The following is a 144,179-nucleotide window of genomic DNA, read 5'->3' on the forward strand; positions in this document are numbered from 1 at the left end:
CTGTTTTGGACAGGTTAGATTGTCCAATAGTAAACAAATGGAATGCCATGCACATGGACAACAGGAGTGATGTTGGGCTAAGTTAGTTATTTAAGTAGTAGTTTTAGTTTAATTTAAGTTATTGTAATAATATGCATATATATGTTAGTCTGTAAGGTAGCCGTAATATGGGCCTTGTTGCCTGATTAAAATTATTAAATAAATAAATAACTATGATAAGATCAATAAGATCATTATTTTCAAGTAGCGAGAGTTTCACTTCTAGAATATATTGTTCTATTGCCGTATGAAAAAAAGTATGACAATTGGTTTGAAATCACTGAGATGAATTTACATTATAGTAAAACACGAAGTTACGTGAATGCCTATTTTTAATATACTAAAGTAGGTATACTGTTTAAAGTAATTGCTAAGGAACCGCCTAATACCCACCCCTTCTATTTGGAACTTAAACAAGTAGCTACAACTATAACTATCCCAGTGTTCAAAATCCAAACGAAATATGAATTAACGATTAAATTTATCAGTTAATACCTAGGTACATACACAAAAGTTTCCCAGTTAAACTACTTATACTAGCATATAACACTCTAATCCCAGCGATCATAATACTGTACATCGCCTAACTTCGCCGTACGGACGGACGGACGGACAAACTTGGCACGCGGCACGGCACATCTCACGTATTTGATCGGAATATACCCACCAATATGATATGTGATTGAGTTTAGAGAGATTGTATAGTGCTGATAATACCCCTTCATGTAGGTATTAAAATTATTAAATTATATTAAAGTATTTGACACAAAGTAAGTTTCATAACTTGAAGAGTAACGTAACATTGCATTTATATGCGCATCGCAATCAAAATATTAGCCGGGGCCTAGCAAAGATGATGATGATGATGAAAACGCAATCGAAACTTAAGTACGGAAATAGTGGCTATACCTTACCATACTATATGTTTTTTATGTTTTTGCGCCATTCATTTATTACGTAAGGCAATTTAGGGGGGGAGGGGGCGACCGTGTCTTTTTTTTCTCACAGGGGGGTGGGAGGGAGTCTTGATAGTTCTTACGTAAGATCACAAAAATGCGCAAGTAAAGAAAAAGCTTCGAAAAAGCGCGTGCATTCATACGAGTGCCGATAAAGAAAAACTATAAAATTAAGCCAGTCTTTTTTTGTACTTTTGCAGGTACAAAATAAAAGTTTCTAAAATTGTTTCTTTGAAAATCAAAATAAAAACCCGATATGTAATCATTTTTCCCTCAGATTCTTACGTAATAAACATTAAACAGGGGGTCGGCCTATTCTTTTTTTTTCTTACAAAGGGGAGGGAGGGGGTCAAAATCTGGCAAAACCGTCTTTCGTAATGAATGGCGCCTTTGGCGTTTGTCGATGTAGGTACAATTGGCTAGGCCCCCAGGCAAGGAAGGAGACAAAGAACTGGTATTACCATCTCTATTATAATTACATTTTCAACCGCGATGTGTTCAAATCAAATAGGCCTGTGCGCAGCAATGAGCAATTTGAAGATGTTTGCGTCTCGGCTTTGTCTGTTTGTGCGATCGTCTTATGTCCCTCCGGCTCTCTTAATCTACTACTAGATAGAGCATATCATTTGTACAAAAGCTCTAACGCTCGTTTCCGTGGATTTCATCTTTAGAAGGCCACCCCATACTTAACTAGCGTCTCCCGGACGCCGGCGTCTAGTCAACTCTATGGCTGTGGCTGGTCGAGGTAACGTTGGCGCAACTGCGCAGCGGCGCCATTTTCCATAGTGCTGACGCTCAAAGCCGCTAGTGTAGGGTGACCTTTAGGATTCACTCGGGCTCAGGCTGTTTCGTTGGACATTCCCATAATTATCAACGTATTAAGTAGGTACTACACTGCTTTACAAAGATCATGTTCATTTCCATTACGCATACTCTTTTAGTAGGGATATGTGTCGACCAAGTGATTTCCGTAGTATGCAAAACGTTCAAATTAAATTACAAGATCCTTGGTCTCGTTCGTTAGTTCGAAAAACTCGAGACCATTTTCTTCGAGACCACGAGGACAATGCCGTCTTCGAAACGTCGGAGGTAATTTTAAAACTTAATTATACGCGATTAAGCCTGTTTTCGTAAATAATATTGAACTGCTCATTTCAGTAATTTACGTGAGTCGACAACATACTCGTAAACATACTAATATAGTTTGTAAGTGCCTAAATGGCTTGCCACATTTAGCGACCGAGAGTAATCCAATATTCTTCATTATGTAGATGTAGATGAAGTGATCTGTGAGGATGCTACCACATAGATGGCTCACAGCTTTATATTTTCCAGTACGATAAAGCGGAGTCTAAAAGATGTAATCTGTGATTCGCTCTTGGCTGAGATATTCGATTGTTATGTAGCTAGTCCGGACGTAGGAATCTAGGAACCCTGTTTGTACCTAGTAATAGTCTTGCAGATTGATAGGGGGGCGAATGTGAATGTTTGGGTGTTGGGGGATTAAGTCGAGTGCAATTAGAGTTATTCGTTATACACGAGTTACACGACATCTTATCAATATTGATATTTTCCATAAACAACGTCGAGCAAACCTTAAAAAAACCGGCCAAGTGCGAGTCGGATTCGCGCACCGAGGGTTCCGTACTTTTTAAAATTTGTTGTTATAGCGGCAACAGAAATACATCATCTGTGAAAATTTCAACTGTCTAGCTATCACGGTGATACAGCCTGGTGACAGACAGACAGACGGACGGACAGACGGACAGACGGACATCGGAGTCTTATTAATAGGGTCCCGTTTTTACCCTTTGGGTACGGACCCTAAAAATTAACAGCGGACCCGTGTCAACACATCTCAACTTACATCCTGTTACTAACCTACACTATTGCATACATTCCCATATCCACTCTAAATACATACATTTCTACTAAATACATTTCAGTACTACAGATGAGAATACACTTAAGTTTAATGAAAACGGGTGACTTCGTACGGAAATTTTATGACAAAGTTATCTATTTTCACAGCTCTCCAGTGTATAAGGTTCGTTGCCTTTCCTATATGTCAGAATACATAATATATATTTGAAATTCAATACTTTCTCGTATAAGCGTTGCATTAGAATTTCTAATATGGATGTGTTTTAAAAAAACCGACCAAGTGCGAGTCGGACTCGCACACCGAGGGTTCCGTACTTTTTAGTATTTGTTGTTATAGCGGCAACAGAAATACATCATCTGTGAAAATTTCAACTGTCTAGCTATCACCGTTCATGAGATACAGCCTGGTGACAGACGGACAGACGGACAGCGGAGTCTTAGTAATAGGGTCCCGTTTTTACCCTTTGGGTACGGAACCCTAAAAATGACCTGGTTTAGGCGTTTTCTAAAATAAATATTGAAAACCTGATTCTTTCAAATCTGGACATTCTTGGGACGACCGGTCTGGCCTAGTGGGTAGTGACCCTGCCTGTGAAGCCGATGGTCCTGGGTTCGAATCCCGGTAAGGGCATTTATTTGTGTGATGAGCACAGATATTTGTTTCTGAGTCATGGGTGTTTTCTATGTATTGAAGTGTTTATATTATTATATATATCGTTGTCTGAGTACCCATAACACAAGCCTCCTTGGGCTTACCGTGGGACTTAGTCAATCTGTGTCAGAATGTCCTATAATATTTATTTTGTACTGTGGTATTATGTGAGTATAGTCAGCAAAACTATTAGCTTAGCACCTCTGCATAAATTTTTGTATGAAGGGGTGTAAAGCTAATAATTTTGCTATTTGTTCAAAACAAAGCCAAAACAGTCGCGATAATTTTGTTATATGTATCAAAATGTCGACAATTTCATTAAAAAAAAAGGTGTGTAGAACTGACATAATGAAGTGATTTCTACGGAAATAAGTTTTGTTCAACATCACATGACGTAGTATTAAGGTGACTGTCCGTTTCCAACCGCAGCTGCACTGCTGCTCCGACACTACTGCGGCGGCCCAAACGCGTCGGTGTTATTGTCAATTTCCATAGTAAAATGAATGACGATATCGACTGCACGTAATATGGTGATTTTAACGTTTTCCCGACCGCAGCTGCACTACTACTCCGACACGTCGGTGTTATTGTCAATTTCCATAGTAAAATGAATGACGAGACCGACTGCACGTAGCATGGCCATTTTTGCGTATTTGGTGTATTATTGCAACTGCGGCTGCAGACCGCACGTCAAATCTGTCACCTGCACTGAATTGTCTTTGATCACAGATATTAGTAGTTTTAAGCAAAGAGGATATAACCACTACGTTCTAAGGAGTTATTACACCCACGGATAAACAACCCCGATGGTACCGTCGCCATATATCGCAGATATATCGGGGCGGCCAAGGAGCTCACAGATATCTGAACACGCCTTTATTGTCAAGGCGCTAGAGTGCATGTTCAGATATATTTAGCACCTCGGTCGCTCCGACATATCTGATGGCGACTGTAGTACTACTGTAAACTTTTTTGCTAATCTATATTGAGCCATACGAGTATCACAGAGCCAGTTAGGAAACTAGAATGATAGGTCCGAAAAAGAGAGTGTCAAATTCGGAAGTTAACTATAGTCTGGCAAACCCTTCGAGCAACACCGGCTTCCGACACGTCGGAAGGGAGGAGCCCAAGCGATATCTTACCGTACAAATCGTTCTGCCATTTTTTGCGGGGGAAAACGTGCACACAGTCGCACTTCTCACTCACTACTTGCAAAATCCAATCTCTAATTAGGATTGAAATAAAACTATGAAAACGGATTATATCGCGTATATTGAATTTATAATACATCCCGACGTTTCGAACTCTTTACAGCGTTCGTGGTCAACGGGTGACTGAGGAAAAATTAAAAAATGCAAAAATACCCACATACTAAAATAATGAACAATCATAGACTACAAACTTTAAGGCTGGTTGTACATGCAAAATCGGTTCATAAAGCTAGTTATACACTATAATTATTTTTCAAGTAAAGATATATATATATACGCGATGAAAAAAAAAAAAAAAAAAAAAAAAAAAAAAAAAAAAAAAAAAAAAAAAAAAAAAAAAAAAACTATGCCGGCTCCAACCCTACACCACGGACCCGAGAAGATTTAATTCCCTCCTAAATTGTAGGAGGGTATCCCAATATGGGACCGGCAACAAACTCGGCGGGACACATCTTTTCAAAACATCAGAATGTCCAGCATCATCCAACACTACGGTCTCACAGTCTATGTCTCGCTTGCTCCTTTATCAGGTGGACTACAGGATCCCAAGCTGGTGGTAGAGAAAAGCCATCTTCCCTATTAAAGTTTGGATATTTCTTAATCTCAATGGCCTCGCGCAGCATTCTGGGTATGTAACGCTTCTCCTTGGCAAGAACCAGAGGCTTATCAAACTTGATTGAGTGATTGGCTTTATCCATGACATGCTCACAGACAGCAGACCTAGGTCGACGGTGCTTGACATCAGCTATGTGTTCCTTCACCCGAGTGGAAATGCTCCGTTTCGTCTGCCCGACATATGATAGGCCACACTCACAGTCCAGCCTGTACACTCCTGCAGTCTGTAGAGGGGTATTGCATTTTACAGGCCTCAGGAATTGTGACATCTTCTTCATTGGCTTGAAATATGTTTTTATAGAAGCACGCTTCAAGATGTGGCTGATCCTGTCCGTGACCCCCCTGACAAAAGGCAGAATGGCAGGCCTGCGCTCAACTGTGGGGATCTTAATGTGGGACCTCTGGTTGACCCGCGGTATCCTGAGCTCGTTTGCCTGGAGCGCGCGCCTGGCATGCTGGAGCTCCGCGGCCAGATGCTGGTCATCACATATCCTCTGGGCTCTCTGAAACAAAGATTTGCCTACTGTAACAAGTTGACTGGGATGGTGATGCGATTTGCCATTTAAGTACCTATCAGTATGAGTAGGTTTCCTATACACAGTGCGACCTAGGGTGTTATCAGGATTTCTTTTTACCAATACATCTAAGAAGGGGAGAGAACAGTCTTTTTCCAACTCCATAGTAAATTTTATTTTGCTATGGATGGAATTTAGGTGATCCAAGAAAGTTGAAACACTACTTTTTGGAAGTATAGTAAAAGTGTCATCTACGTATCTTTTAAATATCTTCGGTCGCACAGGAGCCAATGAGAGTGCCCTCTCCTCGAAGTCCTCCATAAAGATGTCAGCGACTACTGGAGACACCGGAGACCCCATGGCCACGCCGTCGACTTGAAGGTAGAATTCACCATTCCATAGCAAGTAGCCAGATGTAAGGCAATGTTCCAACAGCTTAGCATATTCCTCTGACATGTTCTGCTCACATAACCTCTTCTTGACAATTTCAATGCAGTCTTGTACCGGTAGGCTTGTAAATAGCGACTGGACGTCAAAACTGACCATGATCTCATCATCAGTCAATGTTAGGTCTTTAATCTCACCGATGAAATGGTAAGAATCCTTTGTATGCGTGCTAGTGTTACCACGTAATGCTGAGAGGGCTCCCGCGAGGTACTGAGCCAATTTATATGTGGGAGCATCTATCTGGCTCACTATGGGACGTAGTGGGGCACTAGGTTTGTGTATTTTTGGCAACCCATACAACTTTGGAGGCACGGGGCAGTCAGGAACTAAACTTGCAACATTCAGATCAAGGCTGTCCGAGTAATCACTAATTAGTTCTTTAGTGGTTTTCAATACTTTCATAGTCGGGTCCGTCTTTACATGTTTGTAGGTTGTAGTATCCGCTAATAATTCCCTAATTTTCTGGTTATAATCTGAAGTATTAAGTACTTAATCCAAAAAGTAGTGTTTCAACTTTCTTGGATCACCTAAATTCCATCCATAGCAAAATAAAATTTACTATGGAGTTGGAAAAAGACTGTTCTCTCCCCTTCTTAGATGTATTGGTAAAAAGAAATCCTGATAACACCCTAGGTCGCACTGTGTATAGGAAACCTACTCATACTGATAGGTACTTAAATGGCAAATCGCATCACCATCCCAGTCAACTTGTTACAGTAGGCAAATCTTTGTTTCAGAGAGCCCAGAGGATATGTGATGACCAGCATCTGGCCGCGGAGCTCCAGCATGCCAGGCGCGCGCTCCAGGCAAACGAGCTCAGGATACCGCGGGTCAACCAGAGGTCCCACATTAAGATCCCCACAGTTGAGCGCAGGCCTGCCATTCTGCCTTTTGTCAGGGGGGTCACGGACAGGATCAGCCACATCTTGAAGCGTGCTTCTATAAAAACATATTTCAAGCCAATGAAGAAGATGTCACAATTCCTGAGGCCTGTAAAATGCAATACCCCTCTACAGACTGCAGGAGTGTACAGGCTGGACTGTGAGTGTGGCCTATCATATGTCGGGCAGACGAAACGGAGCATGTCCACTCGGGTGAAGGAACACATAGCTGATGTCAAGCACCGTCGACCTAGGTCTGCTGTCTGTGAGCATGTCATGGATAAAGCCAATCACTCAATCAAGTTTGATAAGCCTCTGGTTCTTGCCAAGGAGAAGCGTTACATACCCAGAATGCTGCGCGAGGCCATTGAGATTAAGAAATATCCAAACTTTAATAGGGAAGATGGCTTTTCTCTACCACCAGCTTGGGATCCTGTAGTCCACCTGATAAAGGAGCAAGCGAGACATAGACTGTGAGACCGTAGTGTTGGATGATGCTGGACATTCTGATGTTTTGAAAAGATGTGTCCCGCCGAGTTTGTTGCCGGTCCCATATTGGGATACCCTCCTACAATTTAGGAGGGAATTAAATCTTCTCGGGTCCGTGGTGTAGGGTTGGAGCCGGCATAGTTTTTTTTTTTTTTTTTTTTTTTTTTATCGCGTATATATATATATCTTTACTTGAAAAATAATTATAGGGTATAACTAGCCTTATGAACCGATTTTGCATGTACAACCAGCCTTAAAGTTTGTAGTCTATGATTGTTCATTATTTTAGTATGTGGGTATTTTTGCATTTTGTAATTTTTCCTCAGTCACCCGTTGACCACGAACGCTGTAAAGAGTTCGAAACGTCGGGATGTATTATAAATTCAATATACGCGATATAATCCGTTTTCATAGTTTTATTTCATGAGTAACTATCGCGGTAACCGAAGACAATATTATCTAATTAGGATTGTTAATTTTTTTTAATGTTCTATTTCGAAAACCATTTCGAGATATTAGGTTTTTAAACAGTTTCCGACATTTGCTGCGATATAATAATCGAGGATTCAAGATATTTCAACAAACCTTTGACCTTCTCGCGAGGCTGAATATAATAATGTCATCGTATAGTAAAAGTTATCGAACCATAGTAAATAAATCCGTCACTCACGTAATTGTCAAAGATGTCATTGTCATCAATTGTCATAATAAAAAAATTCAGTTAAACCGCTAGTTTCTTACGATTTGATTTATAATTTTTAATACCTAAACAGTAGATTTTGATTGCTTAATATATCAAAAACCTTGTTTCCACTTGTGGGAATGATTTACAAAAATTATAGTCCGCGAAGACCTACGTGAAAGACGGTGTTGTCGTGAAGTAAATGTGGAATGGAATACTTCAAGTGTTACACACAATATTGCTGTGAGGATCACGTCGATGTAAGTATAAAATTAATATTATTTTACTACGAATATTTAAAAGTCCATTTTGGTGGTCGGGTCACTATTACCTATTTATTTTCTGTGATGATGTGGCCAGAATATCTAAAGACAAACCGTTTAACACAGCTTGTCCGCTACTAGCTCCGTTTTACTGATTTGAAGTTAAATTCAAAATATTTATCAGTACGGTTTTTACTCACTATTATTTTTAGTCGCTTTTGGCGACATGTTTCGGATTCTTTGGGAATCCATCCTCAGGCACGAGTGTCCGCGGCGGTTGTTCGTCGTGCACTGCCCGCGCCGCCCGCCTCGTCGCTCGTTGCGCACGCGCTGATGGGGCGGGGGCGGGGGGCGCGGGGCAGTCCGCAGATGGAGTCGTCAAGTGAAGGTCTGGTAGGGCGGCTGTATCGAACGAAGTCAAGCACACTGCACTCACTATGTCCCCGCGATCGTCACAACACACTTGCCGCTTGACCCTAGGTATTATAGGCTTCCATGCAGGTGGCAACATCCAGCCTCCGTCCCGATTGAAATTAGGGCGGCGTGAAATTTCAATCGCCTCGCGAATCTTACGCGGCACAAAACATTTCTCCCGTACCAGTAATCTCGCTTTATCGAAACGAATGAAATGGGACGCGCCTATATCGTTCGCATGCTCTGCCACAGCTGAGTTCCTGGTGTCCATGTTCTTTACGCTGCGTATGTGTTCCGACAACCTAGTGGAGAGATTCCTTCCGGTCTCACCGACATACGCCCTACCACAATCGCAAGGTATCTCGTATACCCCCGGGCTCCCCAGCGGGTCCTTGTCCTTTGGAGAGCGCAGCAACTGCCTGACTTTGGTATGGGGTCGGAAGATTGTCCTAATGCTAAAACTTCGGCGTAATAGGCGTCCAATTCTATCCGTTATCCCCTTAATAAAAGGCAAGACGACAGGTGCTCTCTCGACCGTTTGTACTTGCCTTAATGTACCCGTACTTGCTGCTCGCTGACTCTGTCTCCAATTGTACCCATAATTGTAAAAATAATAGTGAGTAAAAACCGTACTGATAAATTGACGAAGGGTCTGCGAATAACGCATAATGTTTGGCAAATTATTGTAATATATGTCATAGACTCGTACCAAAGGAAGATCAGAGATTTATTATGACGCTTACGCTTAAACATAACTAATTAAAATGTGAAAGGAAAGCAATCACGTATAATGAACATTTCATGAGTGCGAAAGAGGCAGACTCCGCAGACTATAAATGAAAAAACGTGACCACTTTTGACCTGGTCGGACTGATCTGGTCGGACTGATCTGGTCGCTGTGGAAAAAACAAGGTTAGGGAACTTGAAAATATGAAAAACTGCGTATTTAAGAGATACGGTGGGTCGTTATATCTTGAAATATAATGTAGTACTTTACTATACAAGGGCAAATAATTTACGCAAAATAATACTTATCATGCATAGAGACGACATACCAAACAATGAAATTGTAGCAATCACAACCTGTACCACGCGACCAGAACATCGTAAGCGCCGTAAAGTTCATGGCGCTTACGCGTTTAGGTCGCTTCGCTTCTATGGTTTGATGCCAAAACGGCAGGAACTCATGAGTCTCATGACGTAAAATACTGGTTCTCATTGCCGGTTCTATACGTTAGTAATACTAGTTCAATGTTCTCATGACACTTGACATCATTCTGATTTTGATCGCACTTTTGATATAAGAGGAGAATCTTGTGGGTATACCGTAGATCTATGGGGAAAATGTAAAACGACCTTCTGTGGCTAAAGATGGATTTCAACATAAGGAATGGGCAATGGGCTGCCCCGTTAGCAATCTTCTGAATTACTTTATCTATATCTTGAAAAGGTTTGATGCCTTGGATTGATTGGACAAATTTGATTTGCCCATTCCTAAACGTTTTTTGTCTGACCTGTGAGAAATTTTTTCTTAGGTATTATTTTATCTTTTTCAAGGACACATCAGTTATAACTATAGGGAACAAATCAAATTATTTTAGGAAAATATTTTGAATTGTGTTTTTTAGGGTTCCGTACCTCAAAGGAAAAAACGGAACCCTTATAGGATCACTCGTGCCTCTGTCTGTCTGTCTGTCTCTCCGTCGGTCACAGCCTATTTTCTCCGAAACTACTCACCGATTAAGTTGATATTTGGTACACATATGTAAGTTTGTGACCCAAAGACAGACATGTAACGTAAACAAATGAATTTTAAACATGGGGGCACTTTTGGGGGGTAAATGAGGAAATTAAAAAATAAAGTTTTTTAAACTACCTATATATCGTGTGTGTATATCAAATGAAAGAGCTCATTGTGAGAATTTCAAATATATTTTTTATATAATTTTATGATAAACAGTTAGAAGTTTTTCAAGAAAATGGACAAAAAATTACTATTCTCCCCCCTTTAACTCCGAAAAATTTTGAAAAAAAAAACGTATTCTTTACCTATAGATTACAGGAAAACCTATTAGAAATGTGCAGTCAAGCGTGAGTCGGACTTAATTACTTAGTTTTTGATCCGACCCCTACGAGTTTATTAAAGACATTTCACTCACGTTTCACATAAAAAACTATTGTTAAAAGTTGTGTAATGTACGCAACCCTTGGAACGCAAGTCCGATTTAGATAGCATACACCAGAGAATTTGGGACGGTTACCGCCGTGGCCGGGTGGTCTAGTGGTCAAGAGTCAAGACGTTAGCCGCGTAAGCTGAAAACGCGGTTTCTATTCCCGCCTCGGCCACCGGCCACTTTTTCTTTAGTGTATGATATCTATTTCAGTTTATAACCCAGTAATAAATAAAAAAAAAAACTGTACACGTCTCATAAAATATTATTAAAGCCATAACCGCAATTACTGGAATATATCGCCGTCGTAAACAATACAGGTTGGGATAATTATCGAATACAGATGTCGTCCAATTGGCCCCGGATTAATTCTAACGAGGGTTGCATTAATAATCACCTATACGGACCCATGTGTGGCCTAAGTCATGAGAAAAACACTTTTCGTATTCTATTGTGAGTATTATATCTACCAAAGCGCGCCGTAAGCGCAAATTGCATAAACTTGAGAAAATTTGACCCTTGCCGCCGCGCGCCGTGGCCCGAGTGGCCGAGTGGTCTAGGCATCTGCCGCGAATACAGCGGACGTTAGTTTGATTCCAGCCCCGGGCACTGAAGGATTTAGTCCTTTTTTTCGTAAATGACATTTATTTCAGTTTATTATTAATTTTCCCCTGTTCACCGCCATACTATGTCCGTAACGTAGATCCAACCTAATTGTAAGCGGTTATTGTAGAGTATAGATGCTTTTACGGATGGACACATTATGAATGAATTCATTAATAAAGTGGCCATGCACTTTTGCGGCTGAATGTTAACTTCATTTTTAGAGCTTCTAGCTGTTTGTATTTTGATGAGTTTGGTGTTCACTCTGCTACTTCATCCAAATTTTTAAATGGCACTCACTGTCCCATTTAGCAGGTAGGTCAGATAAAAAATGGCATATTAAATGTCATTGGATATTGAGGAATTCTGTCACCATCTTCGGGTCGTTTTACATATCAGATCTTAGTCAAATTTTACTAATTAAAATTGTTAAAATACGTTTTGCTATAAGGTACCTCGTAGGGCCCATCACAGAACGTAAAAACTGGACGATAATAAAATTGAAACAAATACTTACAAAATATTTTTGATTCAAACAATTTATGTATTGACGAACACAAAATCGCTGTCGCTTATAACTTGTTCTACCCATGAAGCACATTATACACGTATCAACCACAGATCAGATCGGGTCCCAATAAGCACGGCACACACGGCGAGACCGTGTTAATCTCGCAAATATTAGCTCTATCTCTACGTACACAAAACATCATAACTCCCTCAATAATCCTAGGCGCTTACGACCTTTTACCTACTAAGCGTAGTATAGGTTTGCCAATTTATATAGGGTTATGCCAAGACTCTTAGGCGGTAGGGATAGGGTTGGATTTGCGTTAATTAGCGACAGGGATATGTTGGTTGGTTTGTAGTGTGATTTTGTACGTGCGTGCGGATTGTTTAGGCAAATCGGACAACGGTGTAGCAAGAGTTAGGGGATTAGATAGGGATCGGAATCGGACATTTGTAATAAAAATAACATTAGGAGAAATTCTAAAATGTGTCACATTAAAATATCAATTTGTTTGTTTCCTTCTATTTGGACCGGATACGCAAGAGAACCAAGGTTCATAGGTTCAAGAGTCCAGCGGATCTCCTATAGTATTTTGTGCAACAGGTACATAATAAGGGTTCTTAAAATTCAAGGGCCAAAATTACAAAACGAAACGAAGTTGAATTTTGTAAAGAGAACGGTACATAATTAGGTCTATTATATTATGTATCGTTGCGTTGCACACAATATTTTTTCTAAGACAGCGGCAAACACCTAAAATTAGAAATATAATCAAAATAAATATTGGTTGTAGATCTTTGCCTAGAAGTCAGAATAAAAAAAAACAACAGTTGCATAATATTGCTGCCGCTGTTAGGATCCTAAGAACACTCCGCCGGGGCCCCGCGCGCCGCGTCTTATGAAGTTGATTTCGATCTCACTGGCAGTCATTTAATCGACAAATAAGTACTGGCGTTTTTTTTTTCGGTTTTACATAGGTTTTACGAGTAGCACCGGCCTTTTGAGTGACTCTGAGCCTTCTTCTGAAACAACTTGGGATGGGACGCTATGCGCTACGACATGGGATTCTTCAAGAAGCGGGTATTTACGTTACTCAAGGGTCGGCAACGCTTAAGACTCCTGTGACGTTGTTTATGTCCATGGGCGACGATGACCGCTTCCCATCAGGCGGCTCGTCTGCTCGTTTGCTGACACATATCACATAAAAAAATACTTCCAGTTCTCCTTAGCTAATTAAGTTTTATAACTATTTAGTTTTGGTTTTGTAAGATTATGGAAAAGAAATTTAAGCAACATTAGAAAACTCGTCTAGTCGGTAATGACCCTGCGTACGAAGTATGTCGTCATCTATGTAGTACCCACAATATAAGCCTTATTGAGATTACTGTGGGACTTGATCGATCTGTGCAAAATTGTCTTACTTACTTCAGTTACTTCCTATTTACTCCGTTGGCTTAGCGACCCAAAATGAGACTTGGCCTCCGACACACTTTTCTCGATCCTGTGCGACCTCTCGCCAATTAGTGACTCGAAGTTCGCGCAGATCCGCCTCCACCCTGTCGCACCAGCGATACCTGGGGCGTCCAATAGGACGTCTTCTTGCTGGGCGGCCCAGGTATGCTCTTTTCACGTTCCGATCCTTATCCATTCTATGGCCCAACCAACGGAGTCTGTGAGCTTTAGTCTCTCCCATGATGTCAAAATTGTCCTAGAATATTTATTTATTTATTAAAGACTGCCGAGAATTTAAACCAACTGTAACGACTGCCATCCGCATGAAATATTCCTAGTATAACTTACCGCTATAATTCCTCAAAATACCAAGCTTCAATGTAAGAAGCCATAATTTAAGGTATGCATTGTTAGCTCTCTAATAGTTTATAATAGGGAATTCCTTTGAAATTAAACACGTATCTTCTCGACTTATCGGGGAGCGACAAAACATTATATCGCGCGTGTATAAACAATGGAATGGCTACGCTAAGAGCCGACAAAATGTAAGTGGAGTGCGAGTTGCAGCGGGGGAGAGAACCTAAACCACTATAAAATATAATGCGATACTGACACAGGCGTAAATACACTGACAGCCGAGCTAGCACATGATTGGCGCGAGAGTATCTCGACGCGACATAGACTACCCGTCCCCCTTTAATTCATACAGTTAGTTAGTAAAAGACGGGTAGTCTAGATACTGTCGCGTCAATCATGTGCTCGGCCTACTGGATTCAGTCTAGTGTAGAGTGTGGTTCTCTTCTAATCGACCACGTAGTCTGCCACGTAACTTTGTTGAGATTATTGATTTATTTTATTTTTGTGCTGATGATCTAATTGGCTGAAGCGCTGGTGGCCTAGCGGTCAGAGCGTGCGACTTGCAATCCGAAGGTCGCAGGTTCAAACCCTGGCTCGTACCAATGAGTTTTTCGGAACTTATGTACGAAATATCATTTGATATTTACCAGTCGCTTTTCGGTGAAGGAAAACATCGTGAGGAAACCGGACTAATCCCAACAAGGCCTAGTTTCCCCTCTGGGTTGGAAGGTCAGATGGCAGTCGCTTTCGTTAAAACTAGTGCTTACGCCAATTCTTGGGATTAGTTGCCAAGCGGACCCCAGGCTCCCATGAGCCGTGGCAAAATGCCGGGATAACGCGAGGAAGATGATCTAATTGGCTGTTACGGTTAAAACCTATATAATGGATATTGAAGTGATTTTAAGTGTTTATTCTAAATAAGTTTCGTGAACTCAATAACTTTCACGATTTTTACTCATTATGATTTAGCAGAACTCATTTCTACGATAGATCCAGATTTATTTATTACACAACATACGATTGCAATACATGTTAATATCAATTTGTAAGCATCTACTTATATTGTGATCGGCAAAAATCGAATCGAATCGAATAAGTAGCAGTAGGTTTGATACCAATATTGGTTATTATGGAGAGGTCCAGTTTTTACCATATAACCTGAAACACTTTAAACATCATAATCAATCATTTATAGGGGCTGCCATAACGTCAAAGCCAAAACGACTTTTTAAATGATGAAATACCGCACAAATATCTAATCACACATTTACACTTCTTCGCTAGCACTGGCGCCACACCCAACTAAGAAGGCCAATTAATCACAGTGCTCGTAATGAGCGCATATTTCATTGTCCGACTCCTAGTGCGATAGTTGAGGGCTGCCAATTAGAGATAACTTATGGATCAGAGTGTTGGAAAAAGATAAATCCTCTGTACCCTGCAAATGATCGTGTCTCCAACAACTGTAAAAATGTTTATTTCGGAGAACGCAGAATTGGACGGAGAATCAGTATTTTTAGATACCCACTGTGGGTTAGGTTAGGTTATTTATTACGTTCTTTTATTTCACTCACATTTCTGCCAACTAGGTCTTAGTATTAGGAGTATCTGAACTGCCGGCATGGCTAAACTGTGAAATGAACTGTCGTCCGCGGTATGTCCGGACCGATGCGACCTACACATCTTCAAGAAAAGAGCGTACTTTGATGTTGCAGATGTCTATGGGAGCCGGTAATTGCAAACCATCCGGCGATTCGTCTACTTTGCCTCCTAACTTCTTCGACCTAGCGTTTTTCCGGCCTAGCGCCAGAGTCCGCTTTCCTACTCAATCTTCTCTACTTTGCCCGGTCTTCGGCATCAGGTGTGAGATTGTTTTCTTGTATATCCACTATCACGACGTCCAGCCAGCGCTTCTTAGGCTTACCGCGGCCGCCTCCTATATCATAAAAAAGGCTACTGGGGTAGTAGGGTTTTGAGAAGCGATCGCAAACGGAGGACGAAGACAGAAGAGGGCCCTGACTAGGTATCGATCATCTGATCAAGTCAAGGTCCTTGGGGAAGTGTACGCCTTGCTTCAACACCTGACTTAGCCGTTGTTTGACCTGGTGAAGTCACTTTTAAGATGTAACACTAAGTGTTCATTGCCATTTTTTTACAGACTTGACAACGTTAAAGTGTTGTTGTAACGTAGGTCGGTAACGCGCATGTAACACCTCAGGAGTTGCAGGCGTCCATAGGCTACGGTGACTGCTTACCACCAGGCGGGTTGTATGCTTGTTTGCCACCAATGTAGTATATATAAAAAAATCTAAATTATTTCAAGACCTTTGCAAAACCGTACATTTAAACTACAAACTATTAAATCCTAAAATCTTCTCAAAGAAAGGTTAGTTAGTTAGTTACTACAAACTAAATCCTAACTCGCCTCCAAAGTCAATTGGAGCCATAATCAAAAGCAGAAACTAATATGCGGACCGTATATTTAAATAACGACGGGTGTACGGGTGTAGGCAGCGTTAATAATTCCCTCAGACACACATACGACAATCGCAGTATTATTATATTGGAGTCTGCTTTGGACAACCCTTGGAACGTCTTGAGACGTGGTGGACCGGGAGCTGGGGGTGGATTTTTGAGGTAATATTGTTTTACTTTGTAAATGTGAAAATAGGTACTCATTCATATATCCCAACGAACTAGAATAACTATAGGCGTCGAGACACTCGGTAATTGGGGTATGGGGGCACGGGGGCTCCACAAAGCACTCAGTAAACGCCTGAGGGAGGCCACACACAGGTGACCCTCGCGCGGGCGGCTTTCTCGCGCAAAGATTAGCCATAGCAATCCAGCGCGGGAATTCCGCCTGCGTGATGGGCACCTTGCCTAGGGGGCAAAATTTAAAAGGTCCTTTTATGTAAGTATTTTTACTTTAGTATTATCAATTAATTTAATTTATTGTTTAAGTATCTTTTAGTTTTTATATTCTTACTATAGAAGTCTAACTAGAGCTGCTACCCCACATTACTGCATCCAAGAATAGCTCTCTATATTCTACCATTCTTTTAAATTTCAATCCACCGGCCACAGGCAAAAGTATGTAATATATATACAGGAGGAAATTATACCTAATAGTCGCGAGTTAGAACTAGAGCCTTGAGCTTTGCCCGAGACATTGAATTTTCCACTTTTAATTTACTTCTAATCTTGAAGAAATTTCAGCTAATTTAGAAGAGCTCCCGGCCTAGAAGGGTTGTCTCAATCGAAACATGTCGGCCGCAATGAAGGATATTCGAGCCATATGCCGGCAAGGCACCATCTCAGCAGTAAGAGAAACAGAGCATTTACTCGTATAATTATTGTATTCATTATTTGACCATCTGGAGAGGATAGAGGATCGAGCTGTGAGAAGAGCGTATGTGGGGCACCTGGGTACGTCCGTCCGGGTGACAGATACCGCTGGAGTGACGAAGCCATGAAAGACCTCTCCGCCCTCGGAGTACCCAACTGGCGTGAAGTGGCGCAGAACCCAGGTAGCAAAATGACGTCAAATGACGTCAGCGACGTCATAATGACGTAATAATGCAGTCATTATGACGTCGCTGACGTCATTTTACGTCATTTTGCTACCTGGGAATAGGGCAGAGCAGCGTTCTCTTGTGTCGAAGACTGAGCCAGTGAAGTAATTAAATAAGTATTTGACACTGGTCAATACAGTTATTAACATTATTACTTCTTATCGGTTTCCATCTGTACTTTAGCCCTCCAAGTATACTTTGCACACCCATGAAAACCTATTTTATTGAATTGATACATTCTCTAAAACGACATTATGTGATTAATCTGTTTTTGTGTAAGCGTTTTGTATCGTTTTTAATAATTTATTAATTCAATAAATGGGTTTTCATGGGTGGACAATAGTTATTTGTGCAACAAGAGAGGAAAGTTGGTTTTTCTTGCGAGTGTTTATTTTGAGTCCCGAGAAAGCAAAAGATTCTAATTTAGAATCTTGAGCGTAGCGAGGGACTCAAAAACACGAGATGTAAAATAACTTTGCTCTCGTCTTGCACATATAAATTTTCACTTCAGTAGTGAGAACATATTAAAGGTCAATGTATTACGAATTACACAGAATAATACAGAAACAAAAAAAATCTAATAGAAGTATGAAGTGGCAGTTCACGGCCTTCACTAAATTAATAAGCTACTTTGCTTCACGTGACGAAAATAGGCTTGTTCGAGCTGCTGAGGTGAAAAGTAACCTTGTAAGCGCTAAAGTAACCCGATCTTATGGTATCTTTAATATCATGGGTATATCATAATCGATCTTGCTCATAGCAAAACAGCCCACTTATTTAATTCTAATGCAATTTTATGATACTCGAATTGAAACACACTTTTTGTCTGCAGTCACAGTCTGGTTCTCCACCACAACGCTTCATGTTAATAGAATAGAATAGAATAGAATAGAATAGAATAGAATAGAATAGAATAATACTTATTCAGGCAACACATCATTATTACATTACAAAGATACATTAACAACAACAAGAAAGAAAAAAAACAAAGGTGAAAAATACAAAACTAACAGATAAGGATGTAAGGCTGAAATGGTCTCCACTCAGCAATGCAGTTGGCACGACTAAGCGTTGTCAACGGCGCTGGTTTTCTGTGGAGCCAGGAGGAGAGGAGGTGTGCGGAACGGCATACTGCGCGACTTGTGTGTCAGGTAATAATAAATAAATAAACATTTGTCAATAGTAAATATGAAATATAAATACTTGTATATTACAGCAAAGGTACACGTATTATACATATAAATTCATTATATTGCGGTAACTAGAAATAGACTTGGGGGTTAGTAATATTTAGGAACTGGAGCTATGTAGAATGATGCCCTTAGGCAGCAATACCTTGTTGAGCTATTAGGTGTGTAATAACTAATAATGTTCCCGCTGTTATTAGTTGCGTTCCAAGGCAGTGTCACACGGCACTGCCGGCAGACAAAACATTCTCTGCGACGTGCTGATTGGGTAGGTACGAGTTTTGGTCGCTGCTGCCAGACCATCTTGATACTTTACAAGACGGTGATCTCTTGAGCACTGATAACTTTAATTTAAATTATATGCCTAGCATCAAGTACTTTCGAATCTTAGTGTACGTGAGACGAGACCACCATAGACCATTGGGCTGGAAATCCCTGCTGAAGGAAAATATTGTGAGATTAATTCTAGTTTGCCTTCCGAATTGGAAGTTCAAAATTGTTGGAGATTGATTTTACCATTCCTTTGCAGCAGATGTGATCCATGATCCTTAACATAGGGGTTTGCCTGAGAGCGTTGGTTGCCTATCGGTAAGAGCGTGCGTCTTTCAATCCAGAGGTTGCGGGTTCAAACCCCGGCTCGTACCAATGAGTTTTTCGAAACTTATGTACAAAATATCATTTGATATTTACCAGACGCTTTTCGGTGAAGGAAACATCGTGAGGAAATCAGAATCCCAATAAAGTCTAGTTTACCCTCTGGGTTGGAAGGTCAGATGGCAGTCGCTTGTGTAAAAGCTATTAGCGCCCACGCCAATTCTTGGGATTAGTTGCCAAGCGGACCCCAGGCTCCCATGAGCCGTGGCAAAATGCCGGGATAACGCGAGGAAGATGATGATAAACTGGGTTTTCCTACTTGCATCTCGGTCCAGCGGGGCTAAGATGGACGGCTGTCTATCATTTGTCACCATACCTGTCTCGCTCTAACAAGTACGTAAGTGTGAAAGTGATGCATGATATGACAAGTGACAAAAATGCGACCATGATACCGGTGCTGGTCTCGCAATGGAGCGTGGTTCACATCAGCTATGAAATAGGTACACTTAAATGAATACAGTAAAAAAATGTGTTTTTTATAATAAATTTATGATAAATTATCGTTTTTACATTTTAAAAACGAACAGTTGATTTGACTGTTAAAAAGGCTAGTCTATTGATCACTTTCTAACCGACTTTAAGTACTTATGTACAGTCGCCATCAGATATATCGGAGCCGCCAAGGTGCTCACAATATCTGAACACGCGCTCTAACGCCTTGACAATAGAGACGTGTTCAGATATTTGTGAGCGCCTTGGCCGCTCCGATGGCGACTGTACTTCTAAATTTTGACTGTCACCATCACCAGCATACCTAATATAATTGAACTTCTTGAAAGTATCAAAACTAGCCCGCCGCTATAGAATAATGACCAGTGAGGAGGTACGAATCTACATATTGGGGAGTGGGCATTTCTTGCATCCCCGGCTGAGATATGTGCCCGTGTCCGAGGGGTGGCGCAGGCACGGACTGGGGTTGGCTTTCGGGTAATTTATATTAGCGGACTGTTTGAGTGAGTTTGGATTATTCTGTAAGTGAAATGTAGATGTAAAATAGTTTATTTGTGCTATTACTTTTATGTACTCGTGAATATACAATTACTTACATTAACAGTAAAATTAGTTTAGTTTTAGTAAGTACCTACAACTTACTTATGAGCAAATATGACAATTACATACGACGATGTCACTGTCGTGATATTGATTCCCCAAAATGAAAATTATGTGACTGATCACTATTTCTTAGTGTAGAGAGACACTAATTAAATTTAGCATGAACATAAGTATGCGGACAATAAGAATAATCATACCCACGACCGTAACACTCATGGAAGTAACCTGCAGAAAACCGAGTCTGACTCGCCCACCGAAGGTTCCGTACAAATTTAATTTTTAGTATTTGTTGTTATAGCGGCAACAGGAATACATCATCTGTGAAAATTTCAACTGTCTAGCTATCACGGTTCATGAGACACAGCCTGGTGACAGTCAAACAGACGGACAGTAGAGTCTTAGTAATTAAGGAACGCAAGTAGAAGGAATGCACTTTGACTAAAACATGACTAAATTACGACGTTTTTAATACATTTTGAATTCGCTAAAATGTTCAGATGATATGAATTGTTTGAAGATAGATAAAAAAAATTGTTTATAAAGCATAGCATTCAAGCAGCATTATTAATATTAAGAAGGAACTAAGAATGGTTAGATACTTTTGACGTGTAGTCGGTCCAGTTACTTTTGATGCTGATGCGGAATAATACCTTAAATATAATTTCCAAATCCGCCCCAACATAAATGCTTAAGATATGCAGATGCGAACCCCAGTGATAAGTTAATACCTAGCGTCCGTCCCGACCCGACCCGCCGGGATATGTGGCCTTATTGAAAACTTAATGGCTTACTTAGTTATGCTAAGTTATGTGAACATTGTTGCCAGATTGTGCATTGATATGTGAGCAATTTGGTGGAATATAAGAGGTTTTGTAAAGGGGCCCACTGACTATCAGTCCGCCGGACGATATCGGCCTGTCAGTTAGAACAAAAATTTGACAGTTCCGAACAACTAACAGGCCGATATCGTCCAGCGGACTGATAGTCAGTGGGCCCCTTAAACGTGGAACTATGTGTTATTATTTATTTATTTATTGGCAATGGGTGTATCATTAAATAAATAAACAACAAAAACAGGAGATGTATATCGAGAAGGGCGCGAGTAGATTAAAAAACCGGCCAAGTGCGAGTCGGACTCGTATACGAAGGGTTCTGCACCATTACGCAAAAAACGGCAAAAGAATCACGTTTGTTGTATGGGAGTTATAAATATTTATTTTGTTTTAACCCTTAAATGCATGATTTTTTGTATAACTTTTTAATAAATTGAAATAGATGTGTCATGCTGTATAAAAGTAATAAATGTGATTTTGGATAGCTGCATATTGAGCCACGGACCATCAAATATACGATGCATATATACATCATTATGCATTTAAGGGTTAATGTTTATTTGAGCACAAACGGTTTGTTTCTTATAACTAGTGTCTTATATATAATTCATAAATCAGGACAGTTGCCACCACTTAATAGCTCAATAAAGAAAAACAAAATACGGGATAACTAAACTTTTATTCTGTTTTTAGCATTTGTTGTTATAGCGGCAACAGAAATACATCATCTGTGAAATTTTCAACTGTATCTATCACGGTTCATGAAATACAGCCTGGTGACAGACGGACAGACAGACGGACGGACGGGCAGCGGAGTCTTAGTAATAGGGTCCCGTTTTTACCCTTTGGCTACGGAACCCTAAAAAGGACCCTAGTAACGTATGGAAATAGTCACGTGACTTTGCGTAGTACCTGTCACTCCTATACATTTTTTCGTACGTTTCCCATACATTTGTCATCGTGGCTAGGCCCTGCGCGATCGCCACTTGAGAACCTAACTGCCCCAGCAGCGGTTGTAGGTAACATTTCAATGAACATTGCCGGCAGCTCAAAAACGTAAAATGAAATTTTACCTATAAGCTTGCCAAGGTTAATTCGATGGCGACAAAAAGTCGTGCTAGAGAATAACAGATAAATCCGGATTTTTTATAGCACCAGTTTTTTGAAGCTTTTGTGAGATGCATTATATTTATAATTATAAGTTTTCCTCGAATTGTCGACTGCCAGCGTATTTCGGAACGGCTTGACTCCTTGGCGCTGCGTAGAGATGTGGCCTCGCTCTGCATTTTCTATCGCGTGTATAACGGGGAGTGCTCCGAGGAATTGTTCGGATTAATCCCTGCCGCTTCTTTTCGCCATCGCCCTACGCGACAACATTACCATCCTTACCACTTAGATGGTTGGCAGTCCTCAACTGTGCGTTTCTCTAGAAACTTCCTGCCTCGCACAGCTAAACTGTGGAATGAACTGTCGCCTGCGGTATTTCCGGACCGATATGACCTTCAAACCTTTAAGAAAAGAGCGTACTCCCATCTTAAAGGCCGGCAACGCACTTACAACCCCTCTGGTGTTGCGGGTGTCCATGGGCGGCGGTAATCGCTTACCATCAGGTGATCCGTCTGCTCGTTTGCCTCCTATTTCATAAAAAAAAATACATTGGTCCCCACATAATATGTGACGAAGTCATATTTCCTGACGCAGTTTAGTCAGTAGGTCAGCATTGAACGCGGAAGTGGAACGGGCACATGTTGAAACATGGCGCATGGACATCATTTCTACGCCCTTTGTGCCGTAAATATGTTCCTGGGCCCTAAGGCTGGGGTTACGCTGATACTTAATTAGGCTATTTATTGACCAAAGCGTTAGCGAAGCTCTTTGTTTCAGGTTGAATAAGAATGCTTTCGCATGTCCGGATGTTTTCCTCTACAGGTCGCAATTCTCAACCGATTCTCGTGAAATTTTGTGAGCAGATTCGATGATTGAATAAGATCTTTTTGTTGATTCACTTTTTGGATATATTTTTTTAATATGGCGGGGCCATGGGAGTTCGCGAGGTCTACAGCTCACAGCCACTAGTTTATTAAATGATTTAGCGCTTTGATACATAAAATAACAATGTGGATTTTGCTATGACAATTATTACGTCGCATTGCAACAGGATCGCTGATAGTAAGCAGTTCCGCAGCCTATACTTGCCTTGGTTACGTAGGCGTAAAAGCATTCTTTGAAAACCTGTAGGTATACTCTTTCTTGAAGAATACCATGCTGTAGTTACTGCAGATAAAATCTTTCAAGAGTCTCATAGGGGATTCATTACACATCCAAAATTGTAAGTCAAATGGGGTGGTAGACATTCTTGATTACATTATTCAACGACCTGTATGGCGTAGTCGGTAGTGACCCTGCCTATAAAGCTGCCTATAAGTCTTGGGCTCAAATACCGGTAAGGCATTTTTTATGTGATGAGTACGGATAATACTGTTCCTGAGGTCATGGGTGTTTTTACCCGACTGCCAAAGGTTGTAGCATTTGATTAAACAATATTTCTGGTGGGGCTTGTTTTCCTCTTTTTAGTGTGCAGTCGGGTTTTTTGTTTTTTTTATAATAATTATTTATTATATATTTAAGTAGGTGTTTATTCATAAATAATTATCTATTTGTATACCGTTGTCTAAGTACCCACAACACAAGCCTTACTGAACCCATTGTGGGGCTTAGTCTATTTAACAATGTCCTATTTAACATTTATTTATTTTTGGGGCGATTATCCTTATTAATCGATCTATTGCTACAAAATGTTCGTCGCGAAGGCTTTCGATAGATTCAGAGCCCCTTCATTTTCTTGTTAGGAAAGTAGTTTTTCATTTACAATAGTAGAATCCGCTCCTCTCATGAACACCAAGTCCTTACCACATCACATAGATACTCCAACGTAGGCGTCGCGTGGGTGAACACTTCCATACTTATTACTTTCCAAGCGATAGCGAATCATACAACTACTCTAACCTGACCTCCCAACATCTATCCAACAAACTTTTCGAAGCTAAATTAAACACGAAGCAAGGATGTCGAGAGCTCTTCATAAACTGGTGATGGAGCTGATTCAATTCGATATGGTTTCCGTGGAGTTAGCCAGATTAATGATGATATAGATGTGTGTGAAACTTGTATTGTTATTTTGCGAAATTTGTTGAGTAACGGATTTCATGCTGGTTGGTTGTTTATTTAGATTATTAACATAATAAAATAAATAGCATCATCTCACTTCCTATTTATAATTAATTATGCAAACCGTCACTTATTTGATAATGCCTTTGCTTAATTTTTAGAAAGTGAACTTCGCGCAAGACTGTTTTCATATATTTTATAATGTTTTACTGCAGCAAATCAAAAGCTATAGAAAATATATGAAAGAAATATGGTCAAAGACGCCTAGTCTTACTAAGATGGCATATAGTCGAGAAATTCGGAAGGGCACCGCCGTGGCGGGATGGCCTAGGGGTTCATGGCGTTAGCCGCGATAGCTAAAGACGCCGGTTCGAATCCGGCCTTCACCATTGGAGGGCTTCGTCACTTTTTCTTTAATATATGACATATATTACAGTTTTTATAGAAAACTAGTCCATTCAATATTTCACACATAAGATCGATGAGATCATCGTGTATTTTTTTTAACCTGGTTCATTAAAAGGTTAATCCTCAGATTAAATTCTATTGGTCTGTAAATCTATCTAGCGGAATTGGGTCTAGAAAATAAGTGATTTGGAAACCTCAAAGTGAAATAAAGTGATACATTTCAAAATATAACTGCTACATAAACTGACAACTTGAACAAAGATGTGGACACAACTTTAAGTCAACCTTTAAGAGCCAACAGGAGCCGAGACCAAACTCAATTTTGAGATTTAAAAGAGAATATCGTCGTCGCGCTGACGGGGGCGGTACCGCGTACCGAGGGACTATCCCAGTGTGTGTGGTGCACGCACACCGACGCGCACGTTATTTGCGCTCCTCGCCGGCCTCACGCCGCTCGCGTTTTTAGTAACTAAATTCAATATCCTTCTACAACCTGCAATCTAATTAACATTTCGAGTTACAGAATAGTAAAAAAACATAACATAACATGGACATACAAGAAAACATTGTTGTATAAAAACATACAAGATAACGGCTGTTAAATTAATCCAATTAAATATTTTTAAATATGATAAACAAAAATATTAAATTATAGTCGTGAGTATTTTAAAAGTAAAACTCCCTTATACCTTGATTTTAAACAAAGTATTTTACTTATAACTTACTTGGTTCGTATGAATTAGTGACATACCTAATTAAAAAAGAAAGCTATAACTCCCGCGGGAACAATATAGGCCTTTTCCCTTCAGTACACCTGCATGAAATAAGATCTTTTCGAGCAAGCGTCTTGAAAAACAAATTTGCCGCTCTCCGGCTCCGTTGAATAGAAAAAAAGAAAGCCTCAGGTTAGATAAAATTATCATAATAAAGAAACATGTGACATGTGATATTTCTTACTTTGATGTAATTATACAGTTTTATTGATGGTCCGTTTTTTTATTTATGTGTCAGATTTTGATAAAAATAGGTATAAATTGAAGAGCTCCTAATTCTGATCGGAATAAATATGAAACCCAATAAATAAATAAATAATAATAAATATTAAATCAATATTATAGGACATTCTTACACAGATTGACTAAGTCCCACGGTAAGCCCAAGGAGGCTTGTGTTATGGGTACTCAGACAACGATATACATAATATATAAATACTTAAATACAAATAGAAAACACCCATGACTCAGGAACAAATATCTGTGCTCATTATATCATATCATCGAACCCAGGACCATCGGCTTCACAGGCAGGGTCACTACCTCCTAGGCCAGACGACCGGTCGTCGCCCAATATTTTGGGACAATAGTCTAGTCTACAAAAGGTTCAAGGTGGTGAAAAAAATAGTGTAAGCTGTTCGCATAAAAAAACCGCAAATCGATGTACAGGTTAGCCGTTTGGTACACGTATATACTAGTCAAAACAAAAATTTTGACCCGCAGTTCCTAAAAAAAATTCCCTTAGGAGGGGAGTGCTGAAACCTTTTTTTGTATAAAAAAAAACTTTTTTTTTAAACCTATCGTATACTTCTCATCTATCATACGAAAGGGCTTTTTGAAGCGATTCTGAAAATATACCACATCATTGCATTTTAGCCATTTTTAGGGTTCCGTAGCCAAATGGCAAAAAACGGAACCCTTATGGATTCGTCATGTCTGTCTGTCTGTCGTCCGTCCGTATGTCACAGCCACTTCTTTCCGAAACTATAAGAACTGTTGAAACTTGGTAAGTAGATGTATTCTGTGACCGCATTAAGATTTTCACTCAAAAATAGGAAAAAAAAAATTTTAGGGGTTCCCCATACTTAGAACTGAAACCCAAAAATTTTTTTTTTCATCAAACCCATACGTGTGTGGTATCTATGGATAGGTCTTCAAAAATGATATTGAGGTTTCTCATATATTTTTTTTCTAAACTGAATAGTTTGCGCGAGACCGAGAGACACTTCTAAAGTGGTAAAATGTGTAACCCCCCCTCTAACTTCTAAAATAAGAGAATGATAAAACTGAAAAAATATATGATGTTACCTTGCCAACTTTTACCGAGAACTGGTTTGAACGAGATCTAGTTAGTAGTTTTTTTTTAATACGTTATAAATCGTAAACCGCAATTTACCTTTCACTCACGTTTCACATAAAAATACATTGTTTAAATTGTGTAATGTACGGAACCCTCGGCGCCCGATTCCGATTCGCACTTGGCCGGTTTTTTCTTAAATTGAAAGAAAAAGAATTTTCAAAACATACCAAGTTTGGGCTCCTCCAGATACGATATGGCTGATTTTTTTTTGTACAAATGATACGTGATATCCTCATATGTAACCCCAAAAAAGCAATAAAAAATTTATTTAGTTTTTTTTTTTTCAATACAAAGTGACACAGTTCTACTTAACCCTTTAACTTGACCCCAAACTTGGTGTGTTTTGAAAATTCTATTTGTTTTAATTTACAAAAAAATGGCTAAAATGTAATGATGTGGTATAATTTTAGAATCGCCTCAAAAAGCCCTTTCGTATGATACCACACACGATAGGTTTTTGGAAAAAAATATGTTTTTTTTTTTTCATACAAAAAAAATGTTTCAGCATACCCCTCCTAAGGGATTTTTTTTAGAAACTGCGGGTCAAAAATTTTGTTTTGACCTCTTAGTATGCGTGTGCCAAACGGCTAACCTGTACATCGATTTGCGGTTTTTCTTTGAAATTGGGCTTGTACGGCTGCCACTAATAGAGATACTAACTCCTAAAAATACGTATGATACCTCATTGGATTCAGAATGATGTCTAGAAAAATGTATTCGAAGCGTTTATTCCCACATAAAAAAAGTTCAAAGCTATTAACAAAAAACGGCCAAGTGCGAGTCGGTTCCGTACCATTACGCAAAAAACGGCAAAAAATCCCGTTTGTTGTTTGGGAGCCCCACTTAAAAAAATATTTTATTCTGTTTTTAGTATTTGTTGTTATAGCGGCAACAGAAATACATCATCCGTAAATATTGCAACTTTTTAGCTATCACGGTTCACGAGATACAGCCTGGTGACAGACGGACAGGCAGATTGACAGACAGACAGACAGATATTATTTTAAAGGTATTAAATATTCTTTTAAAAATTAGGAAATAATATGGTGTATTTAAAACATATCATGGAATATACTACGGTTATAAATTGATATTATGTAAAGTAATTTTTTCAACAAGTTAGGCAATTATTAAGTAACCACATTTTTTTCGAACTTTCGTCTTTGTTGTAAATAAAAAAAAAAAAAATAATTGGCGTAAAAAGTATTTCGCCTCGTGGAGCCCCTTTCATGAGAACACGTCACAAAAGTTTTAATAAAATTAATACTTTGTTTAAAATAAATTTTTGAATAATAGTGAAAATTGTAAAATATAAAGCAATATAATAATACGTATATACTTAGAACTGATACTTTTCTAAATAAAGAATGAATAAACTAAATTGTGTAATTAATTTTTAGTGCAAATCACCACAATTTGCTTCTAAAGAGCAAATCTGTGACCAAAAATTATATATAGTTTTAATTTTTCGTTCGTATATTCAGATTTGTGTATGAAAATGTGAAACTATTATTTCTAAAATAAATTATTCGTCCCTAATTTACACAAAATTTATACCAAATTTGATCTCATATCAAGAGATAAGTAGAAATAGAGGCAAACTGGACCGCAGAAGCCGACTTTTTCCCTCCCTTTTTGGGGGGTAGCCAGGACTTAATCTCGTAGCTAGTGCGTCAGCTCAGCTTTGTATGAACCAAGGAATAATAAATAGTGTTAAACGATATCCCCTGAGGCCAAAGTGCATACTCACTTTACTTACTTCGCCTACTAAGAGGCAAATCGCGACTTTGTTATGGTTTATCGATAACTTATCACATCACTAGATTATCGACTTTCAATGTCGACTATTGCCCATCACTTTTCTGTCCGTGTACGTATTTAGAAACTTAACCCCGCCCCTAAAATTAGTGCGATAAGGACAACTGCAGCTTAGGCGAAAAATCCTGCGTAAAAATCTCAAAAATCGAGGTTTCGTACTCGACTGTTTCCTCCTCCAAAACTTAAGCAATCGTAACCAAATTTGGAAATCTAAATGATTATGAAATTGTCTGTGTCGGACTGTTTTGATTTTTTGGCTAATTGATACCAGTTTTGAATACCACGCCTCTCATTGCGGCATAGTCAGTGAGGCCATTTTTGGCCATGTTTGAAGGGCTCTAGCGCCTTAAAAAACAAAAATATCAAAAAAAGCAAAACACACCGACACAGATATTGACAATATTAATCTGTGTTGAAAAAATCATTCCTCTAGCTTCAAAAACCAGGGAGGAAACAGTCGAGTACGTTTGTATGGAGAAATGACCACTCCTGTTGGCTCTTAAGTACCTTCTGTATGCACTCCATCACAATCAATTCTCAATACAACTCCAACAATCCTAAAACATCGTACATAACCAACTGTAGTCTAAACTGACATTAAGATAAAGCAAGGGTCCAAGTACTCCTTTCGCAATTAGTCTGACAAATGTCGGGTATTAGCAACACATGTGACCAAGGGACATATGGGCGTCTTAAGATCTGTAATTGGACTTGAGAAATGGAATTCGGACGTATGGATGGGTTTGGGATAATGACCAAGGGTTTTGAGTTGGCAAAGTTTGACGGGCTTCGAATATTCTGTCTTAATTTTATTGTAAAGTAACTTATATTTTTATATCTTTGTAAACAGGGGTCTCATTAGAAATTTCCATAAACACATATACATATACATGAAATAAAACTATGAAAAACGGATTATATCGCGTATATTGAATTGATTGATTGATTGTTCATTATTTTAGTATGTGGGTATTTTTGCACTTTGTAATTTTTCCTCAGTCACCCGTTGACCACGAACGCTGTAAAGAGTTCGAAACGTCGGGATGTTTTATAAATTCAATATACGCGATATAATCCGTTTTTCATAGTTTTATTTCATGAGTAACTATCGCGGTAACCGAAGACAATATTACATACATATACATGTTGTATTGATATGATTAATTTGTATATTCAACCTGGCACATTTGAATTTAAACCTTCAACACCATGCTTAACGTGCATATCTGATTACATACACAATTAACAGTAACATGGAACACGACGAAGCGAATTTAAATAAAATCAATGCACAAAACAACGGTGAAAACGTTATTTGCAGAGCGTTAGCAAAAATGCTGAGTCCGGGGGCAAATTGCAGGCGTACTCAGTTGCACCGTCGGCATACATTGTTTGTACATGAAATGCTTTTTAGGGATCCCTCGGTATTTTATTAGGGTTGAAAAGTTCATAAATCGAGGTCACGAAAGTTTAGAATATTTACACTAAGGATTAATCACATTAGGAGTCCAGAATCATCATCTTCCTCGCGTTGTCCCGGCATTTTGCCACGGCTCATGGGAGCCTGGGGTCCGCTTGACAACTAATCCCAAGAATTGGCGTAGGCACTAGTTTTTACGAAAGCGACTGCCATCTGACCTTCCAACCCAGAGGGAAACTAGGCCTTGTTGGGATTAGCCCGGTTTCCTCACGATGTTTTCCTTCACCGAAAAGCGACTGGTAAATATCAAATGATATTTCGTACATAAGTTCCGAAAAACTCATTAGTACGAGCCGGGGTTTGAACCCGCAACCTCTGGACTGAAAGACGCACGCTCTTACCGCTAGGCCACCAACGCTCTCAGGCAAACCCCAGTTCATGAAAAATATAATTCACGTAAAATGTTAAGGATCATGGATCACATCTGCTGCAAAGGAATGGTAAAATCAATCTCCAACAATTTCGAACTTCCAATTCGGAAGGCAAACTAGAATTAATCCGATTTCACAATATTTTCCTTCAGCAGGGATTTCCAGCCCAGGTCTATGGTAACATACCATATACATATATATAGTTACAACCAAATACTACTATTAAAAAGGTAGGTATTTAAAAAGCTATGCACTATTAAAGTACCTATTAACCATGTATATTTTTTTACGATTTTACTATAATTCAGCACAGTTGCACATGCCATCTTCTTAGGTAACTGGACACGTTAGCGTCAAATGTTATTTCAAGTAAAATGAAGAACTGCGCGGAACCCTTCTCAAGTTTATTTTCCTGTGAGGTTTGTTTGTCGAGTAATTGGTCGTACATTCAAGATCGTGTGAACACACGAGTGGATCGCGAATCACGGTAATTTTGGTACAATTTGTTTGCTTATCGAAGGGATTGTACGTCGAATACGGTGTATGCGAAAATGGCTTAAATTTACCTTACTTAGTGCAGTAATTCGATTTTTTTTTCTACATAAGGATAATAGTAATAGTATTAGCTTTACATAGTAGTAATAGTAATAGCTTTTTTTACAATTATATAAAATTACAATATTTGTTTCGATGCGTTCCAGCGGGATTGGCGGGAGCTTGCCCAGCACAGGAAGGATTGGAAAGTGAGAGGGGAGGCCTTTGCCCAGCAGTAGGACACACACATAGGCTAATAAAAAAATAAAAATAAAATGTTTCTTTTTTACTAATATTTGTTTTTGCGGAAAAGGCCTCCCCCAGTTTTTCCTTAATATCTTATACATATAATTGTGGAAACTAAAAAGTAAGCAAAACTGAGCGTAAGCATAAGTTCCTTTTTTCAATGACACGAGTTTTACAGTATGTACATGAGGGGGGTCAAAAAAGCATCAAAAGCTCAGTTGGTTAGAACGGAAGAGCAGAAGACGGATATTCTAAAAAAAACCGGACAAGTGCGAGTCGGACTCGCCCACCGAGGGTTCCGTACTTTTTAGTATTTGTTGTTATAGCGGCGTCGTCGCTGATGCCGGTGAAATTGTATTTTTGAGTTTTTTTTTTCGTCAATACCTTATAACGTTATGTTATGTGCCTACATACCCTACATAGTTCTAGTAGCCTACATGATACTGCATCGCATTTTCGGAAATAGGCCACCTACGAATATAGTCCTTTTTCGTACATTCAATTGCTCAAATACTTTCTCTATTTTCAAAATCAATCGATCGACGCACGAACCATACATTACAAATATTACAATACCTTCCCCATTTCAAACAGGTCGTAACTCCATACAATTATGTACTAAGTTAATACATTTTATGTAAGTAGTAGGATAGTGCACCGACGCGCGCGCACGTTCCCACGTGCCTTTGTCGGTCGGCGACAAAGCGCCGCCGACAACAGAAACTCTATATGAATCAGTATAACTTTGTCGCTTGCCAATCGGATTTATACCTTAAAACAATGACGGTGAAACGCGAAATCGAATCATGATGAAAGCGGAAAAATCGAAGCTTAACGCACGATGCAAAACGACGTAAGTTAAATAGTCGAGTCGATCAAAATTGAGTTTTAACTGCTTGAATGTAGAGTACAAATTTGATTGCAATATTTTTAAAGGTAGCGTAGTGTACGTTAGTTCAGCGGGCCCAGTTGACCCCTCATTTAAGGTAGGGCAATTGTTTATCAATATGTTTATGATTAATGTGTATGATGCGGCGTCGTGACTCCGTCCGTCCGTTGGAGGCAATTAGCGGGGATCACGACCGTTAAATGATATGTGATTGGGGCTTGCTAATTTGTTGTAAAGGCATTGTTTTATTGACGTTTTCGTTTTGGAAGTGATGTTTGTGTTGGTAATTGTGGTTTTCTGGCTTTTGTTTAGTTAGCTATTTAGCTATGTGTACTTTTGTGTGATAGATAATCACATGGACCGCGTTAAATATACATGTGTAGTAGATTTAGTACTTATCTATTTTATTATACTTAGGTACCTACATATTCGTTGTATCAGACTTAAATATGATTTGGAAAACATACGTGAAATTAAATTTAAACGACCTAAGTTCAACTCAACTCATTATATTTGTGACATATTCAACCAAAAGGTACTACATTGTCGTTTGTCAATAAGGTTGATTTCAAATTGAAGCTATATGGAAATAGCGCCTTATTGACAACCGACAATAAGTACCCTTTTGATTGAGAATGGCACATCTTGTCACTACAGGTACATACAAGTCTACCCTTACCCTGATATTCCTTGCATCCCATCTTACCCAATCAACAAAAATATATACAAGTATGACCAAGATTATTTCACATTAGGACTTTCAGCCTTTGACTAAAAGCCCTTCAAAGATCGAACTACAAAAAAATCACACGTACGTAAACTAGGCATAACTGCCACACAAATTTAAACTCAACTCCATCACTTCAAAGTCCATTTTCCAAAAAACCGTGATAACAAAGCATCGAAGACCCCACATGCAGCCGTATTCTGCAAGTCACGGCCAAATGAGTCGATCCTATTAACGATACGAGATACGATCGCTTGTCTCAAGCCATCGGGAAACAATTAAACTATTGATTGCGGTTTCAGAATAAGCATGTGGATGTTTCAAGTTCTTAGAAGTTTGATGGATACTTGTTGGGATTATTGGTCTAGATCTGATCATGCTTATGATGCTTATTAAATGATCCATGAGAAGTATAAAAAACCGGACAAGTGGGAGTCGGACTTACGTACTTTTTAGTATTTGTTGTTATAGCGGCAACAGAAATACATCATCTGTGAAAATTTCAACTGTCTATCTATCACGGTTCATGAGATGCAGCCTGCGGTGTCAGCATGGTTGCATTTTATCCACCTGTCACTATGCCTGTCACTTTCGCACTTACATACTTGTTAGAACGTGACAGGCATGGTGACAGGTGATAAAAATGCGGCCGTGCTTAGCCCGCTGGTGACAGACGGACAGACAGACGGACAGCAGAGCCTTAGTAATAGGGTCCCGTCCCGTAGGGTGGGTACGGAACCCTAACACATTGTTTACCAGATTAGGGACCGAACCCGAAAAAATCATCTTTTCTCTGACACGTTTTGTATTAAATATGGAATGAATTGGAATTAATAAAGAAGTCTGACTAGAGCCCAAAAATGACCTAGTGACCCTAGTGTATTGCACAATACACTTAAGGGTCGCTAGGTCATTTTTGGGCGACTTGTAAGCGACTAAAATGTACTGCGCGCATGTTGACGTTTGAATGAAGAAGTTTGACGTAAACTTCTTGCGCGATACAATATTGGACATTGTCAACATGCGTGCAGTACATTTTAGTCGCTTACAAGTCGCCCAAAAATGACCTAGCGACCCTTAAGTGTATTGTGCAATACACTAGGGTCACTAGGTCATATTTGGGCTCTAGTCAGACTTCTTTATTAATTCCAATTCATTCCATATTTAATACAAAACGTGTCAGAGAAAAGGGAAATCTCAATGAGCGTATGAACCATTTAAATTAGGTAAGATTTATTCTATAAGATATAAATTTTTATGACTAAAGATGATAGTGAACCGTAACAAACCCTAACGGAAATTAAATTATTACATACATTAGTAACCCTATTATTGTACCGGTACCTTTTGTATCGGTATAATGTCGATGGCCACAATCAACTTACCATTGCTCGCGTGTCGGTATTAGGGGGTTATTGGGTTTTCCATGTTCGCTATCGAACTGTTCATATTGTCGGCTAACTTATGTACTCTAAAAATATGCCATTTTCATCTAAAAGGGTATTTATTGTCGGTTGTCAATAAGGCGCTATTTCCATATAGCTTCAATTTGAAATCAACCTTATCGACAAGCGACAATGTGGTACCTTTTGGTTCAAAACTTCAAAAATAACAAATGGAATGCTAACAAAGAAATCATTTCTGATACAAGCTTTTATAGTTGACTATACTCTTCTTTCAACAGGCAACTACTCATCGATACAATTCTCACAAATCTAATGTAGAATTTCATGACGAATTAATCTGTATAATTATTCATTATTATTGTAATCGAAATGACCTCATCAATTTTAATTTATTGGGTATCTATATTTTTGACATGTATAAAATTAATTACTTATATATATTTAAATTGGTTTGATACTGTGTATCCACTACTGCATGGATTCGTCCTTATTAGCAATAAAGATATTGAGTATTAACCACAATTAGGTTGCGTTGGTATATCACAGAGTTTCTTTGGCCTCCTGTGTCCATCATCAGTTCAGCTCGATGGTACCATAATACTGCATTGTATATACCCAAATGTATGTGAAGTTTCAGCTCAATCGAATAATGGGAAGTGGGGCTATGATTTGACGCGAATATACCGACATACAAGCATTACAAGTCATTTAAATAAAAGCTTGTAAAATATACCTTCCAATCTGAGCTCAACGAGGGTGCGGAGTGTTAGGGTCGGCAACGAGCATGTAACTCCTCTGGAGTTACAGGCATACATTAGGCTACGGAGACTGCCGAACATCAGGCGGGTCGTATGCTTCTTTGCCACCGACGTAGTATAAAATTGGTCTACAAAATAAGTAACTTCAAATTATTACGCTTCCTAGAATTAGACTTGCTTAAGATTCTGTGAATTCGCCATACCTTGAGGTAATAAATGAAGGATTTAGATGGTCATAATATTTCAAATTTAAATTATGTTTCTTACCTATGAAAGTTTTAAAGTAGCTTGAATGTTAGTCCAAAACAATATGATAGAACTTACGAGTTTCAAAAAATATACATATATGTCAACCTTTACTTGACACAGTTTTAATATTGTAACGTTACAAGTACCTACACATAAAACATACTAATACCAACTAAATACCATTTTGGGTTGAAACCGGAACGATTCAACATTTCGACGTTAAAGGTGACTGTCCAATTGTAACTGCCGCTGCACTGCAGTTGCGACGTTACGCGGTGCCGCGCTACTGTAGCAGCACGACTGCGGCTGTTGCGGCGTGCAGTCGCGACAGCGTTCGTTGATGGCTTGTCAATGTCAAGTCATATAATGTCAGACGTACAAATAAAATACTAATTTACTTTTGTATTTTTTACGTGAAGAAGCGAATGACGATAATGCTACATGCTACATGAAAAAGGAGACCAGTTTGCCTTTCTACAATAGTAGAGTCCGACGAAGGCAGCTACGCAAAATTAATAAAAAATCTGATATTTAATGGTGATCCTTTATTCAGATAATATTGCCGATTAAATGAAAAGCAATTCAACATTGAATGAGACTTAATAATTGACGAAATACAATCAAATTACTCAAATAAAATTAATGCAGAGGAAAAATTATTCTTAACATTAAGGTAAGTTCACAATGTGAAATTTTCTTCGCCATCCTCTTGCCTAAATGCGTGACCACCGCACACAGCAATCCGACGGAAACGGGACTCATGGAGTTCGTGATATATACGGGGGGAGTGCACACTTGATCCACCTGCATCACGTATAGGTACTCGGCCGTCAGAAACGTGCGGCTGGATTTAGAAGTCTGTAATAAACGTCCCCTCAAAACCATGCCAGGTAGGCTCTTTTAGCAGGCCTTTTATTGATTTCTGCAAAGTGATTCGTGGGTTCTGGAGATGACGATGCGACACGTAAGAATAAAATTATCCAATGGTGGGCAGGCAGTCGTTCGGTGTTAGCAAAATATTACAAATTTATCTTTCTAAGTATCCATATTAAGCCAATTTTACTTTCTTTAGGTACCAAACAGTGAAGTATGATGAATAAAATAATTTGTAATTTACACTTCATATTGTCCAGTTGCAGGTGTGAATGGGCGACGGCACTCTATGATATGACCGCACCATCCATATAAAACTTGACGGGCGAGACAAGAAATCCTTTATGAAGAAAGATATTTCCCTCACCTTGGCCGATAGAAAGAACTTTTAATAAATTAATTTGAATAATAAATGGTTTCCTCGTGTTGGTGTGAAGAATTACGTGTTGCACTGTAACACAGTTTGTTTAACCCTCATGCCTTGAGACCTCCGCAACTGTCAATATTCTAAATTTTAAACCATTCGCTTCTCTCGTGGTTCAATTTTGTATCGTTTCGTATGTTTGGATATCAATATGTTACCATGAGGTATTAAATAACATCTTTGCCCCTTGTAATAAAAATAAATGATTGCTTCTTTTATTTAGCTCAGGAATAGCTTTGCAATGACAAAATGAGAAATTGTCACCAAAAACGACATTATATAATATGATATATTACAATACAATTACACTTGCCAGGAATATTCGGCAACTATTCGGTATTTGGCCACTTTGCCGGATATTCGGTATTCTATTTGCCTCTCTATCGCTCGTGCCCTGTCGAGCTTATAGCTATCCTCGCAAAACTACGAAAAAATAAAAGAACAGTTTATTTAATGAATCTATAAATAATATCGTCGTATTATTTGAATCCCTAAATCAATAATCTCAAAATACGCTAAATTTGTGAAAGCTGATTCCACAAATCTGCCTTAAGTTATATACCTTAGTTTTATTGGATGTATATAATGTACAAATTTCTAGAGAAGGCGGAGAATGTAAAGTTATAGCAAGAATAGTGCCTGGGCGTGGGCATAGATTTAATAATAAACTATACAATTATTTTCTGGATCAACAAGAGTAGAACCTAAATCAACTTCAACTGAATGCTACTAAACAAAGCCCTCAATGTCAACCTTACGTGCAGAACATGTTGAACATATAATGTATACACTTTTTTGGGAAACAGGTTTTTCGTAAATTAATAAAAAAGTAAAAAATAAGACATGTTTTATTTTTCACAACTCTTTATTAACTTTAGTTTTGTCCGCCATGATCGTGATATCAGCAGCTTGAGCCTTGAACTGCAACTTGTAGGTACCTGGAAATTAGAAATTATCTTTTCAGTTTCATGTTGTATTTTGAATATAACTATGTATTTTTGTATGTATATGATTTATTGCTTGCAAGATGGTTATAAGTTACATATATGTATGTCTGTTTGTTGAATTTAACTTCAAATCAGTAAAACGGAGCTAGTAGCGGACAAGCTGTGTTAAACGGTTTGTCTTTAGATATTCTGGCCACATCATCACAGAAAATAAATAGGTAATAGTGACCCGACCACCAAAATGGACTTTTAAATATTCGTAGTAAAATAATATTAATTTTATACTTACATCGACGTGATCCTCACAGCAATATTGTGTGTAACACTTGAAGTATTCCATTCCACATTTACTTCACGACAACACCGTCTTTCACGTAGGTCTTCGCGGACTATAATTTTTGTAAATCATTCCCACAAGTGGAAACAAGGTTTTTGATATATTAAGCAATCAAAATCTACTGTTTAGGTATTAAAAATTATAAATCAAATCGTAAGAAACTAGCGGTTTAACTGATTTTTTTTATTATGACAATTGATGACAATGACATCTTTGACAATTACGTGAGTGACGGATTTATTTACTATGGTTCGATAACTTTTACTATACGATGACATTATTATATTCAGCCTCGCGAGAAGGTCAAACTAAGGTCATCAGTATATTTGTTGAAATATCTTCAATCCTCGATTATTATATCGCAGCAAATATCGGAAACTGTTTAAAAACCTAATATCTCGAAATGGTTTTCGAAATAGAACATTAAAAAAAAATGAACAATCCTAATTAGAGATTGGATTTTGCAAGTAGTGAGTGAGAAGTGCGACTGTGTGCACGTTTTCCCCCGCAAAAAATGGCAGAACGATTTGTACGGTAAGATATCGCTTGGGCTCCTCCCTTCCGACGTGTCGGAAGCCGGTGTTGCTCGAAGGGTTTGCCAGACTATAGTTAACTTCCGAATTTGACACTCTCTTTTTCGGACCTATCATTCTAGTTTCCTAACTGGCTCTGTGATACTCGTATGGCTCAATATAGATTAGCAAAAAAGTTTACAGTAGTACTACAGTCGCCATCAGATATGTCGGAGCGACCGAGGTGCTAAATATATCTGAACATGCACTCTAGCGCCTTGACAATAAAGGCGTGTTCAGATATTTGTGAGCTCCTTGGCCGCCCCGATATATCTGCGATATATGGCGACGGTACCATCGGGGTTGTTTATCCGTGGGTGTAATAACTCCTTAGAACGTAGTGGTTATATCCTCTTTGCTTAAAACTACTAATATCTGTGATCAAAGACAATTCAGTGCAGGTGACAGATTTGACGTGCGGTCTGCAGCCGCAGTTGCAATAATACACCAAATACGCAAAATGGCCATGCTACGTGCAGTCGGTCTTGTCATTCATTTTACTATGGAAATTGACAATAACACCGACGTGTCGGAGCAGTAGTGCAGCTGCGGTCGGGAAAACGTTAAAATCACCATATTACGTGCAGTCGATATCGTCATTCATTTTACTATGGAAATTGACAATAACACCGACGCGTTTGGGCCGCCGCAGTAGTGTCGGAGCAGCAGTGCAGCTGCGGTTGGAAATGGACAGTCACCTTTATCGAAAATCGATCCAACCAATTTTCGACATCGATATCGATAATAAAAACTCAACTGCTCCTTCCAGCCCCAAGATTATCCATCAGCAGATTCAATCAAATAACACGTGTTTAGTATAATTCGTATAATTAGGCGGTATAATTTAGACGCACGCGCCTAGCTTAACGTGTCATCACGGCCCACGGCCATATTGGAATTATGACAGGCATTGTCATTTGATTGTCGGTGCTATTCAATATAGAACATGGGATATTGGATATATTATACCGCAGGCATATGATGTATAGGTAAATGTGATAGATAAAATAGGTAAATGCCAGTTTTAAGAGGGGCTGTAAAGGGGCCCACTGACTATCAGTCCGCCGGACGACCTCGGCCTGTCAGTTAGAACAAAAATTTGACAGTTCCGAACAACTGACAGGCCGATATCGTCCGGCGGACTGATAGTCAGTGGGCCCCTTAAAGATAAAGCAACGGAAGATCGCGCGAGTTTTAACGTTCTACGCTGCGCTGTCACATAGACAAATATGACCGTCATATATTATCCGTCCTGGACTAGATTTTATAGTCTTTATGTAGTAAATTCGAATAGCATATGTTGTTCTTGCTAGTGAAATAATGAAGCCTGTTGAAAATTTAGTTTTATAGTGTTATTGTGATCTGTGACATATTGGAAAATATCGCAATTCTGGTGAGACAGATCACCAAAATTACGATATTTTCAGAATTTCGGCACCTGGATACTGCATGCCGCCTATCTGAGAAATGCCTTTGACACTTACGATTTTCATTTTAGAGAAAAGCTCCTACACAGACACTAATAAGTACAAAAGAGAAGCAATTAGAATATAGGTAAACACAAATTGGTATCATATTTTCAAAAGCTAAGTACGCCTCCAGTATACCCACCACATCACAACCCACATTCAACAAATTACCTCAAAACTCCAAATCCACAAGCACCCTTTACAAATCATATCAAAATTGACAAAATACTAATTGGCTTACAAAATAAATAAACTTTCACCTCGCATGCACTCAAAACTCAAAGTACCCATTAGCGCCGTTCCATTTTTAACCTTTTTCAACTCGAACAACGCAACGATCGAAACTTCGGTATTCGGCTTCGAAATTTAAACAATACTTTATCGATTGGTCGCTGCGACGCTATTAAAAAGTTTTGCCAGCGCGACGAGGAATTGTTTTGTATATTTTTTTTAATTTGGCGTCACAGTTTTGTACCGCCATGGTTGTATTGAAATAGTGTATGAGATATTTAGTTTTGGATATTTTGTGGGTTTATTATTTACTATTGTTGTGCTAACTTACCAGAAATGCTATAAATATTGCAGAACCTCTCGTTTATGGATGGTATAGAAAGGATGCCAATCTCTTATGGCAGAATTGTTGCAAAAGTGACCGCTTTCAGCTTTAAATAATAGTTCCTAATCTCTCCGGTGGCGCTAGTTAGGCTCTGGGACATGAGTATAACATGAACCATATAAGGCATGAACAAATAACCCGACCAAATTACGTAGGTTGTTTTTGGTAGTATTTCGGTGTATGGTGGCGCCGCCTAATTACTGTTTTTTGATGGACACTTTTCATACATAGAGATTTGGCTCCTTTATATAGTCTCCATGCTCTCGTTACTAAATCAACGATTATGTATCTTAGTTTTATTTTATATGATGTCCATACTGTCAAAGGTATTATAGGTCGAAAGTGGCCTGACCAGTCTTGCGATGCAAAAAGGTAACATCCGTGCCGTCAACATCCTAAAAAACCAATTCGGAAGCGGAGGTCTGAGGTAATAAACATCAAACAAGTGCGAGTCGGAGTCGCCCACCGAGGGTTCCGTACCTCAAAAGGAAAAACGGAACCCTTATAGGATCACTCGTGCGTCTGTCGTCTGTCTGTCCGTCTGTCACAACCTATTTTCTCCGAAACTACTGGACCAATTAAGTTGAAATTTGGTATACATATGTAAGTTTGTGACCCAAAGACGGACATGTAACGCAAACAGATGAATTTTAAACATGGGGGCCACTTTTGGGGGGTAAATGAGAATTTTTCAAACTATATCGCGTTATATATTAAATGAAAGAGCTTATTGTGAGAATCTCAAATATATTTTTAGGATAAACCATTTAGAAGTTATTCAAGAAAATAGACAAAAAATGACCATTCCCCCCTTTATCACCGAAACTACTGGGTCTGAAATTTTGAAAAAATGAACAAAATAGATCTTTACCTATAGATTACAGGAAAACCTATTAGAAATTGCAGTCAAGCGTGAGTCGAACTTAGTTACTTAGTTTTTTATCTGACCCCTACGGGTTTTTTAAAGACATTTCACTCACGTTTCACATAAAAAATACATTGTTTAAATTGTGTAATATACGGAACCCTTGGAAAGCGAGTCCGACTCGCACTTGGCCGGTTTTAGTATTTATTGTTATAGCGGCAACAGAAACAATCATCTGTGAAAATTTCAACTGTCTAACTATCACGGTTAATGAGACACAGCCTGGTGACAGACAGACGGCAGACGGACAGTGGAGTCTTAGTAACAGGTTCTCTTTTTTACTCTTTGGGTACGGAACCCTAAAAACCGAATTGAGAACCTCCTCTTGGAACTTTGAAGTCGGGATGACAGACAGTCACGTGATCATTTCTATCAACGATTAAATTGTCAATTGACTAGGCCCCCAGCAGTGTAACATTGTAGCGTAGTGTCGCGCATAGTCGAATATCCGTACATCTCCTTGGACGTAAAAGCTCAAATTACGCAGCCGTAATGTTGGACGTTTACGATAATCGCGCGACTCGTTATCTCCGCGGGCCGAGTTACGTGTCATGACGACTACTGAACTAAGGTTTTATTTTTATTTTTATTTATATGAAAATTATGACAAGGGAAATAATGTATACAAATATGACAGATTTTGTCAACATTTGGCGTAACCTAAAAGTTTGACGATGGTTGTTTTCATTTAAATATTAATAATTAACATATTTTGACTAGTAATTGATATAAATAAAAGATTTCAGTACATAAACTGTTGATAAAATCATGATTGGCCACAAAATGTGCGAGATTACGAAGAAATGAAGGTAAATTGGTTTGTTCAAGTACATAATTTGCCATTTCTACAGAACTCCAGTTTAAGCATGTCTCCATTATAAATTGTGCCGTCTGGCAAAATTAATTATGCGGATAATTATAATTACTGTTAGATTTTTGTATATGGGTGAATCAATTTTTTCTTGTCACTTGTTTCCTTGGTTAGCATCGCCTTAGGTCACTCTTTAAATCGTGGTTTTATGGTATTTAAATTAACCAATCATACATATTTGTGGCAGTTATAAGCTCTTCTCACAATGGGCCACCTACCAAGAGCAATACATCCATAATTCCATATTGTATTAAATGGGAACCCCTTGGTTTGTAAGACATAATTATTGAAAATCATAATGTAATGATTGTCATTTGTCAGATTATCATTAGTCATAATTCTGAAACCGTTAACTTTTCAGGATTTTTGTAAGGTTATCCTATAGATAGGTTAGGTTAGGTTTGTTTTATGGCAATCCTGAAAAGTTACGTGTTTCTGAGAATAACCAAATTATGACTAACGAAAATGCGGACAAACAATACATTATAACTTAAAACTTTATGGGAAACAATATATAGAGACCCGAGATGTCTCATTACAGGGAAAAATTGTATATTGTGCTAAAAGACCAGATTTCAGTTCCATTTTTATTACGTCGCGTATGAATTAAATAATCAATTAATAGTTACCTATAATATAAAATTAAGCCATGCCTAAAAATAACGCGAATACTAAATCCATAAACTTTTTTTTTATTTTAAGAATTTTATAATCTGATTATTTTTGTAATAAAAATATGCCATGCCTATTTTATCATAGTGTTGATGCATTTTTAATCGACTTCAAGATTTCAAAAGGAGAAGGTTCTCAATTCGGTTGTATGTTTTTATAAATGTTTGTTACTTCATATTAACTCCTTCATTTCAAAATTATTTTTGAAATGACGGTATTTTGATGTGCGTGTATTTTCCTATCTCGTACAATAATAAATTTGCAATAAAATTGCAACAATACTACCTAATCTTATTGAAAGCAGCCTACGATTGATTCGCAGAAACGTAATACTTTTCACGTTCTACAATAATCCCTTAATTGAATCAGATGATTGCAAAATTATTTTCTTGCTTCGTTATTTTCTTTCGACTCTTTTATTATTAATTCTAGGAAGAGTTAATTTAATATTTTTAAGTAGGATTAGTTACGCCCAAAGAGTTATTTAAATTTTACTTTACATTGAGATTGTGAAAAGTTATTGAAATATAATTCAATACCTACATACTTATAAAATTAGAGCAAATACAAACAATGCAGGTCTTAAATTTTTTTAAACGAAATATCTATTTATGAAACAAACATTATTGTAATTTCAGATTTTGTCGTGGGTAACAGGCCAATTCGAACATACACTGACATCAGAATTATATTGGGATCATGTTATTTAGTTATCGCGCGTCTCGCCCGCGCCAATACATGTACGGAAAAGTATAAACAAAATCCACGATAACTAAATAACATCAGTTAGATTAGATGTCATTCTGATGTCAGTGTATGTTCGAATTGGCCTGTATGTAGTAGGTATTTATGAGATTATAATGATTGTAACCAGAAAAAAATTTCGTGGCTAAGTTTATGTAGAAGTTGATTTTCCGTTTGAAAAAATAATGTACTCATAACTTACATTAATTATGACAAAAATTAACGGGAAAAGTGTTTTACCCGTTGAGTACGGAACCCTAAAACATCAAGTAAAATTAGTTAAATTGCTGATTTAATAAATGTCACACCACACAGAACTTCAATTCGATCGTAATTACCTATACTGTTCAAGCCGATATGTAGTATGTTTACAATGTTTAGTTTGTTGTCAAAATTACCTCAAAGATGTCGCTGTTCCCGACGCAAACTAGATAACGCTAGTATTTCATAGAACCTATATAAGAAACTGTCACATATCGGAATTAGTTATTTGTGCAACAAGAGAGGAAAGTTGGTTTTTCTTGCGAGTGTTTATAAAGTCGCACTATCCTCACTCCAGGGAGTGACGAAAGTAGGCTTGTTCGAGCTGCTGAGGTGAAAAAATAATTGGTAACGTAGCAACTTGTATCTTATATAAACAATTACCATCAAATCGCTATTACACGAGCTTCGGCCATAAAATAAGTAAATTAAACGCATCGTGCATTAGTATAATCGGGCGACATGTCGCGTCGCGTCGTATATCGGCGCAATGACGCACTTACTTTGAAATAGTGTCGCCGAAACTGTAGGAGAAGTGAGCGAGGAATCATCTTGATACTTGGTACTTAAAAAATCGAAATAATATCTAATATGGAGTAAGAAAATGGGGAAGCAACATCCGCTCGGACCAATTTCAGGTACATTGTATAGGCAATCTGTGGAAGGTCGGCAGGGGTGTGAGACCTTCCTAGTGCCCACGAATTCCTCCGTAAGATACTGGGCCCCAAAGCCGGACAGTTCTTAGGAACCCCGAAATTATAGATCTCTAGGCTGAACTTAACATCATGGGATAAGAGACTAAAGCTCTCAGACTCCGATGGTTGGGCCATCTTGAGAGAATGGATGAATATCAGAATGTGAAAATCAAATTAGCGCTGAAAGTCGTATGTGTGGTGAAGAGGAAGAGACAGTAGAACACCTTATGTGTGAATGTCACGCCCTCGTCAGACAGAGAATGAAGAACTTTGGAACAGGCTATCTGGAACCAAAGGAATTCAAAACGCTACCCATAAGGTCCATCATGCTCTTGAGTAGCGGCCGGATCTTTTCTAGGGGGTAACTGCACAAAAGATCCTTATGGGTAGAAGTGTATCCGCAAGGGCCCCCGAAACTATAAGATAAGATGAAAGGCGCCAGCATCACGCTGAGACGTAACTATTTCAAAAAATAGTCACATCTCAGCGTAAATATTTTCTATTATATTCTAAAAGAGCGTACCTGGGTGCTGCTGTCTAGCAGGAGGATGTCCTATCGGACGCCCCAGGTGTCGCTGGGGCGACATTGTGTAGGCGGATCTACGCAAAAGTATCAAAACCGCTTGCGCTTGCGCACCACGCAGCGTTGTCAGTGCACACATTACCGTGAGATACTGTGGCATTGTCGCGATTGGATTTAGACGCGAATTAAACCGAATTATTACAAGTGAATTAGGCCGATATGGACTGGACACCCACGTGCGATGCTTGACACGTTTTGTCGTAAACCCCAGGCCAAGAGTATGGAAACGACGTTTTCTTTACCTCTTGTATAATTGTTTATATTAATATTAATGTATATCGGTAACCAAAACTTACATTAGGCAATCACAAAAGATTAAAAATACGCACACTCTATATTAAAGCATCTTAATTATATATTGTAATATTGTCTTCGGTTACCGCGATAGTTACTCATGAAATAAAACTATGAAAATAATCCGTTTTCATAGTTTTATTTCATATAAGTAATATATATTGTAAAATAAAAAAAATAAAAAGTTACTTTAAACTTTCGCGCCATGCATGCTCGGCATCAAACTCCAAGACCGAGTAAGGAATGTCATTACCAAACTAAAATGGAGCTGGACAGGACATGTTACCAGGCAGTAATGGCAGGTGGGCCAAAACGTTAACGGAATGGTGGCCGCTTTCAGACGAAAGGAGTGCCTGGCGTCCGTTGGCTCGTTGGGTGGACGACATTCGGAAGACTGCGGGTCACTTCTGGATGAGATTGGCTCAGAACTGGGATAAATGGCGTACTCTAAGAGAGGCCTATGCTCAGTAGTGGGCGATAAAAGGCTGATATGACGATGGTGACGATGATGTGGCACAATCCACCTTATATACTATCTGTCGTACTAATCCCTATAGCGTTACAAAATTCATCAGAAGAGTAAAACCATGAAAAGGCTAGTCTTTCGCATTGTTTATAGCGTTTTCGCGACACTTTACAAAATTGCCTATGTTCTCACGGCCAACCGATCCGGGCTAACTGTCGTGCTAAAAATCCTGTAAGCTGCAAACTATCACATGTAATGTTCGGCGTTGTTTCCTACAACACTTTCGCGGGTGTTTTACATGGGAGCGGTGCAAGCTACAAGCGCGGGCGATTCTTGGCCGCCAGCCAGCCAGACAGACAGCCGATCCAGGGTAACTGTCGCCCTAAAAATCGTGTAAGCTGTAAACTATCACATGTAATGTTCGCCATTTTCTACAAAACTGAACGGCAAAACGGCCACGCACCGCCCCGCCCCGACTCGAATTACCTCGCACCGCGACAGCAGATTGACGGCCGTTTGCCGTCCGCTCAGTACCTACTATTTTTAAGCAACTTACACTATGACGCATGACGCGTGTACAGACGTGCCGTTCACACATAGAAACGCAAGTGATTTTTGATGTATAGCGTGTCCGCCCTGTGGCTCGTCTCGCCATCTCCGACGAGGTCTACCGTGATATTATGTTAGAAACTAAAGGCTATAAAACTATTGATAAATAGCTATATTTTCGCTTATGGTTGCATCGGTGCCGATAGCAAACGCTACATGCCCTGCCCAGCACCATACCACGTCGGACACGTTGTGGCGACACCGCACACTAAATCAGTAACTCGATACGGTAGTGTCCCGGCCGTATTTACTTACACGTCCATTTTGTATCGACTACACGGCCACGATTGAGAGCTTAGCGCGTTTATATGGATCGATAGTGATCGATATCGATTTTATACTGGAGCTTGGCTGTAATTTATGCACATGCTCTTAAGGACTGTTCATGTCTTACGTCTGATGTGCCCTAGTTGACTAAACTCAGAATTTGTGACGTTTTCAACCAAAAGGTACCACATTGTCGCTTGTCGATAAGGTTGATTTATAATTGAAGCTATATGGAAATAGCGCCTTACTGACAAGCGACAATAAGTACCCGTTTGGTTGAAAATGGCACATTTATTCAAAAACCTTACGGTTGATCTTTTTTACCGCAATGAATTCGGTTCCTAGAACTTATTACTAGTCTGTTTCAGCTTGGGCAAAAATGCTTTCGTATGTCTGCCTGGCTGTTCTTTCTCTGCAGTACTTATTTCAACCGAAATATCCAAATATTTGACGTTGTCAACCTGCGCGTAGCACAGTAAAGTTGATTCCTGTGGGGTAATTTTTGAGCTCTAGTCAGATTTAACTAACTTAGCGGTTTCACTCACGTATTTTAGTCACTCGCGCGACATGTTTCGGAGAGCATATATTATATTTAGTCAGATTTCTATAGCCATTCCAGTTAGTTGCTTTCAGTTCTAAGCTATGAAAAGACAGACTGTCATATGCGAGAATAGAAAGCACACAATAGTCCAGCGAGTTTACTTTAGCTTTATGGCCGCTAAATCAGCGTTTACGACGCGTGCGCATGTAAGGTTGTGTGCGATACGGGGATCGTTGGGTGGAAATATTGTTATGGCCGGACAGTTTGGTGACAATGCATACGAAGGATGCTACGTAAAGTTGAAAGTCTACAAAACTTATTTATAACTATTAGATTGAAAATTTAAAACATTCCCTACGCTAATATTTTAAACTATTTTATGCCAAAAATGCCTTACGAGTACACCATTTTGGAAAAAAGCGGATACTCTACAAACTGCTGGATCGATTTTTATCAAACATAGCTAAGAACCACCACAAGGCTTTCACGTAAAGAAAACCGCTTCCGCGAGGGCAGGCGTGGCTCACTCCGCGATTTCGTCGCGTCGCTACAAGGCCATGCAGCCTACACCAATTTTGGTGTCTAACCGCTACGCTGGCGTCATATCTGTCGTAATAGACGTGTTTTGAGTGAACCTTCTGTACCTAGTACTATTATTTATTCTGTGCTGAGGGCTACGATGCATTGGCGTCAAACGTTTAACCCCTCTTTTTGCGTCGGTTGTTGAAAAGAAATCTCCATACAAACATACTAGGCCCCATTTTTCACTGGATATTGACATTATGAAAAATATTTTTAAACAATTAGCCCTCGACCAGTGAAGACGTGGGTGCTCCGTGAAGACGGTCCTCGTAAATTGGACCAAAACATGACGAGCTATTCGACTTAATAATACGTGAGTATTATTAAGTCGAATAGCTCGGTCTAGTATATTTTAGATTTCCCATTTAATTTCGATGGCTTATACAATGGATGAGATGGCTTATATGAACTCTTTAATGTTATCCCTCAACTGGAATAGAATTTTCAAAAGTCATATGTTCCATGTTAAATGTCTAATCTTACTCTAGGCATTCTAAAAGTTATCTACCACCGTCCACATTGTTGTACAGCCGCCATCAGATATATCGGAGCGGCCGAGGTGTTCACAATATCTGAATACGCACTCTAGCGCCTTAACAATAGAGGCGTGTTCAGATATTTGCGACCACCTTGGCCGCTCCGATATATCTGATGGCGACTGTACCTATACTTAACCATCGTCTCGAGTATTTGTGAATCTTATTTGCATACACATAAGAACCACAAATGGTCAATAATATTGTTGATGTGTAGTGTGTACGTACGTACAGTCGTACACAACGCCGCGCGTTAGTGTGACAGATGCCTGACAAATTTACGCGACAGATAAAGCTTATCGTGCGCATGACTTTATTACCCACTTTCGCGCACGAGCGTGCATGCACAGGATGATATATGAGAAACTTGGGATCAAAGAAAAGTTTAGTTTTAGGCTGAACAACCAGAACATATGTACCTATATTTTTAGTTTTTGTATTTCAAAAATATATATTAGAATAGAATAGTTTTTATTTGTAAACACACAGACAATAGACATACATAAAAAGAACAATATTCGTGTAAGACCTAGGGCAATTATTGCGCTTTTTAATTAGTAACTTTATATGCTTTATATGCTTTTTACTTTTTTTTTAATGAGTTCAAAACCCGACTTCCTTTTTAACTTCTACAAATACCTACGCAGGAACTATTCCTAGATTATTAGAGATAAATTGATAAATTACACAATACTTAATATTTTGTTATGTAGAATCAAAGAGGATAAAATAGGATAGAGCGGTACCGTCATAGTAAATTTTGTAGCCACAGTAAATTCACTGCCATCTATCGACACACGATTAAAACTAAAACTAAAAATATCAAAAAATGTATTTAAATGTATTTGTATATATGGAAAAATGTTTTTTATGCAATACTTACATTAATTATTTTTATAATATTTTGACCCATAGTCTTTCACTGATATGCGTTAAAATTGTTAAATAACAAATGAAACCGTCAACGCCATCTATACGAGAATAGGCCAAAGTTAGTGGCGCCATCTGATCGAGAACTCTTGATTTTCGAGGCACGTTTTTTCCTTAGACTGTATCCATTATTGCGGAGTTATATCTATCTCTGGTTCAATAGAACGATGTCTTAACGAACATAAAATTGATTTTATTTTACTTAACAAATTGTATTTTCTTGCTCGTCCTGTATAATGTAGGATGTGGAGATATCTGTTTGTAACATACGTAACTTAAGGATAAGTTATGTTAGAAATTTAATGAGTGGTTTACCGTACATAAAATATAAGTAGAATGTATCTATGTAATAATAAAATTTGTATGTACTTACTAAGAACAAATTAAATAATTTTCTATGAAAATATTTATATATTTATTTCAGTTTATTTAAAGAATATAATAGAATAAGAATAGAATAGAAAATATTTATTTGCTTGTGTTAACGCCTCGTCTTTGTTCGGGCATCTTCGGGAGCCGTCGCCGACGCAATGCATGGTGCGGGGCAGCGGGGCCGGCATCGGCCATTCTCTCAGCAATCTTGCGACGGACGGTCGAGCCCGTCCGCTTACCGTGATATTATACCACCTCTGTATCACCAAGTTAATATTATACGTGAATTATTGGATTATGAGTGTCATTTAACTCACCTCATCCACGACCCCAAGATCTTCTCGTCCACCCCTACATGCGTGGACAGCTTGAATACGTAACAATCAGATCTTATAAAAACAGACATTTATTCAGGTAAAAGTCAATACAAAATAATAAAAAAAAAAAAAAAATAGTCTTATAAAATAGTTAGACACAGTATTCAGTCGACACAACATCAACATGCAAAATATTCACAAAATTGTACATTAAGGTACATTTGCTAATTATTAACATGCAATCATTAAAACAATATCATAATAAAACAATGTCAATAAAATTAAAATTGAAAAGTAAGAGCAATATGGTAGATTAGTCAAAAATAAAATTATATAATTACATATTTTATATCAAATCGTCGCTGCGCGTACAAAAGTCGCCATGTGTTTTTAACCTACTTTACAGGAGACACAAAAAACTGTTTATTTCGATAATTATTGGACATAAATGAATCAATATTTTTGTGACAAAAGTATTTGCACTTTAACATACATTAAGGAATTACATGAAAAAATATTTCAGTTTTAATAGTATGAAAAAAATACTTTTTCATAAATATGTCACATAGCGAGTTTTGTTTGGGTCATAAATAACCTCTAAGTGTCTTACCATTACATGGTTAGATTTAATTGTTAAGGACCCTATACATTTTTGTTCTTTATCGTCACATGGCTATTTAATAATATGATGTGAGCGTTCAATAAAACAGAAAAAAATGCTATGTTAGTCAATATAATTGAATTTTATTCGTGAATTAATAATCTACGTACTTTTTTATTATAACTATTACTTTATGATCAATTTGTTTCAGTCAATATCTTTGAACTAAATATGTTTAACTAGGAAACTCATTTAAATTGGTTTGATAATTATTTGCCAGCCCAATAAGTAATCAAATAATATACATATATACGAAGCAAGGAGAAAAACGATAAAAAACAATTTTTTCTAGTTTTGTAATCAAAATGTTGCCTTTAAAATCTTGAAATGTAAAAAGTCTCATCTCTTTAAGGACTCTCTTCTTCCTGCCCTTATCCCACGTTATGTGGGGTCGGCACAACAAGTTCTTCTCTTCCATTCTCCTCTATCTTTGGTCACCTCAGCACTCACTCCTTTCTTTCTCATATCCTCTTTCACACAATCCATCCATCGTTTTTTGGGTCTACCATCCGCTCTCCGTCCATCAGCATTCATCCCTAACATTGTTTTGCCTATGTGACATTCATCTTTCCTCGTTACATGCCCATACCACGGCGCGAACCTATATACTACTCCTCATCTTCTCCGTTACCGGTGCTACTTTCAAACTTCCCCTTATATACTTATTCAACAGTCAAATATCAGATGACAGTCTTATAATGGACTGTCATTGGTTTTCTCCTGCATTGCTTTATTAAGTAAGTAATCACAGTGAAGTTAGGTTGTTTTTATGATTCAAGTTGTCAAAAAATGGGTGATAATTAGAGGCTCTGGTACTCGCCGATGCGCACAGGGAGAGGGTCAGGTGCAGGGCCCTAAATGAATTCCCTGCACCCGATGAACTGCCGAGGACGCGTCAACAAGGGCACGAACGGATGCAGCAAAGCTAGAAGGACAAGAAGGACTTTCGCTATGGATCTCATACCATAGAGGCACACTGCAGTCAAGAATGCAATCGTTGGGCCGTAGAGTGTCGCACCATGACGGCTGCTCTTGGATTAGGGAACGTTTCGCTGCGCAACGTATTAATGACTATGTATAAATACTTACTTACTTACTTACTTATGTTGGGCAGCGAAAGGAAATGGAACGCAGTTGCCTTCTTCTGCTACACCGTCATTTCAAGGAAGGAGGCCGCGGAAACGGAGCGTGAGAGTAGGAGCTGAAGACGCGCACCCGAACCGGCGCAGACGGCGGTGAAGAAGATGGGCACAATTTGCTTTCCGCCTAAACCCCTAGCAGGGCCAGCGGGCTGTGGGGGTCCGCACTACACGGCGCTACACGATTGGCAGTGGGTCAAGCGTCAATGACTCTCCTTTCCAGCGGTGTGGGTACTCCGGAGTAAGATAAGCCAGGGCCGCTGGAAGGAGTAGAATCTCAGGCATCCCGCACCTCCTTGAAAACGGCCAGAAGGGTGAGCGCCGGAGGGGCTTTTAGTGGGTATATCTCCTTTTCTCCTCTTACTAGGAGAGGATGGTTGCAGGAGGGTGTCCCACATATCCAAATGCCTCCCCAAGCCGGAGGGCCTTTGTCAACAAAAAAAAAAGATTGTTAAGGAATTTCAAAAAGTTGAGTTTTAAATAATTTCCGAAATAAACCTGCAATCAATTAAAAGTCGGGCTTTTGAAAATATAGGCAAAAAATATTAAGGTCAACTCTTCTTCCTCGCGTTATCCAGGCATTTTGCCACGGTTCATGGGACCCTGGTGTCTGCTTGACAACAGAACTAATCCCTAGTTTTTACGAAAGCGACTGCCATCTGACCTTCCAACCCAGAGGGGAAACTAGGCCTTATTGGGATTAGTCCGGTTTCCTCACTATGTTTTCCTTCACCGAAAAGCGACTGGTAAATATCAAATGATATTTCGTACATAAGTTCAAAAACTCATTGGTACGAGCGTGGGTTTGAACCCGCGACCTCCGGATTGAAAGTCGCACGCTCTTACAGCTAGGCCACTAGCGCTTCACATGAAATAATCATGTTTAGTAGGGACCTGTATACAACTTGAGGGTAGATAATAGTTTAATATACGGTAGACTCGATTGTTATAAGAAAATCCCGCTATGTATAGTAAAACGCACAGTCTAGAAACATAACATCGACTGCAACTAGTATAAAAATATAGCTATGTGCGAGAAACTACATATCGGGAGCAAGCGCATCTAATCATTTTTAAATAAACTTGTAGAAAATATCGCTATGTGTCAAGCATCACATAGCGAGCACACGTCTGTAATTGCTGTTCAAATAAGCTAATGTAGTTATGTGATTTATTCCAGTTAGCGATTATAGGAAGAGCATTCATTGTATGGGCGTCACATACCTACATTTGATAAATCCTTAAATATTGAAATAAGCGCCACGCTGTTTTTGGAGCATATGCGTATAGAAATAAGGTTCAAAATGGCATCAAAACCGAAAAATCGTAAAAAATCACATAGCGACTTTTGTACGCGCAGCGACGAAATACAAATCGGCGATTGTCATGTTAAATATTACATTTTAAATTTTAAATAATCCTTAGTACTGTAAAAGCAATGTTCAGGTATCCATTCAGTCAATTTTATTGTAAATACTTTCCCATTCAACATTCTCAGCTCTATAGGGAGTTTATTGAACTTATGTATTACAACCCACATATTAAAAGCATTTCTCCTATATGTATAAAAATAACAATAATATATTACCTTTGAGTGTTTTTGTATGAGCTTGTATAGAGTAAACAATATAGGTTAGTTTGCAGATTGCATATTTTACTAGTCACTTTATACAATTATATGACGAATACTGCCTTGAAATACTGTGAATTACATTACCTTAGGAGACAGCATATTACTAAAAAATCTCTACTAAAAAAATGAGGTTGACAATACATTAAAAAAAAACTTCTATGAAGAAACCATTGCATGAGACCGATTTTTTTCATCGCTCGTACAAAGGAATACTACTAGACTACCTTAGCAGTGAGGTGGAAATCACTCACAAATATATTTAAAAAAAATACCGTAAAAACATGGAGGTGATATATTATTGGCCGGTACTGTATCAGAAGTACAGGCTGGTTTGTATAGTAGATGTTGGTACTGAGCCCGGAGTTCTCTTGCGAACATAAATAAGAAGCTAATACAACTTAAAAGCTACGTTTAAAAAATAAAAATACCTACCTACCTGAAGGATGTCTGGAAGAGATCGCTTTTAAGCGATAAGACCGCCTGTTGCTGCTTAGTTTTTTATGTTAATTTGCTGTATTTAATCATGTTTCATTGTGCACAATAAAGAATATTATTATTATTCTCTTTATTTATTATTTTTCTTACGTTAGGTTTTTTATAATATGCATATAAAAGTAAAATATAAAAACACTTACAAAACAATACAAAATACATATAAACAAATTATAAAAAACCTAACCTAGGGTGCCGCCAGCAGCGGGGCAGGGCCCAAGCTGCCGGTGGTTAGGGCCGCAGAGAGAGGAACCGGCGGACTATCCGCGCCGTGTCCAAGATCACCGCCTTCTGCATCTGACCCTTGATCCAACCACCTAGCGAGAGTCTCTCAAGGTGTTGGTCGAGACTCTTCGCTATGAGACCGTTCGCTGAAACGACTATCGGGACAATGATCGTCGAATCAACATCCCACATGGCGGTTATCTCGTGAGCCAAGTCTAGGTACTTACTGGACTTGTCCTTCTCGGCTTTCACGAGATTCTCATCATGGGGGATGGTGATGTCGACGAGCACGGCCCGGCGCTGCGATCGATCTATTATCACAATGTCAGGCTTATTGGCTACAATAGTCCTGTCAGTGATAATAGATCGATCCCAATAGAGCGTGGCACGACCATTCTCGAGAACTGGCACAGGTAAATACTTGTAGTACGGTACTTCGCAGTCCACAAGGCCGTATAGAAGAGCAAGCTGCTGGTGAATAATCCTGGCTACGAGATTATGTCTGTGCAAGTACTCGCCGTTAGCAAGATGAGAACAACCGGAAATGATATGCCTGAGTGACTCTCCGGGACGGCGGCATGCCCGACAAATGTCGACCGTACCGTCCTTCAGGATATATTTCCGATAGTTGTTCGTCATCATAACTTCGTCCGCAATTGCACAGGCAAAACCCTCGGTTTCTCCGAAGAGGTCCCCGAATCGTAACCAGTTCACCGACGCGAGCAGGTCTACATCGGGTCCCATGAGGGCCTTGTAGAACCGCCCGTGTAGCACCTTACTCTCCCATACCGCCTTGCGGCCCGCAGCACTTTGTACCACAGGTTTGTGCCAGTTCTCGTTTGCCAAGGAGAGCGGCGTGAAGTGCCTGTCCACTGCCACCACATCACGATGCATCCCACACTCGTTGTTAAGGAAATAATTCCTGAGATTGCACACCTCGCGGTTGTGGAGATCTTTGGCGTTAAGGAAGCCTCGACCTCCACACTTCCGTGAGATGTACAATCTCATAACTGACGAGCGTGGGTGTAGCATACGGTGTGTGGTGAGTAGTAGACGGACCCTCCGATCCAGGGCGTCCAGCTCGGTCTGAGTCCACCTTAGTATGCCAAAGGAGTATATGAGTATGGGCATTACCCAGGCGTTGAAGGCGCGCACTTTATTGCCTCCTGACAAAAGACTGTTAAGGACTTTTGTGAGCCGACTGAAAAAGCGCTCCTTCACCGACCGTCTAATACCCTCGCCCTCAATACCCAACGACTGTGACATACCAAGGTATTTATAGGTTTCTGATTCAGAGATAGATCTGAAAGACATTGTCTCAGAAAGTTGTAAATTTGTTGAATTTACAACCTCCCCCAGCTGTACATGCATAACCGCACACTTATCGACACCAAACTCCATTCTGATGGCGGTACTGAAAACTTCTGTGGTTTTTAATAGCACCATCAAGTCTTGGTTATTTGGCGCAAATAGCTTGAGGTCATCCATGTACAGAAGGTGAGAAATGACTTCACCCTCTCTCCGAAGCTGGCAACCTAACCCTGAATCCTTCAGCAGGGTGCTGAGGGGATTCAGAGCTAGGCAGAACCACAGGGGACTCAGACTGTCACCCTGAAATATTCCTCGCTCGATCCTTATAAAGTCCTGCGGGCCAGGGCGGTCATCTCCACCTCCTGGTTGACGAAGGACTGTGATCCACTGCCTCATACACGCACTTAGGAAGGATATTAAAGCTGCATCAAGTTTATACAGCTCCAATACCCTTCTCAGCCATGAGTGAGGCACCGAATCATAGGCCTTCTTATAGTCAATCCAGGCGGCCGAGAGGGCCCCCTTGTTCCGTCGAACTTGCTGGCATATGGTCATGTCTATGAGGAGGAGCTCTTTAGTACCACGGGACCCAACCCTACATCCATTTTGAGCGGAGGCCAAAATGTTGTTAGCGACAATGTGCGCGTTAATTTTTGCTCTCAAAATGGATGTAAGGAGCTTGTAAAGTGTAGGCAAGCACGTGATGGGTCTGTAGTTCTTTGCTTCCGTGGTACTACCGGACTTGTAGAGCAGGAAGGTTACACCAGTTGTTAGGGAAGGTGGGAGGGAACCGAGCTCTAGGGCTTGTTGGAACTGCGTTGCCAACCGTGCGTGCGAGCATCGAAACCATTTTAGCCAGAAGTTGTGCAATCCGTCCGGTCCAGGACTTTTCCAGTTCTGGGTCGTACGAATGGCACAACTTATGTCATCGGGGCTGATGGTGATAGCCCCCATAGGTTCGATGTTCTCGCACTCACGTTCGACAACGTCTATCCAACCGCCCTCCGTGTGTTCCACAGGCACTGACCAGATGCTACGCCAGAAATCAGTCATGGCAGTAGCATCCGGTAGCCGCACGTCGGACACACGAGAGTCTGCTTCCTCCCACCTTCGGTACACCTTCCTTTGGTCACTTTGAAAAAGACGATTCTGCTGGAATCGATCCACACGCTTTCTGTAGCGGCGAATACGGTTTGCCCATGCATAGACTTTCTGCTTTAGAAAGTCGATGCGCTCTGTGACATTGGCCATGTAGTCGCGGGGCCTGACATCCGTCCCCGCGAACGCCTGGTTCACAAAGCGCATTACTCGGGGGCGGTTGTTGCCCCCCCTAAAGCAGATCAGCTTTGCAATGAGAGTCCTAAACGAGCTGATACGTCGCTCAATCCGCGCTTGCCATGCAGGGACACCTCCGGCGGTCCTAGGTGCACGTTCAGCGTCCGGAAACTTGACTCGAGCAACACGGCACGCCGCGATGGCTCCGCAGTACATGATCGAGTGCGTATCATCTAAATCTTTACTAGTCCGTAAATGTGGCTCTAGTAAAGCGTTTAGGGCTCCCACTAGCGCTAGATTGCGTCTATTTATAGGCAGACGTGGTAATCGTGGCCTAGAGTTGGTTGTGGCGCGATACTGCGTAATCGTCTCTTCCAAAGTCCTCCTCAGTTGCTCATTGGCAGATGTACTCACGCTCTGACTCGCAAAATCCCCCTCGTCGGTACTAAAATCAACCCGCGGCGCCCCCGGTGCCAGGTCGGGTGCGGGCACCGGATCCGGCGACGTGGCGGGCAGATCTCGCACCGAGGCGGAGGCTGCGCGAGCAGAGAGAGCCTCCAGGCGAAGCCGATCAAGTGTCGCATCATCCAAACGCTTTAGCCGCTGAATGACGCGCACCTGATCCGATAATCGTTGCTCCGACACGGTGATGGTGGGTTCAAGAACCTGAAACAGTGGCAGTATTCTTGAACGATACGCGGATAGCTGTGTTCCCCCCTCTGTAGCCCCATAATAGGCGCGCATGACATTCTCATTAATGGATTGAGACCATCTCATGCGACGCACTATACCACCGGCAGCGGGAGCCGTGGGCGGGGCAGGATGTCCCGCAGGCCCCAAAGGCTGAAAGAAAGGTGGAGGGATGCCTTGGAGGACGGCCGTTATGGAACCCGAACCATAGAGGCTATCCTCCCAGTAATGGATGAGTGGGTAGGGAGAAGGAAGGGGGCCCTGACATTTAGGGTGACGCAGGTGGTGTCCGGACACGGCTGTTTCGGACACTACCTGCACAAGATACAGAGAGAGCCGGGGCCTCAGTGCCATGAATGTGGCGCGGTGGACGACACGGCCCAGCACACTCTGGAGGTCTGGAGGGCAGCGACGGGGGTGGCGGACCTCTCGCTACACATCATAATAGCGGCGATGCTGTGTAGCGAGAGGAAATGGGAAGCGGTGGCCTCCTTCTGCGAGGAGGTCATGTCACAGAAGGAGGAGGCGGAGAGGGAGCGGGAAGCGGCTGCTGACGCGCTTCCTCTCCGACGCAGGCGGCAGGGTCGAAGGCTGAGAGCATACGCTCGCCTCGAGCCCTAGGAGGGCCAGCGGGTGTCGAACCCGCATTGTACGTCTGGGGGGACCAAGCGTTTCTGATCCCCCCCATTGTGAGGGTACTCTGGCGACAAGCCGGGGATGCCGGAGGGCGCCGTGGTGGAATGTTATCGATCCCACTGCGCCCTCACGAACGGCCAAGAGGTTGAAACGCCGGAGTGGGTTTAGTGGGTAGGGCCAGTTCTCCCCCCCTCTCGCCAAGAGAGGGAAAAGGAGCGGCGAGTCCCACACACCGTGCGTAAGTGCATTCCCACTCCGACAAAAAAAAAAAAAAAAAAAAAAAAGGTGGTCGTGGCGGCGGCGGCGGCGGCGGCCCGCTCTCGTCACTGGACCCGTCTGTGTCAGGCGCCGTTGCAAACTCGTCGCCTGACGACGATGTGGACGAGGAACTGGACGAGGCGGGCGGGGGTGGTGGTCGTGCGCTTGATGTTACCGCTTTAGTTCGACTCCTTGTTATCATTTCTAATAATTTTGTAGTTTTGCCGGTGAAGTATGACAAATGTCAACACGGTTGTAATGCGACTGCGACCCATGGTCGCGGTGTCTACAATGAAAAATATCAATTGTCCGCATGGTTTAGTAATAACTCGGTTCACACATGAGTATTTATCACTATTTTAGGGCAAAAACCACATTTATAATATATTTTATCAAAAGAAATGTAAAAGGACGTCTGTCAGTGTCAGCGTATTTTTTTTTTTTCTTTTTTTTTTTTTTTATTATTATTATTATTTTCCTCGGCTTTCACCGGATTAATACTGCCATTCACGGGCCTAGGCCAAGTGCATGTCAGGTTATTCTTACATTTTAATTAGTTGAATGTGAATCAGGTTGAGCAGTCATGTCTCTAGGAGTGTTATTATTACCATCGAAGCCGCCATACAATAGGGGATATTACTGCAATGTTCTGCCACCAGAGTGCAGCACTAGCCTTTTTAGTAAACCATAGAATAACTTATACACACTGTACCTTTAACAGGTTTTTGACAAGTTTTAAGAGCAAATAAAATATGACATTGATGCATCAAGGCGGTTTGTTTACAGGGGACTTACCGGGAAACGCGAATCTCTTTATCGCTCGTGTAAGCAAGAGTGACAGAGATGTTAGATAACGAAATTTCGATTTTCTTGTTTCGAGATAGACCCTCAGATTGTGGTACATACGCATAGTTTCGCGTAATATTCCCTATTGAAGTTGCGCTACCATTTTAAAACGACATTGTGTCACAAGTCACATTTATTAATTTGTTTTTTTTTTCCACAATATAATGTATAATTCTATGAAAACGGATTATATCGCGTATATTGAATTTATAATACATCCCGACGTTTCGAACTCTTTACAGCGTTCGTGGTCAACGGGTGACTGAGTCAGTCCGTTTTCATAGTTTTATTTCATGAGTAACTATCGCGGTAACCGAAGACAATATTATAATGTATAATTGTAATTATATTTACTTAATTAATGTAGACGACTTTACTATTACAAGCCAATAAAATAACAATGACTTTTCATTGGCGCTAAAATCAGAATTGAGACATAACCATTGATAAGGACCACATAATTCGCGTCCCAATCTTCCTAAATCATAGACCGATTACCAGAGACAATAAACAAATGATATTTTCGACTTATTATATCGTTTCTGCAACTATTCCGAAGTGCGACTAGGCGTTAAGATACGAAAACTGAAAATACATAACATCGTATATTCCTTTCCAAATCAATCAATATCAAACCTTAAAGCCTGTTTAATAAGGTATTTTTTTCTAAGTTAAGACCTCATACTTTGGTTAGATTTTAATCCGCGCATCTCCATACGGTATCTATTGCACTAATGCACTACTAACTCATGTGCACGCGACTTTACTCTGTCGCAATGTGTTGTGAGTTATCGCCTTTAGAATTGTATCACAACATAATACCTTTGCAACCTCTTATCTCAAATTTACACGCATTCCAAAATCAACCGTAATTTATAGACAATTTGATTGCATTTTGATTGAAATTTGAGATTCTATATGAGCTTATGGTGTTAGGAGAGGATAGTGGTTCCTGGTTACTTATCTTTTAGTGTGTGGTTCTTAAGTACTCCAATGATTGATGATTTCTAATCGTTAATAAATTTTTGTAATGTATTGAATGTATTTAAATACTAGTTAATGTATTTAACTAGTTTAAAACCACGCATTAAGGCACTCGTTGCCATAGTCACGCTATTTTGAGTCACTATTATATAATCAGTATTTACATTATCATACGTTTTTGTGGTAGTTTTAAGTACCTCAGCATTTTTCACAATATATTTAACATGAACAATGAATTTGTAATTAATAATTAATTAGGTACCTATACATATACCTATTGTAAGGTTCGCAAAAACATTATTTATTTTGTAAAGATATTCGAGTTTTCTTGTCCAATTACAAATTATGACATCATAAAAGATTAAGTAGTGTTCGGTTGTCAATTAAAATTAAATTAAATTAAATAATTATTTATTTCAGAAATTCAATTTCCATAATATATTAATAATGTCATGTCATAATGTCAAGAAATTTATTACATGCGCTTTTGTAACCAGTAGGTACACCACTACATGCAAGAGGGGTACCTATTAGTTTTTAGGGTTCCGTACCCAAAGGGTAAAAACGGGACCCTATTACTAAGACTCCGCTGTCCGTCTGACCGTCTGTCCGCTTGTCTGTCTGTCACCAGGCTGTATCTCATGATGCGTGATAGATATATAGATTTTTATTTGGTATTAATCATACACTGTCCGTTACATTAAGTTACATAATAATTGATAATAATAATTAATTACAAAAGTATCATAAAGATAGCTAAACAGTTGAAATTTTACCAAAGGATGTATTTCTGTTGCCGCTATAACAACAAATACTAAAAAGTACGTAACCCTCGGTGCGTGAGTCAGACTCGCAGTTGGCCGGTTTTTCACTTACAGTAACTTATAATGAAGTCCTTTCACAGATAGTTACCAACTAAATAAAGAAAATTCTTTAAAGAAAGCTCAATACACTTTCCAACTTTAAATGCATATCGCGTAAAACCCCGTATAAACACAGTAAAAGCACGCGCCATTTCTCACCAGCATCCAGCATTCATACGTTCACCTGAAGTGGCGACGAGGGGCTATTACCGTCATTATGAGTATTATGTCGACGTCGTGCGTAATAACCGCCTCAAATGTATGGTGTAATTAAATATGAGTTTTCAGGGTTCCTTGGACTTAGTAGCAAGCTGGAAACTTTAGAGCGTTTTCATATAAATTCCGATTTGAAATTGAAAGTTCTTGGAAATTTGCAAAGATCAACGTTTAGTACAGTCAACGTTTGGTGCAACAGCAACAGTCAACAGCAGGTGTTCAAAATGATCTTGACGCGACGTTATTGTTAAGAGAATAAGAGCGTGTCAAGGTCATTTTGAACACCTCGCCCGCTTAGCAACTTCTGCCGCTGACTGTACATAATGCGATATGTCTTTAATATAACTGCAAGATAAAGCTTTTTGATAGGGATTTTTTTAAATAATCGCGTCGAAAGTCAAACAAGTTGCCAACACCTCTAAGTGCAACACCGCTGGAGCTGCAGGCGGCCATAGGCTACGATGACGGCTTACCATCAGGCGTATCATACATAGCGTACCATCAGTGGCATCAGTGCCTAGATGATAAAAGTGCATTAGCATACTGAATCCTTTATTATAAATGGTCCGACTCGCACTTGGCCAGTATTTTTGTTGAATGCGGTAAGGTGGAGGCATGATTCATTGCGGTGTTCATGTTTTCTCATTAGTGTAAGTTTTGCTATTGTTTTACTGATATTTTCGTAAAGCTTAAGGGTAAAAGATTTTTTGCTAAGTATTTAAATGCTTTACCGCTTTTTGGCTTTTTAAATTTATGGACATATTTGACAAATTTCTACGTGAAATGAGTTGATTTATGCTTAAGCTTAGGACCGAAGTTCACAGAGTTGGTCTGGGTGCCTAGCCATGATGACAAACGCTTGCGCTACGACAACGAAACGCTTTGTGTCTATACCACTCTTCCATATTAGTGCGACAGTGACAGTTGCGTTTCGTTCACTATATACCGTGAACGATTGGCATGTTGGCTACGCACCCTGGAGTTGTGTTTATAGTAACTGACATTCGGAAATCCGTAAGCGCGATGTAGAACGTGCTAACGCCATCTGTTACAACATACAGTCATGTAATCGGCAACTTGGGGACCAGTGATCCAGAAGTTAAAGCCAAGGGATCTATCTTCGGATGTGTGCGCGGATGTGAGTGTTGTGTGTCGGCCTATTGACAATAATTAACTTTTATGTGTAGTGGGTGGTTTGAAAATGTGATGTCTACCTCGAACTTTAAATGCACTTTTCGTGAGCTAGTCACACAAATCTCTGTTTTGACATTTTGCTGGGACGTCAGTTAGCCGCGACCACGACCAGTGAAACCTGTGTCGAAACGTCGGTAAATAAAGGTAACAAAATAAATTCGCGATAGACCCGTTTCTAAATGTGATTTAATATGTGTTTAAACCGCGAAAGTTTTAAATGTTATATTACAGTCATGTAGTTTCTAGCCAGTGACAGAATAGATATCTTCCTCGCGTTATCCCAGCTTTTTTCCACAGCTTATAGGAGCCTGGGGCCCGCTTGGCAACTAACCCCGAGAATTGGTGTGGCACTAGTTTTTACGAAAGCGACCTACCTACTATCTGACCTTACAACCCAGAGGGGAAACTAGGCCTTGTTAAGATTACTCCAGTTTCCTCACGATGTTTTACTTCACCGAAAAGCGACTTGTATTTCTTACATAAGTTCCGAAAAACTCTGGTACGAGCCGGAGGTTTGAACCCGCAACCTCCGGATTGAAAGTCGCACGATCTTATCGCTAGGCCACCAACGCTTTTCCAGCCAGTGACAGAGTAGACGCCACAATATCAAAGACAAATGGTTTTTTTGTTCATTGTTCTTATATTTTTGTTTACCATTTTGAATAAATTAAATTATGAACGTAAACATTATGATTTATGAACGTACGTAAATACGACTTTATAACCAACTAGCTTTTGCCCGCGACTTCGTCTGCACGGACTTAGTAACAGCAGCTAAAGTAAGTATAGCGCCTGGAAAAATTCTCATAGCAATCTAAATTTGAGCATATTATGCACACAAATTAGCAGGCACTTCGTTAATTATCTCAATTCCACCCACTTTTTACTTTCTTAAGGGATGATTTTCGGGATAAAAACTATTCTATGTCCTTCTCAGGGACTCAACCTATCTCTATGCCAAATTTCATCTAAATCGGTTCAGCGGTTTAAGCGTGAAGAGGGAACACACAGACAGACAGACAGACACAGACTTTCGCATTTATAATATTAGTATGGATGGATAAACATAAATTGAAGTAATAAGTTTAGTGTATTAGGCATGATTTTATTTTGAGTACGTATCTTCTTTGTGAACATTTTTTATATATAAGAAGGTGTTTAAAATACAGCGTGTTCCAAATTCTCTCCATGGTTATCATGACACGTCCGCCGCATTAAGACGTGGATAATACAGGATGCTACCATTCAGCCATTACCGCGCTCGACATAAAAATCTTTTTAATTCACACCTCATTCATTCGGACGCCTTATTCGTGAGTTTAAGAATGATTAAGTAATTAACAGAAGTATTAAATTTTTAATCTATATTAAAGTAACTGCAGATTTATAATAAGGTGTTTTATTCATATCCGACATTGTTACTATTGGTCAGACTATTTAGTGTAAAAGTATAGTTGGTCAAGCAAATCTTGTCAGTAGAAAAAGGCGGCAAATTTAAAAATGTAGGCGCGAAGGGTTGTCCGTCCCATAGAAAATATGAATTTTGCGCCTTTTTCTACTAACAAGATTTGCTTGACCAACTATAGTTAATTGTGACCTGGCCTTTTATTTTATTAACCTTTCATTGTTTGTGGTGTTCAAAAATCGTGCGTTCAAACCACGACTGGCCTGTATACATATACAGAGTGTCTAAAAAATTAGTGCATTCCCGTTGCCAGGGAGGTTTTGGAATTATACTGAGCAACTTTTACTATGGGACCAACCACGAAATCGCGAAAATTTTTTTGACTGTTTCACACATTTTGGGTGGTCCATTTTCTATGGGAGGGTTATTTTTTTTTCGCGATTTCGGGGTTGGTCCCATAGTAAAAGTTGCTCAGTATAATCCCAAAACCTCCTTGGCAACGGGAATGCACTTATTTTTTAGCCACCGTGTATGTAAAGCAGAAAAAATCGTTCTCTAAATCGTTCTAAAAATTCTAAAAATCTACACCGACAAGAGGGTAAACCTGGTGCCTATTTCACCACGCCGCTACATTACACCTGACACTGACACTTTCGTCAGTACATTTCTGCATTAATCCGCGCATAGTAAAAATAATCTTGCTAATTTTTTTCTCAGTACGTGCAGAATGTTGTATGAGTCCCTGTGGTATTCTCTTAGGTGTGATAACCGCATTAAGTGTGCTTTAGCTATATTAAAGTGTGATTAGTAAAATGCGATAGAATACGGCCGCGTCCTGAATAGACGTGCATTAACGGACTAATGACACGTCCGCACGTCACGCCGTTCACAGGGAACAAGTCACTAACTTTTGACTGTCTTTAACATTTATTGGTCTATTAAAATAATAATTAAAAAAACAGGTCAAGTGCGAGTTTGACTGGCGCTTCAAGCGTTCCATATATGGCACAATTTTCATGTGATAATATTTTTATGTATGTATTTATTTAAAAAAAATATGCTTAGTAATCTCGGAGTCAGTAAATTTGTTATTCCTATTTCCAGTCCTTTTGTTTAATTTATCATAATGGTACATGAGATCCCATGTAAGGCCCACCTCATTTATCTAAAAATAAATGAGGTGCGCCGTACATGGGTCAGGTACCTCGAGGGGCCCACTGATTATCAGTCCGCCGGACGATATCAGCCTGTCAGTTAGAACAAAAAGTTGACAGTTCCGAACAACTGACAGGCTGATATCGTCCGGGAGACTGATAATCAGTGCGCCCCTTTATTTGCTACGTTTATTGTTAGAGTCTTAGGGACGTAGAAATGACCTTAATGACAAAGAAATCTAATTCGGTATTCGTCCATTGCCAGTAAAGTAGGTAAAACCTAGTGTATGCCGCGGGTAGCTCGCGGCCTGCCGCGGCTGCCGCGATGATGTCTGCCCGCCGCCCGCGCCCGCGCGTCTTCTGAGTCTCCTCCCGTGCGTATCTCCAGGACAACATTTGTACTGAATCGCCTTTCGCTTCTCACCTGCACCACCATTTCAACGGATGAGAATATTAAAACATTACATATTTTCTTTTCTTCCCGCTGATGCTTTCAGCTATTTTCCCGCCTCACTGGAGATTGCAGCTTCGCTGTTTAAATTCATATAAGCGTCGTATTCATCATATTTTTTTAATGCCTAATAAGTAGGAAGTAGTTTTAAGGTTAGTGAAAAAATACTAACTTGTAATTAATGAATAATAGCTATATTTTGTAAAAAAATATAATTAGATAGATGTCTTGATGTTTAGCTTCTATCTTACTTCTCTGTAAAAGTGTAATTATTGCTATATTTAATTTGTAATAGCACCTCATTCGTAATAAGTTGTATGAACCTGATTTGATATTCATAAAGTTTGAATTTCATGGCGCATTGGATTTATCTGTAAGGTCATGTAAACTTATTTTCATGTAAAATATTGTTTTTATCCTGAATAAAGCAAAAACACCCACAACAGATGTGGCTGAAATTTGGCACATGAATAGAATATAATCTGGTCTAGGATATACACAGGATATAAGATAATTAGGCTTGCCCAGGGATGCTGTGTGTTCACAACGACGACCCAATTCCCTCTGAAGTCAAGCGGATCCTCAATATTATTGTATAGATTCAAGTTACAAGTTTAAAACGAAGGCTCTGATGTTTACTGGACAAATAAAGAGTTAGTATTATAGTTGACACAATTCACTGACCAATTTTAAACCTTATAGTAAAGCCATAAGGCTTAAATATAGACAATTAACAGTTGGTCTTTAGGTAAAAAATCTAAGGCCACGCGTCCACTATGTGATTGTTTCGCTCAAGTGCGCGCAGCCTTCCCGCTCCATTGCGCAAGTGCATAACATGTTAAAAAAAACCGGACAAGTGCGAGCCGGACTCGCCCACCGGGGGTTCCGTACAAATTTAACTTACGATTTGTATTAAGTATTTTTATTTGCTTTTTTTTTAATTTATAGTTTTGAGATTTTTCCCTGTATTTGTAGTGCTTATTTTGTCGTGTTAGACGATATTACTTGCCAAATTTGATAGTTCTAGGTCAACAAGAAGTACCATAATATAAAGTTTGATTCTCCTGAGAGTGTCGAATTATTAACTTAGGTTTAATTTTTTTACAATCGGGGCGGGAAGCCTGTCTAACTTGACCTCTGACAGGTTGACGGATACACTTGTCGGTTATTATACTGATTCCCGGTATGTGTGCGAGACAGCATTGTCCGACAGCGATGTCCCGGTCGCACCCCCGGATCCGCATCCAACTGTAAAAACCGCCATACGTCAGACAATTGCACAGCTTCGGAAGACGTCACGACAATCGCACAACTTCGGATACGTCAGACAATCGCACAGCGTCGGATACGTCACGACAATCGCACAGCGTCGGATCCGACAATCGCACAGCTTCGGATATGTCTGACAATCGCACAACTTCGGATACGTCAGACAATCGCACAGCTTCGGATACGTCAGAGTCGTCAGACGGCCGCAGCTGACCGCGAGATCACTTATTAAACGTCGGGCTTATTTATGTGCCTCCAGATTTGGTCTAATTGTAATGTGCGCGGACTTTTGCAGATTTATCAGTTGGCTAGCTTCGGCTAAGGGATGAATAGAGCGGCTTTTTTTTATTAACCTTAAAAAGACCTATTAACTTCATATTTTTTTTCATTTCCGCTATAAAGGTTGTTGAAAGAAATCGCTATTTAGCGATAAGACTTCCTGTTGTTTATCTCTTCTTGAAATGCTGTGTTCATCTTATTGTTTTTTGTATTGATATGTGCAAGAGATAATCCGCAATATGTTCGAAACAGTATTTAAATAGTATTGTATTGTAGTGTATTGTAAAATCGATTTGAAACTGTTTTGTGTGTTATGTATTGTTACATCGCCCTTATGTCATTTGATACGCAAAAAATATGAGGACTAAGATAGTTCAGTATCATCATCATATCGGCCACAGGACGGCCACTGGACATAGACATAGACCTCCCTCATCCAAATGTTCCCCGCGATCTTGATTAGATAGTCAGTCCAACTTGCCGCGAAATTTCTTTTGCTGATGGGTCCTCCCATTCGCGGTTCACCTCCTTAATAGGTTCTAAGAATGATTAGGTATGTGTTGATTTGTGTTTGCTGGTAAGGGATATTAAGAGTTTTGCTAAATTTAATGAATAAGGGGGTTTATCTTTGACATCATACTCGTTAGTGATTAAATAGGTACCTACCATATGATACTGGGTGGTCCTCATATAAAAATCATCTGTCACAAATTTTTTCTCAAAGTTTTTAAAACACCTCTCTACAGCTTTCCCAGTTTCACCATTGTCCAACGATCTGATTGTGCGTAGTCCACTCCAAACAGCTTATATACCATTATAGCGACAACTTAAATGGCCCATTGTCACCACGAAATTCAACCTAATGTGTATAGATATAAGAGCTAAAGTAAGCGCATTGCTAGTTTGTATTAAAACGATATCTAGACCGAAATATAGGATACATTAACGTGTTTGCTTATGCAAGTTATTATTTGAGTGGAACGGAGGCTTTTACAATGTTTTGACACATTTTGCGCATTACAGCCGACTATGATTGATGTTAATGCTACAGGTAGGTACATACCTGTATCATAACATTATATACAGGCAAATTACCTATACAGTGTGTATTTTTGATATAACCGTAAACTTAATGTAGACGTAGGTTTACCGCATACGAAGCCATATAGGGCAGATATGATATTCAACTCTATTGACGGCTATTAAAGTTCAAATTTAAACATTTTTTTTATTACATGCAGGGGTTAACTACCAGAGCATAATAGTAAAAAAATGGAATGCCATGCACATGGACAACAACAGGAGTGCTGTTGGGCTAAGTTAGTTATTTAAGTAGTAGTTTTAGTTTAATTTAAGTTATATATTTAAGTTATTGTAATAATATACATATATATATATTACTGTTGTTAGATAGTGTTTAGTTTTTAAATTAAAAAAATGCATATATATGTTAGTAATGAATAATGCATAATAATGTCTGTAAGGTATTTGTAATATAGGCCTTGTTGCCTGAATAAAAATTATTAAATAAAATAAATTATAAATTTTTGAAAATTGTTCGAGCAGCAATGTATTTCGTACATCATGGTCACTTGTGACAGTTCTGTTGTGACGTCGCGTCATTAAATGTGACTTTTGAGTTAAAACAAAGTAGTTACATATACATTGCTTGCTGAATTATTTTATATGGAAAATAAAAGTCGTCCATTTTTAGGGTTCCGTACCCAAAGAGTAAAAACGGGACCCTATTACTAAGACTGCTGTCCGCCTGTCCGTCTGTCTGTCTGTCTGTCACCAGGCTGTATCTGATAGCTAGACAGTTAAAATTTTCACAGATGATGTGTTTCTGTTGCCGCTACAACAACAAATACTAATAAGTACGGAATCCTCGGTGCGCAAGTCCGACTCACACTTAGCCGGTTTTTTTATAAAACATTATGAAAGTATGTTCATTAAAGCCTACCTAAATTAACTACCCTTTGCATATGTGATTGTATCAAAAATACACGCTGTTATACTTGAAACTTTCTTGTGTCTAACTTTTTTTCTGAAAATACCTAGTTTACAAAAGTGCACAAACCATCATTTTACATCAAATAAAAATATAGGTACGACACAAATAAGTACTTCGCAACCTCAGCGATGGTATCACACACCTATTATATCACGGCATGGCACTTACCCTCCACATGCGTATTTATTTATTTATTTATTTATTTTATTTATTATTATTCGGAGATCCAACAGCTGTTAACATGTCTATAGGTTTTATAAATATGATACAAAAAGCCAATTACAGGTTCTCACCAGTAGCTACATATTAACAAAAACAATTGGTGGTTAGCACTATTGCACGATTCCTACATTTACACGCCAAAGCTACAGTAAACTTATAATTCGAAATTAACTAAAGAAGATACACAAAGAAAAAGAAAAAATACAGCACAATGAAATTTCAATATTACCGTATTTCTGTCCATAAGACACGTTTTTCTTTTTATTTAATCGAAAGTCCTCGTGATTTTGAGTAGAAATAATCAAATATTTAATAGTTTATCAAAAAAAGTAAAAGTACCACGTACCTAATTTTTTTTTCTGAAAATGGCCTTTTACAAAACTGTATCATTTAACATTTAAAACTTTCGCGGTTTAAACACATATTAAATCACATTTAGAAACGGGTCTATCGCGAATTTATTTTGTTACCTTTATTTACTGACGTTTCGGCACAGGTTTCACTGGTCGTGGTTCGCGATAGACCCGTTTCTAAATGTGATTTAATATGTATCATTTAAAACCAAATAATAATATCACCACAAACGGCATCAATAAGTACGCAACCTCAGCGATGGTATCACACACCTATTATCACGGCACTTACCCTCCCCACGCGTATTACCGTAATTCTGTCCCCTGGGCTTATTCATCCACATCCAAAACGTAGCAAGTATGAGATAAATCCATGTTAGGTTAAAAGGAAAATTTGAGACTACGAGAAATAATTTCCTACGTTTACAACGATGCCGATTTTGTTTAAAAAATTATAATGTACTTACTTAGGTACCTATATATTTTCTTTCTTGATAAATGAATATAACTTTAAAACTTACATTTTATACACTTACCTTTTATTTTATTTTTTATTTTTATATTTACATGGAGAACCAACCTATAACTATGCTAATAACGACATAAATAGTGATACAGAGCGAATTATAGGATCTTACATATAACAACATGATAATATTTAACATTAAGTAACACGCACAATTTTGCATGGACACATGCAATAATATTAAATAATTATTAGAAAACTGTTTATGTATTTTTCCTTAAATTATACATACAGCTTTTAAGAAGTTTGACTATAAGAGTCCAGCAAAAAAAAGACTTTTCAAGTCCATTTTAATGTATGAGTCCACAAAAAAGACGCATACTCATATTCATACAAAAAATATTTTTATTTACCCTAAAAACAATTATGTGTTCATATATTACGTTTTTACTAATAACAATACAATTTTTCAGTTAACATTTTTTTTATAAATATTTTTTTTAGAAGTACTTATGAAATTGATTCACTTCACTCCTCATAAAAAAAATTATAACATCTCTTTGCATATTTTACCATGTATATACCTAGTTATGCTTAGCTAAAAATGTACAACTTCCAAAAACACATATTCCCTTTCGGTTTCGCATACTTTACCCCATCCGTGACATATTGCTGACGTCAGTATGACGTCACTGTAATGGCGACGACGCTTCAGTAAATCGAGTTAGAGTGTTGTGACTAACAACTAACAACTCTAACTTTTGGGATTAGGCCGTATTGAGTGGGTGGATTTATTTTTGGGAGCAATATGATTAGGGTGATAGGATTTGAGTTAGTATTTGTGGAAGCGTAAATTTTGACAGATGACCTCTGTACTAGATACCTCTGTAACCACTGAACCGAGAATCATGTGCTTAACAATTTGACCACCAAAGACGTGAACTGACGCGCGCGGCTAAATAATTGTTATTTTCCTACTTGACGATCATAATATAAATTCGTATAGATTAGTGTAGATTTATATTGTACCTAATTTCATAATATGAAACTCTCAGGTGCTCACAATATCTGAACACGCCTCTATTGTCAGGGCGTTAGAGTGCGTGTTCAGATATTGTGAACACCTCGGCCGCTCCGATATATCTGATGGCGACTGTACATTATAAATTATTTTTACACTAATCTATACGAATTTATATTATGATCGTCAAGTAGGAAAATAACAATTGATTATAAATATTATAATTATACAAATGTCAAGCATTACATAATTTAAAAACCATTAAATAAGCAATTGTTTTTTTTTTACTGTCAAATAAAATAAAATGAAAAAAACAATGACAATACGGCTAAGCATAGATATCTCATAATGATCATCAAAATAATACAACCGCAGAACAGAACAAGCGGCGCAAATATGCTGTCCTCGGCGAGGGCTACATATTTGCGCCGTTTGGCGTAGAAACTCTGGGACCGTGGGGGCCCAACACAAAAACCCTTTTCAAGGAAATTTCCCAGCGCCTTGTTGACACCTCAGGTGACCAGAGGGCTGGCAGCTACCTCGGCCAGAGGATAAGCCTGGCCATCCAAAAAGGTAACGCTGCCAGCCTTCTGGACACCATATGATAACGCATGAAGGTGACCTGGGGAGCATTTTTTATTTATAAGTTTACTTTAAGATTTATTATTTTTAGGTATAGTTTAGTTATAATGTTAGTATTTTGTTGTTATTTCAATACCTTTATCGTAATAAATATATTTTTACCATGTCAAGATGACGCTCAATGTAACATTGTCAGTAAGTACCAAATAAAACAAAATTAATTTCAGGTCAATAGAAATACTCCCTTCCTATTAAGTAATAAAATCATTACTTATACTATGTATGTATATTATTCACATTAACTGTTAATCATTGTCCACGTAAGTTTTAAAAACTGTGTATAACCAGGGGCCCACTGACTATCAGTCCGCCGGACGATATAGGCTTGTCAGTTAGAACAAAAATTTGACAGTTCCGAACAACTGGCAGGCCGATATCGTCCGGCGGACTGATAGTCAGTGGGCCCCTTAATGCACTAATTTAGGAAACAACATTGGAATGTCGCCCCTGGTCAAGCAAAAATTATTTGTGCCCTATCGCGGCTATCAATCTGATACGCACGCTGCTTCGGAGTGTGAGCGAGACAGCGTTATTCACATTTACAGGGATGGTACATGGCCCATGGATCTCCATACAGTGTGAAGAACGTCTAACTTAAAATAGGAGACCTAACAGGAAAGTGTCAAAGCAAACTCGCGGAACTCCCAACGATACGAAAAGCCTCATAAAAGCTCATAAAAGGCAGCCTCCTCCGTGCACGGGCCGGGCCATGCGGGCCTATTTACGTGTAGGGGACGTGTGGGCAACAGGTGGGTGCCCGTAGGGTTAAACGGCGTTTGGTGTGGAAAGTTGCTCTACGTGGTATGGGGATTTAATTATACATATCTTTAAAGGGGTATCTCCTCCTCCTTGCATCGGTTTCCTCATCACTGAGGCTCGTAGTCACTTCTAGGGAGCAGCTTCTCTTTGACAATTTGCCGCCACCTCTTTCTGTCTGTCGCCGAGTGTAGGGCACGGTGGAGCGTTACATCAAGGGCTGAGCGAATTTAGTCTGTCCACTGCATTGGGCTTCTGCGTCTCGGCTTATCGCCTTCGATTTTACCAGTGATTACCAGCTTTTCCAGGTTATCACTGTCTTTCCTGGCAATGTGGCCAAAGCACGAGCACTTTGCATAAGCAGATAGTAGACAGCCTGGTTGTGATGGTCAGTTCATCAAAGATCGATGCATTAGTGCAGCGCGCTATCCAGTGTATGTTCAGCATCCTCCTCCAACACGATATCTCAAAGGCATCAATTCGGTTACGGTCAGCTTTCCTAAGGGTCCATATCTCTGCGCCATATGTGAGAATGGAGAAAACTCAAGTTGCGCCACGGCTCCCTTGGTCATTCCGATTCTTCTGCGGATTTCCGTCTTACAGGACCCGTTGACTTATGGTAGAGCCAAGGTATATTAAGTTGTCTACGACCTCTAGGTCAAGTGTTCCACTGCGCTCTAACTAAAGGGGTAAAGGGGTACAGATAGAAGTCCATACACATTTTATGAATGGGATTCATTCATAAAGTCGGTATGCACTTTTGCAGCTCGATGTACAAGTTGTACAACTAAGAAAAAATTACAAAATATACTCCTGAAACCTGTTCTAGGCTGTTCTGTTTTTGTTAGATTGTTAATCGAACACTATTATAAAAAAATTGTCTAAATTTTATCTTAATCAGATACCTAAATTAATGTTACTATATTTGACTGCATAATATGTTAATTGTATTGTTTAGTTGGTTGTTTTATTTTGTTAGTTTACCTAAATGTAGACTTATATTATGTAAATAACATTAACAAATAAAATAACCTTACCTTACTTACCTTTATACTTACCTCATGTTACCTAAGGAAGAGCAGAGTCTCCCAACACCAGCTATTTTTGCTTACAGGGATGCTCCATCCCTTAGCTTATATTTATTGTGTAACTTACAAAAATAAAGAATTTTGTATTTTTATAACAAAGAAGAGCATCATTCCCAGTCAAACCCGTCCCGGAAAACCTCCTTCATATGGTGGAAAATCCCGAAGCTAATGCGTGCCGGGAAATTTATGCGGCACTTTTGTTTTACGGGCTCTTTGTATGTATGTACGGTTTTATATGAACACCGTTTATGGCGGTGGAGGGTTAACTGTTAACTCAGCTAATTGGTTGGGTATTTGGTTAATTTGTGTGTTGTTAATTACTATAATCACGCAGTACGTGGTTTACGTGGTTATAAGACTTATGTTTTAATGTTGTTGATTGGAAATTGTTAATGAAGTAAATTTTTTGTTTAATATTTAGACATAATTAAGTGATAGTTAGTTGGTATAACCTTAGTTACTCAGACGTAAAACAGGTGAACAGTTAGTATAAAAATATGTGTTTCTATAAAAAACTTTTCTATTCACATGACTGTGTGATTTCATGTGTTTCTATAAAAACCTTTTCTATTCACATGACTGTGTGATTTCGGGGGTTCCGTACCATTACGCAAACGTTTTTTGTATGGGAGCCCCACTTAAATATTTATATTATTCTGTTTTTAGTATTTGTTGTTATAGCAGCCACAGAGATACATCATCTGTGAAAATTTCAACTGTCTAGCTATCACGGTTCATGAGATACAGCCTGGTGACAGACGGGCAGACAGACAGCGGAGTCTTAGTAATAGGGTCCCGTTTTTACCCTTTGGGTACGGAACCCTAAAAATATCGTTTTCTATCAACGATTGTCCCTTGGCTAGGCCCTAAGGTGGTTTCGGATGAAGTTATCCGTTAAAATATGTATCATTAATGGGTAAAAAAGCATTAAACACATAATTCCCGGTTCAGAGGTTATCAACCACTGCTTATATATTCCACGTAAGCAATAAAAGAACGTTTGCGCTCCACACACGTACGCGGCTCGTGACTTTTTGGGACTGGGTGTGGTGTAAGGAGAAATTTAGAAGAGCGGATTTTACCTTTTTTTATACCGTCCGTGGCTAACAAGCGGAATGGCAAGCGGTCACCATAGCCTATAAACGCTTGAAACTCAAGGCCCGTTAGTGTGTCATAGGCCGCTTTATACATCTTTTTTAATACCTTTAATAGAGCTCGGAAGGATATAAGGCCCGTTTAAGTAATCGCTATAATAATGTAATTATTAATTGAATTGCTAATAACATTTTGTAATTAATTACTTTATTCAATTACAATTACTTATGAATAATAAAATTTTGATCATCTTTATGTCGCATATCATCTTAAAACTATGAATGAGCTTTAAATTTGACTAACCTTACAATGTTTTACTCTACTATTGAACAAAAAAGATATGACGTACAAGGGGGAAAACCATACTTAAAATTATTTACTTCAAATATTACATATGCGCACTAACGACTGCTGGTAAGGCTTCGTCCATATATTACATTACACAAAATTCTCGGTTTTGGTTTACGTGTGTATCTCGGTAAGAAAGTAATTTAATTATCATATAATGTAATTGTAATTACAAATTATGTATAGTAATTTCAATTGCAAGTAATTCAACTACATGTATTTCAATTACAAGTAATTTCATTACATGTAATACAACTAGTAATTAAATTACAGAAATAATTAATTACGCCCAACACTGGATAGCTTGTAGGCGATTGATTATAGAACTCGACGTCCGCAAGGGAAGAAAGATTTTCGAAGCGCCCCAACATGTTTTACTAAAGATCTAGTCATTCTAGTCAAATTGAATGATGGCGGTGCACGATTGGTCATTGTGAAATTTGTGAAGCTCCTATAATTATATCCGACAGAGATTAGTTTAGTTAATATGTAAGTCGAAGTAAGTCTTTTTTTAGTAAAGTAAAAACATGGACATAAACCGTTACATTCTTTGACTTGCAGCATGTGCTTAGTCCGACCGCACACGTAGCCGTGGTGAGCGCACTAATTCTAATGACAGTATTATGAGAAAATGTTATTATATGGATTATATTATTATGTATGACAACCGCATAATGTATGAGGCGCACTTTTGGTGAGTCGGTTTGGGTAGTTTTGATACTTTTAGTAGTATGAGTATCTAATGTAACTTTAACAAAATTTTGGTCTCAAATTTCCTTAGTAGTTTGTTTAACTTAGATATTTATTGAACACAATTAGAGGCAAATTACTAGAGCAGTATTAACGTCGAAAATTTTGTAAAAAAAAAAGAGTGAAAAAGTGAACAAAACTAACTAAAACCCACCAGTTACACTGATTAATGATTATGACTACTGATACACATTTTTACCTACCACCAACTGTCCCAAAAATACTACAAGTAAGTAAGTAAGTCCCCGTAAGTAACCGTATCAGTACCCGTAAATAACCGTATGAACCCTAAATGCCTAACACTAAAGTAAGTTAATCAACTTAAACATACCTGTGCTGCTTACTTACACTTTATCATTTTTATATAATGACTAACAAATTGTCAGTATTTTTTTTAAGTACCAAAACCTCTCGCACCCAACACTGAACCACCCATATACGCTAAGCAACTAAGCAACCAACTTAAATGTAACTCTTACTTTGTAACTTTCTTATAATGACTAAAATCTGCATTTATTTTTCTCAAGTACCAAAACGTCTCGCACCCACCACCGATTGTATCTCCCATATACGCTAAGCAACTAAGCAACCAACTTAAATGTAACTTACTGTCACCGCGCTTCCCACAATCGATCATCGACACTTATCTACGACTTAAAAGCTTTATCTGAGAACTGTTTATATATCACATTAAACGGTTATAATACTTATTATAGTCTTTTTACAGCCTTTGTTTCGGGTTGACGATCTCTGGTCTAGTGACATTTTTCGTGGAGTGAATCTGCTTGTTGGCTAATCGTTGTTTTTTGTGATTTCTATTTTGTAACTTAAATTTCTAGTAATCGTATTTTAGGAGTGGGATACAGAGCAGTATGATATTTATAAGTATATTTATGTTTGAATAACTTTAAAAAATACTTGACACCTTATTTTTTCAAATAACTAAGAAAAGACGCGGAAAATATACGATCTTTGAATCAAAGCAAATATAGTATTTCAATCGTATTGTATTAAGTTATAGTATTTTAATTCAATTTTAATTTAATTTATGTATAAATAAAAACATTTCGAATAATCATCATTATGTATATTCCTTTTGAAATTTATGCTGACATGTAACAACTTGCAAGAAATAAAAGGCTTTTTTATTTTTTTTTTATTTTATTAATTGTATTACGAAATTATTTATTATTATTATTTATTTGTTTAACGTTGCGTACTATGCTTAATTATTAATAAAAAGTACAATCAAGAGAAAATAAAATGAGTCACTTTGTAAGTAAACTGCTAGCGTTATACTTTGAAATATTAACGTCAAGCTACGTTTTTTGATTTTATTCCAAAGTTTGTGTATGAACTGAATGAATGGATAAATTAAAGTACACAGGATCATATGGTATAGTACAGTCGGTGTTATAAAATTTACTTTGTTGACCCTTAATATGTTTTGCCCTAAGGCATGTGAAAATGACAGGACATGACAAAGCCACGTATGTGAACATTAATTGCGTGCTTACAATATTTTTAGTACTAAGCATATTATGCTAATATAACCCTTATACCTAATAGTAAATGTTGCAATCCATGCATATTATTATTACATTAAATTTCATTTCACTGTTTATATTATTATATCACATTAAACGGTTATAATAGGTTAGGTGCGTTAGGGTAAGATTGAAAGGGTTTTTCATGCGGGGTAAGATGAAAAGTCGCCCGTAATGCTTCGGCATACGGACGATTTTTTGTCTTACCCCTCATTAAAATACCCTTTCAATCTTACCCCAACGCACCTTAGTCTTTTCTTTATACAGCCTTTGTTTTCGATCCGGGTTGACGATCTCTGGTCTAGTGACATTTTTTTTTGGAGTGAATCTGCTCTTGGGCTAATCGCTCTTGTGATTTCTATTTTTTAATGTTGCAATTATGAATATGTACTTAAAAGTTTTGTAATGCAATTCTAAACAATAGATAATATAATAAATTAATAACATTAGATAATTAATCGTTAGGTAAATATAGCATTTTTATTATAGTATTTCTAGTTACTATTTCGTCATTTTGAAGTTGGTTTAAGTTCGTTTCTTATCGGTTTCGTTTTGAATAACTAGACAATTTTGAATAATATTTAATATTTTTCAAATAATTTTAAAATGTTAATAACTCAAACAAATCTGAGTTTTTTTCGACGTTACTTTTGATTAATGTCACTTTCGTACCTTGTGATTTACAATCACAACTGGCTGGTTATAATTTATAAAAAATACACTCAAGAATTCAAGATCAATAAAACGTAGTGACCCGTTTTACTTCTAATAAACAATAGATAGATTTACATAATTAAAAATATTTGCTTCTTTTTCTTGCAATCTAAAATTAGTCTTCTTGTTCAGTATTTTTTTGCATTTGGTACGTTTTATTAGCTTAAAGTCTATTTCTAATCTTTAACGGTCTCTATTATACATGGTTTAACGGTTTACTAACTGTTCGTTTAACGTTAATCTGTGACGGTAACTGTTTATTTTGATACAATAGTAATTTATCGGGTTTTTCGGTTCACGGAATTTAGCATGTCAGTTCGGCAACTGATTTTGCAGTGTTTTTTTGTGAGATTTTTATTTATATCGCAGACAGAAGTTTTTGTGGCAAAAACGTTAGCTCCAAGCTCTACTGACCTGTAAATGAAGTATGTGTACAAACGTACTTGATAGACAGTCTTCTCCGCATTAAATCTCCATACATACATTCCCAAATCCAAGGCCCAGAATCTTTCTGCGTTAACCTGGAATGGACAGAGAGGTGGAATTCGTACACATCAAACTCAGCTCCCCAATAACATCGACATCAATCTAACACAAGAACCACCCGGCCTAGATGAGCCGCCAAAGATCTGAGTTACACTCAACAGAATGAGGTCCGACGTCAGCTGCTGTAACCACAACCTCCACAAATGGGGCTACAAGCCCTCACCAAACTGCGACTCTGGCGCGCCAGACCAAACAACTGCGCACATTGTGGAGGAATGCCCCAGGAGACGTTTTTCTGGAGACATGAAGAATCTGCATACAATAAGTGCGGATGCCAGGGATTGGCTATCAAACCTAGATATTAAGCTATAAGTGCGTACCTACATGCCAACGGCCGCTTTCTATCACCGCACCGCTCGCCATCGGCAGGGTGTTCATCCCCACACCCTAGCACCTAAATGGTCGCATACTGTGCGGTCTAAGAGGAATTTCCTCCCGCGTACGCTTTGGCTGTGGATGTGGAATGAGCTCCCTGCCGAGGTTTTCCCGAGGGGCTACAGTATGGGGTTCTTCAAAAAAGGAGTGTACAGGTTTTTAAAGGGTCGGCAACGCGCGTGTAATATCTCCGGTGTTGCAGGCGTCCATAGGCTACGGTAACTGCTTACCATCAGGCGGGCCGTATGCTTGATTGCCACCGACGTGGTATAAAAAAAAAAAACATATTTAAAAACATACACACCTTTGTAAATTTAATTTAATTTTTGAATAAAGCCATACGATAATAATAATCTCCATACATTACATCAAGTGTCTACACATACACAAGACGGCAGTCGCATCCATACTGCATTCCGCATCCGGTGTGTTTCGGCCTTTAATCACCGTACTTCAACCTCAACCTGCAGATACGATCAACTCGTCACTGTCGTCGCCACCATTATTGATAGTGTGTTTAAAGCTTAACGAAAGTGTGATGTCCGGATTAAGATACCGTCTGTTAGTAACGCTGACCTATAGTGAACCTAATGTGATTGTGATAAGGTTTAGATAATGTCAGTGAAGCGTGGACGATGGTATATGTACGTGCTTGATCACTGCTTGACGGTAGCCGTTCATTTTACGGTTCGCACTTAATACAATTCTTTTTAGAAGCTAACTTAATAAATAAACAATCAAGTCGGTGCAAAGTTAGCTTAGATGGACATTATAGTCTGGCGAAACAATAACGTCAATACCTAACAGTGAAAATTAAATACGCATCCTTTTTTTTTTGGACTATAATACTAGCATAAGATAACTGCGATTCTCTCTTTTCCAAACTTTAATTCCATTATCACAAATCGAAAACATAAACAAAAATTATTATTTTTACATTTCCTTCTATTTTAAGCGGATTTGCTAAGCGTTGAGTACTAAAAGCTTACCTGTGTGTCTTAGTATTGATTAATTTGTTTTACAAAAAAAATCAGAGATGATATTCTAGCTGATATAAGTAATACAAAAACTAATTTTCTCCCGACACCGAACAGGTTTCATTTCCGTTTTCTTTACCATCCAAGCAATCCGGCTATGGAATGATCCTCTTTCCTAAGCCATGTTATAGTTTTGCGTTAATATATATTATTTTTTTGCTTTTGAACCTTTCAGTTTAGCCTATGGTTGACTGGCAGAAAATGCCTTCTGGCAATTATTCCGCTATTTGTACTTTCATGTATTGTGCAATAATGTTTAAGGCGGTTCCCTGAGCCAGAAGGCGAAAAATCTCCTTATAAGATCATATTTTTCTAAGAGACGTTGATATTCGTAGACGTGGAAAAAAATGTAGTTCTTGATTATATTATCTTTAATTTATAAGCTTCCGACACAAGAATTATGACACTTCGCTCGATATAATTAATTACCAAAGTAACCTCTAACTAGGACTTAATCCAACTTTTCTCGGTAATTTATTATGTGAATTAATTAATTAATTTATTATAAACAAAAAAAAAGAATAAAAATAATTTGACAGCTTTCGAATTTCGATATTGTAAGGCAATGTTTTTAAAATAAATAAAAATCGATCAAAATTTACACTTGGCGCGCATGGTCTTTCCCGTTCTTTCTTGCGAAATGTGACAGTGACAGCGGCAAACCGATGGAACGGCTTTAAACAAAGAAAAATATAAAATCAATACATAAATTTACAAATGCACGTGTCACTACGACGCGTTACTACGTGCCACTGCTAAGTTCAGCTACACCTTGTTTGCCATCTTGTTCAAACAAGGGTGGTATTTCGGAAACTAGTAATTAATAATAATGGCCCTATTTGCCCGGCAAACTGAGGTGTTTTATTAGTAGCCAATAGACTAACGAATGTTGACTAGAAGTATGACGAAAATTGACTATATATCTATAGATATCGTTCCGGGATGTACGGTATGGAGGCGCTATTGATGCAGCGCCAGCTCAGCTGGTGTGGGCATGTTCTCCGAATGGATGATCGCCGCTTGCCTAAAGCTATATTCTACTCGGAGTTAGCAGAGGGTAAGCGGAAGCATGGCGGTCACCTGAGAGCGTGCTCTATCGATCCTACACGTTGGGAGGAGCTCGCTGCGAAACGGTCATCTTGGCGGTCTACCATCTTCGAATCCATCAAGTCGTTTGAGGAAAACCGCCTCACGACGTTAGACGTAAAACGACAATTGCGCAAGGAAAGACCTAAGCCCTCCTACGTGTATATGTACAATGCGGCCGGTCAACTCTATTGTCGTGAGTGTAAAAGAGTTTTTAAGAGCAAGTTTGGCCTGGCCAGCCACATAAGAGCTCATGAGAGGGAGAAACCTTGATTGTTGAGGTCGCCGTCATCGAAATCGATGTGGAGGACTATATATATCTATAGAATTAAAAATAAGAATCCGCTTCGAAATATATTTGAGCTTTTATTCTGTAAGTCCGAGTCATAGACAGATTTAGTGTCTACATTTGTATTTTCTGTTCCCAAATGTTGGGAACATATGTGACGTTCAACGGGTAATAAGTACCTTACGGCGATCGGCGCTTTCGTCGCTTAACACCTCAGTATTAGTGCCGTTAATAATAGCGTAAGCACCACCGCCATAAGATCCCTTTGTCCGTGGAATACCACATTATATAAACATTATGTTTGCTCAAAAATTAAAGTCCGTGACGACCGTGACTATATATACTCAACAATGTTTTATGCGATCTCCAAGGGGCTATGTCCTTCAAATAGTTCAAATACATATACAGGGTGGTTAAAAAATAAGTGCATACCCGTTGCCAGGGAGGTATTGGGATTCTACTGAGCAAGTTTTACTATGGGACCAACCACGAAATCGCGAAAAAAAATTACCCTCCCATAGAAAATGGACCACCCAAAATGTGTGAAACAGTAAAATATTTTCGCGATTTCGGGGTTGGTCCATGTAATCCCGTAACCTCCCTGGCAACGGGAATGCACTTATTTTGTAGCCACCCTGTATGTTTTATATCCTGCCTTCCGAAGCACCATATATCATAAACTTAGGCAGCATACCACGACGTAATACAGATATTCGTACTGTTAAACCAAAAAAGTCGTAACTCCATATGGTCACATACAAACAAAGTCGTATGTCCATACAGTCGTATACGTACATACGCCTATTTGGCTTAAGATTTCAGTGTATCGTTGATATAACTAAGTTAATATTGAAGAACTTTATTGCGACGATATAAGGTATACCACTGGTTAGTAGAATTGTTAGGATATGTAGCTTGCGCACGCGCTAGGAGCTGCGCACAATCGCACATGAAGCGCCGCAGTACTAGCGTAGAAAGAAGATAAACAAAATACTGAAAGACTTTCTTAAGAGGCCGTAGTCGATTTTGGAGCAAAAATGTAAAATTGATAGATTTAGTCGTTGAAATGATACACGTTTTGTTACGTAATATCTAAATAACAAGTATTGATTTCTATTAGCACGTCTTCTCATCTTGCCTTTTAATAATGAGGTCGCGAGCGTGCGTCACTTGTTTTGAAGTAATTTCTGGAGAAAATTGATTTCGCCTAACTTTCATTTACACTACTTCAAAGTCATAATAATAAAAATGTAGTCTGATAAACGTCAAGTACAGGATATGTGTAATACAAAATTACCATGTTTAGCAGTCCAAACTTTACGAAATTAACAAATAAGAGCGACAAAATCAGTGCTTTACGCGCGTTTACCTAAACGTCCATCAGAAAAGCAAACATTTCTAATTTAGTGAGTCTGTTTTCAAAAAACTGATCTGATAAAAGGTAAGATAAGAGGACGTGCTAATAGAAACCAGTACTTGTTATTTCAATCAGGTAACAAAAGGTGTAAAATTTCACGGACTAAATCTATCAATTTTACATTTTTGCGACTAAAATCGACACCGGACTCTTAACACGTTGGGTGGCACCATGTGAGCGACATTTAAATTGCATGGAGAGCCATGCCCAAATTTATAATAGGTACTGCCAAAAATACATATCCATTTTTTTTGTATCATCCATACTAATATTATAAATGCGAAAGTCTGTCTGTCTGTCTGTCTGTCTGTTCCCTCTTCACGCTTAAACCGCTGAACCGATTTTGATGAAATTTGGCATAGGGATAGGTTGAGTCCCTGAGAAGGACATAGGATAGTTTTTATCCCGAAAATCATCCCTTAAGAAAGTAAAAAGCGGGGTGGATTTGAGATAATTAATGAAGTGCCTGCTAATTTGTGTGCATAATATGCTCAAATTGAATGATTGCTATGAAAATTTTTCCAGGCGCTATACTTACTTTAGCTGCTGTTACTAAGTCCGCGCAGACGAAGTCGCGGGCAAAAGCTAGTATGATTATAAATGCTTAAAATATATGATAAGTCCAGGGATAACGGAAGAAGTCTATTTTAGAACATTTTGTTTTTGTCATTCTGTAGTTCTTTTAAAAATCATGTCCGGCTAATATATATCCGGCTCACGGATTATTATAATCATAATAGATAACTTATTAATAACAAAACTTCCGTGAGACACAGACATGTTAAACATATTAATAACGGGTCACTCACGTATTTTAAGTCGAAAACGCTTGACATGTTTCACTCCGTACCGAGGAGCATCATCAGGAGCTTGCGTCGACGGTGACGGACCGGCGCAGACTGGGGGCCGCAGCCCTCCGCTTCTACCTTCTTCTTCAAATAATTTTAGATTCTTCTTCAATGAATGGTTCAGTAAGTACCTACAGTAGTAAGGTTTAAAGATTAATAGTGGGTAAACTGACCTAAATAATTGTGTATATGGTTAGCTATAAGCTATAACTAGTCGATATCAAAATGTTTTTGTTATTTTTATTAGTATGTTCTTTATTTCAAATATCTAAATTTAAATCAAGTATAAGTAATATAAATTAAAAAAATATTAATTCGTTGGTATACCAATACCAAAACCAAAGATAGATATAACTCCGTAATAGATGGATACCGTCTAAGGAAAAAACGTGCCTCGAAAATCACGAAAATTTGATTCTCGATCAGATGGCGTCACTAGTTTTGCCTACTCTCGTGTAGAGGGCGTTGACGGTTTCGTTTGTTATTTATAATTTTAACGCTTATAACATGACAACAACATGAAAGAACATGGGTCAAACTCATATAAAAATAATTAATGCAAATAAAAAAATAATTTATCCATGTTTAAATACATTTTATCGTATTTTTATAAATCTTCATTTTTAGTTTTAAAGTATGTCGATAGATGGCAGTGAATTTACAGTGGTTACAAAATTTACTATGACAGTACCGCTCTATCTTATTATATCCTCTTTGCCAAAACTTACTAATATTTTTCACAATTGGAATAAATAGCCTCCACTTTGGTTAGATGCTCTTAAACCTTCTGAATATCACCCATATACACGTACATTTCAACGCATGGGCATTGTATAATCAATAAAATTGTCATGCACACAGAATGCAGGTAAATAATAAATAATACGGATCAGATAGCCTGCAATAATACGTTATTATTGTGGCAACACTGCTTTGTCTCTGACGCATAAGGGCCAGTACTCAACTTTGTAAAGAACATTTTCAGTGCAAAGTTTTATTGTTAAACTTTTAGTATATTTTACTCAGCAACAGAATTCAGATGAAACCCTCAATACATTTTTGACTTCGAAAAAGTGTCCATATGACTGACACTTATCTAAATCACTGAAAGTTATCTCTAATCCATCATCATCATCATCAGGTCAGCCGATAGACGTCCACTGCTGGACATAGGCCTCCCCCAAGGCTCGCCACTCTCTAATCCATAAAATATTATAATTTCCCGTTATTAAAAAAATGTTATGACTGGTCAATATAAGTTGATTTTGCACGGCATTAATAATTATTTGTTTAAAAGGGGGCAAAGTTGTTGTTTAACCTCTCGTGCTAATATTGATACTCGAGCAAGCGAAAGATTCCAAAAATGGAATTTTGAGCGTTGCGAGGGTTTCAAGGCACGAGGGTTAAACACAAAATTTTTCACCACACCAACTCAAGGAAAATATCCTAACTATAAAATATCAAACAAAATCAAAGCAAATCGATTCAAAGTGAAGTTTATTAAATATTTGTCATTTAAAAGTCAATTCTACCATCAAACATACATATCAAAACAACTCAAAATTTGAATTTGATTACTTTGCCTCACATGTGAATAAAATGCAACTTTCAGTTTTTGAACAATCAAGAGAGCCTTGATCAGCTGGTGTGGCGAAAAATTATTTTACGTTATCAACATGCGCGCAGTAGGTACGTTGAGTAGCTGGTAGCTTGATTCCTGTGGGGTCATTTATTAAGCTCCACACAGACTTCTATAAAATAGTTATTCTACTATCTGTACTAACTTCTAGATTTAAAAAGTTTCCCGGTTGTGTACTTGCCCTTATCCGCTTTGTCTATGGAGAATTAGATTGGATATGGACGAACGCTTAGCGAAATGTATGAAAGTATATGTCTGGAACATGGAGTTAGGTAAGTATAGTCAGCATTCAATACAATAACTTTTTATTGCATGTCTCTAATAATAACTATAAGTCCAGTAAGTAGGTACTTAGACTTGGCTCAAGAGATAACCGCCATGTGGGATGTTGAATCGACGATCATTGTCCCGATGCCCGATAGCAAAGATAGATATAACTCCGTAATAGATGGATACAGTCTAACGAAAAAACGTGCCTCGAAAATCAAGAAAATTTGATTCTCGTTCAGAGGGCGCTACTAGTTTTGTCCTACAGTCGTATAGATGGCGTTGACGGTTTCGTTTGTTATTTAACAATTTTAACGCATATCAGTGAAAGAACATGGGTCAAAATCATCAAAATAATTAATGCAAATAAAAAAAATCTTTTATCTATATTTAAATACATTTTATCGTATTTTTACAAATCTTCAATTTTAGTTTTAAAGTGTGTCGACAGATGGCAGTGAATTTACTGGGGTTACAAAATTTACTATGACAGTACCGCTCTAGTATAAGTTACTCTATGCCCGATAGTCATTTCAGCGAACGGTCTCATAGCGAAGAGTCTCGACCAATACCTTGAGAGACTCTCACTAGGTGGTTGGGTCAAGGTCAAGGGTCAGATGCAGAAGGCGCGGATAGTCCGCCGGTTCCTCTCTCTGCGGCCCTGACCACCGGCAGCTTGGGCCCTGCCTAGGTTAGGTTTTTTATAATGTGTTTATATGTATTTTGTATTGATTTGTAAGTGTTTTTATATTTAACTTTTATATTCATATTATAAATAACCTAACCCAAGATGTTAAATGAATAACGTTGTACAAACAAAACAGGCCAAGTGCGAGTCGGACTCGCGCACGAAGGGTTCCGTACCATTACGCAAAAAACGGCAAATAAATCACGTTTGTTGTATGGGAGCCCCACTTAAATATATATTTTATTCTGTTTTTAGTATTTGTTATAGCGGCAACGGTAATACATCATCTGTGAAAATTTTAACTGTCTAGCTATCACGGTTCATGAGATACAGCCTGTTGACAGACGGGTCAGACAGACAGACAGCGGAGTCTTAGTAATAAGGTACCTAATAATATTGTCTTCGGTTACCGCGATAGTTACTCATGAAATAAAACTATGAAAACGGATTTAAACGTCGGGATGTATTATAAATTAAATATACGCGATATAATCCGTTTTCCTAGTTTTATATCATCTGTAAAAATTTCAACTGTCTAGCTATCACGGTTCATGAGATACAGCCTGTTGACACTCGGGTCAGACGGACAGACAGTCAGCGAAGTCTAAAGGGGCCCACTGACTATCAGTCCGCCGGACGATATCGGCCTGTCGGTTAGAACAAAAATTTGACAGTTCCGAACAACTGACAGGCCGATATCGTCCGGCGGACTGATAGTCAGTGGCCCCTTTAGTAAGTAATAGGGTCCCGTTTTTATCCTCTGGGTACGGAACCCTAAAAATTAGTTTCTATTTTAATCACCTATACCTAACCAACAAACAATGTTCAAGTAGGAACCGAACAGTGCACTATTAACCCTATCTTATCCAACTAATTAGTACCAGATACCAATTTGCACCGCGATTGTAACGTTGCGACACTAGTGTACATACAATACATACGAAATGTCAGGCTGTTGGCACTATTGCTGGCTAATTAGTAGTGTTGTACATCGGTTCTCGCACTATCGATACCGGTGTCGATTGCAAACTGTCTGTCCTTGCCATAGACATAGTATAGTAGTTATAGACATGAAACCGAGCGACCAGAGCATGGAGACTATAAAGGAGCCAAATCTCTATACACCGAAATACTACCAAAAACAACCTACGTAATTTGGTCGGGTTATTTGTTGCCTTATATGGTTCATGTTATACTCATGTCCCAGAGCCTAACTAGCGCCACCAGAGAGATTAGGAACTATTATTTAAAGCTGAAAGCGGTCACATTTGCAACAATTCTGCCATAAAAGATTGACATTCTTTCTATACCATCCATAGACCAGAGGTAAGAGAAAGACATATTCATGTATTGACAGGTTTATGTATGGCAGCATAATCCTTGTTCTCTTTCACTCTTATAAATTTCGGTATTTCGCCATCACCTCCTTGACCATGAAAAAGAACCCGGTCGGTGATAAGGACAAAGCATGGCACTATTTTCTCTTTCCTCTTATAGGAATCGCAATAAGACTATCTTTCTCTATTAAAGTGTCAGGCCCTTGGTCGTTGCAATAGGTGTGCCATTTTATTGAAACACTAGCGACCCGCCCCGGCTTCGCACGGGCAGTTCAACTAATTTACCCAAAACCTTTACAGATTATACATATAAACCTTCCTCTTGAATCACTATCTATTAAAAAAAACCACATCAAAATCTGTTGCGTAGTTTTAAAGATATAAGCATACATAGGGACAGACATACATACAGACAGCGGAAAGTGACTTTGTTTTACACTATGTAGTGATTAATATTCACGACGACGGGACTTAATCGCGTAAAATGATTTATCAATTTACCTCCGACGTTTCAAGGACGGCGTTGACCCCGTGGTCTCGGAGAAGAGAATAATAATGAGTAACAATCGTAAAAGTTTAAATCAGTCATTTTATTTAAAGTTGTACAAAACTTTTATTTCAAGTTTGGAATTTTTTATGTTATTGTTACTCAAAATCTCGAACTCTTTCTGTCCTAAAAAAGTGCCCCAAGATTTTTATTTCCATTTCGTTATTATTTTAGTCATTTATTTATTGCAACCATAGTGTAGTACAGGTGTGGTACAGGTTTTCACTGACTTTCTAGGTAAGACGGTAAAGAAATAGACAGATCGAAAAGAATGGCAATTTTGGTACATTTTTTTTCTCCTATTATGATCGAATGAGCTCGTGATTTTGAGTAGAAATAGCTTAAAAACTTCCAAATTTGAAGTGTATAAAATTTGAAATATGGCCCAAGAAGGCTTTAGGTTTTTTTGGAGACTTTTTCTGATGAGTCATTTATCCTAAGGCTAATGTTATATTTAGGGTAAGTACAAAATTAAAGTTGCGAGTGTATGCTTTGGATTTAGAGCTTCTTATTTTAAAATCATATTAGAAATGTAATAATCTGTACTTGTGCTCGGACAAAAGATCGATAAATGTCAAAACATACGTTTTTACAGGATAAGTAAATTTAATACTTAATACTTCAAAATCTCTTTATTTTTTCGTACGTGAAGAATCGACAATTGTCTTTATTGATGTGCCGTTGGAAAATTTACAAAATTGTGAAATTTCCACAGGGAAAAAAAATCTGAAACATATTATTGTATGCTAATCCATTTTTTCCATTTTTATAATAGTGCCCTTGTTCCATGTGAAAATTTCCTTAAATGTCCTAGAGCTTTGGCAACTTTTCGAAAACTTTTCGCAACTTGCACATCTATCTTGTCTTAAATATCGATAGTTTACCTTCATTAGAAACTACTCACTAATTAGCGTAGGATTCAGAAACAATGGACTGGAAAGTAATGGGTGTAAGGTTAAACGAACATTTGTAAATGCATTACAATAAAATTGACTAGATGTTTATTTACACATGACTATTTCTTCTAGATGTTATGGTGCAATTTTAAAATTGCCTAGTCACCCTTATGTCATAATCTGTAACGGCCAAAAATAAAAACAAAATGTTTAAATTTAGAACGGAGGCAACGCATGCGCGCATGATTTTATTACGACAAGAGAATAGAAATTTTGAATTATACAATTACAAACTTCCGTTTACCGTTGCCTGAAGAACACCCGCCATACATTAGACATAGCTTTAGTATGCAGGAGCGCTAAGTCAAATTTTTACCAGTGGTAAAATTAAGTTTGTCGGTGGTATACGAGTCGAGATAGCAATGCCTTTTTGTCGGTCACGTATAGAGAACCGAGAAAGTATTGCGTCTAATTTATACGATTATAAACCTTAAGTTTATTTAGTTAAGACTTTTATCTATGTTGAACTATCGTGGTTTTCCTGTACCAGGATTATAATGATATGACCTTTGGTTTAGGCGTACGAGTTTAGGTTAATACATTTTTTATTGGAACTAGTGGCTTGATTTGACCGTATCGGTTAAAGGCGTGTTCAGATTGGGGTAGAAATTAGGATACTTAATTTGTTTTTGTAAGACTTGCTTAGTATTTTCTATACTTACTGAACTACATGAAATGAAAATGTTCATAAATGTGTATATTTTAACCAAAAGGGTTTTCATGTCGGTTTCATGTTTGTAGATGTTAATCAATTTTTTGATATGCCTTCTTTGCATTGCAATAACTATCAAAAGTTCAGCAACAATTTTGGTAAAAACACGTACAAAATTAACACTAGGGTAACTGAATTCATTATCTTCTAAGTATTCTGGACAATTCATAATATATTCTGCACACGTTTCATATAGATCCTTATTAAGTTTAGGCTCTTTATCTATTTGACATAATTAAATAAATAAATAATAATAAATAGGACATTGTTAAACAAATTGACAAAGCCCCAGTAAGCTCAATAAGGCTTGAGTTGGGGTACTTAGATAATAATATACTAGTATAATATTATATAATAATACATAGAAAACACTCATGCTTCAAAAATAAATATCCGTGCACATCATACAAATAAATGCCCTTACCAGGACGTGAACCCGGGCCATCGACGTCATAGCCAGAGTCACTACCGCCTAGGCTAGGAGGCGGAGCTGCGGAACTGTCAAATAAAAAAAGATAATTAGACATAAATATTTGTAGGTACCTATTCAATTCTCCTATTCGTTTACCTTTATACAGATACGTAAAGGTCCAATCCCAGGTTAGCACTAAACTAATATTGTTAAAGAACTGTCAAACGCAAAACCACAATACCATTAAGCATTGTCAACGCCAACCTTTTGGACAGGTAAATCTAAATCGAAACAGGTGTGGCCGCGGCCTAAGATCGAACGATATGCTAAACCGTTGGCATTTCGCACGATAACTTTGTCTGCATACTGTATATTTAATCAAGCTACTTCAAATTCGAACTTTATTTTGTTACACATAGAGTTTAATTATAAATGTGGTTTATGAGTGAGATAAGAGGTTGTGAAAGTGATTTCTCGATTCGGTACTACGCATATCGGCTTCTTTGTTCCCTAATGGAATCTGTGATACATTTACTGTGCAATCTTCTGTATTGAAAGGTACCGTAATGTGGAGTAAAAGTTATGGGAGTTTTATTGTGACGACATGGCGAGGTCAATATGCGGTGACCTTTTATTACGAGTATTTGTGTGGTGAAGTGTGTTTGGAAATACATAGATCAACGATTATTATATTAGTAGTCTAGTGAACTGTGGGTTTTTTGTATATATATATATATATATATATTCAACCACCAGTGATTCTAGGTGGTAATGGTGGTATACATTTATTTATGGTCATATTATAGGGATGATGACACATGTTGAATTTCAAAACAAAATCTAGTAAAATATATAGTAAATGAGCAATTTATTGCAATATTATTAAAATAATATATGGAAATTATAAAAAAATACAGGATCAAAAAGTTTCAAAATTTTAAGTTTTTTTTAACTTCCAAAAAGGAATAAAGTAAAGATACCATTCGATTCCTTGCACTTTATCCAAAAAAGGATTGTACGGCAACTATATGCATAAACGCAATATTTCACCGACAAAATCGCAATTTTACTTATTTTCCATACATTCAAGATGGGCTCTCAGTGACCTTGACGTCACGTTCACTTATCGTTTAGTGCGTTTCGCGAGTGAAGTACGACTGTCGAACTTTAACTATTTCTGACTTTTGTATTGCTTTAATGCAATGGGTCCATATAGACATTTGATCCCAAAAACAAACCTGATCGATTGTCATCAAGCCTATTACGCTAGCGTCTACGTAATTTACTCTATACATCTCGCTCGCTAATATGCGAGTGCGAGCGGGATGCATAGAAAGTAAGTTCTCGAAAGCGTCTACGTCAGCGCCAAACTGGTGGTAGCCACATTGGATGGCAGATAATTTTGGCGCGTAGTTTCTTGGGTCAAAATTATTTTCGTTTTCTTGTTTCTGACCACTCTGTCACGCTTGTATTTCCGTCTTCTATCAAATAAATAAAAAAATACTAAAACTCCACCCCGTCACATTTTTTGGAGACAAAAAACAAGAAAATAATTTTGAACCTCATACTATAAATACTATAATCAAATAAATAAAAAAATACTAAAACTCCACTCCGTCACATTTTTTGGAGACAAAAAACAAGAAAATAATTTTGAACCTCATACTCTACAAAGATAGATATAACTCCGTAATAGATGGATACAGTCTAAGGAAAAAACGTGCCTCGAAATTCACGAAAATTTTATTCTCGATCAGATGGCGCCACTACCTTTGGCCCTCTCGTATAGAGAGCATTGGTTTCGTTTGTTATTTATCGTATTTTTATAAATATTCATTTTTAGTTTTAAAGTGTGTCGATAGATGGCAGTGAATTTACTGTGGTTACAAAATTTACTATGACAGTACCGCTCTATCCTTTTATATCCTTTTTGCTACATGCTGTACTAAACTGTGTACTACCCTATTAGTACCGCACCTAGTTTAGTAAACCGTCATAATGGCCACAGAGTTGCGTTTAATCGAAACCCCGTCAGCAGGCTTACACGTTAACGCACTTGTTATGCATTGGCTGTGGATTATACAATGTATGGGGGTGCTTTGTATGGCCACCCAGGAGTCATGTGTGAGAACGGTTTGGCTGAACAGTAAGCATACATCGAATCCTCTATCAAAAACCGGCCAAGTGCGAGTCGGACTCGCGCACCGAGGGTTCCGTACTTTTTAGTATTTGTTGTTATAGCGGCAACAGAAATACATCATCTGTGAAAATTTCAACTGTCTAGCTATCACGGTTCATGAGATAGCCTGGTGACAGACAGACAGACGGACAGTCGGACAGACGGACAGACGGACAGCGGAGTCTTAGTAATAGGGACCCTTCTTTTTACCCTTTGGGTACGGAACCCTAAAAATTGCGTCAAAACTACTTGGACCGATTCTGATGAAAGAGATATCATTTCTTATGTGAACCACCGGGCTTAGCACGGTAGCATTTTTATCGCCTGTCACCATGCCTGTCACGTTCTAACAAGTATGTAAGTACGAAAGTGACAGGCATAGTGACAGGTGATAAAAATGCAACCATGCTGACACCGCAGGTAACAAAATTACGACAAAGAAGTACCTACTTACCTACTTTGTAGAATACTTCATCATCATCATCATCATGGTGGCCTTTTGGTCATCCAATCTTGGATGTAAGCCTCTTCCCTCTTCTTCCACTCCTGTCGATCTTGTGCTCGATTCATCCAGCCCCGACCTCCGTGTCGTCGGATGTCGGATGTCGTCCACCCAGCGCTGCGGTGGTCTACCGATCCCTCGGGTGGACCGGTGGGCCTCCATTCAAGGACTCGGTCTTCTCCAGCGACTCTTGTCCATTCTCGTAATGTGCCGCCCATGTCCACTTTCTCTGCTCTATGACGGCCATGATCTCTAACTTTGGTCTTGCTTCGTTGTTACGATTCCGGTCTCGTGGGGCGATCCCGATCAGCGCTCTCTCCATGCCTCCATGTAAAATGCTTATGCAACTAAAATGTCAGACTGGAGACATATTGCAGGAATCAACCGACAAGCTGACTAGTGGCGGAGCGTTAATAAATATAACACGATTTCCAGCGGCTTAATTTGACCACTAAAAAGTTTACTTCGTCATGCATCATCACTAGATAAGTACAGTCAACAACATCGCGCCAACATACACTAACAAACTTACATTATTTGCTATATATGTTTTTATTATTAAACCTTTTCAACATCTCCATACAAACCGACACAGCTTGAAACGTGTTAATTTGTACCGCTGGACTTGTACAAATTAGATTGTTACTTGTACCAATAATCGGTACACGGTACACGCAAAACCAATTCGCTGTTAGAAAGCAAGTTATTACATTGTTGTTTTCGTATAAACATATAGATGTATGTGCGATAGAAAGGCAAATAATGTAACTTTGTGTGTGCGTTCATAGTTAACATAACTAGACAGACTACACAGACACTGCATTATGAACTTTCCCAAGAGTAGTCCCCTGACATGTGTCAGGATTTATGGTCATTTATCAGGAATGCGGGGAGACAAAAGCTAGCTAACAGTTTAGAGTCAGGCAGAGGAAGAAAAGGAACATAATATGGTGGCAATAAACTTGAATGATTTAAAAAAAACTTCAAGTTATACGGAGGACGGAGGTGACACCTAGTGATATTTGGGGCTATGACCGTCCACGTGTCAGGATTTTTAGGTTGATGTCCGGATTTTTGTCAGGATATTCCATTTTTAGGGTTCCGTGCCCAAAAGGTAAAATCGGGACCCTATTACTAAGACTACTGTCCGTCCGTCTGTTACCAGGCTGTATCTCATGAACCGTGATAGCTAGACAGTTGAAATTTTCACAGATGGTGTATTTCTGTTGCCGCTATAACAACAAAATACTATAAACAGAATAAAATAAATATTTAAATGGGGCTCCCACACAACAAACGTGATTTTTTTGCCTTTTCTTGCGTAATGGTACGGAACCCTTCGTGGACCTTGGATTTAGTCCGGTTTCCTCACGATGTTTTCCTTCACCGAAAAGCAACTGGTGAATATCAAATGATATTTCGTACATGTTCCGAAAAACTCATTGGTACGATATGGTGGCAATAAACTTGGCAAATTAAAAAAAAACTTCAAGGTATACGGAGAACGGAGGTAATACCCAGTGATATTTGGGGTTATGACCGTCCACGTGTCAGGATTTTTAGGTTGATGTCCGGATTTTTGTCAGGATATTCCATTTTTAGGGTTCCGTGCCCAAAAGGTAAAATCGGGACCCTATTACTAAGACTACTGTCCGTCCGTCTGTCACCAGGCTGTATCTCATGAACCGTGATAGCTAGACAGTTGAAATTTTCACAGATGGTGTATTTCTGTTGCCGCTATAACAACAAAATACTATAAACAGAATAAAATAAATATTTAAATGGGGCTCCCACACAACAAACGTGATTTTTTTGCCTTTGCTTGCGTAATGGTACGGAACCCTTCGTGGACCTTGGGTTTAGTCCGGTTTCCTCACGATGTTTTCCTTCACCGAAAAGCAACTGGTGAATATCAAATGATATTTCGTACATGTTCCGAAAAACTCATTGGTACGATATGGTGGCAATAAACTTGGCAAATTAAAAAAAACTTCAAGGTATACGGAGTACGGAGGTAATACCCAGTGATATTTGGGGTTATGACCGTCCACGTGTCAGGATTTTTAGGTTGATGTCCGGATTTTTGTCAGAATATTCCATTTTTAGGGTTCCGTACCCAAAAGGTAAAAACGGGACCCTATTACTAAGACTACTGTCCGTCCGTCTGTCACCAGGCTGTATCACATGAACCGTGATAGCTAGACAGTTGAAATTTTCATAGATGGTGTATTTCTGTTGCCGCTATAACAACAAAATACTAAAAACAGAATAAAATAAATATTTAAATGGGGCTCCCACACAACAAACGTGATTTTTTTGCCTTTTCTTGCGTAATGGTACGGAACCCTTCGTGGACGAGTCCGACTCGTACTTGGCCGGTTTTTATTTTTATATTCGTGAGCAATAAATAATATTTCTACTGTATTGTATTGTCTCCGGCTCAGCTTGGACAATAATGCTTTCATATCGGGATGTTCTTGTCTACAGGCCGCATTTTTCAAACGATTTCCATGAAATTTTGTGAGAGGGTTCGATAATGATATAGAATATTTTTCTCAAGTCTTTTGTTGGATTTTTTTTTAATGGAATCTTGATATAATCGCTGAACTTAACCGCAAAATAAAGTACCCTTTAGAACGATTTTCATCCTATTTTCTCATAAACATCCACCACCATATTTCACATCGCCACCACATTTACGAATCACTTTATCTCATAAAATAAATTCACTACATACCCGCCCTCGATTATACGAAGGGCACCTTATCATACTTGTCGCGGTCCTAAAGTACAACATTCAATCACCCAATAATGTGCAATACACTGTGTAACAATGTCACCCAATCTCCCCTAACGGTTGTCAACTGACTAAACTACAAATAACTTTGACATCTTGATTTGAACTCTAAATAGATAGAGCTAAGCTATAAAGCTGCTTGGTCTAAGAATATGTGTGGAATTTTCCGAAAAAAAGAGCACGCATTTTTCTTTTCCAAATTCGTTTAATAAGAATTCAACCTTAGCGGGTAATTTCAAGGTTGATTTTGGTTTGTAAGATTGTAGGCAAGGATTTTACTTTGCGGTAGCAAGGGGGAAAAGGGCAAACACCGTCATATTAAGTGAGCACATGAGAGGGAAACGCGAAAATGCGTGGGAAAAGCGGATATAGACGTTTATCGCTGGATTTTTCGCGTGATTTACTCGCGACAAATCTGAGGGCTTAATACGACCAGTTTATATAGACCTGGCAATATCAGACTAAATTCTTCTTTGACACCTAATCTAGTAGGCGCTTAAAGGGGTGTGGAAGATCTAGACAGGACTGGTTTGGACATGTTCACTAATACGATGTTGACATAAGGGCATGTCGATTTATTGGCATTTATTCGGAAGGGGGTGTCGTATTTATCTTTTTCCAGTGACGTAATTTGTTGGGAACATTTATGGGCTCGTTGAGTGATTCTTTTCCCTATTCAGTAGAAGGACATTTATTTTCTGGGTACACAAAATTGACCGAGATTGATTTGTACATTTTTTGGATCTTTTTTACCTATGAGACTTCTGTTAACGCCGCCTTATGGCACACTTTTCTTAATAATAGCATAATAATTGTGCAACGAAGTTCAAGTACTTTTAGGAAAAATCTGGACCTACAAAGTTATACTTATGAAAATTTGTTCTTAGGAGTTACAAGGCCGATTTTATAAAAAATAACCTACTTTGTTCCGTACGTCTGGTATTATAGACTGTCCATTAACCTTGGCATCGTCCTACGTAACCTACGTTTAATACTCATTCAATGACTAACAAAACGTAATACTTTTATTACACGCACTCATTGCATATTCCATTTCCACAAAATATACGACACATAAATATAAAATACGTTTTCGTCAGTCATAAATTTGACCCATTAATTTACGGGCCTCCCCACAATACTACAATAGCCCTCAGGCTATTCGCGCAATCGTAAACAATAATGATATTAGTATCATATGCAATAGCAATTAAATTATATTACTCTAGTATTGTTCCTAATACTTGCAGAGTAAGGGAAAAGTTCTATTATCATCATCATCATTTATTTGCTCTTGTTGGTGAAGCATACGTGGATCATTTTCCATACCGTTGTTCTTTCTATCTTTATCTCATTATTTTTTTCATGTATGTTCTATGTGAACCCGTATTGGTTGCATGCAATATGGCGCATGCCTGGCGACTATGGGACACGTTAGTTATAGGTTGTCAGATTACTGTCACATTTCAAACATAGACAGAGAGAATCATACTATCTTCGTTTTACACTAATACTAGCACCCAAAAGAAAAGGATGAGTATAGTTTTTTTGTTTCTTATTTACTGCCAATTTGATTTGACCAACTATATTTGACTGTTTATTTGCTCAATGCTCTGTCCATTCAGTCCATTAGCATGAAAATGTGAGCCCACAAAAATCACATGTACTTAGTCGATTAGCAATGTAGATTGTCATTATAGCTTTTTCTCCACCACAAAGCCAACAAGGCCTTTTAAATGCCAACGAGAACCTGACTCGCACCGAGTAAGAATCTTCCGAGACTTCGAACAGACCTGACCGCGGAGCATGACTTGCGTTGTCGCGCGCGACTCCATATGTCTAGCGTGACTAAGTATGCAGTCACGCGCGACAAGACTAGTTTTCGCTAGCGATTAATCCGCGAGTCGGCAAGCCAAGAATGACACCTCATACGCCTACACTAAACTAATTTCAAATGGTCTAAGTGCTTAAGAAAACTCAGTTCAGTTACAACATTCCAAGTTAATGTTATGCATTTGCCGTTTAGTTCTAAAATGATCTAAGCTTGTTCGTATTGTGTTGTATGCTTGTGTCATTTAATTTGATTGAACTTTAGTAAGCACACAGACATACATTTAAATAGAAAACTAATCTCAGCGTACATACAGCCAGCCGCAAAATTGCATGGCCACTTTATGAATTAATTAATTAATAATGTGTTCATGCAATTTATTAAATATTTATTTATTTATTTCGCAGTTCGCTATACATATGTAGGGTCAGGTGGGGTAAATATAATTAAGACACGGGTAAAAATAAGACAACGTTTTTAACACTCAACAACTTATTCTATTTCACTCCTATTCCATTTAAAAAGAAACCAATTGTAGACTTTTTTTTAATGTAATAGGAATAGGTTCTAAAAGAACAACCATATTTGTAAGGGAAAGTGTATGTTCTGCATGATATGAACCATTGTACGTGGTGACAAACTTTTACGACCCGCTCCACATGGGCCATGAGACATAATATAATTATGCGCTTAATATTTTAAACCTACTAAAACAATGACAGCAAGCATATCTCAGGTATTCTCCGATTAAAGGAACAATGTATCGAGTAACTTACGAGCCATACGGCGTCTATTTAGTTATATATCTATGGACACGTATTATGCAAAAGTGCATTTTGACAATGTTAGAGAAACACGGGTAAGATATGAAAGGTGTGGTGCATAATTGGACAAAGCCGTGTCCATGTAAGTGATATTTTATTACATAATTTATGAGAACATTATTTATATGGTAAGTGGAATCTAGTTAGTGATGAAAACTGATATGCTTTAGTGCTAGGGATATTTTAAAAATATATATATGCTCGACTTGGCTGCACTGCCGTGCCCCCTGATTACCTATATCGCTTATTACGATGTTTATAAACAGACGTAATTATAAATCAATGGACATCAACTTGTACAGTCGCCTGCAATAATACCTTGCACAATGTTATGAATCGCGCAAAAATATTAAGTGATTTTGAGTTCGAGCTTCGCTGTGCAAGATTTTACTGCAGATGACTGATGTAGAACTTATAATGTGTTACATATAAGCATTTTTCATAAAATAGATTAGATTAGATTAGATTAGATTAGATTAATTTATTTCTTATTGGGAATTACGTGATATTTAACAATGTCACAATGTATCTAAATAACATGAACTCACAAAAAGATCGTCAAATTGTAAAAAATAATAATTCAGTAAAATAATAAAAAAATAAAAAAAAAAAAACAAATCATAATAAAATAAAAAAATTAAAAGTCAAATACAGTGAGATAAAATGTCGGAAAGTAATGATAGTTATACTAAACAAAATGTCAAAAATTATATCTTCAGAGTATAAATAAGCGGTCAAAATATATATATTGCTAGGGCACCCTAGTTAATATAATGTCAGAATTAATAATAGTAGTGTTTTAACACCTGTCTTCTGAAAAACGATTTCCGGTCTAAATCTCTTAAGTCCCTGGTTGATGCGTGTAATCTTTCTATTTTATCTTCTGGTGCTACTCATCATTTTCCCAACTGTACACCCTCTCTTCTTGATATCACTATGGTCTCCTCTCCTTCGTTAGTTGGGAAGTATAGTCAACACCCCGCCGATGCCTTCTCTTATCATGACTTGCTTTGTTTGTCGTATAAAATTCGTCCCCCTAAAGCTAAACCCAAAATTATTATGCAGCGCAATTTTAGAAGGTTGAAGGTTGAGGAACTTCGCGGGGACGCCTATAATATTGATTGGAGTGTGATCGCTGACGCTGGCTCCGTAGAAGAAAAAGTTGCTCTTTTCAATTCCTTACTAATTCAGCTTTACGATGTCCATGCTCCGATTCGCCCAATCAAATTAAGGCATCTTCCTGCTCCCTGGCTGACTGACGAGATTAGGGCTCTAATCGGGAAAAAGAATCAGGCTAAATCTAAATTTAAACTTAATGCTTCTGACAGGAACAAATCGAAATATCATGCGCTGAGGAATCATTGCAGCACTGTGTGTCGCGACGCTCAGCGGCGCCACATTCATAAGTCGGTGGTCGGTGGTCAACCAGCCAAAATTTGGAAATGTCTGAAGACTTTTGGAGTTGGAAAGTCTGTAAATAATCCCTTACCCAACGACCTTAACTTGAATGACCTTAACCAACATTTCTCCTCCCCTTCTGCATTTAGCGGTCCAATTAAGGTTAATACCCTTAACTATCTCTCTTCATTGCCAACTCCTGATTTTTCTCCCTTTTTTGTTACCCAGTTTTCTGAGAGTGACGTTGAGAAGAGCATTCTTTCCATAACTTCTAACGCTATTGGCGTCGACTGTGTGGGCCGGAATATGATACTCCTTCTACTTGACCTCCTTCTTCCCATTATCACCAACATCTTTAACAGCTCTATTTCTTCACGTTGTTTTCCTAATTCCTGGAAAGACGCTAATATTACTCCTATTCCAAAAAAGTCTAACCCGTCTTCCTTCTCTGATTTTAGGCCTATATCAATTCTTTCTTTCCTCTCCAAAGTCTTAGAGCGGCTTGTGCAATTACAATTAACCTCATTTCTTAATAAAAACTCTCTCTTAAATCCTCTCCAGTCAGGGTTTCGTTCCGGTCACAGCACGGTCACCGCACTAGTTAAGATTTCTGACGATATCCGATCTGGCATGGATAACCGAAGGCTGACGGTATTGACGTTGCTAGATTTTAGCAACGCTTTCAATACCGTTGATTTTGACATCTTGCTGGGTATTTTACGCTCTCTTAATGTTTCTCCTGCAGCTATAGAGTGGTTCCACAGCTACTTGGATGGTCGTCGGCAACGGGTCAAAGTTGATAACTCTTCTTCTTCTTGGTGCAGTACACTGGCTGGCGTCCCGCAGGGTGGTGTGCTGTCCCCCCTACTATTTTCTATTTTCATAAATTCTATTACTTCCAATCTCCTTTCCTCTTATCACCTCTATGCTGACGACCTCCAAATCTACTCACAAGGCCTGCTAGACGATTTACCCCATCTTGTACATACCACTAACACCGACTTAGAACGCATCTCTAAATGGAGCTCTTGCTATGATATGCTAATTATCATCGGCAGCCCAAGAAGCATAGCAAGAGTCGATTTTGAAAATTTGCCTGGGGTTCTATTCGATGGGGTACTGATTCCTTTCTCTAACCAGGTTAAAAATCTGGGCGTAATCATTGATCGCACTCTTTCTTGGATTCCGCAGATCAGTGAGGTGAGCAGAAAGATCTTTGCTACGGTTGGTTCCCTACGTCGGCTTCGTAACTTCCTGCCCCTCGCCACCAAAATTGCGCTTGCTCAGTCTCTCCTCCTGCCCATTTTGGACTATGCTGATATCTGCTATTTAGACCTTACTGAAGAGCAATTGAACAAACTCGAACGACTTCAAAACGTCTGCATTAGGTTCATTTTCGGGTTGCGCAAATTCGACCATATTTCAAGCTTTCGTTCGCAGCTTAAGTGGCTGCCCATCCGATTCCGACGCAACACACATATTCTTTCTCTTCTGTATGCCACTCTATTTCACCCCAATACTCCTTCCTATCTTAAAGCCCGGTTTAAATATCTTTCCTCACTTAGATGCTCTCAAAATCTGCTACTTGTTCCCCCTCCCTGTTGTTCAAAATTTTACACCAACTCTTTCAGTTTTCGTGCTGTCCGGCTCTGGAATAATCTGCCCATTAATATTAGACGTGCTAAATCACTCCCCATTCTTAAAAACCTATTAAAAGATCATTACTTGTCTATCTCATTATGATCCTGTTGTCCTTTAATTTATTTGTCGTTATTATGGCTTCCTTTGTCATTTATATATATATGTATACTATGTGTTTATATATATATATATATATTTGTATACAATAATACATGTAGTCTAATTTAATTATATATGTGTAGTATATGTATTATATTATATTTTTATTGTTTTCTTTATTTTGCACCACCCGATAACTACCGTTTCGTTCGCCATCTCTCTATCTGAAGGTTGGCTGGAAGAGATCGCTGTTTAGCGATAAGTCCGCCTGTTGTTACCTACCAATTTATATCTTTTCTCAATGTCTGTATCTTTTTTCATGTAGTGTGCACAATAAAGCATTTTATTATTATTATTATTGCAAAGTCAAATTAAAATAAAATTCTAATCTAATAATACGCGATCTATGTTCCCGATTTACCAGAATATCCGGCCTCTCTTTACCCCCTCCCTAAATCTTAGTACCTACAGCCTACAGCGCCCTAAGTTATGGTAAGTGTCCGAAATTGTAATTGGATCTTATAGTCTGGTAAGCCGATACGTCAGAGCTAAATTGTATTGGAGTTCGTGCCAAAATTGTTAAAAGTTGCCTTTTTCTACTGACATAATGATCTGCCAGACTATACTCATCGATTCCTTCTGTCATTAGTCGATCTATTCATGCCAGTGTTGCCAAATGGCTATAATATGCAAGAATTGACCTGAACACACACAAATCACACACAAGCAGTCAATTTTAGTTTGGTACCGATACCGGAAGGGCCCGGTCGCACACTGACTCGGAATTACCGGTAACAACCTTCGACATGCGACTAGGGATGGGAGAAACATGTCGATATTCGAATACATATTACACTTATACCCGAATAAGGACCCGGTTGTACTCTGACTCGGAATTACCGGTAAGGTTGTTACCTTCGACATACGACTAGAGATGGGACAAACATATCGATATTCGGCAGTTATAAGTTATGCAGTTTTTGTGAATAAAACCTATATATGCCTATATGAAAACCTGAAGATGTTAAAGTGTATGTATGATATCGGTAGTGATGTACAGCTGGTTAATAAAATAATATAAAAGTTTTATTCAAATATATACATAACTTTAATTTAATAAATGCGAACTTAATTACATTGGGCTTTTATTATACCTGATAACTCACCCTTGCAAAATTGAATGAGCAAACCTTGGCTTATCGGTGATACTTGGTAATTCGGTGATACTGCGTTATTATCTTACGCTAAGCTCACAATGGTGAAATGTAAGCAATTAAATCGCTGCCAACCCGATTGCAAGCATCAAAACTGATAGCTGCCATCGATTTTATAGCTTGCATTTCCTCATGGTGAGAGCTGTGTAAGATAATAATGCAGTATCACCGAATTACCAAGTATCACCGAAAAGCCAAGGTTTGCCTACCTATAATAAAGCCTCGGAATTTAAAAATGCTAGTAGTTACTATAATCCATTTGAAATATATAATTTTCAATTCCAGTTTTGTTTTTAAGGAAATTAATAGAATTCGGTTTTATAATTACAGTGTTACCTAAGTTTAATCTTTATTTTTTTATATCTATAATTTGTATTTCAAGATATAAAAATTTTAACTGTTGCGGACTCCTTTCCATAACCTGCATTAACTACTTGCCTTTTTACGTATGTTATTATAAGATTTGACATTGTCATGGTCCCCAGTGTAAATAAACATCTCAATGGAAAATTGAGCTCTTTATTTGTGAAAAATACTAAATGTATTACAAATAAATAAAGTACGCGACGGTAACACCAACATTGCATAGTTTATGAAAATGTTCCCGGTTTATAATTGCCGCCTACCTCATTAAAACTTCATTCGAAGAAACTCATTTTCTTTGAGCCAAGCACATTGCACAAAAAATAGACGTCATCTTAACATTTCCAGCTCTTTCACAAAGCGAAATCATAAAAACTAAGAAACAAAACTTAAGACATAAGCAGTCACTTCATTAACTCCGCGTAAATCGCGGTTGCGGAACGTTTCCAGACGTTAAAACGTTCCTAGACGTTATAAAAAACGTTAACCAATTAACCGTAACGTTAAATCTCGTCTTGGAAGCCGGGTAATTATCGCAGCCGCACTCCAGTGTCAGGACTCTCATTACAGTGGGGTAAATGACTCGGTGCTGGGATCTAGATGTCTTATTTTAATTTTAAAGATGGTTGCGGTTTTAATTCATAATCTTGCTGCTTATCTGTGAAAGTATATAAGAGTTTGGATAACAATTTTGTGTGTTTGGATGTTTTCTATCTTAATCAAGCAATATCTGATAAATTTGCCTCACAGGCCGTTTAGGTATAACCAGCGTACTAGGATACTAAACTTGTAATGACTACTACATAGATAAAATCGTAGGCAAATACTAATAAAAATAAGCATTATGATGTGTGAGATGAGAGAAGTTTATTCTATAATATATCGATGCAAACATTTTAAAGCTTTATCCTCATACTCAACCTTACTGTTCATAAATTAGTTATGCTAGCATAAACTTTTATCTAAAAATACACCTACGTACCGGAAAATATAAACAGGTAATTGACACTTGACAGGTGTTTTCAATCAAATATTGAATGAAAGGTTAATAAAATGTTAGGTTATAATATGCAAGAAATTATATATACCCACTCGTACGTACATGTACTTACATATAAGTATATATGAATATATATATATATATATATGAGTCGTTTTTCTCTGTACTTTATATTATTTTTAAATTATGTTTTTGTATACAAAACTACAGACAGTTTATTCATTACATTACATACATGCAAGAAATTATATATACCCACTCGTACGTACATGTACTTACATATATGAAAGTCGTTTTCCTCTGTACTTTATATTATTTTTAAATTATGTTTTTGTATACAAAACTACAGACAGTTTATTCATTACATTACATACGGTAATTAAGTACGGTAATAAATTAACCGCGCTTAACAAATAAATTATCCACACTGTCTCAGATAATATGCAAGTACCCCATCGCCGCACTTCAGAGTGTCGCAGGACGCGCTCTCATTTCAATTAGGCCTCTTAAATATTCAATGTTCTTAGAATAGGCTGGTCTTGAGATAGTTCGGAAATTTCATTACGGGCCTAATTGTTGAGACGTGGATTTTATTTCTGTGTACGGATTGGGATTTAGCATCTAGATGTAGACAGTGTTGAAGTAAGGTATTTTGAGATGAAGCGAAATTATTTAACATAGTCTGTATCTAAAATAATCATGCCTACAATACTTATTTGAATTAAATACCTAGAGATCAACAAGTTGAAGCTATTTAGCCAGCCACACTTTGGTTTCATCATTAATGACTAAATAAATGCACTTTTAACGGTTATTTACGTTTAAATTAAGATAAAAAAAACCCTCATTAATATTATATCAACATATTAAACGAATAAGATATTAAAAAGACTTTTGTCATAGTTATAAAAAGTCAATAAGTATATTATAAAATGATGTAGATATACAAATATAGCGCATAATCGCCAAATTATAAAATATGTAAGTTTGCCAAACTGAGTGAAATACTTACTACATATTTAACCACTTTTGCAATGATTATCAAGAATTAATCAACCTTAAACAAAATCGATCGCTTGACATGTAAATTATAATGTATATTGACTTGAATTGTAATGTAAACTATACTAATATTGAATTGACTCTGTCTTTGGAATGTAATTTATCTAGCTATTATATATATACATTACTATTGTATTTTAGGAATAAGTCTATTGTATACCCTAAACCGGTTGATTGTGACACTTACTATTATAAGATACTACATACTGACATGCACAATCTGACAATAAATGATTACTTACTTACTTACTTACTTAAAGCTTACAGTTAAACACGAATTATCAAATAAAGAAAAAAAATTAAACCGCTTAGGTATAATGTGTCACATTAATATCGACAACATCAACCCGACTTATCGATACTCGGTCGCATCTCTACAGACTGATGACCATTGCGAGCATGCGCTCTATAAATAATATGTTGTAAAACGATTTTCGATAGATTAATCTGAATCGTGCGCAGGTCGTGCGCGCGCCGCTGGGGAGGATCTATTGTAGATCAACGCGGGTGTGTGGAGGGGATAGAAATGGCACGAAGAAATTTAAAACGGCGGAATTTTTATTTTATTTTAGTAGGTGTATTTTATTCAGAACGTGGATTCAAAGATTGCCGTGATTATAACGTGTGTTTTATTGCAGAAATTATGTTTGAGTTTTGCTATGACGCTAAATAACATACTAGAAAATAAAGCTGACGTCCTCTGGTTCTGGCAGCTTTGACTTCAGTGCTAGGCTGAAGACCAAGTTACAGGAGATCGAGATTAGATTCCAGTGCAAACGTAACATACGTACGTTTCACGGTACATCTTCTCCACTGCTGGGTTTCTACGTTTTTTTTTTGAACCTGACGGCCTCTATTACACGGTAATTAGAGCGGTAGGACTGCGTGGGGGGATGGTAGCTGGGGAAAATCCAGGACCCTTCCGCATCACACGAGGCGGTTTTGCTACGCTGGAATACTCCTAAAGAGTTTTCGCTCCAGCGCAGATCAGTTGAGCGGTCTCAACCTGATCTGAGGGTGTACAGGGAATCGAGCTAATGGGAGTTTTGTCGCTGGTTCGCTACAACCTAGCCTAGCCGAGAAGACTCCAGCAAGAAACTTGGCTAGGCCCGACGACTGTCGGAATGAGGGTTTCTAAGTCAGCCAACCCCTCTTTTTAATTGACCTCGCATGAGAGAGGAAGGGTGAGATGACATGAAATATTTTTTTCACCTCAGCAGCTAGAACAAGCCTTCTTTCGTCGTGAAACAAAGTAGCTTTTTAATTTAGTGAAGGACATGCTGCCACTTCGTACTTTTATTACAAATTCTTTAAATACATTTATGTTCTCACTACTGAGGTGAAAAATTATGTGTGCAACACGAGAGCAAAGTTATTTTACATCTCGTGTTTTTGAGTCCCTCGCTACGCTCAAGATTCAATTATAGAATCTTTCGCTTTCTCGGGACTCAAAATAAACACTCGCAAGAAAAACCAACTTTCCTCTCTTGGTGCACAAGTAACTATATCATACGCAGGCATATTTATGGAAGCCTGTATGCCAGATGTCTGATAAATTAAGAACAATGTCTAATACATTTACATTCGCGGAGCACGCGTACCCGTACGAGCACTAAGTAAATGAGCACGGTTTGTGGGCACGTTCTGTTCGCCAGGTTATTTGCGACATAAGTCGTGTCTAAGATATCGGTAGGTCTACATGCGCGAAGCACGCGTGCCCGTACGAGCACTAAATGAGCACGGTTTGTGGGCACGCTCTGTTCGCCAGGTTATTTGTGACATAAGTCGTATCTAAAATATCGTTAGGTCTACATGCGCGAAGCACGCGTGCCCGTACGAGCACTAAATGAGCACGGATTGTGGGAATACGCTCTGTTTGCTTGCTTGTCGGCCGCCGGGCGGGATAGATTTACGAATTCTTAGATTTTCATAGTACTTTTTATATACTTTGATATAAAAAAGCGTACATCGGATATGGATTATTTTCGTTTATAATCTCCTTCTTTTTATAACTGTAGGTATATAAATGGTGCAGTGCCTCAGGCATGTTTGCTGAGGCCCGAACGGACGACTTCCATGCAATCATGCGCAAAAAAATTGCATCCATGTGGAGTCGTGTAAGAAATAGCCACAACAGCATTCTGAAATTGATTGCAGGCAGATTCGACTGTCCAATTCAAAAACACTGGGTTGGGCAAGTCGAATCGGTTTGGCAATATGTCAAGTGATTGTGTTTTTAAAATTTATAATTTTAATGTAATTTAATTTAGTGTATTTATATTTTTAATGTAATTAGATCTAATTTAATTGACTTATAAATTTAAAATGTAAAGTAATGGAATTTAATGGATGTGTAATTAATTTTTAACAAGCAGAAACGTCTGCGATCGATGCTATTATGCTTAGAATAAATTCAAAAGTGGAAAAATTACTGCCTTGGATGTGTAATTTTTAATCAAATTTTATTGAATTGAAGCTAATTTATTTATAATTTTAATTTTAATTTATTTATTTTACAATTTATGTGTTTACTAATATATTTTTAAGAACTGTAAACTAACAAAATATGGGCCGACAGACCTGAAATAGTTATTTGTGCAACAAGAGAGGAAAGTTGGTTTTTCTTGCGAGTGTTTATCGCATATAGAGTGTATTTGTTTATGCTCAAGATTCTACCTTAGAATCACAATTATAGAATCTTTCGCTTTCTCGGGACTCAAAAACACGAGATGTAAAATAACTTTGCTCTCGTGTTGCACACATAATTTTTCACCTCAGTAGTGAGAACATATTAAAGGTTAAAATGTATTTCGAATTACACAGAATAAACAGAAAAAAAGTATTATAATATGTACGATACGATACGATACGAGACGAGACCGGACCGGACCGGACCGGACCGGACCGGACCGTACCGTACCGTACCGTACCATAAAAAAAATGTTATAAAAGTATGAAGTTCATGGCCTTCACTAAATTAAAAAGCTACATTGTTTCACTCCCTGGAGTGAGGAAAGTCGCACTTTCCTCACTCCAGGGAGTGACGAAAGGAGGCTTGTTCGAGCTGCTGAGGTGAAATAAAGATTTTCAATTTCAATTTCAATTACAATATAAGTTTTAGATTTTTTTTTTTTTTACTAGCCTAATTTAGTGTCCCACTGCTGGGCAAAGGCCTCCCCTCGTTTCCTCCACTCGACCCTGTCGTTTGTAGTGTCCCGCCAATCCGGATAAAATGCGTCTAAGTCGTCCCGCCATCTCCTTTTCGGCCTGCCTGCACCCCGGCCAGCACCAACTATGGTGTTCCGTGGGTCCCACTCGGTAACCATTTTGGCCCACCTTTCAGGGTGCATGCGGCAGACATGCCCAGCCCAGTCCCACTTAAGCTTAGCGGTCTGGACACCTACATCTACAATTCGAGTTCTGGAGCGCAGTTCCGTGTTTCTGATTCTATCAGTTCTGCGAACACCTAGTATACTGCGCTCCATCGCTCGCTGGCAAACCTTGAGTTTGGACTTTAACGCCTCAGTTAATGACCATGTTTGAGCACCGTAGGTTAGGATAGGCAGGATACACATGTCGATGAGTTTGCGCTTGAGACACAGGGGAAGGTCGCCCTTCAATAGCGCCTTCATGGACCAGAAGCTCTTCCAGGCGTTGTCAATACGTCTATTGACCTCTATGGTTTGCCTGTTTTCGAAGGAGGCTATCTGGCCCAAGTAAATGTACTCATCAACATACTGTATATCCTGCCCATCTACCGTGACCCTGTGTTTTGCTCCATTGGTCATCAACTGAGTTTTCGCTCTGTTCATTGTGAGTCCAACCTCAAGGCTCGCTGTGCTGAGATCTTGTAGCATGTGTTGTAGTTGAGATGCCGTGTGGGAGAAAAGGACGATGTCGTCGGCAAAACGCAGGTTAGTTAACCGTTTATTACCGACGACAATGCCCAATCCTTCCCACGAGACCGCCAGCTTTTTGAATATCTCCTCTAGGCAAGTTTTAGATATAACATTTTTATCATTTTAATCACAATTTAAATACGAGTATGCCTAAAAGACACTCGCGTGATAAAGACGAATCTAAGTTTATTTATTTTAGACTTTATTGCACAATAAATATACCTAATAAGTTGCGCTTGCGCCGCCTTGCGCATAGTAGACAAGTTTTGTTAGAGAGTGAACCTTCTGTACCGAGTACTATTATATATTCTGTGCCCAGGCCAGATATACATAATAAACAACAGTATAATGCAGTTTTCAGCCGTTTGCTTTAGGTAACCTCATAACATAGAGTAACTTATACTAGAGCGGTACTGTCGTAGTAAATTCACTGCCATCTGTCGGCACACTTTAAAACTAAAAATAAATATTTATAAAAATACGATAAAATGTATTTAAATATGGATAAATATTTTTTTTTATTTGCATTAATTATTTTTATGATTTTGACCCATGTTCTTTCACTGATATGCGTTAAAATTGTTAAATAACAAACGAAACCGTCAACGCCATCTATACGACAGTAGGCCAAAGCTAGTAGCGCCCTCTGAACGAGAATCAAATTTTCTTGATTTTCGAGGCACGTTTTTTTCCTTAGACTGTATCCATCTACCAAAAAATACCAATAAAATCATTTATCCATATTTAAATACATTTTATCGTATTTTTATAAATCTTCATTTTTAGTTTAAAGGTCTAAGGTGAACACATAGATGGCAGTGAATTTACTGTGGTTACAAAATCTACTATGACAGTGTACCGCTCTATCTTATGATATCCTCTTTGCTAGTGAACTTGCTCCTAGAGACTATTGTACGTGTGACAATTTTAATAGTGCTTAAGGGTCCCCGGCAAGCTCGGTTTTCCATACAAACGTAGTTACGCTCCCATTTTAAAACGAGTAGCTAGTTTGCTCTGAAACTTTGTGCTTACTATAGGATAAGGAATATCTATGTCTGTAATTAGTTTATGTAGCTTCAGATAACATAGTTAAAATACAGCGAATTGAAATTTTTCATACAAAATTTATTTTAACTCTTTTTCGTTCATTTTATAAACTGGAGCTATATAAACTAATTACAGACCTAGATATATCTCATGTCATTGTATGTGCAAAGTTTCATTACAATGCAACTCGTAGTTTTAAAATGAGAACGAAACTCCGTTTGTATGGAAACTCTTTAAGTACACGTAGGAGAGATTACGTCTATCTTTTCGTAGCTGTGATATCGACCTACCAACACGAAAAGACTTGACTATCTATACTATCTACCTTCCCTAAAGTTTAGGTCGTGTGAAAAAATACAAATTTTAATAATATCTACGCTTTTTTATATAGGTATATTCAAATAATCACACAAATGTCTGCTGTGACAGTTTGCTGAGACATCGCCATCGAAAAACCAATGTAACATACCTATCCTACGTCGAAACGTTGGAAATAAAGGTAATCACTGATCAATAATAAATTAGCTATAGACCAGCAAAAAATTATGATTTAATTTAAAAACTCTAATAGATGTCATATATTAAAGAAAAAGTGACGAAGCCCTCCAGTGGTGATGGCCGGATTGGCGTCTAATCGCGGCTAACGCCATGAACCCCTAGGCCACCTCGCCACGGCGGTGCCCGTCCGAATTTCTCGACTATATGCCATCTTAGTAAGACTAGGCGTCTTTGACCAGCTCTAAGGGCAAGCAGTGCGCGCTCCACCACTCCGGCCTTCACCACTGGACGGCTTCGTCACTTTTTCTTTAATATATGACATCTATTACAGTTTTCCATTTATATATAGTAGTGTGACTACTTAAAAAACACGAATCAAAATATTTAATAAAATAATTTGATTTGTTCCCAAACTTGTTTATGATTTAGTTTGTTAAAAACGTGTAACTTTTTAATGGTACAATCACAAATCAGACGAACGTGATATCTCCATACGCTCCAAAGTCTATCTGTTACTACAGTGTAGCCATAATTGTTAATTTCCAGCAAAATGCTTGCAATAGCTTTCACGTTGTCCTAACTAACGATGCCATTGCAGGATGCCTATCGGGTTTCCGCGCATTGCGGGCCCGGTGGAACCACCGGCGGTTAGTTTAACGAACGATGCTCATAAGTGATAAAATCAATTTTTTAACATGCAGATACGTCTGCGAGCGTACTCTAAGTTTTATATTAAAGGAAAAAATGGAAAAAAAAATCCTGCTGGAAGTGTAACTTTTTCCATTTTTTCCTTTAATATAAAATGTAGAGTATCGCTCATAAGTGATAGATAGATAAGATGTTTATTTGTTATAATACCACAAAATTAAATACATCAATTGGCACAAAAAAAAACAAAAGAAGACTGTTATGTATGCATGTTTATGTGTGTGTGTGGCTGCGCCCACCTTAACCGTTACCGTTACCAATGTAATAAACCAGTGCGATAAGAGCAGCCCGTGGTTTCACTCGTGTCCTCGTACTCGTCACTGGCGACGAGAATGGGATTCGAGTCATCACTCAAAATCATTTAAGTAATAAATTTCAATATAATTTGTTATCCCTGTGTGCATTGCAGCAAAGCTAAAGGATAATACCCAGCTCAGCGTTACGGTACTTACGGTCCACTTGTTCGAGCAATACAATGTTTATAGAAGTTTCATTTGGCCTAAATGGGCCAAAATAGTGTGATAATAATAGTGAATAACTATAAGTAGAATAAAATAATCAGTATTTCTTCTAATATGTTGGAACTTTTTTTTTTGTAGCACATAAGTGTACATTTAGCTTGGTAATCTTAGTATTACATATTCCAGTAGATAGCCCTATGTTCGACTAGTCTAGTCTTTGCCATACCTGGGAATGGGAAAAACCAGTTTGACAAAATTATAACGATTCTAAAGCCGTAATGGACGAAAATGTATGTATGAAAATGTATTTAATAAAATAGGTGAAAACTACCCTAACTTAGCTTTATTCTAAAAACTAGCGACCCGCCCCGGTTTCGAACGGGTGACCCCCTAAACCTTCCTCAAGAACCACCCTATTGACAGGTGAAAAACGCCCATGAAAATCCGTTTAGTAGTTTTTGGATTTATCGCGAACATATACACAGACAAACCCGGCGGGGAACTTTGTTTTATAAGATGTAAAGATATTATTTTTATAGATTTTTAACATAGGAATATCCTTTTTCCCTATTTTAACGTCAATAGAGAGAAATTCATCAAGTAATATAAATATTTTTTGTACAAGGACTAATACGACAATAATTCAATAAAGCTGTATGATAAATTAAAATTCTTATTAAAATTTATTTATAAGAATTTTTGCCGTGAGCACGTTTTCTTTCGTACCATATAACATCTATAGGTACTTATATTTCAGTTTACTTATTAAATTGTTTACCGTATACTCACGCATTAAAATTCAAATTCAAACTGATTGTCTGATGTAACTTACGATTGTTACGACGCCAACCGGAGTTTTAACGAACTCTGTCACAGTACCACCGGCCCCGGAATGCGAGTACATAATGCATGCGCGCACGCACGTCCCCGATCGACGGATCGTATCGATCGCACAAAGGACTCGTGATCTCGATTACGTTAACTTCAACTCCGTTTATCTAACCTTTTGTTGTGCTTTCGTTAAGTTATAGTTAGTTTATTTCACTGGACTTTTGTTGATTTACATTTAATTGACATTCTATATTGTTGACTCGTGTTTCTAATGATGATTCAGTAGTAAAGAGTTTGATTTGAAGATTTCTTTTAAAGTAAATTATATTACGCCTTTTTGATGGCGATGGTGTCACTATGGGGCCTGTAGGGCTAAGATAGTCGGCTATTTATCATTTGTCACCATGCCTGTCACGTTCTAACAAATATGTAAGTGCGAAAGTGACGCATGGCATGACAGGTGATAAAAATGCGACAACAGATAACGCTGCTGGTCTAAATATCCTTATTGACCAAGGGCCTGACACTCTTTGATAGAGAAAAATAGTCTTATTGCGATTCCTATAAGAGGAAAGAGAAAATAGTGCCATGCTTTGTCCTTATCACCGACCGGGTTTTTTGCATGGTCGGGTTATATGGCAGCATAGGTAGGAGGCGATGGCGAAAGACCGAAAATTATAAGAGTGAAAGAGAAAAAGGATTATGTTGCCTTACATTAACCTGTCAATACATGAATATGTCTTTCTCTTACCCCTGGTCGCTAGGTTTCATGTCTATAACTACTATACTATGTCTATGTTATTGACAGAATATCAAAAAGTGACAAGTAACACTTTAAAAACACTAGGTTATATGAATAACATTTACTTTTTTTGTACAATAACCTTTTTTTTTGCGAAATGTACCCAAACTCGTACAACATTTTTTCCGTCTTTTGGCCTCAGAATTTTATGAGTTAAAGTAATAAATCTTTCCTGTGGACATAACTAAATAAATTTTCTTACATTATCCCTGTATGAAATGAAAGCCTTAGAAAATGTATCTTAATCGGTCACTTTTGTAAAGGGGCCCCTGACTATCAGTCCGCCGGACGATATCGGCCTGTCAGTTAGACCAGAAATTTGACAGTTCCGAACAACTGACAGGCTGATATCGTCCGGCGGACTGATAGGTAGTCAGTGGGCCCCTTAATGTTTACCTACAGAAAATACGCACGAACCCTCCAAACGTTTTTGACCCAGTTGTCATCTGAATGTCATATTTATGTTGTGTAACAAAGGGTAAATATTTAAACAATTAAAACCATTGGCGATGCTCAAATAAGCCCTATTACGTAACCCAGGACATTCGTAGCAGATCGGCCGTATCGATAGTGAAATTGCTATAATGCTAATGCATAACCGTAAAATGACAGCGATGGCAATTAGTGATAATGGGCGAGTTGCATTCGAGCTGGGACAATATGTATTGGGGGTTATTCTGGGAGTGTAATGTTTGGTAGGTAATGTCGAGAGAATCCTGGACGTCGGACCAGGCCCCTATTTCACCACGGTGACAGGTGCGATAATTTATTTTAAGGTTGTACCTTGTTTTGCAGAAAATTGTTTCATAGAATGTAATGTTTCGCATAATTTTCATTTCATACAAAACTTATTTGTTCACAAAGGGTCGCAGTTCCAACCTAACCTAAACTACTTTTTTGTTAGACCTAATGGGTTCTACATAATGACCTTTTAGCTCTACCTAAAAAGTTAACGGTTTTTGAAAAAACAAAGTTTCTATGAAATGAAAATTCTGCGAAACATTACATTCTATGAAACAATTTTCTGTGAAAGCAGCGGACACCCTGTTTTTTTAACCCTAACTAGCCTATTATTTGACTGGTTTGATGTAGAAAATTTAAATATTAATAGAGTCCTTTATTATGAAACTGTCGTAGGAACCATCATATTAGGAACCATCATTCGATGCGAGAGGTATAACATTTCGCAAATGTACAAGTCGAAACATTTATTTCAGAATAGCCCCTTCAACACGTGTGTGACAAGATCTCATTGTTACAAGTACGTTCGATCTCGAACGACGATTGCAAATGGCGACGCGAAACGGCGAACACGTTCTATCAAGATCTAGGTACATGGTTAATTCCTTCATAATTTAGCTGAGAATAGACCAGATGTGTTGGGTTAATGTTTTTGAGCATGGACAGGTGGGCTGGTAGGTATTGATTACGAAATTGTATTTTATGCTAAATAGGGTAGTTGATATATTTTGAATTGTATAACTAAATCTAGTTAAATAGATAGAAAATGAGCAATTTATCACAATAAATTAGAAAGTTAAAAAATATATGGGAATAATAAAAAATACAAGAAATACTTTTCTTATTAACTTTTAAATAGGAAAACAATAACGGTACCACTCGATTCCTTACATTTTATTTAAAAAAATATTGTACAGCAACAATATACATAAAAGCAACATTTTACCGACAAAATCGCAATTTCCTTGTTTTCTAAGCAAAGCGGCTTCTAAGCAAAGTGACACAGTGACGTCACGATGTGTTGCCATTTGTGTTAGAGCGTTTGTTTTGTGACTTGTATTGCTTTATGACAATGGGTCCCATACAGACATTTGATCCTCAAAACAAACCTGATCGACTGATATCATTACAAAAATTGTCAACTACTATTTAAAAGTATGGCGGCCCGATTCAAACTAAGATACCTACGTCAAATATTACGTCTAGATAGATATGGATTAGATATGCAGCTGCATTACTGTTACGACATTACTGCTGCGGAGTTGAACCGTTAAATATATTTCTGAACGTCATAATCGCGGCAGTAACGCGGCGACGAACGTCACACATTTTATCAAGCAAATTGACAGATACAGCGCCCGCAGCAGTAATACAACTGCAACCGAAATCTGAACGTCACCTTATGTCATCCTAGCCCATATCAGGTATGTAAGTGCGAGGGTGACGCTTGACATGATAGACGTTAAAAACGCACCCATCCCATAAGTACGTACTGGCAGCACCATTCATTCAAACAGTTCTGATTGTTAGAAATATGTTAATACTTATTGATTTCTTTCAATAATATTACACAAAATGTGATTTTGAGTGCGATTTATACCTTAGGAATTTCAATACGACTGCATGATTTGACATAAATTACTTTTCTATAAGCCTCTGTCATTACTTGAGATCAACTAAATGCAAATATCAACTCAACAGTAGTTCCGCCTTATCACAATGCTATAAAATGTACCTAAACCACGTTACCCGCGTTACTCTAAATTTGTACGGAACCCTCGGTGGGAGAGTCCGACGCGCATTTGTCCGGTTCTTTGTTCACAAATATTAGCTGATACTCAGATCCAGGACTTGTCTTGCTTGTGTCTCTCTCGTATTGTGAAATAGCCTATTGAATGCTGTTGAATGTTTTCTAGATTTTCAGTCGTAGATAAAGCAGATACTTAAACCGAAAACAGTTTCAAGGAGTGTCCTCCAAACATACTTAAGTCGTTCATTTAGCAAGAAAATTGGATGCCCGACACTAAATGTTAAAAGCAGAGTAAAACGCATTAAAAAGATGCCGCATTTCACTCCCGAATGAAACCCTGGAAGCTCTGACCATATAATTCATTGACTCTACGCATGACACTACCGTATTCCATTTCAAACCTACTCCCCCTCAATATAAGGTTGAATTTGAGAGCTTGATACTAGATTGAAAAAATATAGAAAATGAATGCACGTCTACCTCGAAAGGAAAGCACGTATTCGTCGCGGTTCAAAAAAATCTTATTTCATTCATAAAACGAGTTGCATTCATCTTTTTTCCGCTCTTTCACCGGTTAAATGCCATTCCAACCGCTCACCAAGTTCACCACTCAGCTAAACCAGTACATGACCACATTCCGAGTTCTTAAGGATTTGTATATAACGTTACACTGGTTAGTTTGAGACCTTGACTCGCCCGCGCTTGAGAAACAATGTGAACCAATGGTCATTGATCGACGTGAAATGATGTCAAAAGTTTTTCAAAGTCATTTAACACACTGACGACGCTTGAGTGAGCGTCGCGGTTGGGTGGCGGTGTTCCCAGAGTTTTATTTTAGTGGCATGACTATTTTTAAAGGAAACGTGGGATGCCTGCTTTTTGTGAGGTAGAGCTTAAAGTTGGGTGGCAATTAAACTAGAAGATAGAAGTTGTACATGCCAAATATGTTAGATTTATTTTTAACGGCAAAAAGCTAACGAATTGGGTTTTCATGATGTTAAAAATATATTATATATTATAGTCTTCATTGGCTCAAACAAACATTGGATGCTAATAGCGCCTAATGCCGTCATAACTAATAGTCAGTGCCCACAACCCACAACGACAAGAATGCATAAGGCCCACATGTACCATCCCACTAACCCGGGGTTAAGCGGTTAAACCGTTAAATCAGTGTCAAATTGTACTGATAACCATGGTAACTCCAGGTTTAACCGGTTAACCCGGGTTAGTGGAATGGTGCAAGTGGGCCTGTGTTATGATGTATACTATCACAGACTTCAAGTAACATTTACTTATATTATTGCCTCGCTTGCGCCTATAATTTTATTTTAGCATGTGAAGGTAGGGCATCCAAAAGGCTTTGTTTTAATATATAGGAGGTAAACGAGCAGACAAATCGCCTGATGGTAAGCAATCACCGTCACTCATGGACACCTGCAACACCAAAGTGGTTGCAAGTACGTTGCAGGCCTTTAAGATAACGATTTGAAGGTCGTATCGGTCCGGAAATACCGCGGGCGACAGGTCATTCCACAGTTCTGGAGAAACGCACATTTGAGGACTACCAACCGTCTTATGTGGTAAAGATAGAAATATTGTGACATAGCGGGTTAAAGAAGCACCAAATTTGTTGTTTGTGTTAATGTATTTTTCGGAGAAAAGATAATTATACTAGTCAATTTTGGATTATAGTTGAGAGCTTGTGGACTATATTCAATTTAAAAGTGCTTGTTGCTAGGCCTATTTGAACTTTGACTTTGAATTTGACTTTATATAATAGTTAAGTAGTATTACGGCAAATCTACATAGACATAGACATAATTTTATTGGTAATAAGGTCACAATTTTTCACCACACACACACACACACTCTCACACACACACTATCACACACACACACACACACACTATCACACTATCACACTGTCACACTATCTGCATTTCGTTGATATTTTTTGATATTTAAATTTTTAATGTAAATTATAGCTTTATAAAACCATTTACTACGACTAAATTGTTATTTAACTGCAGTTGCATATGAGTAGAAAGGAAGGATAAATTGGTTAGAAAGTTATTTTGAATGTAAACTGATTATAATTTGGTTTTAATTTACCGTTATCGTCAGCACAGGAAAAATGAAAAAGAATTATATAATGTTGATTAAACGTTGTGAATATTCTTTTATACACAATAATAAAGTGACATAATATAATGTCTGCAGTCGGTAATCAAAACCCAGACGCAATTATTAAACTTATTTAACTTCACACTTTACGGTTTAGGCTACCTAGACTAAAACCTACTGGATCTTAAATCATCAGCACAAGGCCTATTTTCCTATAAACGTATAGTAATCATGTTGCTTTAACACGGTATACTTTCAAACTGTGTCTTGCAATTTGCCGGCTCAATTGAAGCAAACGTCAAATGCACGGGAAACAAAAAAATGAATTTTTCTCCAAAGAAAAGTCTACCTTATTGTGCAAATTTTACAGTTGAATATAGCTTGATAAGTTATGGTGCAAAATATACTGTAAAGGGAATTGACACTATTTGGTACGTTTTGAAAGTTGCATAGATGAACGGACACACTACGTTTTCGTGTTGTTATTGTTAACTTGTAACCACTACTATATGTAGGTACTTATAGGTTTTGTTTACAGTATATTCCGTTGAAATATCTTGGAGAGATGTTGGAATAAGTATGAGTGATAAACTATTTACAAACAAAACCTTTGAAGTATTTTCAAGCCTACTCTAAATTTGTCAGATTAAAACATTGATACTAATTGACAAAAAACAGATAATAGCTGCCCATGGAAAATAAAAAAATTGGTGACATGGGGTAATTTAGTAACAAGTTAAAATTTATTTTAATAAACGCTCAACATGATTCGATCTGTTTGTCAATAGTTGAAAAGTGCGAAAGAACTACAATTTTGTTTAAATCTAGGAAGTCACTATTGGCATTAGTTATAATTCTATCATTGCTTAACCAATGTCAAACATTTAGCAAACATGAATTTTGTGACATTCATTCCTAAATTTTTAAAGCTTTTTTGGTCATGTAGTCAGTCAATCTTGGTTCTATGTAAATTATGTGTTGTCAAAAGTCTAATGTAAAATACATATATGCTAAACTCACACCAATCTCGTTCCAACACGTTCGAGTACCTACAGTAACAACGATGCGTAACGCGGTGGTAGCTCATTTCATGCTCCATTGTGCCATCTTGTGAAAGCAATCAGGGCGTTTTTGTCGGAAATAATTACCAGACACCACTCGTTCAGATTAACGGCCAAGTATTTAGTAAACTTCTAAATACTTAGAGGCTTGGGGATTATTTTAATTTGCTTTTATTCGAGGTGTTACCGAGTGGAGATTTTTTACTTTTGGCTACAAAAGTCTTGTATTTATTGAAAAGCATGATACACCCTAGACTGCATCGGCACTTACCATCAGGTGAGATTGCGGTCAAATGCTTGCCTTTTTGTAATAAAAAAAAGATTAGTCGCTTTGATAATCATAATCATGATTTTATCGGGTATTTTTAAATGATTTTTAGTTACTTGGCAGACGACAATGATGTATTCTCCTGACGGCTTGATATCAATATATGCATTATATGTTAAAAATAACGAAATTCAATATTTAATTTGAGCCACCTACCTGTAGGACAGAAGTCGTACAGCTAGGAGCTAGGAGGCTCAAATAAATTCAGAACGTTTTTAACCAGATACTAAATAATTAAATACAAATACATATTATAAGACAAGTTGGTGAAACATTTAAAACTTTCGCAGTTTGAACACATATTAAATCACAAACGGGTCTATCGCGAATTTATTTTGTTACCTTTATTTTTTTATTTTTTTAGTCACACAAATCTCTGTTTTGACATTTTGCTGGGACGTCAGTTAGTCGCGACCACGACCAGTGAAACCTGTGTCGAAACGTCGGTAAATAAAGGTAACAAAATAAATTCGTGATAGACCCGTTTGTAAATGTGATTTCATAAGTTGGTGAAAACTAATAGGTGTTACTTTGAGTGATTTCATTCAAATAGATCTAGAAAATACACTACAGAAATCATTACAGTCCACTAGCATTACAATTCACACTTATCATTCACAAAAACAATTCACACAAAGCCTAGAGCAAACAGCAAATTAAACATTTGTGGCATTTATCGCCGCCCGAAGGGCTAACAGAGGAGAGTGAACGTGGCATAAATGGTTCTGATTACATATGAATGGCTCAATCATTGCGCAAGAGGATATGTTTCGACGTGTCGATGTCAGAAATCGTCGTGGTGTAGGTAATTGCTACAATTATGTTGGAACTGTGTCAAGTGGTAAGCTGGGTGGGGAGGTTGGGGTTAGTTTGTGGTATTGACATTTGAATGAATGGTTGTTGGTAATATTTGTAAGGTGCGTTGGGATAAGATCAAAAAATCGTCCGTATGCCGAAGCATTACGGGCGACTTTTCATCTTCGTCATCATCATCATCATATCAGCCGATAGACGTCCACTGCTGGACATTGGCCTCCCCCAAGGCTCGCCACTCCGACCAATCCTGTACCGCTCGCAACCACCGAATTCCCGCGACCTTCACCAGGTCGTCGCTGCATCTCGTTGGAGGCCTACCGGCAGTTCGTCTTCCGGTACGCGGACGCCACTCCAGAACCTTCCGGCCCCACCGGCCATCAGTTCTGCGAGCAATGTGCCCCGCCCACTGCCACTTAAGGTTTGCAATTCTGCGAGCTATGTCGGTGACCCTAGTTCTACTGCGGATATCATCATTTCTGACTCTATCACGCAGAGAAACCCCGAGCATAGCTTTCTTTGCCCTCATTTCATTGCCCTTTGCGTGACCTTGAGCCTTCTTATGAGCTTTTCATCTTACCCCGCATGAAAAACCCGTTAAATGAATATTTCTATTTTTATAAGTAATTTCTAAGATTAGGAATTAGGATTTGAAAAGGTGTATTAATACAAATAATGACACTTTGTGGAGGTATTTTTAATGGCATTATTTATTATATTTTTATATATCAAAATAGTATTCGCAGTTACAAATAGGTACCTGATCAGTGTTATATATTGAAGTACTCATTGATTATCATAAAATAAAATGTTTTCTTCTACTTATTTTTACAAAAAAAAATATTATTATTTCCTAGGTACATCATTATCTAGGTATCATCATTGATGCGAAGAGTCCAAATATAAATAATTTATTAAAAAAATAGGTGCTTATGAAATATCACGATCAATTCTAATTTTAATGCCCTTATCCTTTAACCTTATCCATTCTATTGAGTTCGGTAGTACAGGTTTTATATTTTAGAAATTTAATGATTTATAACATAGGCACAAATATCCCCAGTCTCCCCTGCTACCAGCCCTAGCCGCATGTGGCCGTCATTACAGACGTACACATTTACTGATTATATATTATTGCAGTGTTGTACAATCTCCGTCTAGGGTAAGCTACTTGTAGTACGAGATTAATCATAAGGTCATAATGATTGGTGCAGTCAGCGGCAGAAGCTGCTAAGCGGGCGAGGTGTTCAAAATGATCTAGACGCGACTTTATTATTATGAGAATAAGAGCGTGTCAAATTAATTTTGAACACCTCGCCCGCTTAGCAACTTCTGGTGTTGACTGTATTTTTAAAGGCAAAAAGCTAACGAATTGGGTTCTCATGATGTTAAAAATATAACCTCATTTTATTACATAAAAACAATAGAACTAATTATGAATAGAGTTAAACTAAGACAGGTCTGCAGACATTTTGATAGCACACGCAGTACAGGTGTTATTTTAAACGTCAAACTTCTATGAAATTATGACGTAGAAATAACACTTGCACTGCGTGTGCTGTCAAAATCTCTACAGATTTTTCTTGGTCTAACTCTAACAGTAGAATGCCTTACTTGTCTCCTATGCCATTTCCTAACTCGTCAGGGTCCCTTAACTTTAGTGAAAAACCGGCCAAGTGCGAGTCGGACTCGCGCACGAAGGGTTCCGTACCGTTAGGAAAAAAAACAGCAAAAAAATCACGTTTGTTGTACCCATACAACCAAGCCCCATTTAAATATTTATATTATTCTGTTTTTAGTATTTGTTGTTATAGCGGCAACAGAAATACATCATCTGTGAAAATTTCAACTGTCTAGCTATCACGGTTCACGAGATACAGCCTAGTGACAGACAGATGGACAGACGGACGGACAGACGGACAGACGGACAGCGGAGTCTTAGTAATAGGGTCCCGTTTTTACCCTCTGGGTACGGAACCCTAACAATAGCCATCTAAATTCATTGACTCAAATCAATCTAACCAATCCATCTAGCCTCTGACACAGACCCGTGTAAGTGTCAGTAAGTGTCACCGTTGTCAATGCAATGTGTCAATTTGTCACGATTTGTCACCACAAAGCGATCGCGATTGCGCCCGCGCTTATTTATGAATCTTTTGATGCGATTGATACCGTATCAGTGTTCGTTTTTATGGGGCATTGTCTTGTGTTATTGAGTGGCTGAGCATTAATACGGAGATAGTGAAGTGCTTCTTTGTGTCACGTCATAGGTTAGCTTTTACATTAGTTTGTTTGGTTTTGCGTCAATTTTTAATTTGATTCCGATAATAGACATTTTTATAATTAGATCAATGTTTTTTGTGATTACAATCTTGTTCGTTTTAAAATAAACCGGCCAAATGCGAGTCGGACTCGCGCACAAAGGATTCCGTATCATTACGCAAAAAACGGCAAAAAATCACGTTTGTTGTATAGAGATTCCCATGTTGTGTTTGATGTAGAGTCCCACTTAAATATTTATTTTATTCTGTTTTTAGTATTTGTTGTTAACTATCACGCTATACAATGTCTAGCTATCACGGTTCCTAAGATACAGCCTGGTGACAGACGGACGGACAGTGAAGTCTTAGTAATAGGGTTCCGTTTTTACCCTTTAGTTACGGAAAAAAGTTTACTTCTTTTATGTAGGTTGTTTTTATACATTTTTGGTATATTTCTTTTAGGTATAAAAAAAGTACATATGCGTACGGAACCCTATTGTGCGTGATCTGAATGGTCTGATACGCACTTAGCCATGCCATTTGAATGTAGATGGTAAAATTCACACGTTACGTTAAATGAAAGCGAAAGAAAAATCTGTGACCTAAGTCATTTCAAAATCTAGGTACATATTAGATCACTCTAAATACTAACTTCTAACGCCCCCCGTAGCGCAGTTGCATCAACAGCAACACAGTCTCGACAATTTTGACAAAAGCGGATTCGTCGCGAATTTCGCAAGCGATTGTCATTTTGGCGAAAAAAGGCTAGTCATAATCGCTCATTACAAAAGAGGTATCGTTTTCCTGGCGTCACGTCTCACGAGCTAGGAAATCACATCTTAGTACACGAATGTAGTTTATTTGGAAGTGCCTTTAATGTAGGCCGTAAATATAGTTCACATACACATTATAGGTAGGGGAGAGGGGGGCAGCCTGGTACAATTTTTACATTAATTGTCATAGTTCAAAATATTACCTCTTGAAACCAGTAAGTAAGTAAGTAAATATTCTTTATTGCACCAAAATTATACATTTTACATACATGTAAAACTACAAAGAAATATTTAAAGAAAAAATAGAACCAGGTAACAACAGGCGGTCTTATCGCTAAAAAGCGATCTCTTCCAGACAACCTTTGGGTAGCAGGAAATGTAGAACTCATACAAAAGTCAACAGGTAGTGCAAAGAGCTAAATATGGAGACTATTAAACACAAACACACATACTACAATTACTACTTATACATATAAGTATTAAAACAAAACCTAACACACAAATAAATATACAATACAATATATATATATATATATATATATATATATATATATATATATATATCGAACAATACGGTTGTTATGTAGATGCTTAAAATCAGCTAAAACTATACTTTCTATCTCTGCCTTAAGTTGCCATTTTATATATAAGGCAGAGATAGAAAGTATAGTTTTAGCTGATTTTAAGCATCTACATAACAACCGTATTGTTCGAGTTAAAGCTATGCTACGCTAACCCTATATGAAATATTACAGTAGCTGTCTCTTGTTAATTCAGCTAAGACAGGTTAATATTATTGCTATAGAGAGCCTGTTGTGTCCCACCCGGACAAAGCACCGCATTTTCCATTCCTCCCGGTTTTGTGCAGTCTCAGTTGTTTTACAAAGGAGTCAATATCGTCTCGCCATGGCCGATGTGGTATGCCAATTCTCCATTTTGCCATTTTGAGCGGTTCGGCCACTCTGTGGCGATGTTAGCCCACAGCTTACTCGGCATAAGGCCGACATGACCAGCCCAGTCCCAATTCAGCTTGGCCGCTTTCCGAGCTACGGCAGATACATCTCCACTGCCAACAAGCCTCATCCAGCATCCCTACAACACTCACCATTCCACTATTCCAAGTCGTGGATCGACTACCGTTTTATTATTGTTCAATATGTTTCCAATAATCCAGTTAGGTACAGATTACTAAGGCCGCTTCGCACGGTTGGCTCGCGAAAGTGGTACGAATGCGTGTCTGTGAGCCTTAAATGGCTTCCGCGTTTTGTTTGGGGTCTTTGTTTGGAGTTCTATTTACAGTTTTTGGTTAAAAGGGGCTTGGAGAAGGTTGTATTAGAGTTGGCTGTGTAGGTATTGTTAGTAATGTTAGTTTTGGAAAGGCTTGAGTCTTCGAAGTCCGCATCTTTAGGACTTACGGCCCGATACGAACTTTAAGATACGTCAAATATTCATTCATTCTTTTAAAATAATGGCTGCAGTCCAGTGGGACTATTTCGCCAGTATCAAGGTCTTAGGAGCTTTAAATACTACTAAAAGGTTAGTGCAAGACAGTGTATGGTGATTTTATTGTATTAGCTCCTGTAAATCGATAGCTGGACTTTACAAGCAGCACGTAGGCTATCGGCCGTTGACTCCAAAATGGTGGTTAAACGCGCTTTAAGATTACTTCTCCATTCACTACACACTACCACATTAGTTTACTGTATAAGCTATCGATATTACACTATAAACAATATTAATGAGAAAAAACAAAGGAATTAATCACGAGGCCAACTATAAAGATGACGCTCGAAACCGGAAGCCCACGTCAAATATTACGTCTAGATACGAGTACAATATGGATTTGTTATGTCAGTGTCAAAAGTGACATTTGTTCAAACAAAAACGTCACTTTTGACACTGCCATATCCATAGACGTAATATTTAACGTATCTTAAAGTTTGAATCAGGCCGTAAGTTTTTTAGACCCGAGTCATTATGTCCAAACAAAAACTTGAGTTTTTAGTAGCAAACTCGATTTATTTCTAGACGACAACTCTTTACAACTTCAAATTGGGTTCTTTTTTTACATATACGTACATATAGATACCTATCATGATTTAGATAAACAAAATACCTATATCAAAAGCGACGAGTTTCAAAAACCTTATAGTACTTCACAATCATTAATGTAATCTGAAAAGAACTCATGACTCAAAGAAAAATTTAAACAAGATCTAACAATTTTTCTCTAGCTAGACTCAAACCCTTACCAACACTTAGAAGTGCCGATATGCGTTAAAAATATTTTATTAAACATACCTATGCATTTTGTCTTAGTTTGATAATCGAATGAACATCATGTCATCGGTATGGTGTTTTTATTTTTTCAAAACATGATACCGAAGTCACGGTACAAATGAAATAGAATGAAACATTTCTATTTTCAGGCAAATAGGGGCTACTAGATAAATACCTTAAAACCAGCATACATATTATAGAATATAACTTAAAATTAAACTAAAAAGTAAAATACACATCATGGTTAAATCAAACAAAAACATTCAGGTCAAATACATTTTAGATAAACGTCACTTCAGTGGATAATACAATAAAAATAATGACTCTGGTACATATAGATCTCATTTTTCTTATTTGAGAAAGGATGCAGCGTAAAAATAAGCTTTTGATTCCCTTCATTTTGGGATATCTGTAGAAAATACGCGAAAGAGTTACGGATCTCCTTCAATTTAAGAGGTATCCTCTTGTCGGTGGAGTATTTTCCATTTCTTCCTCGCGTATTATATCCTTGACCTCTTGATACGACACGACACAAGCTTTTTCTTTTATTTGGTCTACGTAGGTCTTGGCCTGCCCCTGCCTCTTTTTCCTTTTATCTTTCCTTCTATAATGGTTTTAAAGAAGTTGTCGTGCCGTATCAAATGTCCAATCGTTTTTCCCCGTCTGTTGTTGATGTTGTTCAGTATCATCCTCTTCTCTTTCGCGCATACGAGTAAGTACTATAAAGTGTGTATAACCGATCCACTCATGCCTTGACATTCACTATGATTTTGTTTATTAGGTAGCACTTTTTCATTTAGAAATATTTTTCTTTTCATCCGATATGGAGCGATTAATAAGTATCTTGTTTAATTTATTCACATTTCACATCCATTAGGTACGGCAGCTATTCACCCCGGTTCCATAATTACACAACACATGACTTCTGTGTTCCGCGAGTGGACGATCATTATCGAATAAATCACTCGGTGCCGGTAATCGTTCGGAGCGTATCGAATTATCGATACAGGGATGTGACCAAGTCGACATAGTTGGTACCATGCAGTTCAAGTTGGTATTTCACTAGCTTCCATCCGCGACATAGTTTGCATATAAGTCATTAAAATACTCAACGTTATTCTCACCTCTTAATTAAATGTTAGTTGAGGAATATTTAAATAAATACAGGAACGATGATTGACCAAATTACATTTAAAATTACTTGATTTTAGGTACCGCTAAACCACCCAATTATAGTCGACCACTACTACAACTGATGATCACCCAGTATCCAATACAACAGTTATGGTCCTTAAGTTCAACACGTCATCAAGTATCAATGCCAATCTTCTTTTTGCTGTTACCTGTTTTTTTCTCTCTAAAATATTTACACCTTTAATTTTGCACCAGAGTTGGGAGCTTTTAGACTATAGTTGGGTGGTTTTACGCAACCACAGAAATAACAATTTTATATCTCTTGATTTTAGGTACCATAAACACCTAAAAATGGTACCAAATAAACTATCTGGTATCCAAGAAATGCTGTGCACTGTGCACATCTCTAACCGCCCTGATCGCACGCACCCAACGGCGCGATATATAATTTCACATGATATGTGTGACGTCCGTAAGTTATTAAGGCTTAGACCGATGTAAATAACGCAGGAAGCCCCGTGTACTGTTTATGGGACGAGTATTTAAGTGTTACGATTATTGATAAATATTTTCATACAAATGTATGAATATTTTTAAGTTTAAAGATAGAAGTAGTTCTGTTATAGTAAAATGTAGATTGGTGGCCGCTTTCTGATGAAAGAAGCGCTTGGCGTCTGTTAGCTTGTTGGGTGGACGATATTTGGCAGATCGCGGGACACTTCTGGATGAGACTAGCTCGGGACTGGGATAACCGTCGTAAATATTATGAAGAGGGCCGTATGCTTAGCAGTTAGCTACTAAAATGATGATGACGGTGAGGTCCTTTGCAAGACGCGTCTTACTGACCTTGTACCTTTTTAATGCAGGGATATGGTCGTACTCTTCAAGTCGATCAACTTTTGGTATACAATTTTCAGAATACATCATTTGTTTTTTTTTGCTACGCTCTATCCTTCCAGAAAGCTGCAGTTTTAAATCCATCGCTTTTTCAAATATTTCTTACGATCCTAAAATAAAACATAGAAATGTTGTTTTTGTAACATGTTATGCATTGGTATCGAATTAGTATTTTTTGAACTATTATAGATGGGTAATTTGTAACTGGAAAACTTGGATACATTATGCAGAAATAATAATGTAGGTTTACTAAAATATTTTTAACCTTCAAGATTTTACTTTATGATACTTTGATAATAGTTATTTTGTTTATCCAAACGATCTGATTTCAAAGATAACAGTGCTTCTTGTTCAGCCGTCGAATAAAGCCATAACGAAATTCATAATTATGCACATTACACATTCTTACACCCTAAACATCAAAAGAGCGTAAACCCTCCATATTTTATACAAAAACAAGCCTTTTCGTTAAAGCAGGGCGTACAAAACCACGGTGTTCACCAACTGCTCTGCTTTATAAAGTTTATGTTAAAACTGCCCGCTGGCCGCCATCAGGGGCTGTAAATCAGGGCCCGCATCAAGCCAGCGGTCAATAATTGCGGCCCGCGGCCCTCCCGATGACATATTCCATCAACCTATATAACGGTCCCGCCGATATGTCAAATCGAACCCGCTCAGAGGAAATTACACGAATGATATGTATTATTAATAGTATGCAAAGGCCCGAGGACTCGATTATTATAATCGATTAGCTATGTATCGATCGTGTTGGCCCATTAAGCGTGTTTACGAGAAGGTGGAATGTGAAAACTACTTGTCTATTTCTTACATACTCGGTAATAAAGGATAAGATAATTGCTGTACTCGTATGTAAGTCATTTTTGATTAGTACTCTTGAGCCGTCGTCGTACTCATTTTATTACACAACTAGTTGAGTACAAAGTAGTATATTTATTGCAATACATTGCACATTGTATAGTGATCTAATACATCGAGGGCCTGAATAACCTGACAGTTTCAACCATATGTAGATTTCGATGTCAAATAAGTGCAAAAACTTTTTCGGTATCGGAATTAAACCATTAGTAGGTCCAAAATTAACAATAAAGTAGGGACTTCCTTAATAATATTCCCGGACAGTGAAACAATCAATTTATTTAATATTTAACTTTTTGTCAGTTGCTTTACCTTACCATTATTACCGTAATACCTTTACGCGACCTAATGCCTCTCAAAAAATATTAAATAAGCATCTTTTGTACCTTCAAATAAGTAATAAACGGCATTACTCACAATAATAGAAAACAAAAACATTACTTATACTGTATAATATTGTCATAATAACATGTTTTCCTTGTAAGTTACAAGTAAAACATGTTATTATGACAATATTATACAAGTTGTAACACTTTCGAGACATAGTCAGCGGCAGAATAAAAAAAACAACGACTTTATTGTCAAGAGGATAAGGGTCATTTTGAACACCTCGCCCGCTTAGGAACTTCTGCTGCTAACTGAACATGCTCCAAGTATGTCGGGTTATTTTGACCCACGGTTGTAGTTCATGTCCTACTAGACTGTCTATTCTCACGTACTTTATGATGATTAAGAAAATTAACTTGTATGTTTTAAGTAAACTAAGTAGTTTAATGTTTATTGTCAATTAAAATCACTTGTATTTATCGGGGCTAGATCAGGTACTTTCGTAAGGAGAGTATGTGTAGTTATCTCTCATTAATATACCTACATAGTATCATCGTAAATACTACAGCTTGAGCAACATTGTAAAGTAGGTATTATAACAAGGTAATTAAAAATAATAGCTACACAGTCTCATGACCAATAAGAATTCAGAGCTTTCTATTGAATAAAAATCTAGAACCATAAAAATAAGCGAAAAACTACGACACGACTAACACGACTTGAATTACCTCTACTTTTGTAGGTACGTTCACTAGTAACACACAAAAATATTTTTGAAAATCTCGGAATAAGAAGTTCCTGAAAAAAAAACTCAAAATGAATCAATCGATGGTATTCATAGTTATTTTCACCACACCAGCGTAAAGGCTCTCTTGATTGTGCAAAAACTAATAAGAAAGTTACATTTTATTCACATGTGAGGAAAAGTAATCAAATGCAAATTTTGAGTTGTTTTCTTATGTTTGCGGGTAGAATTGACTTTTAAATAATGACAGAATGATAAATATTTAATAACATTCATTTTGAATCGATTTGTTTTGATTTTGTTTGATATTTTACAATTAGTATTTTTCTTGTGTTGGTGTGGTTGTGTTTACCTCGGTGGAAAATTTTGTTTAACCCTCGTGCCTTGAAACCCTCGCAACGCTCAAGATTACATTTTGGAATCTTTCGTTTGCTCGGGTATCAATTTTACCACGAGAGGTTAAACAACAACTTTGCCCCCTTGTAAAACAAAAATAAATACTTATTGTTATAAGTACCTATTAAAATGTAGACTTATCTGTAATTATCTTATTATGTAGAAGAATTGTATTATGTACAAGTTTGATTTTATTGTTTTTTCCTCATGTTTTTTTTGATAATCGGTTCAAAAGTCAGTAGAGTGGGATGTACGTATTTGCCACTTTGACTAAGTACTCTATAAAATGGAATCATACCAGACGAGCTGACGAGTATTTTCTTAAATCGGTTAAAAGGGGATGAATTTAAAAGGACCATATTACCTGAACCAATTACATAACTTAGCGAAAACCACAAAACAAAACTAAAAGTGATTTGTCCGACCTCCATGACACAGTTGCGGCGCAGTTAGTGTTAACTACACAGTAACTATAGTAACTATAGTTAAGTGTAGTACACAACTACATACATGCCTGACATTCCGGCCGTAATCACTACATTCGTAATAACGCTGCGGTTATATCAGGGAGCGGGGTTAAGCGGAGGTCAGTCTATTCTAATTCATTCGGAGCCGTAATAAATATAGACGAAGCTCTCAATATTGACTTCCACTTTTTCTGGTGATATTATTATCACTTCTCCATAAATATACCACTTCCGAAACTGAATAATACCCATTAAAATTTCCCGATATAAAAAAGTTGTGATTATTCAATAAAAGTTTTGATTGGCTAAAATATAATTCTAGTCAAACCTCTAATTGCGCGGGCTTACAATATTTTGACAATGTCAACATGCGTGCTGTGTACATTTTTGAGCTTTAGCGTCGGTTGCACCACTTGCACCGTTTGCGTTCGCAATTTTTATTGTATATAAGTTTTTGACAAAAATTTCATTTTTGGTGCAAGCTTGTATCGCTGACTGTACTTTTCTTTCCACAGGCAACTAATACTCATCGAGACAGTTCTAAAAACCCCAAACACAATTAGGTTTCGTTGTTTTATCACAGAGTTCCTATGGCCACCTACTGTCTCCATCATCAGATCAGCTCGATGGTACCATAACATTGCATTGTAAGTATGCTAATTATCAGCTTCATTGGAAGTCGTGAAGTGGGTCAAATTTAAGTTGAAAGATTTGACCCGTACATACATTACATAGGTACATTGCAAGTTAATAAAAAGCTTGTAAAAAGTAGAATAGTTCACTGCTAAGTGACGTTGATCAGTCCGCTGACTGTGGTCGGTGCAGAGAACTGGCCCTTAGTCAGACTACTATACGTAGTCATTCTAGTTCATTGAATTCATTCGTTTAAAGTAAAAAATTGTGAGTGACACAAATGCTGCCTTCCTTCACATTCACATCATGTCACATCACCAATTCAAAAAAGGGCTTTTTCTTCCCTGCTAGGAGGGATCAAAGTGGCACTTTTCTTCCCCGCTAGGAGGGATCAAAGTAACACTTTTCTCTTCTAGGACAATATTTTTACATATTTTTGCGCATATTTTTTTAGCTTAAATAATATTTTTAAACATTATAATTACCTCATAGGTGATTTGAAAAGCAAAATGTGTCACATGGTAGCAAAATTATTTCCATCTTGGGCGTAATACACTTGAATCCCTCACTACGCTCAGGATTCTACTTTAGATTCCCTCGCTACTCTCGGGATTCTAATACTTCGCTTCGTTTAGGATTCAATTGTACGCCCTCGCCGTAAATATGTCATTTTGCTCCCTTGTGACACAATCTACTATTTAACTGTAGTAGGTAGTAACATTACCAATACAATTTTTTTTTCACATAGAACTTTTAGCCAAGCCTCTTATACCTGACTCCTTTATAATTATCTCCATGAATAGTATTTACTCAATAATAAAGTTGTATTAAAACTGTTTGCTGACCATAATTTGCGGTTTTTGAACGTATCATAGAGAATTTATGATAATCAGGCATCGTAAACTGCGAGCGAAATCCATTGAAATGACGTACTTTGACTTGACTTGACTAAGTAACAACCTTCACTTCACTGGATTTCGCTCGCAGTTTACGATCCTTGATGATAATATGTGTCTTCTTCTTCTTCCTCGGTCCCTCATTGCTGAGGTTCGCGACCATGTATGCTCCGTCTCCATAGTGTGCGGTCATAAGCTACATGAGTCACGCACTGCATGTTGCCGCCAACCACCCTCTTCACACCATCAGACCATCTCGTTGGTGCTTTTCCTCGCCCGCGCTTGCCATCCATTTGACCCAAGATAATCTGCCTTTCTAGGTCATGCTTCTTAGACCGCATGATATGTCCAAAAAAAGTGAGTGCGCGTTCTTGACATATTGTAGAGAGCCGCGTGGTGATTTTCAGCTCCTCTAGGATGGACTTATTGGTTCTCATAGCCGTCCAGGGTATGCGTAAGAGTCTTCAGTCCGATAATATGTGTAGATGTAGATAAATATATTTAGTATTTATCACGAGAACAGCCTTCCTCTTAACTGTCGCAGTTCTACATTACATGCGATAATATAATTATGTCAGCAGTTTACCGGTGCAACCATTGATTGGTTCGTTATCAATAGGCATATCACCTTGATTGACGTATGTCGTAATCGTGAATGAAAGTAAAACGTGATACGTTAAATGTTTTGTTCGACGAGTTAACTATCTATTTAGTAGATGTTAATTTACTGCTTTATGTATGTTTTGTTAATAGTTAATTATGTAAAATTTGACAAGTTTTATAACGTGAATTAATTGATTGAGTGAACCTAGTGAAAGACTATTGTGATACGTGTTGGTTCATCAAAATATTTAGGTGCCTATAGACTGCCGACAGGAAACTTAAAGTGAATGATTCATACACAATTAAGCCCAAAATCTAGGTAAATTTTTTGGTCAATATTGCAGTTGGCTTTTAAACTTACAACTTTCATCAATAAATAAAACCGGCCAAGTGCGAGTCGGACTCGCGCACGAAGGGTTCCGTACCATTACGGAAAAAACAGCAAAAAAAATCACGTTTGTTGTATGGGAGCCCCATTTAAATATTTATATTATTCTGTTTTTAGTATTTGTTGTTATAGCGGCAACAGAAATACATCATCTGGGAAAATTTCAACTGTCTAGCTATCACGGTTCATGAGATACAACCTGGTGACCGACAGACAAACGGACGGACAGACTGACAGACGGACAGCGGAGTCTTAGTAATAGGGTCCCGTTTTTACACTTTGGGTACGGAACCCTAAAAAAGGAAACTAACATCTAAAGTACTCATTGACTATACAGATAGCACACGTTAGAAGAACCTCATGTGGTTTCTAAATCGTCTCCGCTTTGATAAGGGTTAGCGACACCCTCTGTTAATACTTAATACTACTTAGCCCCCATTTTACCCCTTTGCTGCTAGCCTTGAGTCTTCCTGCGATTTTTCATTTTGACCCAGGAATAAGGCACTCCCAATGACCAATCAAATCTCTAGGCTTCAACAGGTAATTTTACTCATAAACCATGTTATAGTAAAGCTAAACCCCTGGAAGCTACGCTTTTTACGCGATCTCTCATTAGAGGTTGACGTATATAATAGTGCTGTTAGGGGCCCGCGGCCGCGCCTGTCGACGCGCGCGCAAGTTATAGGGACGAGTGGCCAGAGGAAGCAATGCGTATACGTATACGCAGCATTGTTTCTTTTCTCCCTTTAACGGTCCAGATTTAAAAATATATGCCGATTAGTACATCACCTCACCACCTGCACTTACACGATCTCATACACCTACACACACACACACACACACACACACACATTTAATGTAGATAAAATTGTATTATATTAAATATATTAATAACGGGTCACTCACGCAAGCTCCTGATGACGCTCCTCGGTACGGAGTGAAACATGTAGAGCGTTTTCGACTTAAAACACGTGAGTGACCCGTTATTAATATATTTAATATGTCTGTGTCTCACGAGAGTTTTGTTATTAAAATTGTATTAGCTTAAGTTTTCTTTCTGCTTTTGTTAAACTAAATACTACTTGTTACTACGGAGGAGCGGGGCTTCTTGCATGCTTAAAGCATGAGAAAAAATATAAAAATATGATGTTTTAGGGTGATCATTTTATTATAAGGGGGTTATAAAATGAAAGGTTTGAATGCTATTTACAATGCAACTATACTCTGCAATTATAATGTTACGAGAATGGTTTCCTAACATACCTAAGTGATTTACGAATCAAGTTAGAGTCCATCTAAGCCAACTTGAACAGAACAAAATGAGGGTGTCGCAATTTAACATAAATGATGACATTGCCACATTTTGTCATTGCAAATGTCACGCAGAGTACGCTTGGCCTAACTCTTAATATTCATATTTGAGGAATCAGGCTTGCACTTGGCCGGGTGTGTAAACAAATGAAGTACTTAATGCAATGTTAGGAAAAAAAAATCTCGATCTCGTCTGACTGACTAGATCGCAAAACACCCAATCTCTATCAATTTATTTAATGTGACATTAACATAAAATAGTAGATACAAGAAGCCAATAGGCTAAATGACAAATTTTTATTAATGGTATCAATCGATCAGGTTTGTTTTTGGGATCGAATGTTTATATGGGACCCATTACATTAAATCAGGTTCGCCCACACATGGAATACTGTTCTCATCTATGGGCAGGGGCACCCCAATACCAGCTTCTCCCTCTGGACCGCATCCAGCGAAGAGCGACTCGAATTGTCGACTGCCAGCGTATTTCGGAACGGCTTGACTCCTTGGCGCTGCGTAGAGATGTGGCCTCGCTCTGCATTTTCTATCGCGTGTATAACGGGGAGCGCTCCGAGGAATTGTTCGGATTAATCCCTGCAGCTTCTTTTCGCCATCGCCCTACGCGACAACATTACCATCCTCACCACTTAGATGGTTGGCAGTCCTTAACTGTGCGTTTCTCTAGAAACTTCCTGCCTCGCACAGCTAAACTGTGGAATGAACTGTCGCCTGCGGTATTTCCGGACCGATATGACCTTCAAACCTTCAATAAAAGAGCGTATTCCCATCTTAAAGGCCGGCAACGCACTTACAACCCCTCTGGTGTTGCGGGTGTCCATGGGCGGCGGTAACCGCTTACCATCAGGTGATCCGTCTGCTCGTTTGCCTCCTATTTCATAAAAAAAAAAACAATACAAAAGTTAGAAATGATGGTTAAAGTCCGACAATCGTACTCCACTCGCGAAACGCTCCTAACAAAACGATAAGTAAACGTGACGTCAAGGTCACTGAGAGCCTATCTTGAAGTATGGAAAATAAGTCGAATTCGTGCGTTTAATGCATATAGTTGCCATACAATCTTTTATTAAATGTAAGGAATCGAACGGTACCCTTACTTTATTCCTTTTTGAAAAAACTAAATTTTGAAGCTTTTAGGTCCTGTATTTTTTTTATCATTTCCTTATATTATTTTAATATCCACATTATTGCGATAAATTGCTCATTTGTTTATTTTACTAGATTTTGTTATAAAATTCAACATGTGTTTGTGTCATCATATTATTACAGGAACTCACAGGTAGTAATATAAGTCTAATAGAAGTTTTGTATGTAAACCTTCTACTCGGTCTAATTTATTTCGCGGCGGCTAGGTTCGTGTTACTCCTAAGTTCTAGACATGTCCTTTACATTTAATCTTCATATTCCAAACACGTCCAACTTCCAACACAGTATGGCACAAAACCACTTACCCGCTCCTAGATTCCCTGAGCCGAGTGATAGTCATACTCAAGGATCCGGTAGCATAATAGGCCCGTACCTAAGGGCGTTTCCTTGCGCAACGAAGGAATTCGAGTGGGGCTGGACGCACTTACTAAACCACTAAACACAGCAATTGGCTCGCCATCTGACAGCTTGATATATGGAAGTTTGAGGCCGCAAACTTACTAATACCGCGAGTGGAGCCACTAACGTGTAGAGAAAAGACGCATGCGACAGTCACCTGTTTTGAAAAACCTGTACGGCTACCATCAATTCGTAAACGTAGCTTACTTTCTATGCATCTCGCTCGTACTGACATATTATTGCGAGCGAGATGTATAGAAAGTAAATTACGTAGACGTTAGAGTATATGTCAGTTTTGACACTGTCAGTGACTCATGGTACGGGTACTTTAATAAGTGACAATCTTTGATAGAAAACGCCGATCGAAACATAAATAATTTATGGAAATGGTCAAGTGACTTTTCGTAGTATCTGTCATTTAGATAGGAACCGTGCGCGTTGGAGGGTCTGCCATCTTGTGGTCTGAATCGGCAACATAAACTGTACATTGACACTTCACGCCAAAGCAAGTGCTGCCCTCTACAGTTCACGTACGTCTTATGCATTGTAGGTTCTGCCATCTTGTGGGCTACATTGGAAGCTTAAACTTGACATTTACACTTGGTGCCAATAAACAGGGGACTCCTACAGTTCATACACGTTCCCTATTTATTTTTTCCATTATTTGCTGTTTCTCGATGTACGATTTGTCATCTTGGCTAGCTCCCTCGTCTATTTGCCTCTTTATCGCTCGAATAAGCAAGAGTGATAGGGAGGCATATAACAAATAAATTAGGCCCTCTGATATTATTCACACTGTCAAACATATATCGTTCATTACAATTTATCTAATATCATCTTTAATGCTATGGAATTAGGATTCCATTTTGCAGTATGTCGAATTAGATCAAGAATAATCATTCCAAATTTGACCAACAGCATTTATAACTTTGTAGTCATATACTAAAGCATGGAATTAAAACTATTGGTCGACGATTATTTGCAGTTATGCGACATTTATTCGGTTTTATAGGTGTTTGCGTTGCGGCTAATGTTGTTTACCTAAGTGACTTTATAATAGGGTTTTAAATAACCATTACTTTAAAGACAATGCAGTTGTCATTTAACGTTAACTGCAAAAAGCATAAGGGCAAGTACGGTTAAGTAAACATATATATTTTGTAGCTTTAGGCTTTGATAATTTAACTAAACCGATTCAACTTTGTAACTAGGCCAGGCGTGGCTCACTGCAAGGAGTAGTTATGATAGATAAACGTTTCTAATTGCAAAAATAAAAAACAAAATTCACCTTGTTTCGGTACTATTACGATTTACGATGCGTCTGACGTAAGCGAACACTCGCAAAGCGGCGCGGCGACGAGTTCGCCCACGTAGGACACTTCCATAAGTATCAAAGGATTGATTAATCCCGCGCCGCGCCGCGCCGCTTCGCGTTCGCGTGTTGTTCACCTACGTAGTACGCTGCGTTACGGTTCAATATGGCTCCGAACTTAGTTACATACCTTAGAAACGGTTACGGCCCCAAGGAAGAACTACTTAAAATACTAGTGATTCCACAAATATTATTTACTTATATTACGCAATATTCGCAGGTGCACCGACATCCCATTTACCTGCACCGGCTAATTTTGCAGAAGCTATTTATTGGACGGGAGCTCAAAACCATTATTACGCTGTTCGCGATCGGTTAACCCTTCGGATGCTCGTATAAATTCTAATAAGCGTTTGCTGGCATCCTGAGGCTAAGTCGGTTAATCTTGACTATTATTTCGCGGTGGATTTTTTAAACTGGTTAAGGGCTAGAGAATATAGAAGACAGATAACCTCCAAACAATGTGTGCCCCGTACAATGTTGTGGACTATATAATAAAAACGACAAGCTGTGCGCTTGCGGCTTCTAGACTGGAGGTCATGGGTTCGAACCCGGCTTGCATCAATTTGACTTCTACACGTAAGAGGTAGATTTTTAATAGGACATTAAAATACATTTGTTTTCCTAATAGACCGAAGTATTTGGTTCTTTATACAGGTTTCTAAACGCATATGACTACTCTGGAGTTTCAAGTGTCTATGAGCAAAGGTGAACGCTTACTAGTCGCAATATAACAAACCCACACAGAAGTATATAATTGTTTACAAGTATGTTTACGTCCATATAACTAATAATAAGTAACCAATGCATGTTCATTTATCTAAAATACTTGTCCCAACATAAAGAAATGTGACGTTTTCAACTAAAAGGTACCACATTGTCGCTTGTTGATAAGGTTGATTTCTAATTGAAGCTATATGGAAATAGCGCCTTACTGACAAGCGACAATAAGGCCCTTTTGGTTGAAAATGGCACAAATTATATTTAAATATCGCGTCTATATAAATGTGTAAAATAATGACTTAAAATAATGTCCATCTTAAGTTTTTATTATTTGGTTACATAAGTCCTTTTTACCAGGATAAATGTACTGGATTGACTCCCACGCAGTTATAAATCGACTGAGTTCGGTGGCCGTGTTGAACGTGTGCTGCGCCTGACGATCATCAGTCACGGTAGCCATACGATATTAGATCCATCACAACAATCAGATGCGTCAATAAGTTATAAGACTCCACTCGCGTAGGAATCGATCAATAGATAGATTCCTACGCGAGTGGAGTCTTATAACTTATGTTAACTTATGTTATTTCTCCTGGATAACATAGATCTACGATCCGATTACAGTTTGTGAAAGATCACCTCCTTGTGCAATTGCAGCAAAAAAAAGTTAAAAAAAAGGAATGATAGAAGGTAACTAGGTAGCAGATGAACCGGCAATTACTTACATATTTTCGAATTTTGTAATATTATAGCATGGAGTTTTCTTACCTACGCCGGGTAAAAGAGATAGCTTTTGATATCTCAAAATAGACAAACAGTTTGTCTTAAACGGTTGATGTAAAGAGAATTTTTTAAGTAAACCATAAATACATTAATTATTTACAATCGCAAATGAGTAATGTACGGAAAGTCAAAGTTCTTTGCTAAATTAAGTAAATAAGTCGATCGATTTTAATTATTGCAACCTGACCTTCATTTATACATAATATTAATTCATTGAACTGCATTTGCATTTAGAAATTTGTTGGCAAAAATTCATGACATAAATTAAGGAAAACTTATATAATAGAATAACAACCTTTTTCTAAATTTTATTGTAGTTTCCTTAGTATAATTAAAATTAATTTTAACTTAACTGTGGCTGTATATCTTTTTACAGTACATATGGTGCTACTTTCTCGCGCTAGTGCGTAAAAGAGCACTTTTCGTGCATATGAACCGCTTAACCTGTCTTATGTGCAATAAAGTGTTTACATACATACATACATACATATGTCGAAAGTTTAAATAGCCATATATGTACTGTAAAACGTTGTACGATACACGTGCGAATAGGTAATTCGCAACTCGTGTCAATTTAAAACACTCTCTGCGGTCGTGTTTTAATTTATCACCACTCGTTTCGAATTTCCTCTTTTCCGCACTTGTATCGTAAATAACTATTTCAGAACAATATTATCGCACAAGAACGACCCGCGTCTACTTTTATTCGAATCTACCATACGGGACACAAATAAATCTTAACTTTACGGTGATTCTTCTAAAGTCACGTTTGATTGAGCGACTCGATATGGAACGGAAGTGTTTTGTTTTTTAAACGCTCGGTTTTACCCAAATTAGACAATGTGGGATCATAGACAAGCTTTATAGTTTATCCTTTTTTAATGAGGCTGTATTTTTAACGGAGCTCTTATGGAAATTGATCACTGTACAGTAGTTGATAGTTGCTTTTACGCGTATCTTCACCTGTTTTATATTCTATTGAAAAATGCTCATTCTCAATAGTATTTCGTGCAATAGGTACGTATAATAAGGGTTCTTAAAATTCAAGGGCCGAAGTTACGAAACGAAACGACGTTGAGTTTTGTAAAGACAGGCCCGAGAATTTTAAGACCTAATTATGTTGCACACAATATTTTATCTAAGACAGCGCAAACACCTAAAATTATAAATAAAATCAAATTAAATAATTGTTTGTAGATCTCTGCCTAGAAGTCAGAATAAAAAAAAACAACAGTTGCATAATATTGTAAAAATATTCCTAAGAACACTGCGCCGGCGCCCGCCGCGCTGCACTTCTTATGAAGTTGATTTCAATCTCACTGGCAGTCATTTAATCTACAAATAAGTGCTAGAGTAGAAAAATAACTTGAAATGTGTGCGGTATTCTGCGGTAGCTTATAAGTTTTATTAAACACTAGCTGTTGCCCGCGACTTCGTACGCGTGGATTTGTATGTTAGTGGTTATATAAGTATTTTACATGAGTTTTAATATCCATACAAACTTTCAACCCCTTTTTCACCATCTTAGGGGATGAATTTCCAAGAACGCTGAAATTAGTTTTCTTGTTTTTTTAAAGGTTCGAATTCATAGCTTAAAATAAAACTTGAACCCCATACAAACTTTCATCCCCTTTTTAACCCCCTTAGGGGTTGAATTACTCAAAATCGCTTCTTATCTCTTGTACACATTATAAATGTAACCTGGTGTGAAAATTTCAAATTTCTAGCTTTTGTGGTTTCGCCTCTGCGTTGATGAGTCACTAAGTCAATCAGGACACGTGCATTCATATATATAGATAAATGTTAAAGTCAGACCAAGCTAACTCTGCACATATTTTGTAGTGACAAATATGATATTATTATGGCAAATAATCATTTCTAGCACAAAAAAAGTTTTAAGCGTAATGTATTGACACAACAAAGTTTTGAATCCTCGGAAACTCATTGCACCAATATATTAGATAAACTAATAAGTGCATAACGATGATAACAAGCAATTTTTCTCCAAGATATACGACACGATGACATTTTAATACCTTCAACAAGTAAAGCCTCTAAACTAGATTCCATCTCACTATTTCAATAACAACACATGTGCGTGAAACAGAACTTTACATACGTCTTTTCGCGAATGTAAAGTAACCACAATGTAAGGCACGTAAGGCTAGGTGCAAACGTACACTTAGCGCTATATCGTACGTAACGGTTATTATTATCAAAAGCACATGCATTAGAGCTTTCGCCATAGTTCAAACAGCTGCGAAGCTCCATTTTCAGAGCATCTGTGTAGCTTAGATATGGAAAGAATTATCACTTTCGAAAGAAACTATTTTCGAACTTAAACTATCGTGAGACATATTTCAAAAACCAACTCAACGTAACGTTGGAATTGTAGAGAGAGAAACAGCAAGAACTTAACAAAAAAACTATATTTAAAAATAAAAATAAACAACTTTGTGGAGACATCCAAAATTTAGGATTTAAATTATAGAGGTTTTTAAGCGACTAAAAATAATAGGGAGTAAAAACCGTACTGATCTAAATATTTAGAAACTATTTTGTTTCCTTATGAGTACACATAGGACACTACAGTACACGACAAAATATAGAGTATGAGAGGGATGGCCTGACTTTCCCTATAGCCATACCAAGTTACCACAAGCTTGAAACTGACCTGACGCTGACATATTCGCTAACGTTTGCGTAACTTACTTTTTATGCATCTCGCTCGTACTAAATAGCATATTAGTGCGAGCGAGATATCTTGTCTTTCGGAAAAAATGCCCAAATATTGCCAATTTGCCACGCACTCGCGCGCAATGAGCGAGTTAAAAGGACGCGTAAACCGAGGAAATTAGAAAGGAATAAAAAATATGGAAATTTGCGACGAAAGATTTAACGATCGCACGCATCGTATAACGATGGTACCAGCGTGCGTACTCCAGCTTCGTGCACCCGCGCCTGCTAGCGGACGCCCAGAAACAGCACCAGCGTTTTTTCGCCAACTGACCCCTCGGCTATCATCTGTATTATGACGCAAGTAGGACCTTTTAACCGAGTGCGTTAAGGCGATGCTATCGCTTATCGGACGCCATGCGATCGCCGGCGGACATCGTTTGTCCGTCTATCTATAGCCTAAACCTGTTGCCCGGTTTAGGATAGACGGTTATTGATTTAGATCGGGCTGACGTTATCTTAGGTGTGATTTGTTCGCTTGTAATTAAATTATTGAGTTAGATAATAATTATTACATAACCTCAGGCTCAATGTTAATTGTGATGATAGGTAATGATTTTATTAGTTAAGTTAGTTATTAACTACGATATTTGGTAAAGTGGATTTAAAACGGAAAAGGGATAAAAACAACGTATTGTAGTTTATTTTATTTCCATCTTGTTTTTTATTTGATTTATGACTTGGTAAATATAGAGAGAGGAGAAGGATTCTAAAACTGTCCATGATAACGTTATGATTTTCTAAGTTCCAATATTGGGTTTTTCTTGTTAGATATTGTTTTCAAAATTCATGATTACTTAGGGACTAGTGAAAAATCTATTGCATTTTTTAGGAAAGGTACATTTAAATTAATTTTTAACGAGCAGAAACGTCTGCGATCGATGCTATTAAGCTTAGAATAAATTTAGAAGTGGAAAAATTACTGCCTTGGGTGAGACTTGAACTCACGGCCTCTGGATAGATACTCCAGCGCTCTGCCAACTGAGCCACCAAGACCTCATCCATAGTCAGCAAATCTTCCCACTATATGGGTCTAGGGGACCCTAGCGACATCTACCGTAAGAGTGTTACACTTCTTAAACGGCCACCGGAGTTCCAAGTCATATTGAAAATTCACCAGTTACGATGTGCTACCCATTCTAAATTAATTTTTAACGAGCAGAAACGTCTGCGATCGATGCTATTAAGCTTAGAATAAATTTAGTATCTAGTTATATTATGCTACCTTTAGCCACACGCGCCACATGCCCACTATGAAAAGTAACTTACTGTGTTATGTAACTTTTAAATATGTAATTTAATTTTAATAATATGTACTCATCTTAATAGTGTAATTATTTAATTTATTATTTCATTTTGTAATTATAATCTTAACTGTACACTTAAAAAAAAATACTTACATGTTAAAAATCCGCAACGCAGGCTTCGTCAGGTGGCTACAAATGCAAATCAGCAACATGCTTCGTCCCAAAAATACCAATGATGATATCCGTAACAGGCCTCGTCATTTTTTTTTGTTTAAATAAAATAACCGTCATGAATCGTACATGGCTCAAATGTCCCCATTACGCTGGTAGCGTTACCGCGCTGAATGGCCAACGAGATCTGTTGGATCAGGTACGATCCGGACCGAGGGTCGCACCCCCTGTCCCTGATTTTGTAATAGGTATGTTCGATAGTATTAAGTCTTCTATGGATATATAATCTGAAATAAAAGCTTTTTAAATTTAATTTAATTTTTTTTAAATTTTAGTATTGTTTAATACTATGAATACGTGACGGGGTAAGGCACAACAGTAATCGTAGTGAGAATACGGCCCCAGGACATGCGGCTTACGCAAGACGGACCCACACACAATGGATGTGGCGTAGCTAAACTTAGAATAAAGTGCGCTGATAAAGGATTTACATAGGTCGACGGGCACGCAAGTACTTTCATACAAACATGTTTACCAAATATCACGCGAGATGGCACTGTTCCGGGAGCGGCGATTCCTACATCGCGCTATTGAAATGTTTATAGGGATTGTATATAAGGGTTTGGGATTATTTCTAATAATTATATCTAGCGTAAAGAGAAATAGGGCTGGGAAATGTCCGGCCGACTCTAATATCCATGTTAAAAAAAATCTAATAATTATATCTGATAAGCTGGCGGCTTCCTCGCACAACGTATCAGCATTGCGATACAGCGAGGAATGCCGCCAGCATCCTTGGTACTACAATGCCTCAAGGGCCTATTTTAGATTTAAGCTAGTTATTAATTTCGTTTACGTAGTACCACTGTATATATCTTGTATGTAAATAAAGAGTACTTAGTATTAAAACTTGTAACAAATTAATAATTATATT

The sequence above is a fragment of the Cydia strobilella genome, chromosome 13 (genome assembly GCF_947568885.1).
Source record: "Cydia strobilella chromosome 13, ilCydStro3.1, whole genome shotgun sequence".
NCBI lineage: Eukaryota > Metazoa > Arthropoda > Insecta > Lepidoptera > Tortricidae > Cydia > Cydia strobilella.